The following is a 129,662-nucleotide window of genomic DNA, read 5'->3' on the forward strand; positions in this document are numbered from 1 at the left end:
CAGATTCTAGTTTGGAAATTTCTTTTTCGCATACTTCAAAAAATTGTAGTGATGGATGCACTGCACATTTAAACGACTGGACTGTGTAAGTTGGTGATGAAGCTGAAATATCTGTTGCCAAAATTTTATTCACTTTATTTTCAGTTGCACTGCAGTCAGTCATGAAATTTTTTAACTTTGCCAAAAATGTTAGGAGGATCCAAAGGTTCGGAAAATTGTGTTACTTCTTGAAGCATTTTTTTGGTACATTCAACATATGTTGTAGCTTTCCCACCTTTTACCTCTTTTAATCCTGTAGTAAATGTCCGGTGATTTTCATTGGTAATTTGTACATCATAATAATGTCGGCCTAATTTTGTAGTTGCATCGCGGTGCATTGTAATATTTGCTGCATTATAAATTTCTTCACCTATATGTTGTTTTGCAATCAACCTAATTCAGCGGTTAAATTGCTTGCAGTTGTCTTGGATTGTTAATCGCCAATTAACATATTTAATAAATTAAAAACACATTTAATCAATGGAGCACAATGCTGTAGACCTATTCCACGGCTTCTAAAATTGTAGTATATTTGGCGGATTTTATCGTTAAATGGTTTCCCTTTACTTTCTAGTCTAGTTTGTATCAAGTCATCTTTTACATTGCTATTATCATCATTTCGATATTCCGACTTCAGTATATCTAATTCATCTTCCAAGTTTTTAATTATGCTTTTGGAAATAATGATTGTGTTGCCTTTTCATGATGTTTTTTCCTATCTAATAAATCATTGAATCTTTGTTTTAACAGTGCTATAGTATTATGTTGTCTCATAATTGTTGAAGCCTGCCTTTTAATTTTTTGATTAAGCCGTGAAACATTAATTGCCCTTAATTTTTCTCTTAATTTCATATTTGACGTCTCATATTCTTTAATGGTATTTCCTGACTTCTTGCCATCTTCTCTCATTTCCTCATCATTGTCATCTACTTGTCTTTTCAAAACTCTCTTGGGAAATACAAAATCGGCTTGCAAATACTTTTGTAATCTGTCATTGTTTCGGTAGTTCTTCAATTTTGTTACTAGATGAACAACTCGCTTAGCTTTGTTATAAATGCTTCCAACTATTACAGCTTGTGGAGTTACACCACCAAGTTCACACAGAACTTTATGGACCATTTGAGGTTTCCCATTTACGTGTTTAAAAACGTCATGTACAACATAGTTTGTAACCATGTTGTTTGACATAATGACAGCTCATCAACTCAAAACAAAAATGTTACCATATAATGCTGAAGTATTAAAAAGTAACAAAAGATTTACCATTTATGAACAATTTAAAGGTATTGAGTTATCTACCTTATCAGACATATCTGGCTGGTGTTATTACAATTACATTTCAATTTGTCAAAGCAACTTCTTTTTATGTATAACATTTGCAAACCATGACTTTTAAATATTTTAATTTGGGTAAACTTATTTAATAATGGACAACTGACTTCAATTTATGATAAATTTTATTCATGAAATTGTTTTGAGTTATATCCCTTTATAAAATATTGAGTTATATCCCTTTATCAAATTATAACAATTTAATAATAATAAATGTTACCTGTGAAATGAATGCTTACCTCAAATTGAAATGAATATGTTGAATATCTGCCAAACTCTTCCTATTTTTTGTAGACAATTTCTGAAGTAACTAAACTGAAGTACAATAAAGAGAAATTGAACTGAAATATTCACTTTTGCCATTTGATGTCATTTGATGTGTTCGTTTTGTATTCTGATTTGCTTGGGATTCAGACATGTTGATATAATATGACAGGTAACATATGTGAAGCAGGATCTGCTTACCCTTTTGGATCTGAAAAGTATATAAGGCTGGTACCTTTAATTTTAAGTATTTTTGAACCCACTTTAATGTCTCGTTGGTGTTGCTCAGTTGTTTTTTTTATATGTTGTAATATGTTGATTGTTTATCATAAAAATAAAAATAATCATAATTTGTTGCAGGCATGCTTACCTCAAACATGATGTGAAGATGCTATCAAACTGCAAAAAAAGTTTGGTTTGAAAATGATTTCAAATGTCTGCATACACCTACAATATACAAAATGTCATTATGGGTGGTTGCCAATCATAATTCATACAAATAACATACTAACTGTGAAGAATGAATAAAATCATGTTCTTTGTAATGGATTATGCACAACTCATGATAATTATCATACTAAATCATGAAGAAAAGGATTATCACTCTCTTACTTATATACTTAAAAGTCATCAATTTATCATTTATTGTCATACAGTATGAGTGAAATTCATATCAATAGTTTATTCTGTTTAATATGACAAGCTGTTTTCGTCAAAACTATGTTTAAACCATTTTTTCGAAAAAAATACACACTGAGAATTAAAAAAATCACACTGAGATTTAAGAACCTAAAATAACACACTGAGAAATCGAAATTACACACTGAGATTTTAAAATTACACAATGAGATTTCAAAAAATGAAAAAAAACACTGAGAATTTAAAATTACACACTGAGATTTTAAAAAGACACACTGAGAATTGTTAATTACACAATGAGATTTCAAAAATACACACTGAGATTAATATGCAACTTACTAATGAATATTCACGAGATGAATAATTCAACAGATTAATATCTTGGTCTCCCGAACTCTTGTCATTATAATGAAATGCGGTTCCTACGACCAACATTCGTTATAAATTTCAAGACTTAACAACTTTTTTTGCTTACTCATATTCATAAGTTTGTTGCCTATAATTCAGATTATTACTAACAGTATATCGGGATTTTTGGCTTAAAACTGTTTAAGCATGGTCCCTTTTCAAAAGTCTTCAACTGTTACCCTGATTTTGCAAAGTAATCTTTTATATTTTTGTTACGTTTATATGCTAAAATAGGCACTTGGGAAAAAAATTCATTGCATTGTTTGTATTTTTGCACCATTTGGTTATATTTTGTAATAAGAGTAAGTGGGTATTTTTCTTGTTCTATTGGTCTTTAATAACGTAGTTTTTCTATACGTTGTATTTTTAATGTTTTTTTATAAAACATTTAGCGTCAAATTGAAACTAACGAGTTCTGTCCCCTAGTTGTTTTAAACTTGTAATAGATTCAGATTAAGTATGCTAATTAGATATGTGCGCATAAAAAGTGCGCACAAATCTCAGTGTGTAATTCTAACTTCTCAGTGTGTAACTTCAAATTCTCAGTGTGTGTTTTTCAGTTTATTTCGTCTCAGTGTGTCTTTCTGAAATCTCATTGTGTAATTTTCTATTCTCAGTGTGTACTTTTTAATTCTCAGTGTGTAATTTTCAATTCTCAGTGTGTGTTTTTCATGTTTTGCTATCTCAGTGCGTTTTTATGAAATCTCAGTGTGTAATTTTTAATTCTCAGTGTGTGTTTTTAGGTTTTTTAATCTCAGTGTGTTTTTTTTTTTTAATTCTCAGTGTGTAAATTTTTCGAAAAATGGTTTCAACATAGTTTTGACGAGAACGGCTTGCCATAGTTTAATCAATTTATTGTACATGCTATAATTTAATTAATTAATTCTTCCTTTGGACTTTACTTGGTATGGTGAGTTTTGTTAAGTTGTTGCAAAGTAGAATAATTTGATTATAAGGTCCACAGTCAGACAATAACTAAAGTTAGTGATATAATACTTATAAAATGTGTAAAAAGGTTGTGATGTTTGTGTTTATTGCTCATGCACTGAAGTAACTGCTAAGTGTTGTGTGTTTGAATAGCTTTATTTGGAAAAAAGTATTTGAAGATGTGAAGATGTATGCAATATGGTAGATATCAAGAATATTTTGGTGCAGTGTAAACATGAATTTATAATGAGTATCAATTAATATAGTTGAAACATACAATTAGAAAGCAAGTGTATTTTGGCATAGTCTGATACAGTGGGGTGTAGATGGGTGATATAGGCCCAAGTCCCTTTTTATTTTTAATACAATACATGTATGTATCTCACCTTTCTTGGAATGTTAAAAAACACTCTAAGGTACCAACACTAGATTTTGAATTCTTCATTACTGATATAATTATTCATAATAAAATTTTAGTACACCTTATCATACACCATATTCATAATTCATATCTCAACATCATCGATCACAAATTATTACCTCACATCCAAGAATCATTTAATTTAAAGCTTACTTAAACAAAAATCCATTGAAAAAAATACATTTTGCTTTTAGAAAATATGCATGTTCACAGAAATGTAGTTGTCTGTTATTAAAATCATTCATGAAAGAAGCCACAAATTTGACTGTTTGCATAAGAATTAGCACCTGTGTGACGAATCAAAGAACTTGCTGTGGTTTTTAAATTTTGAGAAATTTGAACGACCAATAGACATCTTTCTCTAAAGAAAGTCTTCGTAACAGTTTCATATGGCACCACCACCATACTAAAACAACACAATGATGTACCGGCATTACAGTTTAGTCTGTGGGGTGCCATATGGAACTCTTTCCATAGCAAATGCTAAACCTTATAATTACATAATCTTATATATGGTACAAAATGGTATACATTATAATCTCCCATATGGTATACATTATAATCTTCCATATGGTACGAAATGGTCATGGTACAAAATTACTATGATTCAATTGAATTATCAAAACAATCACTATCATTTGCAAGTATTTATTCCCCATTCTTCTCAATATTCAAATTCATTTCATATCAGTTAAGAATAAGCTTCTCTTATTGGATAAAAATGGACCACATGACTTTATCTATTCTTCAGTCAAAAATCCCATCAGTCTTTAACAGAAAAAATATGGCCCAGAAATCTATCATTTCATAAAATGCAATAGCGATTCATAAATTAAAAAATTATAGAAAAATTTGTTTTGTATTTATATACTGAATCATTGCACTTAAATGAATGGTAGTGACTTATGGTTGTCACTATGACTGGTCTTTACTATTTCCTACAGAAATCACACAATACCTAGTTTTTTCTTAAAACAATTTGAATTTATGAGAATTTTAAAAGACATGGCTCCTTAGGGGACGACCATTTGATATTCTAGGGGGGGGGGGGGGGGGGTTCCTTGATTATCACAAAAATAAATAGTCTGTTCTGTGGTCATTCGAAAATAAATAATCTGACTTACAATGTATTTAAAATAAATAACTTGGCAGGTCTTTTAAGCCATTTTATAAAAGTATGAGATGGCAAAAAAAAAATATTATTTAAAATACTTGAAATGTCTGAAAATGGGTTTCATTTAACTCGAGGTATATTGCCTCAGGAACACTTACCTCACTGTTATTATAGGGCCGTAACTAAATTGAGGCAATTGCCTCATTTATGAAATTTCAAACCCAAAAGCTTGTCTTCATATAAAAAAAAATAACCGATCCCCCGTCCCCCAGAATATCAAATGGTCATCCCCTTAATGACATAAACGTAATAGTTATTGAAGAACTTGTCAATAGCGTGATACATGGACTGTCATTATGACAATGTAATTGACTCTACTTGATAATGACAATGTCTATGGCTCAGTCATATCGCTTTCTTAGTCAATACCACTGTCCTGTGGGTTTTCCATATATCACAATAATGACCGATCATATAATCTGATAACCGCTGATTTTCTTCTTCATCAGTTTCAAAACGTAAATTTAATGAAGGTACAGTGAGATAGATATCAGATTCCGTGGGTACTTCAATGCCATCAGATTCGAGTCAGTATCACTTGCAAATTATTTTCCATCTTTACTACACGAATTTCACGAGATATTTGGCTCAAATCACAACTTCCGGTATTCTAGAGTTATCTCCCATGTGAATAGTTGGACAGCCTACAGGAGGCTGTGACTCACCTCTATCATGTGCATTAGTTGCGGTGTGGTCCGTATCACCAACATCCGACATAGCTTAAAATTAAGCCAACTTTACTGCACTAAGACTGAGCTTCGAATGGTCAAACTATGAAAATGTATTTTCAATGTAAACTTTTACCGCGAATGACCAGTCCGTGCTATCATACAAAAAAACTTTAAACTCTTAACTTTGTTAAGGTGACTTATTGTTATGCTAAAATACTTTAAATATTATTGTAAACATGAACACATGTTCCCAATATAACAACAAACCCATGTGCTATCGATAGTTAATAAATACATATATCTATTCCTAATGAAAAAAATAAATTATGTAATATATATATTCCATAAGGAAAAAGTACTATGTAATATCTATTCCAAATGGAAAAAATATTATGTAATATCTATTCCAAATGGAAAAAATATTATGTAATATCTATTCCAAAAGGAAAAAGTAGTATGTAATATCTAATCTAAAAGGAATAAATATCATGTAATATTTATTCCGAATGGAAAAAGTATATTGTAATATCTATTCCGATTGTAAAAAGTATTATATAATATCTATTGCGACCAAAAAATATTATTATGTTCTATGTATTACGAATGCCGGAATGGTAAGTTGGTATGTACAATTATGATTCTGATATAACTATAGTAGAAATAATACTAGTAAAAGAACAGGTATCGTGAATATGGGAATTAAGTGTTCCCAATGGTGCTGACATTAAATAATCATTTCAAATTATCCACAATTACTGGCATGCATATTTTACATATAAATGATATTTGTCTCATTAGAATTTACATTTATATTTCACAGCTGAACTTGTTAACATATTTACTTACCTTCAACATATGATCCATCATAAAGGAACATAAATATCTTTTTCATATTCATCAGCCTCCATGTTTGTTTGTACATTCAGGTATTGTGTACAGGTGAATATATCTAACTCATTAACACTTTTCAAATTACATTATAATTATTTAATCAGCATGTAAAACGCTGTTTTGATTAAGATAATAATCAATCAGGTGTAAACAAATCATCAGCATAATAGGGACATTTGTTATACTAATCAACACATAAGATAAGTTCGTAATATCAGTGGAACAAATATAAAACAGATGGAAAAAGTATTCCATGACAGAATTTTCACAGACCATATATTATTATAATATTGTTTCCCTCAGGAATAAATATTATTAGGAACAAATATACATTGACACTTCAATGATCAAGAGATTATTTACTGTTTAACACACAGCATTGCTTATATACCATCTTCTCCGCAAGTTTATTGTTTTCTGTTTGGTATTAAATTAATAATTAAGAATTTAAGATCCATGTTACATCTCGTGATCAATTTGTTTGCCAATCGTCAATGGCAGTCAGCAGGGTTTAAGAACATCAGTTGTTCGACTTGTTAGTCAAATGCGATTTGTTAAAATATACTTTTCACTTTTTTGGTCTTTTGGAAAATGTTGTTTGTGCTGTATTTAGACCCCTCTACCAAAACATTTGTTTTACATGGACACGTCTAAAAACTGCGGTTTTTATCCAAAGCAATCATAGGTTTAAACGTTGTTTTCAATTTAGACTTGTTTATATTTTTTCGTTTGGGCTTGTATTATATTTTCCTTCGGATTAATATGATCCGTTCACCCTATTTCGACTCTTTAAAATTCAAGAGTCTATCCTAAACTTATGTAAATTATATGGCCTTTCAAATACCGTTTCGAGTCCTAACATCACTGAAGAGACATTAATTGTCGAAATCCGGATATGGTGTACAATATTTTGCACCTCATGTTTGCGGTATACCATCTTCTCCGCAAGTTTATTGTTTAATGATTGGTATTCAATTAATAATTAAGATCCATGTTACATCTCGTGATCAATTTATTTGGCAATCGTCAATGGCAGTCAGCAGTGTTGAAGAACATCAGTTGTTCGACCTGTTAGTCAAATGCGATTTGTTAAAATATACTTTTCACTTTTTTGGTCTTTTGGAAAATGTTGTTTGTGCTGTATTTAGACCCCTCTACCAAGAAATTTGTTTTACATGCACAAGTATAAAATTACGGTTTTTATCAAACGCAATCATAGGTTTGAACGTTGTTTTCAATTTAGACTTGTTTATATTTTTTCTTTTGAGCTTGTTTTATATTTTCCTTCGGGTTTATATGATCCGTTCACCCTATTTCGACTCTTTAACATTCAAGAGTCTATCCTAAATTGATGTAAATTATATGGCCTTCCAAATACCATTTCGACCCCTAACATCACTGAAGAGACTGAATAAACGTTAATTGTCGAAATCCGGATATGGTGTACAAATTTTTGCACCTCATGTTTGCGGTATACCATCTTTTTCGCAAGTTTATTGTTTTCTGTTTGGTATCAGATTAATAATTAAGATCCATGTTACATCTCGTGATCAATTTATTTGGCAATCGTCAATGGCAGTCAGCAGGGTTTAAGAACATCAGTTGTTCGACCTGTTAGTCAAATGCGATTTGTTAAAATATACTTTTCACTTTTTTGGTCTTTTGGAAAATGTTGTTTGTACTGTATTTAGACCCCTCTACCAAGAAATTTGTTTTACATGCACACGTATAAAAATTGTGGTTTTTATCCAACGCAATCACAGGTTTGAACGTTGTTTTATCAATTTAGACTTGTTTATATTTTTTTCGATTGGGCTTGTTTTATATTTTCCTTCAGGTATATATGATACGTTCACCCTATTTGGACTCCTTTAAATTCAAGACTCTATCCTAAATTGATGTAAATTATATGGCCTTCCAAATACCGTTTCGACCCCTAACATCACTGAATAGACATTAATTGTCGAAATCCGGATATGGTGTACAAATTTTTGCACCTTATGTTTGCGGTATACCATCTTCTACGCAAGTTTATTGTTTTCTGTTTGGATTTAAATTAATAATTAAGATCCATGTTACATCTCGTGATCAATTTATTTGGCAATCGTCAATGGCAGTCAGCAGGGTTTAAGAACATCAGTTGTTCGACCTGTTAGTCAAATGCAATTTGTTAAAATATACTTTTCACTTTTTTGGTCTTTTGGAAAATGTTGTTTGTGCTGTATTTAGACCCCTCTACCAAGAAATTTGTTTTACATGCACGCGTTTAAAAATAGCGGTTTTTATCCAACGCAATCATAGGTTTGAACGTTGTTTTCAATTTAGACTTGTTTATATATATATATAATATATATATATATATATATATAAGTGCCTAAGAATGTAACTATAACACACTAATGAGTGTTATAAAATTAGTTGTTATATTTTATATTATTCACGCAATATTTCGCTAAACAAATTAGCTTCATCAGGCGCGTGCAGCCAACCAGGTAAAAGTTAGAGGCTGTAAAGAAATTTTTGCAGCTCAATGTTAGATGTCTAGAAAAATATTTTTGCCGCTTATTGTACATAGCAATTCTTAAATCCAAACAAATAGTTGTTTTAGTTAAATAGATCGAAGTTCAGGATTTATTCCTTTGGTTTTGGGTAGAACTGTTTTTCATTTCTCTCATTAAGTCCATCAGGTTCAAGAGTACGTAGATGATGCATCCAGAACCTTTCTCTCTGTTTTCTCCTTTGGGAGTCCCAATTTTGGTTTACCTCAATTATTTGAAAGGTGATATTTTCAAAAGTATGCCCTGTTCTTAAGAGGTGTCTCACTCACACCAGTTCCTTTCTCCAAAAAGTTGTCACCCGAAACACTGCTCCAGGAGCATACCTTACAGTTAAACCATCAGACTAAAGCGAATTTGCTTTATTTCTATGAAACATTTTGGTGTGTTCCAATGTAACCTTCGAAAGTAATACTGGCAATATCTAATGTTTTTGTTGTCTTATCATTTATTAAATTTGAGTATATACATATATATATATATATATATATATATAGGTAAATTATAATATATTAAGTAAATACATAAATAAAACTATTGGTAACTATTATTAATGATTTACACAACAACACAAATATGATATTTATATTTATTGAAAATCAATGCAGTGATGATAATAACATTGTAAGCAAAACGATATAAAAAACTAAATGAACAAATGATACTTGAGGACAGTTAAAAATGAATACTTTTATAAGTCAATAAAACTACACATTATCACTTTTCTGACAATTATCGTATTAAAAATCTGTCAACCACTTATGGGGCAGTACCAACAATTGGAATGATTGGTGCCGGTGTAAGCTGGCAAGGATTCTGAAAACAAACATTGTAAAATTATTCTTTGACTTCTTTCACCAATAGTTATAATAATATAGCATTTTTCCTCAAAAAGTTGTATTTCGTTCTTTCTATTTCATTATTACCTGATTTTGTAAACAGTCATCAGTATTTAAAATTTATTTCTATGAAACATTTTGGTGTGTTCCAATGTAACCTTCGAAAGTAATACTGGCAATATCTAATGTTTTTGTTGTCTTATCATTTATTAAATTTGAGTTGATGGCAAATCTTCCGTAATCTTTTTTGCGTTCATAACTTTTTGAGACCCGGAGATATGTAGTAATCTTGACAGAATAGACATATGTTTATCAGTACAGACTTTTTGCTGATCTGTAGATGCTTTATCGGTATTAACTGGTTACTGGTTTTTTTTAATTTGCTAGTTTTATTCTTAAATGATTATATTTCTTGTTATATATCTATAGACATGTTGATTTCTATTCTATTTTAGAAGAACCACTTTATAATAATAATCCATGTCGTTGGTCTTCTCCTTTTGATTGTTCTCATTTTTGTCATACCAGGACCCTTTATGGCTTACTATGCAATGATTTTTCTCATTGTTGAAGGCTGTTGTTCACCTGCAATTGTTTACATCCTCGTCTTTTGATTTTGGTTGATATCAGCAATCAAATCACATCTCCTTATTTTCACATGTTTAAAGTCAAAATCACTTTAGATTCCTGTATCTTTGTTGTGCCGCATTTACCTTGCCATTACCAAAACGACGGCTGCCACTAGTTGGACAGAAACTGCCTATCTTGCCAAAGAACTTGCGTTTGCCACTTTTGTTTTTTAATCACCCCTTGTATCCCCTATTTTATTAAGTTAATTTGCATTTTTCTACTTACCAGTGCTTCACAAATACACCTCCTCGTGGTTGCAGTACATGTTCTATATTTGAATTGCCAACCCGTTGCAGCACTTTCTCTCTCAATTTCAACACAATCTTTCTCAACAGTATTGGTACCTGATTGCAAACATATTTCTATTTTGTTATAATTTTCATTTACAAATATGGACAAATTTATTTTAAAAGACAATATCAAATTCATGATGTTATACGTGAATTGTCTAAAATATCCAGTTAAACACAAGTAGTATCAACATTTTTTTTTTTACAGATTGACTTCGTGATTTCTTGTATATATTGTTTTTCTTGATGTTATTCATTTGACATTAAAATTTCTACTGCCCTATAAGCTTCTTAAAAAATGTCATATGCATTTTTAGTAATAATTGTATATTAAAATATTTCTGACTGTCTTATATCCCTATATACATACCAACAGTTGGTTGAGTGAAACTTGATCCTGAACCAACCAATACAGTGGTACCTTCATTTATTCCATCAAAACCTCCTGTCCAGTATTCTTCAGTAACTTAAAATATAAATATATCACTTGGTCCAAATAATTAGCCAGGTTAAAGTGGTCGAAGAACTGAAACAGATGCCTAAACTAATACAGCATGACTTTGTATCACTGAACATCATGACCTTGTATCACTGAACATCATGACCTTGTATCACTGAACATCATGACCTTGTTTCACTGACAGGAGAAATATTTCTGCTCTCAAATGATAATTTTCAACAAGAGAAATATATGTAGGTCTCTGATTCAACACAAGTCCTACTAGAACAATTGTATTTGATGGTATATCAGATCCATAACGGAGATAGTATACGAAAAAACAAGTAAAAAACAAATCATGTGTTGAGGACCCATTGTTGGCCTTGGTCTGCTTTTTGCTCTTTGTTCGAGTTGTTGTGTCTTTGACACATTCACCGTTGCCATTCTTAATTTTATCCTATCATACCACAGTTTGAGTAGACGAGTATATTAATTCTATTTAGCACAATCTTGTGTTTCCTTGTTACAAAGCAGGAAAATGTTAATTCGGATGCTAAATTGAAATGCTCTAACTATATATCACAGTATATCTGTCAAATAAAGCAATGAAAATATTTCTAAACTATGATTCAAGCAATTAAAAGCAAAATTGCAATCATAAATAAATTATAATGCTGTCATCAGCAGTGGCGGATCCAGGGTAGAGAGTAGAGGGTGTATCTCCCTTTGATCGCCAAAAATCTTATTTTTCTCACAATTTAATCAAATTTTAGCATAAAATCGTACAAAAATGTTATCCCCATTTTTCTGGAATTACGCCCCCCCCCCCCCCCTTTAAAAAAAATCATGGGGGTTTCACCCCTGATTAGGAGATCTTATTCATTAACGTTGAAAGTTACTTATTGGTGGATAAATTGATTATAATTATGTTAGAATCAGAAAAGAAAACGAAACGTACTTGGTCTATACAACAATTATATACAACAAAGACACGTTATTATTCCTCCTAATTTACCAGGTCTTTTCCTAATTACTGTGTGTCTCGCGGAGATGTAACAAATACTTATTATCATATTAATTTCGTGTAATCAAACACCGGATGGAACCCATGACATCTTGCACAATAAGCGACAATTGTTTTTAATTCAACTAAAACAGATATTTTATTTATTAAAATAGAAATGATTCAGTTTTAGAATTATTGACGTCATTATTTATTCCCCTTTTGGTTTCCTTGCTTCCCATAAATTATAAGTCTTTAGCTTTAAAAGTGCTGACTGTGAGTGTTCCGGTGGAGGGTAAATCAAGGACGAGCTTCAAATCAGACAAAAAGGGAAATATGTTCTGCTAAAATTTTAATCACAATATATTTGATATAGTCTTACACCAATTTAATATCTGATTATATTCTTACCACCGAGAGTATTTAATACTGCTACCACGCTCGTTACTTCTGCAGCGTCATTAGGTTCCCATAGTGAGGCATTGAGTGACAGACAAGTCAGCTGTAAAACACATCGACAAGTGACATTTTAAGCAGTGCTTTTTTGAATGTAATATATTTTTTAACGAAATACTACAATTTCAAATGGCAGCTAAGTAGCATTTTTTACTTGGTAGGTGCATTTTGTTTTGCCTGAGAATACCATATACTTATCATATATCAAAAATATTTAAGATGTATACAGATCATTTGAATATGTAAGCTGATGCCTAAAACCAATACCATTTGATTAGGATTTAATGGCAAGCGACATGGTGGGACTATTTGTGATCTAATTTAGTTGGTACACCTTAACAGTCTGCAGGGCGACACGTGAACCGTACAAAGGCACATTTATTTTCCTACTTATCAATCAGTCCTTGTCTTCAGTTTGATGCGATAGGAAAATAAACCGACAGCTTCGGGTACCCAATGTGACCACGCGAGCACTAAAGCTGTTTTAAACAATTAGATTCTAGTAACAAAAAGACTATTTCTAAATAAACCTGCAAACTTCTTTTTCTTCAGAACATATTTATGGCAAGTCTAAGGACTGATATCAAAGTTTCATTGTTTGTGATGTTGCGTATACAAAGATGGTGCTTGTAATTACATGTAGCACACATTACGTGATGCTAGCTTGTGCATATCTAAACAAAATTTAAATAATAAATTGATAACAAAGAAAATGTAAACGTTATGTACCTCAGCCGCAAGCCATGACTGCGAATCTGTAGGACAGATAAAGTAACAGTTCCCAGATCCAGGTGGTATCTCATTGAAACCGGGCGCACATGGCAACCGCTGATTACAATCAACTAAAAGCAAGAAATAAATAGATATAACTAGGTCATGCAAAAACAAAAATTACATTATTTCAACTTTAAAGTTGGTCATATCCTAATAGATGGTAAAATATAACTTTAATAACTTTGTCTTTATTAAATATCAAAATAATGAATTGTTGTGTTACCTATTTATATATGAAACACTTTAAACGAATTTATTAATTGAAAAAAACTATATTATCATACACTAGTCTTATTTGTTTCAAAAGCAGCGAATATAGTGTTTAATTACAACTGCTTTGATCAGCTATTTGTTGGAATAATTTTAGTATTTACAGTTAGCATTTGTCACTTATAAGATACGGACTGAATAAAATTCTATATTTATAAATTGTATCTATAAGAGTAAAACTACACTTCCTTTTACAGAAACAATATTTCGGCCATGTCACGATGAGGGTACTACTTTAGAGTTTATTCAAATTACTCTATGTACGTATTAAATTAAGAAATTGAAATGATATTATTAGGTACGTACATGGCCATTAGAGAGGTAACAATAAGTTAAATATAAAGAAACCAGAAAAGTCATGCTGTGGCTTTTTGTGATGATGGGTTGCTTTCTCAATGAAGTGCATCCAACATTTCCTTTTATTCATATTTAGATGTCATTAGCAGACAAGTGTCTATGCCACGCTCTGAACTGTCCGAGGTCTTACGTACGGACCTTTATGGACAAATACAGTTCATCACATACACAAATACTTTATCTAGGCCAAGCACTACAACGTAAAATACCTACCATTGCATCGAGGTCCACCAAATCCCTCTGAACAAGAACATTGTGCTATTCCTAAGGTGTTGACGCTACAATTTCCATCATTACCACAAGGGTTGTTTGTACAGGCGTCAACTGTTAATTCGAGATACAAATAAGCAAATGTTTTGTAACATTTTATGCCAGGATATTTAAGTTGCAATATATTATTGTCACTGGGAAAACAAAAACTCACCACCTAAAATAGTCAACTGATAAAGTTTCTTGTGAATATGCACATCTACACATTATTTCCTCATTAACTACAAAGTTTCATGAAATTCTGTTATATGGTTTCAGAGGAGTTGCGATGACAAACTGTTACAGTAGTATATTAAGGCAAAATTCTAAGATCAAAAGGGCATAACTGCGATAACAAAAACAGGACTGACGGACTGACGGACAGACTGACAGACGGACGGACTGACTGATGGACGGACGGGTCAAAATCATCCTACGCAACTGTGTGGGGTATAATAATCAGCATCATCATATATGTATGAGTTCACGATCTTGACATCAATAACGAATTGTGTAAATTGTAAAAAATGGCAATATTTTTTTATAAATTCGAAAATCCTCTTCCCTAACGAAAATTTAAATCTTTATAAGTCATGCATCACGTTTGAAATAGAAAAGCTGCCATTGTTAATTTCAATATTTTATGGTAGATCGGGTCTAAATTATTTCTTTTATTGCAAATAGCTGCAAATGATCGATTCTAAATTTTTACAATTGTTATTAGCAAATTTGATGCAAAAATTAATTTGTGAACTTTTCATTTGAATGAAAAAAAAAAATAATGATGATTTTATCTTATAGTTACATCTTTTTCAGTTAAAAAGAAAATTTTTTCACTGATAAGAATTCTAAAATCATGATTATCCCCAAAATAAGTAAGAAAACGAGTGTTTTTTGTTTTTTGCTTTCGGAAAGCACATCACAACAAGAGAGCTATCTTCTCATATATACATTATGTTTAAAACTCTATCGTTTAGTTTTCTTTTTATTCACATAAAAGTGCCTTTTCCATGTAGCATCCTTACAAAATCTGATAATTTTTCACAAACTTTATTAAATTAAGCATTAAAAAAGGTCGGTGATCCATAGTTTTTGTTATTTTTTGAAATTATAGTATTTTAGCAAAGTATAGAAAACACTATGCCTTTTTATATAGACCTAAATCTATCTTAACCACTATTTGATTAACAGCAGGCCGAAAACCAATTTTTAAAAAGTATACTCATTTTCTTGTCACAAGATATATATTTTTTCAGTAACTGCTTTCGTAAATATACAAGGATTAATGTTTTCTTAAAGAAATTACTATGGACCAGAAATGCATTTAATTTACTTTTTATACTTTAAATAGTTTTTGTTTCAGTGTTTCAACATATAACTGGTTATCAGTTTACCCTTCATTTTCTTTTATATCTTTAGATCCTTTTCAAATTTCAAACGGGTTATTTTAGGGTTTTCGGTTTCAGTGTTTTTGATTTTGTTTTAAAAACAAGTATAAAAAAAAATCCACCGTGCAGATTGGTTGATTGAATATTTGGTGTTAAACTCCACATTAAGAACTATTGGTTATCTTGTGGCGGTCAGTTTTTATTGGTGGAAGATCTAGAATCCGGAGTGTCCGGAGAGAACCATTTATCCACACAGTAGACATTGTGTGGTTGATTTACTGGTAAAAAAAGAGGAAATATGTTGTCAATTTATTATACGTACAGCGTGTTTACTGTAGTATATTTATCATTATTTGATATTCTCTCCAACTTTTTCTATAAATTGGTTATTAGTATATATGCCAAGAATATTGAACATCCCGCAAAACACATACGCTTTCAAAGATATGGAAAATAAGAAATTTCGGAAGCTGTTGGGTAGAGTGCATGGTGACTTTTTGTCGAAAGGGAGCTTAAACTAGGTTAAAGTGTACTTGGGAGTGTTTGTGAATTGCTACGCTGGAGTCTGCTACATGTTTGTGTGCAATCCATCATATGTGTCGGATAACTCTTACCCTAACACTGAGCACATATTTTGTTCTCTCTCTCTCTTTCTCTCTTTCCATCTTCAATTAATGTAAAAGACAAGTTTCAATTAAAACTTTAATACTCGTTGCATCGCAAGCCTATGTAGCTGACAATTCTGTTGGAGAATCGAGACAACAAACTCCAGTTTCTGCCACACAATATTAAACCTTCTTTTTCATACACATGTTACTGTGTAGATGAACAAAGATTGTTCTAAATTCTCAGTAAACACCAGCGACTCTTTCAACAAAATCTTTTACGAGACTGTGATCATATGTAAACTTTTCTCACTTTTTTGGAGCACGATTATCCTACTCGGAAATCAACCAATTGAAATACTGGATTTGGTGCTTCTAGCACAAGTTTTGTGATCCGAGTTCTGAGTAAATTTTAGTTTTATGACCACTGCTCTTTATCAAGTATCCGAGTTAAATATTTCGTCATCTTAAATTATTTATACAAACCAGATCTACTTTGATGCATATTAAAAAAGAACTTTATCAAATTCTTAATATAGACAATTTCATGAAATCAATTTTATGCCAAATATGCAAGAAAATTCATGTACAGTTTAGTGTTATCATGACGTGAACGTCAAATTACAGTTATTGGGACATGTCATTGGACATATTAGATCATTACTTGTTTTCTACCTTCAGTTTAAACAAAAGTACATATCATATCATTTTAGAGGAAATTGAATGTATTTTTTTTTTTATATCAATTAAAAATTGCTAAAAATTGGGAATCAAGTTAAATTTCGTTTTATAAACAGCCTCCAAATTATTTTATGTGTTATTTTGTCTATCGGGACATTTTATTGGACACGGGAAAACTGACTTCAGATAGCTTCTTTATGACATGCATAAATTTTCTGATATTATCAAAAGCCACTTACATCTGTTATATCCTGTAATAGTAAAGGTAGAAAATTTTATAGGAGCTGGTCAGCTGAATGGGACATTTTTTCTCTTCCTAATCTCAACGCTTCTGACAATCTTCTTCCACTCACAGTGAAAAACGTCTATGATGCCATTTTTCGTTAATGGTGTACAATACTGTTTTAAATAAATTTTATCACATTAAACCTACTATTTAATCCGCACTGTGATTTCAAAGACGCGCACAAAACAAAATTGTAACAGCGGGACACCCTTTAAATGACGTCATAGGCATCGAAATGAGCAAATGTTTCCTTTACAAAATATACAAAGCACAACATCACCTATTTTTATTGATTTCTTTGTGTTATTACCTTTCGAATGATATGCAGAACATGGATATTTATTGTGAAGGAAAAGAGCTTGAATGTGAAGAACCCGCTATCAACCGCACTTTTTTCAAAAAAACACCAATACCGTGCGCAACGTCATACCAATGTGCTACAATGTATTACTGATAACTATGTGCTTCGATGGAATATAGTACTGATAACAATGTGCTACAATGTATTACTAATAATAATGTGCTTCAATGAATTACTGATAACAATGTGCTTCAATGAATTACTGATAACAATCTGGTACAATGTATTACTGATAACAATATGCTACAATGTATTACTGATAACAATGTGCTACAATGTCTTACTAATAACAATGTGCTACAATGAATTACTGATAACAATGTGCTTCAATGAATTACTGATAACAATGTGGTGCAATCTATTACTGATAACAATATGCTACAATGTATTACTGATAACAATGTGCTACAATGTATTACTCAAAACAATATGCTACAATGTAATACTGATAACAATGTGCTACAATGTAATACTGATAACAATGTGCTACAATGTAATACTAATAACAATGTGCTTCAATGAATTACTGATAACAATGTGCTCAATGAATTACTGATAACAATGTTAATACCAAATAAAATTGAGAATGGAAATGGGGAATGTGTCAAAGAAACAACAACTCTAACAAAGGACAGAAAACAGGCCACCAATGGGTCTTCAACACAGCGAGAAAATCCAGCACCCAAAGGCGGGCTTCAGCTAGCCCCTACACAAAATGTGTATATCGTATATTCCGTATATCGTCAAGTTATCGGAATTCCAATGGGGACTAACTGTGCACCACTTATTGCGGACCTTTTTTTGTATTGTTCTGAGTTACAATTTATGACTAAAATCAGCAAAGACCCATCGAAACAACATCTGATACAAAAATTTAACAATACTTTTAGATATTTGGATGATATATTGGCTCTCAATAATGACGACTTCAGTATGTATTCTAAAGAAATTTATCCTGTTGAACTTACTTTAAATAAAGCTAATACTAACAATGACCACTGTCCTTTCCTCGATCTTGATATCTATATCATTAACGGGAAGCTTGATACAAAAATTTATGATAAAAGAGATGATTTTTCATTTCCTATCGTTAATTATCCTTTTTTAGATGGTGACGTTCCCTTGTCACCATCTTATGGTGTTTATATATCTCAACTTGTACGATTCGCTCGTGTATGTAACAACGTATTAGATTTTAGCGAGAGAAATTTATGTATAACTGAAAAATTATTACACCAGGGTTTTCGATATCATAAACTAGTCAAACATTTACTAAATTTTATCATCGGTATAAGGACATCATTCGTAAATATAACTCAACATGCAGACATCTTATACGTTCGGGTATTTCACATCCAATCTTTTATGATAATATTCTTTACAAAGCACAAAAATGTCAGTATTCACCTCAAAAGCTAACAAAACCTTTAAACAGACTTATTAAGAAGGGATATAGTTACGATACTGTTGTCAGGTCATTAAAGATTGCATATTTTGGCTTTAATATTGATTCACTTATAGGGTCTTTGCATCGGAATTAAACATATTTATTCTAAAACCAGTTGTTGGCATGACACTGGTTATGTTCTTCTCATATATTTTATGATGGTATAATTCTAAACCCCTAACAGGAGGGATTGTGCCTGATATTCATATGATGAAGACATAATCTTTCAATCAGTTTAATTGAGGTCTGGAGCTGGCATGTCAGTAACTGCTAGTAGTCTGTTGTTATTTATGTATTATTGTCATTTTGTTTATTTTCTTTTGTTTCCTATTCTGACATCAGACTCAGACTTCTCTTAAACTGAGGTTTACTGTGCGTACTGTTGTACGTTTGTTTTTTCTACATTGGCTAGAAGTATAGGGGAGGGTTGAGATCATAAAAAACATGTTTAACCCCGCCGCATTTTTGCGCCTGTCCCAAGTCAGGAGCATCTGGCCTTTGTTAGTCTTGTATCATTTTTAATTTTAGTTTCTTGTATATAATTTGGAGTTTAGTATGGCGTCCATTATCACTGAACTAGTATACATATTTGTTTAGGGGCCAGCTGAAGGACGCCTCAGGGTGCGGGAGTTTCTCGCTGCATTGAAGACCCATTGGTGGCCTTCGGCTGTTGTCTGCTCTATGGTCGGGTTGTTGTCTCTTTGACACATTCCCCATTTCCATTCTCAATTTTAGTTCAGTGAAAATTGACGTCACACTAAACTCCAAAACTTTTAAATGAACTAAAATTAAAAAAAAACATACAAGACTAACAAAGGCCAGAGGCTCTTGACTTGGGACAGGCGCAAAAATGCGGAGGGATTAAATATGTTTTGTGATATCCCAACCCTCTCACTATACCTCTAGCCAATGTGGAATAAACAAACACACTGCAATACGCACAGTAAAATGCAATTCAAAAGAAGTCCTAGTCCGATTTAAGAATACGTAACAAAAGAAACTAAGCAAAATGACAATTATACATAAATCAACAAAGGACTTCTAGCAGTTACTGACATGCAAGCTCCAGACCTCAAGTAACTGATTAAAGATTATGTCTTTATCTAAGTCCTAATTAGGATAACGATAATTTTTGATACTGTGTACTAAATAAGCTTATAGATATCAGGATCATAAATTAGTACCCAAGACGCGCGTTGCTCGAATAAAAAAAGTTGAAAAGACCTAATAAAGTACGAAGTTGAAGAGCAAAGAGGACCCAAAATTCCAAAAGCCAAATACAGCTAAGGTTATCTATTCCAGGGGGTGTGTGTAAATCCTTAGTATTTAAAAAAAATCAAAGTTTAGTAAACAGTTAATTTATAATTATGACCATATCAATGATAATTCCTGTCAACACATAAGTGCCGACTACTGGGCTGGTTTAGGTTGATAAATTTCATTGGTATGTTTTTAAAAAGGTGAATTGTATAAAAAGAATACATTGTCTAAATATCATCATGTACTGCAAAAATGAATAGATTTATTTCATATTAGAGCTTCGTTGGTTTGCAAAGGGCTTTTAGGCGAAGTATACGTAATTGGGCGGTACTCAGATTTCTATCAAATTTCGTAATTAATAAATAGTTGAACTGCGTCTGAATATCGATAAATTGATATATGCAGGCTTTATAATTTTAGAATTACAAGTCAATTTAAATTTATTAAATGGATACATAAAGGTATGAAATTTACGTAAATAGCGTCAAAGAAGTACGTATTTAAGCTTTAAATTGCTTTTTTCTCAAAATTCCGTGAATAAAATTAAGTTTAAAAAATGACATCTTATTTCTGTGAACATTTCGGTTTAAATGAAGTGAGAATATCAATGAATGAACGGATTTCCTTTAATTTTTCTGTAGAAATCAAATAGAGTCGATAAATAAAGTGAAAACTCCCCAGAATGACAAAATTAGCGTTACGTCGGGATGTCTGACGTCATGCTGCAAAATCGTTTTTCACTCAAACTTGAATGAATTAGACAGCAAAAACGAATCTGGTGACCCCTTTATATTTTCATATCATTAAACCAGGAAATGTCTTAGCAATAGCAAATCATTTTTAAAACTTATTTTTATGGCATGTACATTTATATTTCATTTCGAAATACGTACCATACCATGATGCTTCATAATTGACCCTGTCACATCCATATCAGACCTTAATCTAAACACTAATCGTCGCAGTAAAATCCATTCCAGTCTCCGCCACATTGACACATAGGTTCATATCAGAACTGAGTCTAAATACTTACCATCACAGTGAGTTCCATTCCAGTCTCCGGCACATTGAAACATAGGTTCATATCATACCTTAATGTAAATACTTACCATCACAGTGAGTTCCATTCCAATCTCCGAGACATTGACACATGGGCTCTAGATCTGATCCCAACTTACACATCCCTCCATTAGCACAGTAAAACAAGTCACATGGATCTACAATAGAAATCATACAAATAACGTTGTCAAAAAATACGGTCAACTGTAAAAAAGGGTGTAGAAAATGCGTTATGAAAGAAAAATATTAAAAATATTTTGATATTTGTTTAACATTGACCTCAATATAAACATATCTAATTGAATCTGTATTTCTCTATTGTATAATGTTTGTTGTAGCAGGTTTTCCCGTTCCCCCAACCGAAATAGAACAATCTAGACAAAAGCATATAACAACAAATTATTACCGAATTGTTAGGGAAATCCCAATTTACAGTGCTAATTTCAATCTAAGTTACCAAAAATAAGACTCGTAACAGAAAAGTTGGACGAAAAATATAGAAGACAACTATAAACTATTAGTGTTTTGAGGTAATATTATGTTTTAAACCTAATTATACATACCAGGCACACATTTATAACAAACAGTTAATCTCTCGTTTCTGTTGGTACATGTGGTGTCATTGAATAACTGATCATCGCACGTGAAAGTACAACTATTCAATCCTTCACAAAGGATTTTGACATTTTGTGATGCATTTGGATCGCTGCAACGATAATATCGATAATAACTATATTTGTAGACTGCCCAATTGATATCGATCAAATAGCCGTCCGGACATTCAAATCTGCTTCTCCGCCTTCAAAGCAGTATTCCGTGTTCTCTATAATAATATAAAGGTTATGCTTTAATGGCGGAACAGCGCGAAATTACAATTTTATATTCTAATGAAATTTAATTGTTTCATCACTAAAAGAAACAACATATTGTGCAACTTACTAACAGTTATATGTATGTAAACAATAAATAAATTTTGTTGATATAATTTTGATCAATATGTAAGTATAGCATTTAAAACCATTTAAAAATGTGTATACAATGTACTTAAAATAAATGCAACAAATGCATTTTATCACTTTAAATTCTAATTTCTCAAAACAAAATTATGTGATTTAGAAATGAACATTTTCGTTGTACAGAAATGAGTTTAAGATTTTGAATTTCAAATGTATATATAACAATAATATCTATAAATTGAATGTTGAATATGATATCTTGAATTTCAAATGTTATAAGTTTTAATTTTGAATCTAGAACTTATAGATTTGGAAAATATAATTTTGAGTTCTGACTTAAGAATCTCGAATAAATACCTTTTTTTTTAAATAGTTTCATAACAAAACTTACGGTATTTATAGATGTTGTCGTTATCCCATCCATTCCACCATTTATTTCTGTGGCCTTTAATAAGTAAATTAAAAATATACACGTTAACGGTACCACAGCTATCTTGTTTGTTGACTTAAATCAACATACAATATTATTCTGAAATCATAAAAGTATTTTATGAGAAAGGTTTATTTGAAGATACCGGTATTATCATGGGGAAACTGTATGGTCTTTTGACATAACGATGTTCATTTTGTTTATAAATATGAAAAATATGATAGCAAGAAGTCAGCCAGAGTCGATTCGAAAATGAAAACAAAACTATTACCGAAAGAATTAGAAATACGAAAAGATAAACAAAGTCAACAAAATGAAAAACACTGAACAGTTTAAATACTACATTGAAAACCAAAGAGTGTTCCACTATTGTCTAAACAAGATGGGAGATAACTCGGGGTTAATATCAGTATAACCCGTTGTAATCAGCCTTCGTATTCCTTTCATTTCATGTCCGTAGCAAATTTTCTTTTAACATCGTTACTTTGTACCAAACTTACAATTAGAAATTCGAAAATGCAAGGGTAAACACACGTTTCTTTTCTACTTGCACCTATTTTTAAATCCGTTAATTCTAAAAATGAAAAGTATCAAGTATAATTTTTTTTTCATTTATTTGACTTGAATATTAGCGTCGACTAAAGCTTTTTCTAATCAGTTTCGTAACCCAGAATTATACCTTAAACTATATTTCTATATGACTTGAGATGAGAGGAGAGGTGGTTTATGAGCACCGGTTCACAACAATTGCCCCGTTATTAAGTGGAACATGTAATAATTTCCCCAGTTGTTTAGGGGAACATGTAATTATTGCCCGGTTGTTTAGGAGAACATGTAATTATTGCCCCGGTTGTTTAGAGGGACATGTAGTTATTGCCCCGGTTGTTTAGGAGAACATATAATTAAAGCCCTGGTTGATTCCTGGTTAATTTGCATTCTTTTAATTGAACTCAAATTAAATGCTAAACATCACTTTACATCAATACATCTATAACTGATCTGATATGTATTCATCATCGTATACTAACTCCTCTTAGAGGGCAGTAACTTATATATGCTTAGGATTATTTTTTGAAAACTTAAATTGTTATATCTGAGTCTGGCTGCTAGTGAAGCCAGAAAGAATATGCATATGGTGTATCCATTTATTTATTATTGATGACATTGTACACTATAAAATTACAATAGAAAAGTAAAGAGTATATGCTATGATATTTAACGAACTTTAAGCACAACGAGATTTTACATATATTTGAAAACTGTTAAACAGTAAAGAAAAGAGTTTGAAACAAAATCATACTTTGACTGCCAGCTAACATTACCGTGAGGACCAATGCTTGTAATAAACCCATGTTGCGTCTATGAGTAGATGAGTTGGGCTTAGTTGTTACTGGTCTATTTATATGCAAAATATCACAAACCAGCATTCCTGAAGAGACCAATCAAATACTTTATCATTTGCCATTGACCAATCACTACTATATAATATTCAAATGCCAAGTCATGTTTTATTTGTATCCTTAATACCGATAAGCATGTAAAGTGCACCAAAGTACGTATTGGACACTTTTTATTTATTTTTTATTTATTTTTTATTTTTTTTTTCAAATTTAGTAAGGTCTGTTCATATACTCGACAACAAAAATGCAATCATGTAAATATGAATGTCGAGTTAACATTCAGTGGTACTACGTATCACATACTAAGAATGTCATTTAACAGTCGGATATTAAAGGCCCCACCAAGACAAATATTAAACAATTCAATTTAGAAAACTAACGCTGTTTGTCTTTTTTTTTTCCTTTTTTCTTTTGGCCATGATATTGTCTGTCTTTTATTGACTTGGTTCCCCTCTTGATGTCTTCTCACATTCTTGCTATTGTTAAGAGATGATGAACTGAAAGAATGGAAGAAATGGTTTCTCATTCATGCAATATATGCCGGTGTTTTATGTATATATCGCTTACATACATTTTGCAAGTAAACTCCTTTAAAATACTTGTGAATAATTTGTATATTGATTGATTGATTGCTGTGTGCTTAACGTCCGGTTGGCAATTTTGTTTCTTCATATTCATGACGATTTGAATATTAAAGTTTATATGTTAAATATATAAAAGATAATGAAGCCAGGTGCATGGATTGTCATGTAAATTATTGCCCAGTAATAAACACTCTACAAGGGGATAATCTGTTATGAATTTTTCGGGAGTTATACATTTCCACAAATAAATTTGCCTTCATCTAAAGCCGGGTAAACGTGTCGTCCACCTGGAAAATGTAAAACATTTAATAAAATCACTTTCTGCTGGATAAGTCTTAAAGTTTTATTGATATAAATTTAAAACATCGTTACTTCTCAATAGATAAGACTCCTCTCAGAGTTAATTCTTTTACATGTGGATGAAAAATAAAAGTCACAAATACATTAACTAGGCAGCAATTGCTTTAACACCCTTTAAGGCTTTCAGTTTTAGTTTGCAACCCGGATTTGTTTTTATCTCTATCGATTTATGAGTTTCGAACAGCGGTATACTACTGTTGCCTTTATTTGATTGGCAAAACCTTTTGGAATTTTGGAACCCCAATGCTCTTAATCTTCGTATTTAATTTTTTTCTTATTATTATTCGAGCGTCACTGATGAGTCTTTTCGTAGACGAAACGCGAGTCTGGTGTACATAATTCAAATCCTGGTATCTATGATTAGTTTATTTTTTTATCCAAATGCAATTATTTAAGCGTAAAAATGTTGATTACACGTTTTTTTTTATAAACTGGAATTCGCGGGTTGTATAATGATGAACTATAAGCATACACTTTTTTGGATGAACTTTGATTTTGGAACTTCAAGAATAACCTTTTTCTAGATGAATCATTTTTTGATAATTTCTTCTGTTTCAAAAACTGTAAACTAAATGAAAATATAAAATTATTATTGAAAAGAACTGTTTATTAAAATTTATGACCTTATACATAGACACACATTAAGATAATTTTATCAACTGAATAAATATCTTTCTAAACTCAATGCAATAGTGTTATATCAACATATTTTGGTTCACCATCATACCGGAGCATTTGATTTGAAATAATATACAATTACTATATAAATCATTCCATGAGTAATTAAGATCACTTTGGTTGTTTGAAGAAACTCAGAAAACTCAGACTTTCGAGAGCTTAAAGCGAAGATTTTAAAAATGAAAATGACCTGTGATGTTTTTACTGAAATAATAATGACTTACAATTGATCTTATACGTTTTAATCACTGTGTCGTCTACTTTTATTGGACCTAAAGTCCAAAAAAGGCAGACAACTACAGGAATGTCATTTTCAATTGCCGCCTTGGTATCATCTTTCCCTCTGTTTGTTTTTTAATAGAAAGTGTGTCTTTACATATATATATTTATTTAGACACTACCCCTTTACAACGGGGGCACTTGCGGACGGGGTATCTACAAATGCGTCTTACAGCATATACAATGAATATATACAAAAAAGTAAAAGATATTCATATGTCATTATCAGAGTTAAAAATTGGTACATTATAAAATAAGACAGCTTACATAAAAAAAACGACAACATCATGTACAACCTTAAATAGAAATTATGCTAAGAGTTACATAAATCATATTGCACAAAACTTTAGGTTCCAATACCAATGATCTGTGAGAGTACATTTCGCTTAACATTTTTTACTTAAACTGTTCATATTATTTTTACTTATATAGGGATCAACCTGATAAAAATAATCACCTATCAGTATTTGTATTTGTATTAACACAATTCATATTTTGGACCAAAATCACTTATCCGAAGTTCTGATTATTCTCCAGAAACGTTTTACAAGAGTTGGTTTATTGAAAACAAATTATTGAAAACTAGATCAGAAAAAATGTCAGACTATCTAAAAACGATTTTGCTGGATGACAGTACCGAAGATGCTTTGATTTCTTCTTGATCGTGTACTTCTTGCAAACGATTATCGCAATTATTACCATTTGAAAAAAGTAGCTGACAATATATCTTTAAATATGGTTAATAAATATAAATATATAGCAATAACGTATTATATGTACCATATTGATTGAACTTTGCTAAATATTTTAGGAGCTATTTATATTAAAATAGACTTCTTCATAGACTTATTTCAGCTATATGACGTATTATAATTGATTTCACTTGGAATAATACTGCTTTCATCTCGCTAGACAATTTCTGCCGAAGTTTTGTGGTTAAAGTTTTACTTTCAGATTCAAAATGTGAAAAACATATATCTTCCGGTCTTTTTCAAGAGACCGAGATGGCAGAACAGACAGGAAGGTCGTTTCAAAAGCAGCCCACAGTGTTTTTGAACAAGAAGCAAAACATTGGAAAAAAGAAGGCTCTTAGTCACTATTTCAGTGTTGGTTTGGGATACAAAACACCTAGAGAGGCTATTAATGGAAGCTACGTTGACAAGAAGTGTTTACCACTGGTAATGTTCATATAAGAGGAAGAATCCTGTCAGGCGTTGTCCTTAAAATGAAGATGATGAGGACCATTGTTATCAGAAGAGATTATCTGTATTACGTCAAGAAGTACAACAGATTTGAAAAGAGGCACAAACACATGTCTGTCCATTGCAGTCCAGCTTTCAGAGATCTGGTTGTTGGAGATGTTGTCACAGTAGGAGAGAGTCGACCTCTGAGTAAAACTGTACGATTCAATGTTATTGGTATCAAGAAGACAGGTTCCTCCAAAAAAGGATTTAGAAAATTCTAAATAAAAAAATGGACATTAAAAAAAAAGGAACGGTTTCCATTACATTATAACATTGTAAAATCTATGTTGAAATATTGTGAAATAATTTTAGATATTAAAGATGACGTTCTGTCTTCTAGTAAAAGAAAATTTGGTTTCATTTTAAACAAAGCTTTACACAAAAAATACATAAGTGAATGGAAAAATAATTGTGAAACACTTAAGGCTGGAAAATTAGATACGTACTTATCTGTAAAAAGAAATTTTGGTTCAGAGAATTAAGTTAGTGCGATTAAAAATTTCCATTTAAGAAAAGCATTTTGCAGATTAAGAATATCATCACACAAATTATTTATAGAAACTGGAAGATATAAAAACATCTCAAGAGAAAATAGAATTTGTTGTGAATGTGGAAAAATGAGATAGAACATAATTACATTTCTTAATTAAATGTGACAATACCGCATTGAGAGAAAAGAAATGTTTACCTTTATATCTAGTAAAGTGAAAAATTTTAACCAGTTTAATGAGGAGGAAATGTTCTTTTTTTTTGTAATTAAATTTGTGTACATGATCATTTGCTTTAAACTCTATCTTAATCTAATCTAAGATATGTATATATATTAATTTATGTAAATGCTATTGACCTTCCTATTTACTTTATCAACATATAGATTCAAGATTCAATATTTTATTATATTCTCACCACATACAATTACATATATTTACACAATAAAATATTCATACAGTTACATAAAACATACATGTATAAGAAGAAACTATATATTAACATTGTATGTGCCAATCTTAAAAGATTTATGAGAGACTGTATAAGCAATATTAAAAGACAATTCGCGAATATACATATTATATATAATAAACAAGTCTTAATTGAAAACAACGTTCAAACCTATAATATATATATTTGGGTAGGTCTATCATTAAAATACAGCATAATCAGTTATATAAAAAAAACATTTCTTCTGATTAAAATGTTATAGCAGGTTCTGGATACACTTTTAAAAACTTTATCGTTATTGAATAAGAAAATTAATTTTTCATTATCTGATAAAACGTTAAAATCCACATTAAAATTTGCAGCTTCATAAAACAATATGTGTCTAAGATCTTCGTATAGTGGACATTTTAATAAAACATGTAGCTCATCTTCAATACTATTATTACAATAAAAAACATGTTCTTTCATGTATTTCTTTTCTTTTATATCTTCCTGTTTCTATTCTAAGGAGAGCAACTCCACATCTAAATTTAGCAAAAGCACTTTTAAATTTAGGTGACGATTTACATTTAAGTAAGGTTCAGTACAATAATCATATTCAAATAACTTATATGTTCTTAATTTATTACCTTGAGCATACGTAGATACTCTATTACTCCAATCTATTTTATATTTATCAAACATTATTGTTTCAATTTGTACAATAATACTCTTATATAATACATTAGTTTCAAAGTTACAATAGCTTTCAAAATTATGAGTTTTAAAAACTTCCATAACTGTAAGGTTCCAATTCTTAATTCTACCTCTAGTTTTTTTCATTGGCTATTTGAAAACTTTAAAATTTATTCTATCATGACTCATATTTGAACGTCTTGTCCAGTGTCTAAATACACTTGTCTATTGTTTTACAGATGGTGGTTTCCAAACCATATCTCCGTGTATGGCATCATTTGGGGTATATTTACCGACACCCATAAAAACTCTTATGACTTTATTTTGGACAGCATTGAAACATGAGTAATCGCGTGTACCCCAAATACACGACCCATAATCAATAACTGACCAGATCATAGTGTTGTATAATTAAGAAAAAAATATCATATTGGAAACCACCATGTGTTTTACTTTTTACAATCAATAAACCCAATGCTCTTCTGGCTGATTTGGCTACTGCATAAGCCATTAATTGATAGTCTAAAAATTCTGTTAATAACAAACCTAGATATTGATAGTTACTAACACATTCCATTGCATTGATACATATTGTAAAATTACATTCAGTTCCGATACCAATGATTTCATTAACTAACATCCTGCTCAAAATTTCGGTCTATTCTTAAAAACTATGACCTTTCCCTTAGTACGTAATCTCATAATCAGTAGGGATCATTCTCTCATTATTTCTAACCATATACTGTATTCAAGAGGACAATCATTCGATTTTCTGGTTTGAGGGACAGGGGGGCTTTAAAAATCAATATCCTGGCTTAGTAATAGCTAAAAATAAATAACTGTGCCAAAGACACGATGAAAATAATTTTTTTCACAAAAAAAATGCAGGAAATGTAAGTGTTCAAAAGGGGAAATAAAAGTTCGCGTAAAAAATAAGCTTGCGTAGCAATAGGTGAAAAAAGAGTCAATCTGCAAAAAGTCCTACTGCCCCCTTCGAATATCAAAGATTTTTTTATCTGTTGTGCATGCTTTTTTTCCGCTTCGCCGCTCGAACAGTTATTTTACACTTTTGTACACGTTTGTGTTGCGGAATATTCATTTTCATCCTTTTTTGTGCTAAGTTATTTATTTTCAGTCCTTATCAGGCCAAGTTATTAATTATCAAAATCCTCATGCTACCCCCATCCCCCCACCACGCCCAAAAAATCAAATGATCGCCTCCTAAGACAAAGTGTCATAAAAAGAAAAACAATATACATCCGCTACTTCGTAGGGTGGGATTTAAAATGTATTATCTTTATGTGAAGAGATTTACTCATTTGGATAACATCAATTTTCAATAAGGCTCTCTAGATACAATTTTAACTTTAACAAGTAATCCTGTTTTAGGATGCTAACATAAAAAATCGCCAAAACGGACCCCAATCATTGTTCTGTGGTATCCATGGTAAAGACTGCCATTTTGGAAATTCCAAAGTTAAATAGCACATCAACACATGCCAGTTAACATTTGTGTAAAGTTTCATTCAGTTTGAATTATTTGGATTTTTTACATTTTTGCAGTTTCCATGGTAACGGCGGCCATTCTAAAAATTCTAGAGTCAAAGTGCTGCTACATATGGTGCTACCTATAATGATCTATAATCATATATAACATTTTATGTGCATAGCATCAATTGAACATTGATGTTCTAGAATGTTCCATGAAAATTGATCCCCTTGAAATAATGCCAAGGAGACCCCAGCTGAAATAAAAAATGTGCAATGGACAACTGGACATTGGTCTCTTGTTTCATACAAAACATAAAGTTTCTACCTATTGAGATGAAACAGTATCTAATGAAAAACTAAAATGACCCCACCCATGTTCCAACCCCCTAATTTATACCAAGGTGACCCCTGGTGTACATACAAAATAGCGAATGCACCCCTAGGGATACTGATCCAACACCATGCCAATTATAAAGTTTCCATCATTTAAGACCTCCAAGAAAATGGTCGGACAGTTTAAGGGTAAAGAGGAATAATGATAATAACTAGATTTGCCATTGCAAGCAATAGCGGATGTCACCCTTCCACCCATTGCCACAAAGTGGCAGCTATTTCAAAAATTTTAAACCGGGAAGCTTATATATATGCATGCTATACATGGTCCTGTAAATTTTTAGAACATTTAGAGCATTGTTGATCATTTAAAATTTTTTGACATTTTTGCAGAAACCATGGCAACGGTGGCCATTTTTGAAATTCCAAAGTCAAAAGTCTCATCTAGACTTGCCAGTTAAGAATCATATTAAGTTTCATTAAGTTTGGAGCATTTTGTAATTTTTTGACATTTTTGCTGGTTTCCATGGTAACAGAGACCATTCCCAAAATTTAATGACGGGTGCTACATTGGTACATGAGAGGGAACATACCATTAAAATTTCAATGGATTTGACATACCATTTTAAGAAAGTAAATGCCACTTTTAGGTTTTTGAATCATTTTGACCTGTTTTGCATTGTTTCCATGGTAACGGCAGACATTTTGAAATTACAACGCCAAATTCCAAATCTACCTATGTTGTTCATCATTACTGTGAAGTTTCATTAAATTTTGAGCATTTTGATATTTTTGAAATTTTTGGTGTAGTTTCCATGGCAACATAGTAGTTCTAGTGATTGCCAAAATCATCCAAAACCAGTATATAGTGGGCACCTACATTGTATCAAAATTTCATGATTCTAAGTTTATGCATATCCAAATAATCCACCAAACTCTAAAATTTTATTTTTTCACCTTTCTTTGGTTTCCTTGGTGATGGCATCCATTTTCTAGTGCCAAAGTTGCACTGCAACTCGTAAGTCAGGGTTCCTTGTTATAGAGAACAACCATTAAGATTGGTGCATTAGGCTCTGAGAAAACTGCAGGACAAAATTAGGTGGAAGAGTAATAATAATAAAAAAAAAAAGAAACGGAGGAAAAGCAATATGTCATCCGACATTGTCGATCGGGTGACATAACTAGAATTGCTATTTCAAGCAATAGTGGATGTCGCCCTTCCCCCCATTGCCACTAAGCAGCAGCAATTTCAAAGATTTCAAACAGTGAATGCACATATATGCTTGCATGGCTATACATCTTTCAGTAAATTTTCAGAACATTTGGATCATTTTGAAATTTTACACATATTTTCTGTTTCCATGGCAACGGCGGCCACTTTGCAAACCCCAAAGTCAAAAGTCTCATCTGCACTTTCCAGTCAACATACATAATAAGTTTCAGTAACTTTGGAGCATTTTGAAATTTTGGACATTTTTGCTGTTTCCATGGTAACGGTGACCAATTCCAAAATTTTAATGACAGGTACCCCATTGGTACATGAAAAGGAACATACCATTAAAGTTTCAATGGGTTTGAAATTCCATATTAAGAGAGGAAATGCTACTTAAAGGTTTTTAGAAGATTTTTAGAGCATTTTGACCTTCTTTTGCATTGTTCCCATGGTAACGGCAGCCATTTTGGAAATTCCAACGCCATTTGCTACATCTACAAATACCGCTCATCATTACTGTGAAGTTTCATCTAGTTTGAAGCATTTTGAAATTTTTGAAATTTTTGCTGCAGTTTCCATGGCAACATAGTAGTTACGATGAATGTCAAAATCATCCAAAACCTGTATGTAGTGGACAACTACATTGTATTAAAATTTAATGATTTTAAGTTTAAGCATACCCAAATAATTAACCAATCCTCAAAATTTTATTTTTTCACCTTTTTTCAGTTTTCCTGGTAACGGCGGCAATTTTTTGAGTTCGAAAGGTGGTTCGCAAAACTTCAGATGGTGGTCCTAATTATGGTAACCATTCGATAGGATTGGTTTACTAAAATCCCTGGAATCCCTCCGACAAAAAAGGTGGAATAATAATAATAATAATAATAATAATAATAATAACAATAATAATAATAATAAAAAAGAAACGGAGGAAAAGCAATATGTCACACGACATTGTCGATGGGGTGACATAATAACTACATTTGTAATTGCTAGCAATAACGGATGGCACCCTCGTCCCCCGTTTGCCAGGGTAACGGCAGACATTTTGAATATTCTTAAGTCAAACAACGCATCTACATATGCCAATAAACATTTATCTTAAGTTTCATTAAGTTTCGGGCATTTTGAAATTTTTTACATTTTTGTGTTTCCATGGTAACGATAGCCATTTCAAAATTCTCAAAGCAGACCTCTTATTGGCACAAGCCATGTTACCTATCCATACAGTTTCGTTAAGTTACTTGTAATATTCTTTAAGAAAATGCTGATTTAATGTAATTTACCATAGGGTCTATGTTAAACTTTCGGCCTGTTTCCAAGACAACGGCAGCTATTGGAATTTCTTAATAATGTCTGCAAATCTAGGCATACTGGGTAACATTTCCATAAAGTTTCATCCAGTTGGATTTTATTATTAAAGATTTTGAATTTTTCACATTTTTACTGTTTCCATGGTAACGGCAGCCGTTTTGAAAATTCCAAGTTCAAACTGCAAATCTGCCCACGCCAGTTACCATTTCTGTAAAGTTTCTTCCAGTTTGGAACATTTTGATTATTTTCGCATTTTTGCTGTTTCCATGGAAACGGCGGCCATCTTTTACCATTCCATAGCAAGATGCACAACTTCACATGGGGGTCCTCATTATAGTATAGTTCCATCAACATTGGTCCATTAAATTTCGAGAACTAGCGCAGACAAAAATGTGTGGAAGAAAAATAAGAAAAAAAGAAACGTAGAATAACAATATGTCACACCAACTCCGTTGAGGGTGCTATAATAAGAAACGGGACAAAAACATAAAGTCTCCAAAACTCCGTTTTGGCGACTTAATAATAAAACATAATCAATCTACCAATACACAATGTTAAACAATACATGTATATATACATGACTTTACATGACCAAAAAAAATGGAATTCCTATAGTCTTAAAAGTTCATATATGATAAACATTATCACTGTTAAAAATATAATGACTTGAAAATTAAAAGGCAGATACAGTTTTTGATTTTTTTAACTTCACACAATAGTGAATTCCACACTTTTGTACCATTTTTTTGTAGAAGTATGTATTTGAATTAAGAACAATGAAATAATATCTGATGATAAAAATTGGAGTATTTTAATACCTTGCAGTTTGTAGTCACAATAATATTTGACAAATATTTCAGTACTAGTTAATTTTTTTTATTTGTGCGTCAATTATGACTAGTTGTGCAGGAATAATTCCAGATGGTTTTCTAATATCATATTCGTTTAAAACAGTTCTAGCTGCCTTTTTGTAATTAACAGTTACTTAAAATTTTGCTGCTGTTTTCCCATATTGAACAACTGTAATTTAAATGTACAAGAATATAATATTCATTGCACAATGAAATTGTCGCATTATGATTCAAGTAATTCTTTTCAGAAACGTCAATAAAGAAAGTAACTACTTTTTGATAACGTACTAGATAAGATCAGACCAAAATCCAAATTCAAAACATTTATCTTTCGTTGAGGACTTCGGGCACGCAATAGGCCATACTTTGTCTTGTGCTTGTCTGTTATTTGTAACTTTAATAATTTTTCTTTTTTATTTTACAAGCGGAATTCAAAGAGCGCAATCTGAAGATATTAAAATTGCAGAAATACATGTCGCGCTTAAGTAATCATGGTGTGTCATACACAAAAATACTGCCAAAATATTTCCAAATTTCGCCAAAAATGAAAAGTGTCTATTAATATGGAATATTTTGACATAAAGGTCAACTTTGTTAATCATTTGGGTAAGCTGCAGGATTAACAAATAAACTCTTATCGTATTTGTTGCTTTGTAGATAAAATATTCCATGTGCAATGACATTTCCTTAACTACATCTGTCTCGAGTTTTTGGATCCTTTCATAAGGTTAGAATGCTAATGGTAATAAAAAACATTCTCCTTCCCACTTTGCTTTACTGACTCGTTCATATGGTAACAGTCAATATCTCAGTTAGAAGTACTTTAAAGGTAAATGTGATCGTTCACTATATCAGTTTGTTCTTTCATTAAAGCTTCGTACACATTAACTGACGCACACTCATCATAAACGTGTGGTCTGTCGTCCAGGTTTTCTTCACTGGAAATTTGGTCGTATGTCTTTGGAATACATCCGTCGTAATTGTGCGAGCTGATCTGCCAATCTCCAGATAATGGTTGGTAACTACTGGACGTATCAATAGTTATAAGTGAATGTGCATTATTGGAAGTATGCTCCATGATTTCAGGCAATTCCACTGAACTTTGGGTATTTTTTCGGTTAAAACCATTCCCCGAATGCTCATTGTTTGAAAGCCTTTCAACTGTAGTTGGATTACGTTGAGGACGCGGGCTGCTTTCGGTGTTTTCGTTATTGTTTTCTTTTAAGTGTGTCCCGTTTGTAGATCCCCGATCCGCATCATTCGAATGCTTTATTTTGATAGCATCTACATATCTGCTTTGTGCTTGAAAAATTACAAATGCTACAATCCCAACAAAAATGATTATTCCAGAGGTAATGGCAGCAATTATGTATATTTGTAGACTTGCAAAACCTGTAAAAATTAGCAAAATATTAGTTGTTTATATTTCGTAAAGCCTAGAGTAAAAGTCTTTGTCTCTTCCGATTATTGATACTACAAAAAAGTTATAAGATATTATAGAAATGGTTCATTGTTACTTGCTAAACGTATAGTGGCAAATAGGTCATGCATATTCAGAACGAGTATAGAATGTACTTTGCTTTTTATATTGTCGCTATAAAATATGTAACCGAATATTTCGCACAAATCCAACCTATATATTTTCATATCTTCTTTATAATATACTCTATTCTTCTCATTTTCAAAATCGTCATGATAATGCTTGGCATAATCTTCTCATTATTTATACAATTCGTATGAAACATAGTTAATCGATAATTCACCTAAACTCTATGATGTTAAGTTGGTAATAAAAAGAATTTTCTTTAATATCATTTGCAAATGTCAATAAAAATATTGCTGTCCTCTCAAATATCAATATTTGAGATTTATCTTATTCGGGATTCGTGGATGAAACTGTGAAAGCCTGTTTTAGATATACACAAGGGTACATTAGCTTTTTTATATTTTTGATTTTGTTTAGTCCATAAATGGTGTAGATGTGTTAACATGACTATGGTTGCAATCTGATTAAAAACTACCCACGTTTTAATGCCTTGTGAACGAAGCGAGGACACATGGTCTGCGTTTTAATCTGAGTGATTACGGTTACATACACCCTAGCTAAGAAGAAATTGACTGTTTAAAACTTTTAGTCTCCAGCGTACTCATTATATGTTATTCCAGGAACACGTGTCATGAGCACAGAATCGGTATCATACATTTTTACATTTCATTATATAAACTTTGAAATAGTCAGTACTCGTAGATGTTTCATCACTGATCATTATATCAGATACCACATCTACATTTACAGTGCTCTCAGATGACACTTTCACCGGCTTCTCGTCGCCACTGCTGGCTGTTTCTATTTTTATTGGTTCAGTGGTCCATTTGTATTCTGAAAATGTTGTAGGTAAAATGAATTAAATGAAATGATTTAACTTTGCAAATTAGTATACGTATTGACATGAAAATAAGTCAGCGCATTACAATAAATGCGATGACCGTTGTGAATTTACATCTTATTGCATACTGATAATTTTCAGAAAGATATTAACATTTAATAGCAAATGTTTATCAATCAACTGTTTACTATTGAGGACTTAACATTTGTTACAAAAACACTTACTTTGTCTGTCCAAATATCTAATAATACGAAGCATACATTAAAAAAGAAGTTGGTATGACTGCCAGGTTTATACAATCAATACAATAAACGAAAAAGATAACCATCAGACATTTTATAAATTATAAATTAGCATTCTGTCTGAAGTTTAGTATGTTACCTGTCCCAGATAAGGAGCCTGTAATTAAATGGTTGTCGTTTGTTGCTGTATATATCATATTTGTTTTTCGGTTTTGTTTTTTTTTCATAAATCAGGTCGTTAGTTTTCTCATTTGTAGTACTATGACTTATAGTTGTTAACTTCTACGTCATTTGGTCTCTGGTGGAGAGTTGTCTCATTGGCAATCATACCGCATCTTTTTATTCTTATATATATAGTGATTATGTCATTTTAAGGAGAACCACTGAAGGTAAGTCACTTACATTAGTTACTATGCAGTCGTATTAGCACAGGCAAGAATTTGACCCAGTCCCTCAGTTATGTCAACTGCATTTTACATACAGTTTACGTATTAAAGTTTGTGCTTAGATCAGTTTAAGGGGAACCACGTATGGTTAGTTAATGATATTTGATAAGCAAGGTATTAAAATTTTCACTTCTCATTCTCATTTAGATTTTTAGGCCTCGCCCGCTAAGTCAGTATATCTTGACTTTGATGTTTTTGGCATATTTAACATCTTAAATAAAATTGAGAATGGAAATGGGGAATGTGTCAAAGAGACACCAACCAGGCTAAAGAGCAGAAAACAGCCTAAGGCCACCAATGGGTCTTCAACAGAGCGAGAAAATGCCGCACCCGGAGGCGGGCTTCAATTGGCCCCTAAAAAAATGTGTACAAGTTCAGTCACACTAAACTCCGAAACATATAAATGAACTAAAATTTAAAAAAAACATACAAGACTAACAAAGGCCAGAGGCTCCTGACTTGGGACAGGCGCAAAAATGCAAAACAAAGTTTGTAACTTATATTGGTCGATTAAAAGGGAACCACTTATGGTTAGTGAAAGGTATGCGGTATGCAATTGCATTATCATGGACACATCTCATGTCCATGACGATGATTTTGTCTCGTCTGTGTAGACATTGTCCATTTACTTTGCCGCAACTTTTGCACACCTTTCGTGTTAAAGTTTGTTATAAGAACATATAATGCATGTACCCCTGTTCTCAACGACTTCGTACGGTTTTATCCAGCGTTATCACGATAAGGTTAAAATCAACTTTTCATTGTATCGATACTGTAAATTACCCCCCGCCTCGAAATGTTTTTAAGTTAAATTTTATTAAGCAAAATGACATGAGTAACCTGACCGACTCGCAGCTGTTATGTTCAAGTAGAAGTTATAATAATCTATTCATATGTGTCCGTACATCTGTCTTGTACTGCTTATGAATTGTTTCGTTGTGAGTTGTGTATCTTCCTCTGAATTTAACTTCCGATTACCCTATTAACGTAGATTGTTATGAATTTCTACCTGATAAATATATTTGTACCTTTTACAGTCAACCTGATGTAATTATACAAGGTATCATTAACAGTGTCAACAGTACAGCAATAAAACCCCGCATCTTGGAAACTACTGTTTGAAATTTCTAAATCATATTTTTGTCAACCTTCTTCTCCAATAATTCGAAGTCTTTGATGGAATGGTAATTTATTATTTTTTCTCCAGCCATCTGTATATGTTATACTTATTCCTGAAGATGTATCCCTGTTTCCATTCAGATTTAGCCACTGAATTATTCTGTTTCCTGGTATACTCCGGCATGGAATAACAGGATAACAGAATCGCCAACTGTACTTCTTATTTCAGGATATTGATCAGAAAATACTGCTGAATAAAGAAAACGCAACGAATGCTTATAAAAAGCCACATATACCCTTAATATATATATGAAAGTTGTTTTCAATTTAGACTTGTTTATATATATATACAGTATACTATTATACATTGTTATAGTAGCCGTGTAAATACCATATGTTGTACATTCATTTAATCAAAGAATCAAGTTTCAGGCAAAAACATAACAAACAAATAATTAATGTGGAAATAACGGCCACAGTTCACTTTGAATGACGAGGTCTGACATGATAACAGAATGCCGACATGATTGATTTAACTGACAAATCTGTGCACCATTGGTAGCAATGGATGCTCAAGTTCCTCAAGGTTTATCCTAATGAGAACGAGGGTTATGATCCCCAAATACGTCGGGTCTTATTCGCATCACCCCCTGGTTTCAGGGGAGTAAAGATTAACAGTTTCTATATCATAAAACTCTATATGCACGCTGAATACATAGTCCATACTATGTATCATAAAACAGTCAAGCTCGAACTGGTACCAATGCAGAACCGGCCACTCAGGGTAGACATGAGATGGTCTCAACAGAACTTCCTGCAGTACCGCAGGAAAGTAAAAACCTAATATGATCCGACGTACAATTACGGGAAACGATCATAACCCCTTAATCTTGCCAGATCCCGACATCCTTTTTGACTGTGACGAATGATTTTATTACAAAATAATGGACAATTAGAATCAAGTAATCAAGATAAATGCTGATCTTTATCCAAATAAAGTCAAAAGTTAAATGCATTCCAGGCGAAGAACTAATAGCAGGTATTGATAATTCTATATTCACACTGCTGGTGTCTGAATATGTAGATAAAAATGGTAGCCATTCATGAAAATTAGCATTAACATATATAGTTCTCGAACGTATGATTCAGCAAGCAAATCCATCTGCTTGTTTGTCTCCTCTTTTTTGTCCAAAATGTTATAGATCCGGCCTATTCTGGTCATTCTGAAAAGATAAATAAAACAGCAGCAGACAAAAGAATTGTTATTAGATGGAAGATTGCAGGGGGAGGTGGGTGGGTTTTTGAAACTTTTACATATCTACAAGAGTGGCTAGTTCAATGTAATGCCGAAGAGTCATGTGACGTTGATTATCGGGAAACGAGAACCGGATCCGAATGACGCAGTAATCATTTCTCTTTCATTAAATTGGTTTATCTTATAAATGAGATAAACCGTATTAATCAAAGAATCAAGTTTCAGGCAAAAACATAACAAACAAATAATTAATGTGGAAATAACGGCCACAGTTCACTTTGAATGACGAGGTCTGACATGATAACAGAATGCCGACATGATTGATTTAACTGACAAATCTGTGCACCATTGGTAGCAATAGATGCTCAAGTTCCTCAAGGTTTATCCTAAAGAGAACGAGGGTTATGATCCCCAAATACGTCGGGTCTTATTCGCATCACCCCCTGGTTTCAGGGGAGTAAAGATTAACAGTTTCTATATCATAAAACTCTATATGCACGCTGAATACATAGTCCATACTATGTATCATAAAACAGTCAAGCTCGAACTGGTACCAATTCAGAACCGGCCACTCAGGGTAGACATGAGATGGTCTCAACAGAACTTCCTGCGGTACCGCAGGAAAGTAAAAACCTAATATGATCCGACGTACAATTACGGGAAACGATCATAACCCCTTAATCTTGCCACTTGAGTGTGTCTATACACACTCATCAGAATCCCCCCCCCCTTTCCACAACCTAAAAGTCCATTTAAGTGAACTAGCTAAGAAGGCATTACTCTTTGTTAATACGTTTGAAACTTGGACAATAATATGTTTCCTTTTGTAATAGCTTTGTTATAATGGGGCTGTTATCCTTCCATGATATCCCCTCAGCAAAATTTGTTTTGGACGATATCACTTCTCTTGTTGTATTATCCATGTTATATATATATTTAATATCATCATAAAAACGCAATATTTTAGCAGTAATACATCCACTGATAAACCGATCATGAATTATCAATAGGTTTACTAAAAGAGTTATCTCGCCTTAACTGGCTTAGTTGAACAAATTTATCCAAAAAAAAAATATGTTTGGTACTTGTTAAAATATTTTTAATAATGCGATAAATCAGGAAGTTTTCTTCATAGAGATAAACAGTCTAATCAATAACATTGAACATCTGTCTACAAATTCGGAGATTTGGGTAACAACTAGACTGATTGTTCACTGCAAAAGTGCAATCCAAGATGGTGGTATAATACCATGAATCTACCTAATTGCTTTGTTAATCTGCATTATGCACTATTGGTTTTGCAAATCTATGTTCGGAACTTCCTCTACAAAGTTTACGAAAATGCATTACCTGTATATATAATTCATGCTATTCTAGGCACCCCTTCGAAGTCGTGTACATTTGTATATATTTAATTTTTATTTTCAACAAGTATCGTGACCAATATTTTAAAACCATGGGTGTATAACGTACACTTTAAAAATTAATTTATTCGTATCAATCAATATATAGAAAGTACCACACTTCCTGTACTAAATCGGCAACCACATGCATTCCTACTAGTACTTAAAATTCGGATACAGCTAAGCAGTCCGTGCAGCTTTTTGGAAAGTTCAAACTTGAATAGTTTTACGTCGAATATATTTTGTGACCTAAAAGAACTAGGTGCTAGAGTGAAATTCCAAGTATTACTCTAAGTAATGGGTGTATATAGATGCATAGTTGATTAATTCCGACTAGAATTAAAAAGAATGAGTCCATCAGCTCTGTGAATAGATAGGAATGCTAAATGTTCCTTTTAATAGAAGGAAAAAGATCAAGAGTATTTGAAATAAATTTAAAAATTCATTGAGGCTCCCATCTGGATAATATACGTGTTTGTCTGTAAAAGTCCGTAACTTATATACCACATATTTGTTTTGTTTCTAAAAATAGTTGTGGGAAAGCCCATAGTTCGTGCTGACATGTAAAAGAAATGTGATAGTAAAATACAAAGTTATCCTCAATGTTCACATATCCGTGTTAGATGATGATGACAATCAAAAATATTATAAACAATACATGTATATATACAATAACATTATCGCACTTCAAAGAAAAGAGGATATTGTGTACCATGCTCTGTCTGCTGCTTCGTGAGTTTATAAAGTAATTTAATAATTGTGTCAAAAGTGCACATAATTCCCTTATTTGCTCTAAGTTGACTTGTTGATAAATTAATTGACCTGTCCATAGTTGCCTATTAACTACTGGTTTGAAGAAGACGTAGTTTATCTTCGTGAACTGATTAAAGTGTGAATTTTGGCAAGGTATATTTTGATCGTATTAAATTCATTCGTAGCATGTTATGCTGTTGTTCTGGAAGTCCAGTGTCTGTTGTGTATATATATACTATCAAGAACAACGGTAAATGAGTTTTAGTGAGCTATCTGAATAACCTATACCAATAGTAATAACATATCATATGTTGAGGTCTTTTTGAAAATATCAACTCAGCTTTGCTTGTATAACTATATTTGCTTGTATAACTATATTAACTCTATTTGCGTAAGTAAGAAAATTTAGGGTCGGGCATGATACATGTATGTATGATTCAACAACGTAAACATGAGCTCTGTAGATCTCTCAACTGACTTGATATTTAATATAAAAATCAAATATCAAATTATAAGCATATTATACAACAAGAACACATGCATATAAATGTAAATAGCTAGGCAAACATGCATAAATTAAAGCAAGCAAGCTAACAAGAAAAGAAACGAAAATTGAAAAGTATATATATATACATGTAACTGAGTAACTCACTCATGTAAAAATGAATTGGTATGATTGCCAATGAGACAACTCTTCACAGTAGACCAAATGGCAAAGAAATCAATAACAATAAGTCATCGTACTGCCTTCAACAATGAGCAGGGCCCATACCGCATTACTAACAATAAGTCATTTTACTGCCTTCAACAATGAGCAGAGCCCATGCCGCATTAATAACAATAAGTCATTTTACTGCCTTCAACAATGAGCAGGGCCCATACCGCATTAATAACAATAAGTCATTGTACAGCCTTCGACAATGAGCAGAGCCCATACCGCATTAGTGAGTAATTAAAAAACCCCAAAAGAAAAATGTTAAATAAGTCAAACGAGAAAACTGTAGGCATAAATTATGTACATTTTATTTATAGTAATGCCGATTTAAGTGTATCAAACAGTATTAGGAAATATTTAAGACTGTTCAAAGAATTTGCACGTGTAAATACTTTAATCGAAGCCATCGACTCTGATTGGATTTATTCTAACGCTATAGCGTCATCCGCCTCAAAATTTGTCATTTGTCTTCTAAATCTCATATAGTGTATTTCATTTACAACGTCAGCTGAACCATCTAACACATAGTGTATAATTGTGTATAAGAAGTGGTATAATGTTATTAATAGATAAAGGTTGATGAATTTGCACTTATTGCCCTCGTGTGTATCTTGTATGTAATAGCGCTATGTGCGTCTTTCAAACGACTGCATGGTGATATAACATATTGTACATTAAAGCAGAGACATGTAAAACTTACATATTATGTCTCTGATTAAAGTCTCAGTGCGATCATATTGCTCATGTGAAATTCAAATTAAATATATGACATCAAATAATAATAATAAATAAACCTTTCAGTAATCTTATGTTTATCACTATCAGATTAATCTTATTCGTTATGAGATAAATATCAATTAGAATAATTATACGCCGCAAAACATCAACTTTTTTATAAATTCAACATACCAAGATTAATGTTTGACGAAATCTGCAAACCGCTGGAACCAGGTTATGAATTCTTTGGATCAGTGGTTCTCCTATTCTTTTGAATCGTGTTTTCCTTGTGCATGTTGTGCCGTGTGGAATTATAAATGGGGGCTCCTGGTGTGAAGCCATTAAATTGATCACCGGTCCATGAGCCACTGACAAATTGGAAGCTGTCCCTGTCATTGGTGCATTGTATAATTTTTATGGTGAAGATACATTAATTAAATTGTTCTATGATCTTTACACATCCATACATGTCGAAAGAAACTGGAGGTGTTCCTCGTGTTGATGGCATCGGATCGTATGGTGACAGTTCGGTTTACCTTTTAATTTCGTCATTTGCTGGCCCTTGCAAATGAAAATCCTTTCTTGGAGAATTACCTTGTCTCTTCGATAGTTTCATACCAAAATATTGTAATATGACATGCGGATGTCAATGATTTTTTACGATTGCATTTTTGAAACTTTTACATATCTAATAGAGTGGCTAGTTCAATGTAATGCTGAAGAGTCATGTGACGTTGATTATCGGGAAACGAGAACCGGATCCGAATGACGCAGTAATCATTTCTCTTTCATTAAATTGGTTTATCTTATAAATGAGATAAACCGTATTATAAAATATCAATCTAAACTTAATCTACAATATTAAATATTTTTCCTGTGATCTTTCTATTTAAATACCTTTAACCAAACATGCATATAATGAGATAAAAACGACAACATCCATTCAGTCCAATGTCCAACAGTGTATATAATGATTGCTTTGTGTTATATTTTGAGTATACCGTCATTGGAAATTCAGGAAACAATGTTATTTTTAACTACTGTAAATTCAGAAATTATTGCGTGCATTTATTATTGCGATTTTTGAAGAATTAACAAAAATGCGAGTTTAATTTTTGCGATTTTAGGAAAAGCTACTTACAGATATATGTATTTCATATCAGAATGCCAGTTCTTATTATTGCGATACTCAAGTAGTCGCATTATTCGCAGAAATAAAAACCTCGCAATCATTTCTGAATTTACAGTATCTGTTTCCCATTTCAGTAATCAATTGAACTTGGGGGAAAACGTAAATGATAATCGTTATTGAATACATTGTACTTCCGTCGTTGTCACGTATTTTACAAATGTTTTAGAATTAAAAGTATTTTTATCAAAGATTTGGTAAGAGGAAGTATTGATGAAAATCTAGCAATATTTATTGTCTCGATCGTATTTCCGTTTGGTCAATGTAACACCTACACTGTACATAGATATTGTCTTTGGTATGGCGACGATTATTCGCCAAATATGATATTATTTAATTGGGGAAAATGGAATGCATCGTATATATTACATAATATATTTCCCGTCAATGCTAAATACATTCCACTTGATAGACACACCCAAAACTATAGGGTCTTCTCGTTTATAAATACGTTTTCTGTTGACAACATCCCATTCTTTTGTAAGTATAGGCCTATATCCGATTTGAACATGTTGTTTCATACGAAGATTTCAGAAATAAAACATGAAAATTACATTTGATTAATTTATCCGAAGCGCTGTTCTGGATTTACTTTCATTAGGAAAGCTCAAAACCAAATATTTGAAAGCCAAGGATGTAAAAGTAAACATTTAAAGGACTTTAATGAGTTACAAAAAATACCTAACAGTACAACTGACCATATCAACCACCAACACCCGTCTCCTCCGAAAATAAATCAGACATACAAACAAAGGCATCAAAAACAAACAGCACATGGCCCAGATAGCCGGACTTGGTACAATCAAAAGATGTGAAGGGGTCAAATCTGTTTTACGTTTATGGTAAGTATTGGACGTAGCAATAGTTATAAGTGAACGTGCATTATCGGAAGTATGATCCATAATTTCAGGCAATTCCACTGAACTTTGGGTAACTGTTCGGTTAAAACATTGCCCGAATCACACAAACCATCCCGTTGCCTATCAATGCTACAGTAGCAAGAAGGTTTGACAAACGTGATGATTGCGGATTTCCAATTGTCAGCTTCCCATTTCTCAACAGTAACACAACTTTTGTGACATCGTATGGCGTACTGTAAATTCAGAAATTATTGCGATGTTTTTATTATTGCGAAAAATGCGACAGGGTTATAATCGCAATAATTTAAACTCGCATTTTGAAATTTTTTATATGAATTAAACAGGACTTTTCTCAATATCGCAAAAATCTAAATCGCATTTTTATTCAGTATATATTTTCATTTCTAAATTGATCGATATAATTTACGTTCGTGCATGAAAGTTCATACTATACGCATTTTATAATCAGGGTTGGGCTCCTGCCATGGAAACGACTGAAATCGACACTACACAAGTTTCACGGTCAACATCACGAATAAGTTGACCGATACGATATGCCTGTGTTCCTACTCACAAGCGACATGTTTTTGCGGTCTAAGATATTTAGATACCAGAATAGTGATTATAATAATGATAATAATATCTTTATTTAAAGAAAGTAACTCATTAGGATTAGACCAATTTGCAATAAGGCTATCTACATACAATATTAACTTAACGAATAAAACTTAATCAATCTACCATATATATATATATATATATATATATGTCTACAGCGATGGACACAGTGCAGGCGGTATTGTCTCGATATCCCAATAGCATGAGTTCGACTCCCGGCGAGAGAAGAACAAAAATTTACTTCCGCAAATTTGCAGATTTAACATTGTTGTGCTGATATTTAGAGTAATTATGAATATAATATGTGTTTTCAGCCATGTATCACCTTCACTGGTGATCCAGTGGATGGATAAGTATGTCGTAGAGTTGTCACTTGTTTAGACGTTCTTATCAAAATAATTATTTCTGCGATAGATATTTAGCTAATCTGCAATCAATTCCATCTCCATGCCTAATATATCATGTACTGTGTTACAACTCTAGATTCTACTGATTCTACTGACGAGGAAAGGTAACACTAGGCCACCGAAAGCTAAATTATTAGATCAGTCTAGGTGGCCGAGTGGTCTAGAGCGCTGGACACAGTGCAGGCGGTGTTGTCTCGATATCCCAATAGCACGAGTTCGAATCCCGGCGAGGGAAGAACAAACATTTGCTGTGCTGATATTTAGAGTAATTATATATATTTGTACGATTTTGCCCCTTGCAGAGTTATAGAAAAACACTACATTAACGGGTGTTACACGGACACTTTTTAGATGATACACGGACATTTTTTAGTTGTTACACGGACACTTTTTATGAATAGAATCACTCGTGCATGATCAATGAGTTCATGGGCACTTTAAATTTCTATAAGATTTGAACTTTTTCTTTCACCGACATATTTCCTGTCTTTTTTTATTAGAATATTTACGTTAGCATCAATAACTATATTTTTTTCAAACAATTCCAGTATATTACTATTCATATCAGTACACTAAGGGATTGACCATTTAACTTCAAAATGGGGGTTATGGTTTTTTCCTAAAAAAAATTCTGATCCCCAATTTTATGAGAAAAAATGTATTGTGGCCAAGCAGATGACAAAATAATGTTCTGATTCCTGATTTTCTGAATACCGTATATAGTAGTTTTTTTTTAATAAAAAAAATATTTGGGTGATAGCGTTGAAAAACTAAATAATTTTCTTACTCAGAAAAAAAAACATACCCCTTCCCCCTTTTTGAAGCTAAATGGTCGGTCCGTAAATGTATTTTTTTTCAATATATGGACATGAATAGTTTTCTTGACAATGCTTAAAGTAGAGAAATGCTGGTTCCGAAGTTTATATTTCAATAAAAAAAGACAGGAAATATATATATAAAAAAATCAAATCTAACCAAAAGATAAAATCCATATCAACCCACCAATGCACGATTGATCCTATTAATAAAAAGTGTTCGTGTAATACATGTTCAAATAGGCAGCAAATCTTGAATACAAATCATTAAACTTATGTCACCAATTTTGGACGGTAAGCTGCGATAGGATCATATTGTGACACGTGTTTGATCGTGATCAACACTATTAGAGACATATAAAAACCTATTAGCATGAACAATTAAAAAAACAAATCCAAAATATATGCCTATATATATCTAATCACAAGACAAAATCAATTGTTTCATAACATTTCATTCACTTATGAAATAGGAAATTCATTCTTTTTATACATTTATATTGTTATTGAATTCATATATGTTGAATTCATACATATTGAATTCATATATTTGGGAGCAAACGTACAATTTTTATTATTTTTAAGGGGGAACGAGGGAATGGAATGGCACATCCTGCATTTTTTCAACAAAAAAAGGATCAAGCCTGTATATTTTAAATTTATTATACCCCCCCCCCCCCCCCCCCAATTTTTTTTCGTTTTTCCCGAAATAAAAATCAACTGTTAGCTTGCTTACCTCTGAAATCTTTTTCATACATTTCTTACTTGCGAAGTTGCATTTTAAAAAGTCTCAAAGTGTACGACATTCATCTTTTACTTATCATGGTTCTTTTTCATAAAATTATTAGATTCTTGAAATTTTTGAGAAAAAAAATCTCGGCTGAAGGGAAAGGGAAAAAAAAGTTTGTTCAAACTGTAACTTACATTATCTGGTATATGGCCAATTAAGTTTCTAATCTGTTTAATTTTGCTACCTCTTCTAAATGCAAAATGTACTACTTCTTTCTTGAAACGTCGTACAAGTCAGATACAAAACAAAGGTAATAAAAAACAGGCCGGAAACAAACTGCCGTTTAATTTTTCTGCACTTGTAGTCAGGTCAAGGTCCTCGGCTATCACCTCGGACTTTCACCTGACTACTCGTGCAGAAAAAACTATCCGGCAACGGTTGTTACCGGCCTGTTTCTTTGTTACTTTTGTATTGTATCTAATACATATATCGTAGAAGTATGAAGTGAAAAGTACAGGTTCCAGCCCCGGCCGGGGAGGAAGTAAAGAATCAAATCTACTCTAACATTGTTAGGGTGATTTTCTAGGCACTTTATAAATATTCTAAGGCCTGGTATTTCTTAATCATAAGAAATCCAATGGACAAGGTATTGTTTACAGTTGTCACTACACATACGCAGACACACATAAATATATATATATACATATATATATATATAAACATAATTATAACAAAAATAATACACCTAAAGTATACATTGTGGTTAGTCTTGTAAATTTAACACTCTGTTAAAGCTACAATGACTTGTAAGAGTATTTGAATGCAGATACAGTTTTTGATTTTTTAATTTCACTGTATCATGTGGATGGGTCATTTTCAAAAAAAGACGAATTTTGAAATTGCAAAATTGAATCAAAGTAACTAATTCAAATAACCCTCTTCATAAGTAAATCTAAACAAACAGTACTTATGGAATAACATATAAAAGGATGCAATCTTGAAAATGTCATACAAGAATATATTGAAACATTTTTTTACAGATGATACAATATTTTGTATCACCTGTTACCATGTTGAAAAGAAATTTCGGGTTATTTAGAAAAGGCTTCGATAAAACTTTAAGCTTGTTTTTCATAGCCAATAAGATGGTTTTCAAGAGTCAAAACTTTTAAATATTTCATTCTGTGTAAGGATAGATTATTTGTCAATTTTCCATGTTGTACTGAAAAATACCTCTAAAATTTGGTTTTCAATGGTTATAAAAATAACCACCAGCAACGCAAGTCTAAGATAGTAATTCATTATGTTTAGCATTTGTTTTCTCTTTCTAGAAAACCCAACATCAAGTAATTCCGTCGCATGTTGGTTTACTTTTGTCTTTCTTTTGTTGATAACAGGAACGTACGTTAACGATATATCACCATATTAAGTTCTATCATGTTACCCTTTTTGTCTATCCTGCTACCGATAGCAATATTGCATTTGTATATGCTGAATTGTGAAGGTTAGGATGTTGTAACCTTAAAATGAGTTCAGACAACCAAACATTTCATTATGTGTAAAGCTATATGTAATTACAGATATACACTATTTAAAGACGTTTCTGTCAAATATTGTCTATTCTTTTACTGTAACCATAGTAACAATAGTAACAGGATAGACATAACAGGATAGACAAATTTCTTCATTTATGAATGTTGTTGTGAAATAACTACTCCCTTTGATGAAGTGATGATGTTATTTCTGTTGTGATTTTGGTTTCCAACACGTAATTGCACTTTTTACAAGTATATTATTGGTGTAATTAATATATATGTTGGTGACATTATAGACATGACAAAAGGGTACCCACTATTTTTTTTCACTAAATGTCTTGAATTTATTTTTCCCTACACGGTTATGAAATAAACGTGCTGTGTTATATTGTTAGGATGCTTTGTGCTTTTGAAATCATCATTGAATAGTATCCTAATCAAAGGGGAGAAACAAGTTAACGGTTTATTTAGTAGCGATAACAGGATAGACATGCATTTCATGTACGCTGATTGAATTTATTTTGTAGAAAAAATGTTATATAGAATAATAAAGAAGTTACGTTAGAGTTATTATTAACATTTTAAAATAGTTCCTTTCGCAGATAGCAAGGCAATCAGAACATAGGGAAAAAAAACATTTGAAAAGTGTTACACTGACACTGTACGCAAAAACATTACGCAAAAAATCGGACTTCAATATATTTTAATCTTATCAAAATAGATCTTCATACGGTTTCATCCGGCTTTATCACGATAATGTTAAAATCAACTTTTCATTGTACCGATACTGTAAATTACCCCCGCCCCGAAATGTTTTTAACTTAAATTTCATTAAGCAAAATGACATGAGTAACCTGAACGACTCGCAGCTGTTATGTTCAAGTAGAAGTCGTAATAATCTATTCATATATGTCCGTACATCTGTCTTGTACTGCTTATGAATTGTTTCGTTGTGAGTTGTGTATCTTCCTTTGAATTTAACTTCCGATTTCCCTATTAACTTACATTGTTATGAATTTCTACCTGATAAATATATATGTACCTCTTACAGTCAACCTGATGTAATTATACAAGGTATCATTAACAGTGTCAACAGTACAGCAATATAACCCCGAATCATGGAAACTGCAGTTTGAACTTTTTAAATCATATTTTTCTCCACCTTCTTCGCCAATAATTCGACGTCTTTGATGGAATGTTAAATTAGTATTTATTCTCCAACCATCTGTATATGTTATGCTTATTCCTGTAGATGTATCCCTGTTTCCATTCAGATTTAGCCACTGAACTATTCTGTTTCCCGGTATATTCCGGTATGAAGGATAACAGAATCACCAACTGTACCTATAAATTCAGGATATTGCTCAGAAAATACTTATGAAAAAAAATAAATCGCAACGGATACTTACAAAGAGCCACATATACATAATATATATATATTCAATCATACCCGTAATTTACAATATTTCATATTCTTCTTATGATCTTTCTATGTTTTAAATACCTTTAACTAAACATGCAAATACTGAGATAAAAACAACGACATCCATTCAGACCAATGTCCATCCGTATAAATGTGATCACTTATCATTGTATTTTTATTACACCGTCAGTGCAAAATTCCTATTTCGAAAAGGAAATAATAAATAATTTACAAATATCTACATATGTTTCCCTGTTTCCGATGGAATGAAATAAGACAAAAGATCATACTATTGAATTACTTCCTTCATTGACACGTATTAAGGTAATAATAGTATTTATTTCCAAAATGTTTCGTCTACAGGAAGTATAGAAATCAAGATTTCGTTCTATTTACTAGTATCGAAAAATGCAGTTCATAGTTTAAACTTATTTATTTCGTCCGCCATTTCTTTTGTTTATTGTAGTTACTTTTCAAAAATAATGCTTAACAGCATGAATTACACATTGGACTTGTACTTTAATATCAAAATAAGGAGTTGAAGGTTGATTGCCAACGAGACAAATATCAATATAAACAGACTTAGGCCTTCAGCAATGAACAAAACCTATAAGGTATCACGAGTAAGGTGGGATTGAAGGCAGTTATAAAGAGAAAATTAACGGCCTGATTTATACTACAACAATCCCTTGTTTCACTTTTAATGTTGATTATGCGTAACCAATCTCTAGCTAAAAAATTAAATTGAAGGTCATATGAATACGGATTCAATGAGCTCAAATTATTCACTTGCAAGTTAATAATTCATCAGCGATATTTTTTAGCTTATTTTGACAAAATTGCACCAAACTGGCTGCGAAAAGTGATTTATCATTTCACTATGTCACTTTCATTAATGATTGAACAAAAACAATCATATTTTAATTTTTTTTATATCTCAGAGCGAATGCCCTTTTAATAATGTTCTTCAGTATTTAAATTCTGCTTTGTAAATGATATTTTCTTTGATGTTAACATAATATTTAATACTTTCCTTTTAGATTGATATATGTTGTATGGTCTTGGGTCGTTTGGCAAATACAAAATTGTTTTTTTCAACATTTATTGTCGCCTGTATATAGCCAATGCTTAACGACTTGGGTTTATACAGCCACAATCAATCACGTAATTTTACTAATTGTGAGGATATGTAACATGATAATAATAATATATACTTAACAATTTACCAACATTACTTTTAATTAATGCTATTTACTTTACATCACTATGACCATCCAAAGTAATTGGTACTGATTAAAGAAATGGTCAGCTATGCAACCCAATTATGGTTAGTTTTTACATTATTAGAGAACACATTAGATTGACGAAACTTGCTATTTTAATCCTGGTATCTATGATGAGTTTATTTGCTGATCATTCAAACCAAAGATTGCAAGTCTCTTCCAAGATGAAATTAGTTCAACAACAATTAGTTCATGTTATGCATTTTTGAAAAGTTAACCGGGGGATTGTAGTTTTATTTTGGGAAAATGTCTAAAAACGTACGGTATGATTCTTGATCCAAAAACAAAAAGATAAGCCTTACAACCATGACGTCATTACAAAGAAAGTACATTTATCAATATTTATTTTGTTATTTTTACTAACCGGGAAAAAAAAGCAAGTCAGGTTCTCAGGGTCTGGAGTTGTGTATTACCTTTTTTTTCAAAATTGTTTGTGCATCCATATTTTTCGAAGAAGTTAGATGTTGCTGTTTGGTGTGATTTGGTACGGATCTTTTGATATCTTATTTGTGTTTTGTAAATCGATACAATTATGCACGCAAGATTTATTTTCCCATGGTTTTCACATCTCCAAACAAAGTACAATACATTGAAAATAAATCAAAATGCACAAACAGAAACGCAGTAAACATATCTTTCATTTCTAATACTTGGTTCAATTTCAGATAAGTACTAACAAATATTTTCCGATGATTTGTGGGTTTTTTTTAGCAAAATTTACTAGTTTGAAAAAATCCATTATGATAATAGTCCTAAATTGTTTTCATTGTATATTTTTAAAACGCTGTTTATGCCAAAGAGTGGGATGAGCAAAAACATAGCTTTGTTTCCGAAAAAAGTCGCAAAAAGTCAATATTTTGCTATGCGTATTAATCTTTTGTGTTAAGTTGTTGTTCTGCTTACTTTTTCTGAATGTCTTCTTATTCATGTCTTTTTAATGATTTAGTTTATAGCAACCCATTAACAAACAGAAAAATTTCTCAAATTTCACCTATATTTTTAAAAAAATCAATGCCTATTGTTACTGGCAATAAACACGAAAAATCAAATAAGTGTTCAAACCTGACTTTTTTAGTTGTAGAGAAAGGGAACTCGTAAAACGGTTTGAGCTTCAAAATTTCCAATGTATATAAATTGTTATGAAATCAAGTAAAAATTAATATGATATAAGATTTAATTGGTTCCCCATTTTAAAAGTTCCAGGATCCACTACTGATTCACCTTAGCTTACCAAAAAATTGTAACAAAAATACCAAACTCAAAGGCATATTCAAAAATGGATTGTTTGTTGCTGTGTAACATATATTTTTTATCGTTCATTATTTTGTACATAACTTAGGCCGTTAGTTTTCTCGTTTGAATTGTTTTACGTTTGTCATTTCAGAGCCTTTTATAGCTGACTATGCTGTATGGGCTTTGCTCATTGTTGAAGGTCGAACGGTGACCTATCGTTGGTAATTTCTGTGTCATTTGGTCTCTTGTAGAAAATTGTCTCGTTGGCAGTCATACCACATCTTCTTATCTTCATATAGTCACAAAAACTGACACAATCAAACCAATGGAAAGAGGCTTCTATGAATTACCTCTTGCATAAGAACAATTCATTTCGTCAGCTTAAACAATTGTTATTATAAACATTGAATAAAAACATGAAATCAATATCAAATGCATTGGTTTGATCTTGGCATGATTAATAAATGGATAATATTTGAACAATAAAAACTAATCATAGAATAAAAGAGACCATGTCGAAAAATAGAAAAGTCTATGCTGTGAATTTTTAAGGAAAACGGACAACCAGCATAATTTTCTACACAGGCAAAGGGTCACAATAGTAAAGAATTATAGTCACTTAAACTTTTCCGTTCTCGTATTGGGGGATGATATCTGTTTGATTGTTTTAAACACAATCACGTCTCATCATAATGCGAACATTCATTGAAAGCATTGTCAGCCTTTAGATAGTGGAAAACACATTTCACTTTTTTCAGTCGTCCCTTTCGACCGTCTGGGTCCCCATAACCTTCCCAATTTATTAACCAATAAATATATTATCGTCTTCAATGTGGTTGAAATATTTGACACTCGGAGTAATATAGTACTAATAGTTACTTCTAGCAGTCTACAGAGAGATGAAACGTGTACGATGTATTCGCCAGTCAGCAGATCATGGAGTCATCCGAGTTAACAGTTCGTCAGTAATTTGATTTATAATCTTCTTTTAGGTTTTTAACTGTTTGTGTTTAATCTCTTAAATGTGCAAATGTTATATTATTGTTTGCATCTCCTTATGATTTGAATGTTGTTGTTAAATAACTGTCTTTTCTTTTTATCGTAATCAAATATACATATTTACGATTCGAACTTCAGCTTGAATCTCAAATATTTTTCATGCTGAATTTTGTACATGAAATGTCTTTGGATAAAACGCATGGTCAGTTATATTGCTTTGTTCTTGAGATCTATGTATTCACTAGGGCGTACAAGTGAAATTTCCATAACAGCAAATTTAATAATGTCAAACAAATATTTTCATACACTAGCATTATTTAATGGGTGTTTTCATATCGATTCTGCAATATATATCCAAGTAAAGACGTATTGGCTCGAGGTTTGTTCTATTGACACGAGGACATAATACAAGAGCAATATGAAAACACACATTCTATGACACCTTTATTAACTAATGACTTAACATAACCATCAAACGCAGATTGAGAAGAAGACCAATACATCAATATGAACTAATAGGGTTAATGTTCATGTAAGTAAAAGGAATGGCCAAAATAGATCTAATAATTCAGTGCGATGAATGATCCTGTTATTACCGGTTATTGACCTTATGAGACTCTCGAATTATAGATGAATTATCTCCCATAAAGATAAAGTCACTGAATGGCAACGGATAGTTTAGAAGTACCTCGAGTGACGAAGAAACGAGTAATAATAATTAACCTAGTGACTATGATAGCTTTCACAAACGGCCAGTTTCAGCATTTAACATAAAGAGTCTACCTTTGTTTTACAAACGAGGCATTTGTAGACACACAGTAATTCTCTGACGTAACTGTTTCGTATCTATAAATTTGAATTTAAAGTATTTATTCCTGTACATGTAATTGTCTATTTCCCTAATTTACAATTCCATAGAATTAACGCTGATGACATATATACATTCATAAGGAAATGCCTGTACCAAGCCAGGAATATGACAGTTGTTTTCCATTCGTTTGATGTGTTTTGGCTTTAGATTTTGCCATTTGATCAAGGACTTTCCGTTTTAAATTTTCCTTGGACTTCGGTATTTTTGTTATTTTACTTTTTATACATGTGGGAAAGATGAACAATTGTTATACCTTGTATGCATGCACATTGATTGGTTGATTAATTTATGATGTTTAACACCACATTCAGCACTCTTTGCTTTATCAAGATGGCTGATTTTTGTTGTTGAGGAGTACCAAGAGAGAGACATCGATATCCAGCAGGAAAACTGGCAATCCTTGTATTTTGAGATCGGAGTGTAATGTTCCTGACATAAGAATGGCTCAAACTCATATATAAGTCATTTATCTATACATAATCCCGGGTTTTCCACCCTTTATCTTAAACATAACGAATTTCTACACGGGTGGGACAAAACTGGGATTATATATAAGCCACTTATATATATGTCATTCCGGTTTCGTCCCACCCTCTATGACTGGATTGTTGTCTCATTGGTAATCTTACCACATCTCCTTTTTTTTAAAAGCGATCTCTCATTTAGTATGGAACTGTAATATATTACATATATAGACCATCGCATTTCAGCGAACAGACCATTGCACTTCGGCGATGACCATCGCACTTCAGCGTGACCATCACACTTCAGCGTCCCCATCGTACCTCCGAGTCCTACATATATATAAGAAACTTATCTATATAATCACGGTTTCTTACTAACCCCATTGAAAATCATAACATTTAACATGGAACGAAACCGGGAAAATTTACTAGACACTTCTTTTTAACGTAGATTAATATTCGATCCTTCGAAAGATAATGAAAACGAAAACGAATCCTTTATTTAAGTACATACTCCGATGTTAGAGCTTTGGACCACCACATGATAATAATCCGTCCTTTGAGTACATAAAAGGTGGAACAAAACCTGTACAACACAGCTCGCCTTTCGATATTTTCCCATGTGGGACGAAACCCTAATTACGCCAATTTATATATCATTTTGTAAATATGGTGCCATTTTAGGCCATTATAGCCTTAAACCGAAAGAAGAAATTTGGAGATTAAGACACCACCGAGTGCAACATATCACTGGAAAATAACTTGGCAAAGGCAACACAAAAAGTGCCACTTTCGGTTAAGAAACAGCTTACGCTTTCGGGAGTATCCTATGTATCAATTTGTTTTGTGGGATCGCGTTGCTCAAACCTCAGTTTTCTATGTTGAGTATTTTGAACTGTGTTAGTCCAGTAACTCTCTTCTTCTTGCCATTCTGTCCAATATCAAAGTGTAGGGTTGATTCACTCCTTAGTATCAATTCTCCGTTTTGACAAGGAAGCAGTAGAAGATCTTTTAGATTATAATAACCAGATTTAAGAAATGAGAACTGTCTTTTGATTGGAAAATAACTGGTAAATAAAGACCAGTTGAAAAGCTTACGATTGGCTGCTCAGTTGTAAGAATGATTGGTTTTGCACAATTAAGAAACTCGATATCGCTTCATACGACTTTAAACAACAAAATATCAAACTATTTTAATAAAATCAATGCAGTTAGTATATTAAACCAAAGAAGTTTTTTTAACCACTTCAACAAAATAAAAAACAAGTTATATTTGATTGCAATGAAATTCTGCTATTAGTCAATAGAATTACACAACATTACAATAATAGCATACACCTGTCATTACAATTCAGATATAAACTACCGCAACATTTAGTTGAAGACTTCTCTACATATTATACAGGAGTTATAATGTCTGGAATGTCATGTTGGTTTGTCAACATCTTATGAAGAAGTATTGAAAACTGGAATGATTGGTGGCCGTGTACACTGTCAATGACTTTGAAGAAAAAAATGTTACATTGTTCTATTGATTTCCCTCACAATTGGCTGTATTACTTTGTAAAATAGCCTTTTTCTATTATCTTGATATTTGTAACTTTATTTTCATATTTCATTTTTTCGGATTTACGCATTTCTATCAGTATTTAGAATTTAGAATTGAGGTCTACCAAACATTTTGGTGCGTTGTTTTGTTTTTATGTTGGTTTTTTTTTCTATGTAAGCTTATGTAATGCTGGTAATATTGATCAGAATATGGATATGCAAAGCAGTTCCTTCATTTTTGCAAATCAATTCTAAATTTAACTTTAAATGAACAAATCGAATCATTCGCATATAAACTATTAGGAAGTATTGTGTTACTGGTATTTTGTTATTTGTAATACTACTAATAATATACTTGAGTGCTTTTTCCTTATTGATTTTAGTCTCATTTTCTTTCTAAAACATACGTTTTGTTATTGAACTTGCATTGCGGGTGATGCATGACGATCAGGGGACGTTTATCCTGACGACGCATTAGATCTCACTCCGTTTGCGATTCTCTTGGTTTGGTACCTTCTCTTCTAAATTAATGTGCGAGATTTGAAAATCAATAAGCGACTGCTTCTTAATTTGTGCCTGAATGATTGGCAGTAGTTAACATTATGACCAGTTTTTTTCTTAGTTTTAGAACTATTCTATTCCCCCATTTGTCTTCATTGTAATATGAATTATATATAATTATTTAAGTATTTCCGGTGAGAGTACACCAAGAATGTGCATCAAATGTAAGAACTTTCTATGATAAAATCGTAGGCACAAATATAGCAAAACTCATCTCGAATAGTAAATTGTGAAAGGCCGGTTAAAATGTGAAACCAAGGAACTAATTAGGAAATTGCAAGTACTCTTAAAGGAGCGGGTACGCCCACAGGGTAAGCGTCTCCTTCTGTGCATGTCTACTCCGGCTTGCAAATTCACACTCAGTCAAAATGTCACAATAGAGAAATGGATACAATCGATATAATTTCAGATGATACGACTATACTGTATCTAAAGATCGAAGACCGTGATATCATGAGTTTTTGTTATAAAAGTTTAATTTAGCTTTACAATGCTTTTATTTTAAAAGATAGAATGAATGAATGAATGAATGAATGAATACACATACCAATGCAAATGTCAAAGGAAAAGTATATTTTGAATCTATATATTCATTAGATATACAGACACTTTAGAAAAATTCTTGTTATTGCATTGACAATGACATTTTCAGAATGAATTCATTTTTATACGTCCGGGTTTTTTCGAGAGAAGTACTGGATTTTTTAGTTCGGTCCAGGTTTTTATTGAGTGAATAAACACAATTAAGTGGCTTAAAATGTCATATGTCATACGTTTCAAAAACAATGAAAAGGTTCAAATAAAGTACTTTTCCAAGTACGAAACCCATGCATTGAACTAGTTTGATAATGCTGTATTACGTAACAAGTACATTTCATTATTCATTTGTATATATTATTGTTTGCCACATCTTAAAAAGTACATGTACACCTAAATACGTATATTTGGATAGACCAAAGATGTCTGCGCGCAAGTAAAGACTGTTCACATCATGCATTTTCAGTGTATTCAACCCACACATGTTTACGTATGTTTGGATCGATTAAACAAGTCCCACTTATGTCAACCTGTTGGAACTATCTTTTGACAGGTTTTTATACATCCTTTGCTTTCAAATATTCGGCATTCAGCGTTCCTGATGAAGGTATATCCAGAAAAGCGCTTCAGACGCATGAAATTTATATAACGTGTTGTTTTCATTTTTACAGCACTGGGTCGATACCTCTGCTGGTGGACTATCAGTCCCAGAGCGTATCATCAGCTCAGTAGTCAGTACTGCGATACTGACATGATTTACAAACTTCTAAAATTGTCCGTTAATAAATTTTGAAATTATTAGAAACTAAGGTTTCAACTCAACAGGCAAAGTTGACCTTAGATGGATTTGGCTATTTTTCATATGTCTTTTTTGGGTTCCTCATTGGGATATATCCAGAAAAGCGCTTCAGACTCATGAAATTTATAACGTGTTGTTTTCATTTTTTTTTCAGCACTATTGTGCTATTTCGTGGCGGGCAGTTTTTATTGGTGGAGTAAGCCGGATTGCCCTGAGAAAACCACCGACCTTCGGTAGGAAAACTGACAATTCTAGTCAATTTAAATTAGAGTTGAGCGCACCTGCCACGTGCGGGATTCGAACTCACAACCTCAGTGTTGACAGGCTAGTGATACAGTTCGATCACTGAGACAAACGTTTATCGTATCGACGCAATACCGTAAATTTACGTGATGTGAACAATCTTCATGTTAGTGTACTGATTCAGATTTCATACACTAAATATTTCGTGATGTCAATAATCTTCTTGTGAGCACAGACATGTTGGATTGAGACGCACGTACACATAGTGTTTAAAGCGGGTAAATATGTGGGGTTTTTTTTATAAAAATATACATCCTTAATATTTCATTCACTATTTATCTTGATGGTAATTTGTTTTGTCGTTCGAGAAATGGAAAACAAGAAAATATTAAAATGCTCTTACTGTGAAAAGGAGTCTGATCAAGCGCATGTTATGCTTGGTGACACAGAAATAAAGCACCATCATAGCTTTCTTTCCATCAGAAATTACAAGAATAACAGATGACAATGTAATTTTTTTAGGTATTCCCATATTATATACACAGTTATTTTTTTTTCTTCAAAAGGATCGTAATAAAGCTTAAAGATTATTTATTCATTGTTTATTAAATACCTTGGATAAGCACCTACGGTAATCATCAACTAAGTAGTCAGTATACTTTGGTACTGACATGATTTATAACAAACCTTTCTAACCTTGTTAACCTCCAAGAGGGACTGGGAATAAAATTATGGCCACTAAGGTCCTCTTCCGACCAGCAGTAAAACCTTTGACAAAATGGGGCGTCCGTTTGGCTGTTCAGGATGTACAAGTACGCAGCCACGTCCGGTCAGAATGGGGCGTAAAGAGAAAGCGCAACACTCACTATACGTTAAGAACCCTTGTAACAACTCTTTGACGGGTTCGTAGGAGGCCTGTTGCAAGGCACATTTTATGTCCCTATCCAATATACTCTCTTTTTGCAGTGGCAGTCTAAATTTCCCCGACCTCCATTACGAACGTCCTCTGTTACGGGACTTACCTATTGAATTTATTGTTCACTCCTAAATACACCGAAGTATTTGACAATCCAAAACTTATACAAAATTTGAAGAGTTGATCAAACCAAAAAGGACCTAAAGTATAGACCAATCCGGACAAGAAATCCGGCAGAGAATGTAAAACGAGAAACAAGGCTACATTTGTATGTATCATTATGGATATATCAAATGTCAACATATCGTTTAAATACAAACCACAATTAAGTCCTGAATCATTTTTAAAAATAATGTTATCATGATAATAGCAAAAGTTTATGTCCATGGACAAATTGTAGTGCTATGTTTTTCCTTTTAAATAAATGATTTAATCACGCTATTTATTTTATTGTAGAAGCTGTATTTTTACAATGTAATTGCGGTATTTTATAACTGTAACTACTGTTTTTTTTATTTAATAAGAGGTATCAGTATCACTGCTGAACGTCAAAATTAATTTTAAAAGAATCTTTCGAAATTCTTTGTTGTTCTTTTAACATAATTCTATTAGATAAAAGTAGTACTTACATTTTTTGGTAGATAATTGTTCTAAGTATTTTTGCTGGAATGTAAAATTGTGTCTTCCATGTCCGAGACAACGGAAACTGTAAATCTATCTATGTTTGGAATAATACTTTTGCCATATATGTGAATTAATTTTCAGGTTTTGTTGTAAATCGTATTAGGAAAAGTATTTCTTTGTTTGTGTGACTATTTACAGCAGAAATATGATGCAATCGGAAGAATAGTGACAGTAGCGACGTTTTAATTCCGCCAAAGCACCAACATTGAAAAAGAATGACTCAGTGAAACCATTGGATCGTGTATTATGGACTTGAAAGGTGGTAAATATCTAAGACCGTGGTGTTCCTTTTTCAACTGTACGGTGTACATATTTCTCCACTCGTTCGCTATGTCCTGTCTGTAGTGACGTTTTAAATTTTAATGAACGAAATATATGTATCACTGGTAAATAATTAAAGACATATGAAACGAGTTTCTGGTTATATAATATTAAAGAAATTATTAGACCAATGCATATATACTAAACAAAGTCCTCTATCCAGGTTTTTTAAAACATTTTTACGAACGTATATTCGACAAAAAATATTTCATTCTTTGATTGTTGATCGAAAACTTAATTTGATTGTTAATTAACTTTCGAGTTTTTTTGCCAAAATTTACCGATCATTAACTTTTGATAAACAATAACCACAGAATCTTAGAGCACGTGAAAAAGAAGTGAGATTAATAACATTTGTTTTAATTCTTATTTTCCATGCGTTCCTGTTTGTTAAACTTTGTCATAACAGTTGTTAAAGTGTTTGGTGTATTAACTGGTTTTTTTTCAGAATCGAGTAATATTATGATCTTCTTTCATCGTTTGTTTATCCTTTCTTTCATTACGGTTTTTTATTCAAACTTGCGGTGTGTGGTGGTCGAGGTGTCATGGTTAAGGTCACTTCAGACGGAAAAACTGTCAGTTAATTAGAGTACGAGAAGACAATAATTTGATAACAGTACATTTCTGATGATTTGGATGAAGTAGAGTATTTACTTTTAAAAGAAGTTCTGTGTATATGTTCTTTATAGTAAAACTTACATTTAGCTATTGAAATATGTAAAGCATAATTGCCTATTTTAAATAAGAAGTATAATATGACTTAAGGTCGGGGACTTCGATACCATAAATTACTTAAATCTTTTACTAAATTATTTCATAGATACAAAGATTTTCTTTTGAATCGTGGTAGTGCCTGTAGAATTTGTATAAAAACGGAATATCACTGCCTGCTGTTTACAGTTATGTTGTTTATAAAGTACGTAAATTTAATCACGATTCATGTAAACTTATTGATCCTTTGAAAATCTATTTAACACATTAGAAAGGTGTTTGAATATTGCTTTTATCTGTAATGCCATTGATCTTGTTTTTGATAAATTAAACATAAGTAAATATGAAATGATTTACAGTTATGAAGAGTAATGGTCCTAGATCATGTCGATATAATGAGCTTATGTCATGACATTCTCAATGTCATGCTTTTCGCAGACTGATTACGACGTTTTTACACTTAATCCATTGTATGCGTACTTATTGAAACTTAAGTCGGGGAGAACCTGATTTATTTAGTAGTTGTTATTGTCTTTTAAGTACATTTCAGTATCTGCGAGTACTCTTAGATAGGTACTTTGAGAGTTTTGTCTTCATGTTAGTTGGAGTTTTTATTGTGCTTTATGTCTATCTGATGAGTCACACAATTTATTGTTTACAGGTAGTTCTTATGTTTTGCCTTGTCATAAATCAGACCGTTGGTTATTTTGTGAATCAATAGTTAGACTATCAAAGAACTGTCAATTTTGCAGTACCAACATTGGGTCATCTTTAGGAATCAGAATCGCAATGGAAAACATATTTGCAAATTCTTATTTTAACAACAGATATTTGTATTAAAAAAACGCACAATTTAAAACTTATCGTTTTATTTATAGTTTAAACAAGAACACAAATAAATTTGATATTTATTGAAAATACTAGTAAATGCAGACAAGATAATCCCAAGTAATATGAAAGAGGTATATTTTTTAAATCACTGAAAGAAAATGAACAAATGATATTTGAGGACAATTGTAAATGAATACTTTTATGAGTAAAGAACATTACACATTATCACTTTTCAAACATGCACTTGTCTCAATAGTTCAGAAATAAACGGAACAACAGTTTGATGAAATTTTTTTACAACATAATATGCATAATATATACTATAACAAATTCATGCAGGGGTTTTTTTAATGACAATTGTCACATTATAAATCTGTCAACCACTTATGGAGAAGTACCGAAAACTGGAATGATTGGTGCCGGTGTCAGCTGGCAAGGATTCTGAAAATAAATATGGTTAAATTATCCTTTTGACTTCATTCACAAGTATTTATAATAATATAACATTTTTCTTCAAAAATATGTATTTCTTTCTCTCTATTTCATTATTTTCTGATTTTTTACACTGTTATCAGTTTTAAAAATTATTTTCTATGAATCATTTTGGTGTGTTTCGTTGTAAGTTTCAAAAGCAATACTGGCAATATTTGTCAGGATGTTGATATGCTAAGCAGTATTTGTACTTACGAAATATCAAAATAACGTTATTATTCAAGACATTCATTGTTAAAAAGTATTATGCTAAAGTGTTTTGTTTTGAATGATCGAGTAGAATTAGGGACGGTTGGTGTCTGACCATCGTCCAGAACTCGTCAAAGCTTATCCTTATTATATTTTTGTTGTCTATTCATTTATAAATTTGGAGTTGATGGCAAATCTTCGATACTCTTTTTTGAGTTCTAAACTTGTTGAAACCTTGGAATATGTAGTTATATTGACAGTAAATACATTAGTACAGACTTTTTGCTGATCTGTAGATGCTTTTTTCGATTTTAACTGGTTACTGGATTTTTAAAATTTACCAGTTTTATTCTTTTTTTATTTTATATCTTGTTTAGATATATATATACAATTAAATTGCGATTCCTTTTTAGCTCACCTGGCCCATAGGGCCAAGTGAGCTTTTCTCATCACTTGGCGTCTGTCGTCCGTCGTCTGTCGTCTGTCTTCCGTCGTCCGTCGTTAACTTTTACAAAAATCTTCTCCTCTGAAACTACTGGGCCATATTTTACCAAACTTGGCCACAATCATCATTGGGGTATCTAGTTTTAAAAATGTGTCCGATGACCCGGCCCGCCAACCAAGATGGCCGCCATGGCTTAAAATAGAATATAGGGGTAAAATGTATATTTTGACTGATATCTCTGAAACCAAAGCATTTAGAGCAAATTTGACATGGGGGTAAAATTGTTCATCAGGTTAAGATCTATCTGCTCTGAAATTTTCAGACAAATCAGACAACCCGTAGTTGGGTTGCTGCCCCTGAATTGGTAATTTTTTAGGAAATTTTGCAGTTTTTGGTTATAAACTGTAAACAGCAATAAGTTCAGCAAAGTAAAATCTACAAATAAGTCAACATGACCAAAATGGTCAGTTGACCCCTTAAGGAGTTATTGCCCTTTATAGTCAATGTTTAACAATATTTTTGTAAATTTTTATAATCTTTTCCAAAAATCTTCTTCTCTGAAACTGCTGAGACAAATTTAACCAAACTTGGCCACATTTAGGGTATCTAGTTTAAAAAATGTGTCCGATGACCCGTCTGCCAACCGACATGGCAGACATGGCTAAAAATAGAACATAGGAGTAAAATGCAAGTTTTGTCTATTATTTTTTAAACCGTTATAAATAGAGAAAATCTGAAAGGAGCAAAAATGTTCAGAATAATGAGCTCTACCAATTGTCCATATACGTCAAAACTGTTAGACAAATTCTTATAGAAGTTATTGCCCATAAATGACAAATTTTATCATTTTGTTTCATTTTTGACAAATAAACACTTTAAATCACAAAAATGATCAGCAAGGCAAGATCTATTAAAAAGTCAAATTTTGCCGATATAGTTAGTAGACTGTCACTCTTCATAGGAGTGATTGCCCTTAAATGAGGCTTTTTTTTTTGCCCTCTTTTGTGTTTTGAGCAAAAACTAAAGAAGATAGAGAGAAACTAAACCGACTAAAAGATCAGTAATACAAGATCAACAAAATAGAGATTTTTGTCATCAAGTCTATTCTCGTCTGCAATGTTGGAGAGCGTCCTTTGTTTGATATGCACATAGACCAAGGTGAGCGACACAGGCTCTTTAGAGCCTCTAGTTTTGAAGAACCAGCTTATAATAATCCATGTCGTTGGTCTTCTCCTTTTGATTGTTTCTCTTCTTTGTCATACCAGGACCCTTTATTGATTACTATGCAATGATTTTTCTCATTGTTAAAGGCTGTATTTAACCTGCAATTGTTTTCTTCCTCGACCTTTGATTTTGGTTGATATCTGTCTCATCAGTAATCATATCCTTATTTTCACATGTTAAAAATCAAAATCACTTTAGATTGCAGTATCTTTGTAGTGTCATATTTACCTTCCCATGACCAACACGACAACTGCCACTAGTTGGACAGAAACTGCTTATCTTGCCAAAGAACTGGTGTTTGTCACTTTTGTTTTTTAATTATCCCTTTGAATCCCCCTATATTTGTTAAGTTAATTTACATTTTCTACTTACCAGTGCTTCACAAATACACTTCCTTGTGGTTGCAGTACATGTTATGTATTTAAATTGCCAACCCGTCGCAGAACTTTCTCTCTCAATTTCAACGCAGTCTTTATCAACAGTATTGGTACCTGATTGCAAAAATATTGCTATTTTGTTATAATTCTCATTTTCAAATATTATATTTATGACGTTATACGTAAATTGTCTAAAATATCCAGTTAAACACAAGTAATATCGATATTTTTTGTTACAGATTTCATAATAAACTTCTTGATCTCTTGTTTATATTGCCTTGATGTTATTCATTTGACACTATACTGTCTACTGTCCTATAAGCTTCTTACAAAATGGTATATGCATTTTTAGTAATAATTGTATATTAAAATATTTCTGACTGTCTTATATCCATATATACATACCAACAATTGGTTGAGTGAAACTTGATCCTGAACCAACCAATACAGTGGTACCTTCATTTAGTCCATCAAAACCTCCTGTCCAGTATTCTTCAGTAACTTAAAATATAAAAATATCACTTGGTCAAAATAATAAGCAAGGTTAAAATGGTCGAAGAACTGAAACAAATGTTTAAACTAATACATCATGACCTTGTATCACTGAACATCATGACTTTGTATCACTGAACATCATGACTTTGTATCACTGAACATCATGACTTTGTATCACTGAACATCATGACCTTGTATCACTGAACATCATGACTTTGTATCACTGAACATCATGAACTTGTATCACTGAATATCATGACCTTCTATCACTGAACATTATGACCTTGTATCACTGAACATCATGACCTTGTATCACTGAACATCATGACCTTGTATCACTGAACATCATGACTTTGTATTACTGAACATCATGACCTTATATCACTGAACATCATTACCTTGTATCACTGAACATCATGACTTTGTATCACTGAACATCATAACCTTGTATCACTGAACATCATGACCTTGTATCACTGAACATCATGACCTTGTATCACTGAACATCATGACCTTGTATCACTGAACATCATGACTTTGTATCACTGAACATCATGACCTTGTATCACTGAACATCATGACCTTGTATCACTGAACATCATGACCTTCACTGAACATCATGACCTTGTATCACTGAACATCATGACTTTGTATTACTGAACATCATGACCTTATATTACTGAACATCATTACCTTGTATCACTGAACATCATGACCTTGTATCACTGAACATCATGACCTTGTTTCACTGACAGGAGAAATGTTCTCCTTTCAAATGATAATATTCAACAAGAGAAATGTATGTAGGTCGCTGATTCAACACAAGTCCTACTAGAACAATTGTAATTGATGGTATATCAGATCCATAACGGAGATAGTATACGAAAAAACAAGTAAAAAACAAATCATGTGTTGAGGACCCATTGTTGGCCTTGGTCTGCTTTCTGCTCTTTGTTCGAGTTGTTGTGTCTTTGACTCATTCCCCGTTTCCATTCTTAATTTTATCCTATCATACCACAGTTTGTGTAGACGAGTATATTAATTCTATTTAGCACAATCTTGTGTTTCCTTGTTACAAAGCAGGAAAATGTTAATTCGGATGCTAATATTGAAATGCTCTAACTATATATCATGGTTAGTCTTTCAAATAAAGCAATGAAATTATTTCTAAACTCTGGTTGAAGCAATCGAAAGCATAGTTTTAATCATAAATAAATTATAAGGCTGTCATCAGAAGTGGCGGATCCAGGGTAGTGAGTAGAGGGCGTATCTTCCTTTGATCGCCAAAAATCTTTTTTTTTTCACAATTTAATCAAATTTTAACATAAAATCGAACAAAAATGTTATCACCATTTTTCTGGAATAGTGACCCCCTTTAAAAAATCCTGAGGTTCCACCCCTGTTTAGGAGATCTTATTCATTAACGTTGAAAGTTACTTATTGGTGGATAAATTGATTATAATAATATTAGAATCAGAAAGGAAAATGAAACGTATTTGGTCTAGACAACAATTATATACAACAAAGACACGTTATAATGCCTCCTAATTTACCAGGTCTTTTTCTAATTACTTCGTGTCTCGCGGAGATGTAGCAAATACTTATTATCATATTAATTTTGTGTAAATCAACACGGGATGGCCCCATGACATCGTGCACAATAACCGACAATTGTTTTTAATTCAACTAAAACAGATATTTTATTTGTTAAAATAGAATTTTTTCAGTTTTAGAATTATTGACGTCATTAATTTATCCCCTTTTCGTTTACTTGCTTTCCACAAATTATACGTCTTTAGCTTCAAAAGTGATGACTGTGAGTGTTCCGGTGGAGGGTAAATCAAGGACGAGCTTCAAAATCAGACAAAAAGGGTAATATGTTCTGCTAAAATTTTAATCACATATATTTAATATAGTCTTTCACCAATTTAATATCTGATTATATTCTTACCACCGAGAGTATTTAATACTACTATCAAGCTCTTTACTTCTGCATCGTCATTAGGTTCCAATAATGTGGCATTAAGTGACAGATAAGTCAGCTGTAAAACAAATTAATCGACAAGTGACATTTTGAGCAGTGCTTATTTTAATATATTATATATTTTTACGAAATACTACAATTTCACATGGCAGCTAAGTTGCATTTTTTACTTGGTAGGTGCATTTTGTTTTGCCTGAGAATACCATATACTTATCATATATCAAATGACTAATGTTAAACAATCCATGCAGGAAAAGCAACGGTATAATCTATATAAAAACACTTATGAACCACATTAACAACCACTCAATTAGAGGCTCCTCACTTGGAACAGGCACATATAGAATGTGTATGGGTTAAAGTTTTAACAGGTGCCAACCTTCACCCTAACCTGAAACATAGAAAGACACACTGTATGTGCCTGTCCCAAATCAAGAGCCTGTAATTCAGTGGTTGTCGTTTGTTGTTGTATATCGTATTTGTAAAAACAAAAAAAGGTTTTAGGGCCTTTTATAGCTGACTATGATGTATGTTTTTAGTTCATTGCTGAAGGCCGTATGGTGGTCCGAAGTTGCAAAAATTCAATGTCATTTTGTCTCTAGTGGAGATTTGTCTCATTGGCAATCATACCACATTTTCTTATTTTCATATATTAATATCATTTGGTAAAGGTTTGACACATCAGAACAGTAATTTTACCAAACACACTAAAAAAAAACACAAGGTACTGATCTAAGAGTACTGTCTGTTACTCTTGTCTAGTTTCAAGCCAATTACAACTGATAAATAAACCCTATTCTCCATGTTAGGTTTAGTGATATGCCTTGATGTTTCAATCGAATCGTTTTGATGAAGTGAAGGTTTTAGTGTTTTTATAAAATATTCTTTGACTGTGTCACACACAATGTTTGCATCCGATTCTATATTAAGAATTTTTTTATCATCAAAATATCAAAATCTATCTATTTAATTTATTGAACTTTATATAAATATTTATCATGGATACATAAAAGTTCATTCAACTAAAACTTGTCATCTATGAATAGCAAAGAAGACGAGAGTGATAAGACTTACCTCTTAAGTGGTAAGATTAGGTGTGTTGAAAGAGTAAGCATGACGTTACATGTATAATAAAATTTTATAATTTTGGTATGTATTAAAACTTTTTAAAGAAAACTTGATTAAACATGATCAGATGCATGTCATGACCGCACATTCAACCTACATGAACTCCAACACAGCAATTCAAAATAATTTGTGACCATTAGTTAACCGATTGGGATTCATGTAGGTCTTTTATTTTTCATTTCCTTAATCATATTGACAGTTATAAACCTCTAATTGAGTTTTGATAAACATGTATTACGATATTAGAAGGAACATCTGTTTAGTGTTATCAAATGCAATGCTCATGCAAAACTTCTATTACATATTAACAGATAATGCATTTTAATAAATGAAGAAATGTTTAAATTTATTGCAACTCTGAGTGCAAAACACCACGGACTTTTACTACAATAACAACACAAAGGATGTCACTAGTGGAACAGGAACTGCTTAACTTATCAGATCACCAAAGTATTATTCCGATTTAGTTCTGTTTAGATTTCTTTATGTTGAGTCTCTTGGACTCTTGGCTATTGTGTCTAACATTGACTAATAGTTTTAACCGTCCCAATGCTATCAACCCTCTTTTTTAGAGGATTTTCAAAATTAAATTATTAAGAAGAATTGTCAAAATCAGGAGTATCTCGTCAAAGGAGCAAATCAGTAAATAAGGACATGTTCGCATGCTTTCGATTGATTGCTCCGTATTCAGAATGATTGTTTTATTCAACATATTATGTTCATAATGTGTTGATTGGGAAATCTTTCAGGTATGCCGTCCAATGACACGTGTTTTCAGATGTGACAGTGTCATTTTTTTTTACTTGACATGTAATCGTTTTCCAGGTACGTGTTTTATTATTCCTTTCACATTACAAGTCTTCGTTATTTTACCCTAAGATTAATCTTTAAATTTCTAATCTCTAATTTCTATTTTTTCGACTTGTTTCACAATATGCAAATAGTCAAATTTCAAAAAAAAAAAACAATTTAGAAAATGGTGGATTGAACCTAATAGCTAGCTAATCCTCTCACTTGTATGAGAGTTGCATCAAATTAAAAGATACCATTTGCTGTATTATTTGTATTTTGAAATGGGGACCATGGGTGTCTTAATGCTACCTGTAAAAATCCATTGTGGTAGGCTCATATTGTTGGGTTCCTAATTGGTATTTAATCCATCAAAAGGCTCGGACGATTTAACCATTTGCTGTTAGCTCATATTTGTATTTTGAAACGGGGACCATGGGCGTCTTAATGCTACCTGTAAAAATCCATTGTGGTAGGCTCATATTGTTGGGTTAACTGATTGGTATTTTATCCTATATGTTTACAACACAAATCACTACAAGATAGACTGCCAAAAATGCATAATTCCTTTTTTGGAATTTCAGTAGTCCTTCTGTCACAGATAAGAAGTTCCACCATAATATTTATTCCAAATATAATTTATTATGTAACAAAAATTTCAATTGGAATTAATGTTATGTGATACATATTCCATAAGCATAATAAAAGGACCGATGCTTCGGAATTTTTATCACATAAAATAAATTCCAGTAGGAAGTTTTGTTACATAATAATGTATCTTTGGAATAAATATTATGGTGGAAGTTTTTTATGTAATATCTATTCCGACCCGAAAATATTCTTTTTTTTCTTGCAAGTTTAACCCTTTTCAAAGTATTATTATGGCATTGTAAAAGTATTATGTAATATCTATTCCAAAATAAAAACGTATTATGAAATACATGTATCTATTCCAAATGGAAAAAATATTATATCTATTCTGAATAGAAAAAGTATATGGTAATATCTATTCCGAATGGAAAAGGTATTATGTAAAATGATTTATTCCGATTGTAAAACATTCTTTTTTTTTTGCAAGTTAAACCCTTTTCAAAGTGTTATTATGGCATGGTAAAAGTATTATGTATTATTTTCTTATTCGTGGCCTCAAACGCAAATAAAGTATTTATGAACAAAAACTCAAACACATATCTATGGGAAACAGCTCGCATAGACGAGTGCAGCAAAGTTTTATTTTCTAATAATACAACTGTCCTCAATCACTTTGCCAGCACACTAAGACCGCCGCAGCATACATGTCTTACAAACATACCTACAATGAAAAATAATGAAATAGAATTTTTCATATCACAAAACAATATTTACATAATGTTCTTTTAAGATCTGCAGAAAAAACGTAATGCGTTTACAATAATTATAAATTAATACAAAACATGTTCACAAGGGGGAGGGGGAGGGAGGGGAAACTTTACTGCACTAAGACTGAGCTTCGAATGGTCAAACTATGAAAATGTATTTTCAATGTTAATTTACCGCGAATGACCAGTCCGTGCTATCATACAAAGAAACTTTAAACTCTTAACTTTGTTAAGGTGACTTATTGTTATGCTAAAATACTTTAAATATAACAACAAACCCATGTGCTATCGATTGTTAATAAATACATTTATTTTCTTATTCGTGGCCTCAAACGCAAATAAAGAATTTATGAACAAAAACTCAAACACATATCTATGGGAAACAGCTAGCCTAGACGACTGCAGCAAAGTTTCGAACAAAACAAAGAATTGGCCAAAAATGGACACCTTAATTTAAATTAAACACCAAAATTTTTTGTAACTGACAACCTTTCTTCTAAATTTTCTTTAACATAGCCATCTTTTGCACTTCCATCTACCGTGTTTTTTGACAATTCTATCTTCAATTTTTGATGCAGCAGCTGCCGTAGTTCCACCAGATCTCAAACTTTGAAGAGCAAATTTAGTCTTGTCTAAACCTAACTTATGAAGAGCGGACAATAAAATGTCTCTGGCGGAAGTATAAGACATTTTTCCTGATTTACGAAGTACATAACTGTTGTTACTTTTACAATAGCTTAAACCTCGGAATATATATTCCGTACTTCTGGAAGAAATATTTGCCAAGCTTAAATATCTGTGTAACATATTGACTTGACAAGTGATGTTATTAGTCTTAGAAATGAGAACATCGTTACCCTCTCTGTACACATCTGTTTTACTCTTTTCGAGAAAAAGTTTCACATATGAGTCATAAAAAGTTATGTTATTCCTTTTCAAATTTGACAATTCTGAAAAACGTAAAAAACCAGAAAAACACAATAACCACATACATGATATTCTCAAATCTTTTAAAGAGGACTTTTCATTGCCATATTACAATACAACACGTTTCAAAATTTCCGGAGTAATTGGCTCTTTTTTGTTTACAGTATGACCTATTAGTCTTAGAGCACCTTCTTTGACAGATAAAACTAAATCTGATTTACATGGATCAGATAACCCGGCGAGCCGGTGATTCCAACTAATAGCGTAAAACATTTCATTAACCTTGCTATGTGATTTAGCAGATTCAGTTAATTCTATTAAATACAATGAAACATGAGTGTCAGAACCCGGTAAATAGGAAATTCCATTAAATACACACCATATAGTCCAAGCTTCAAAAGCATATTTGTAGTTTTTTGTTGTATTCTCTGATCTAGACGAAAGGCAAAACTGTGGCAACTTAGTTGACAACTGTGAAAGGTGACTGTTGAAAGAATTCTTTGGTAATGCTTCCCATCTACCAGTATGAAAAATAGCTGAAAAACGTATACATTGTAAATACATATTAAAATAAGAACACTGATTTATGATGATAATCAATAGGCTATGTCAACTAAATTCCATATAGGACCATGCTTTCCTTGACCATGCCAACAACCGGCTATGTCAGCTTAATTAATAACACATAAAAATAAATAACAATCTTCAAGCCATGTCAACTGAACTTCTGTAGGAACATGCTTTTCCCTGACCATGACAGCAACCAATCATGTCAGAATATACAATGGATACACAAATAATTGTAATCAATCTTAAAGCCATGTCAACTATAATGCTATAGGACCATGCTCTTCTGAGACCATATCAATCAAATGATCATTATAACAAAAATCTGTGTTATACAGTATAGCATCAAGCTTTCATTCTAATTGCCAACACTGACGAATTAAAACGTTCCGAACCGAAAGTAGACTTTTCGTTCGAACCTTGCATAAAAATTCTAAAACATCAAGACATAATCTTGATATATCATATTTTTTTTTTAAATGTATGGCCAAAACACTGCAGACATCCATTTAGGGACAATCAATGTACCATTTGCCTTGCAAGCTATAACATGTTTGATAACTCTTAAAATCAAATAAATTGGAGGAACAAGCCAATTGTTCTCTTTAGACTAGTTTTGTGTAAAAGCGTCGATAGCTTCAGCAGTAGCATTCCAAAACAAGAAATTGTAACGAGGTAGCTTCGTATTTAGATGACTAGCAAAGCGATCGATTTTATGTGGACCCCAGATTTCATCTATAAAATTGAAAAATTCGAAGGAGACACCTTAATCTTCCTGATCAACCATTTTGCTAACATTATCAGCCAAAGTGTTTTTAGAACGTGGAATCTATTGTACATGGATTGATATGCCTTGTTGAGAACAAACAGAACATATAGAATTTGCTAAATTTTGTAACTCTAATTTCATGCTTCCAGATCTAACAATTCTTACACAATTTTGGTTATCTGTAAACCATTTCAATATTCTCCCTTTGAAAACATTTTTAGAAGAAATCAGGGACTGCTCAATTGCCTTCATTTCTCTCCAAGTAGAGCTCAGTTGCATTTCTGAACGATTCCACATTTGATGAAAAATCTTACTATTAACTTCTACAGTATAAGCACCGCAAGCAACATTACTTGCATCTGTGTACACCATTACCGTAGATTTGCTATAAAAATAGAGCTTTTTTTACATTAACTCTCTCAATGTTATCAAGCCAAAACAGAAACTCGTCCGTAACTTGGACTGGTATTTCCATATTCAATACCGTATCCCAAGATACCCTACTTTTAATTCACATGTAACTATATCTAGTTTTAAGTCTAAAATATTGCCAATTACAGGAGACATAGATATAATTTTTCCCACTACCTGGGCTAATCGTCTGGCTGACAATGTGTTAAAATTAAACAAAACATCCGACAAGGAACATATCAAATCATTAATACGCCTGTCAGTTAAGTAAAACAAAATTATAGCTCCTGAACAGAAGTGAAAATAGATTTTTTCTCGTTTTTTAAAAACACGGCTGACAAAAGGCTTGTCTAACAAAAAAACATCTTCATTACATTCTTCAAAAGTAGGAGCCATGCCAAAACTATCGTCCAGATATAAAACTATCTTTATAGAATTTCTTCTCCAGTATTTAACCATTTCACGTAGACATTTTGAAAAAATAAAAGGAGCTGTTGATAAGCCAAAAGGTAAGACATTGAAGCAGAAAAACTGCTGTTTCCAGGAAAACCCTAAAAAGGTGTGCTGTTGGGGACAAATGATGATACCCCGATTTTAAATCAAACTTATATAGTGAGTAATCATTCACAAAACATTGTATTGCAATTTTCTAGTCTTCAAACTTGAACTTGTCTTTCCTGACACTTTGATTCAAAATACTGAGATATAATATTAACATAGGCTTTGAAGATGAATTTAGCGCTACGCTCAAAGGATTCACGACGAAAGGCTTAAAAGGGACTAACTTAGCACACCCAGTATCTAATAATTCAGAAATAGATTCATCAACAAATTTCTCATTCATAAATGCAGATTTGTTGTCCTTACAGTGCATCTGTTTAGGTGTCTCTAAAAACGGTATAATGTAACCGCCTTTTATAGTGTTAATAACAAAATCACTAGCGCCAATATTTTTTCCAAAATTCGATATGTTTATTCAAACTCCCCTTCACACCATGAAAAGTGCTATTATGTTCTGTATTTTCAACAAACTTTATTTGTTCAAGAAAAATAGAATAATCATTAATACTGTTTTCATTACCCCATTCAGAAAAATATGATTCACAACCTAAATACTTATCATTAAATACCGGTTTAAGATCGTTGGGCGCCTTGTCCTTGAGCGTTGTGCTGAAATGTCTGGACCCTGTTAAGTGGACAGTTATTGCTCCAATGTCCAAAATGTTAACACTGGTGACACATGTCATACTGGGCCGGCTCACGCCGACCGTAGCCTGCACGGAAGGGCTGTGGAGGTTGAGAATAACCACTGTAAGGCTGAGAATAAGCAGGATTCGGCACAGTGTCAGATGGTCTAGCAAACTGGATAGCTCTGTTGCTAATGTTGTACGGAGAAGAGCGAGGTTTGGTCCTCTCTTTAATTGACTTAACTGCACGACTTTCGGCTTGTCTAATCTTCTTTTCATCGTCAGAGTTATCAGCAATGGTATTTAACTCATATTCGCGCACTGTAGTCCAGCACCCTGCAGAGCTGTCGGCCATCCTTATCGACTTATTCCTAGCTATTACTTTAGTTATAAGCTCAGACACAATACTGTTAGTTGGAGAATCTAAAGAGGGGCCCTCCTTTTGAATTTTATGGAGCCCGGTCATAAGTTCATCGTTGAAATGATATTGAATACTGTTCCCTTCTTTCTTGAATTTGATACCGACTTCTTCTTTAAATTTACGTGATAAATTGTCTTGCTCGGAAGCCAAAACAGCTTTTAAATCTAGATAATCACGGAACAAATGAAAAGCATCTGCGATAACACAACTGGGAGCAGGGGGTAGGCTATCCACCTAAATCTTAAGATCTCAACAAAAAAATAAAAAAAATAATGTAACAGGAAGCTATCTCTATCCAAAGGATTTTATAAACTCTTTTTTCATTGGTCAATCAGTGTATAACTGTATATTATCCAGATTAGATTGATCATATCTATGGGGTTGTGTGATGAACAGGGAGGTAATCTCGTAATTTGTTAGAAAACATTGAGTATTCTTTCTTTTTGAATTAATATTTCTTACCTTCAAAAAACTATAGTCTGTTTCATAAAATACTATAACTGCCACACATTCAGAATACTTTTATTGATCTGAAAATAATTATAAAAAGTTAAACTAAAGATAACATTAATGGTAGCAGTCATAACTAACTATTCATCTTTCATATTACATGTATTGTCAATTGATTAGTGCATTCATTCAAAAAAATAAACAATACATACCATTACAATATAGGTTTCCTTCTCTGTAATCTTTCGTAAATTCTTCTATAATTAACTCATACTGATCCTCATTTTCATACATTTCCTCCTCGTGGTATTTGATCTATAAATGGAAATATACAAAATTTATTAAAAACAATTCATATTGAAAATCAATTTAACCTAATAACAAATGTGGAAAGCGTTAACGCATTAAGCGAAAGTAAAAGCAGCCTAGTTTAGTGTTAAAATGATCAACAAGTTCAATTTACAAGTAACATAAAAGTTGACACATAGACATGATGAACAAGACATAAACACTTATACATATATAGCATTCAAGAAACATAGCTAAGAATAATGCATTTGAAATTGAAAGCAGCAAAGCAAATTATAATGAAGTTTTAATTGTCAAATTTTAGTACAACTGCATGCAAGTTATCATATGCAAGTGATGTGTGAAAAAAACCCCAACATAAACAGATATACAAAGCTTTACTTGTTATTAAAACATTGCTCCATTTGGAGTGTTTAAGAATCTGCGTGTTGTGCATCAATTATTGATTAAATTAATTTTTAAATAATATCATTCACCACAGTCACAGTGTTTTCTATTTTTGATCTGTATATATATATTCACCAATATTAGAAATAAATAAATTACTTTTGAGATTAAACTCACTTTTATTCAATACAATTTAGATTGAATTCAACAAATTCAAAAACATAGATATACAGTCAATAATACTGTAGAAGTATGGAGTTTTTCTTAAACCAAGGAAAGACTGGAGGATAATGGAAAATGTTTTCAGGTAATGAACTGTCAAGTCAAAAATAGCAAACACCTTAAATGTGTCATTATTGAAGGACATAATCTTCCCAATGTATTTAGTGTCAATATTTGACTCATCATCTGTCCATACATGTGTTATCAATTTTCCAACAAAGCTATCAGGGTCTTGAAATAGATCCATTTTCTCGCTTCTTATTTTGAGTAATTGTAGCAAATTGTTGGTGAGCGTTTCTATGTTATGTTGGTTTCCTTTAGTACTTCTGTTTAAAAGATGTTTATCACCGCTGTTTACTTCCATTGTTTCCTTATGTATTTGAAGTTGATTTTTTAAGGCCAAAATTTGTTCTTTCTTTGTTTTTAATGGTTCCAGTTGTAATTTTATTTCATTTAAGATTTGCCAAATTCCTAAAATAGTGATAATGTTCATGACCGTTTCCTTTTTTTTAACTTCTTGTCCTCATTATCTTTTTTTTTCCTTAATTTTGTTGTCAATTATTTGAACTCTTTCCTCGTACAGTTGTTGTCGATTTTCTTTTGCCTCATTCGTTACGTTTTTTCGCTCAGATCTAACATTGGCAATAATTTTGTGTTGCTCATTTTCAGATTTTGAACTCAACCAATTTTGGGTTTGATTTTGTCCATACATTATAGAACCTTCAATAGTTTCTGGCATGCAATTTAAACCTGTACGTAATTTGTTGTTCAGATGAGCAAAAAGCCTTTAAACGCAAATGTTATTTGGTGGACAAGATTTAATGTTTTCACTTAAAAATTCAGACGGTTCAAAATAAATTCCTTCAGGCAAAAAATCTTTAAAAAGAGAATGACATTTCATGCGTAACGAACAAGCAAAGACTTTTAAAATTAAAATGGTATTCTTGTTAAAAGACGAAGAGCAATCAAAAAGGTAGGTAGATTCTGGTTTCAAAGGTAGCTGTGGTCCTGGTCCTGGTCCTGTTATATGTAGGTCCAATATTTATTGCCAAAAATTCGTTGTTACCAGCTACATGTATAGTCCAATACGGTTCTGTTAAAGTTTGACACAAAATTCCTAAAGCTCTGCAAATGCATAATATTACGTTGTTTTGAAGTGCGGCTAAAATAAAACTTTGTGTATAATTCAATGTACTTTTAGATGTTTTAAAATATTTAACCAAATATTGAGCCAAATAAAAAGTTCCTCTTGTATTATGAAAAAAACATGTTGAAACGATTTCCTCTAAAGTTCAATATTGGTACATCAAAAATTCCATGATGCTTCTTCAAATATATCTTGGTGAAAAGAGGGTCACCAGATCCATCCTTAAAAAACAGTTTTGATAAAAATCGTATCAAACAATGGTTTTTCATGTTGAATATTAACTTTAAAATCAGATTCTATTTTGGAAATTTCTTTTTCGCATACTTCAGAAAATTGTAGTGATGGATGCACTGCACATTTAAACGACTGGACTGTGTAAGTTGGTGATGAAGCTGAAATATCTGTTGCCAAACTTTTATTCACTTTATTTTCAGTTGCACTGCGGTCAGTCATGAAATTTTTAACTTTGCCAAAAATGTTAGGAGGATCCAGAGGTTCGGAAAATAGTGTTACTTCTTGAAGCATTTTTTTGGTACATTCAACATATGTTGTAGCTTTCCCACCTTTTACCTCTTTTAATCCTGTAGTAAATGTCTGGTGATTTTCATTGGTAATTTGTACACCATAATAATGTCGGCCTAATTTTGTAGTTGCATCGCGGTGCATTGTAATATTTGCTGCATTATAAATTTCTTCACCTATATGTTGTTTTGCAATCAACCTAATTCAGCGGTTAAATTGCTTGCAGTTGTCTTGGAGGGTTAATCGCCAATTAACATATTTAATAAATTAAAAACACATTTAATCAATGGAGCAAAATGCTGTAGACCTATTCCACGGCTTATGAAATTATAGTATATTTGGCGGATTTTATCGTTAAATGGTTTCCTATTACTTTCTAGTCTAGTTTGTATCAAATCATCTTTAACATTGTTATTATCATCATTTCGATATTCCGACTTCAGTATATCTAATTCATCTTCCAAGTTTTTAATTATGCTTTTGGAAATATTGCATTGTGTTGCCTTTTCATGATGTTTTTTCCTATCTAATAAATCATTGAACCTTTGTTTTAACAGTGCTATAGTATTATGTTGTCTCAAAATTTTTGAAGTCTTTTAATATTTTGATTAAGCCGTGAAACATTAATTGCCCTTAATTTCATATTTGACGTCTCATGTACTTTAATGGTATTTCTTAACTTATTGCAATCTTCTCTCATTTCTTCATCATTGTCATCTACTTTTCTTTTCAAAACTCTCTTGGGAAATACAAAATCGGCTTGCAAATACTTTTGTAATCTGTCATTGTTTCGGCAGTTCTTCAATTTTCTTACTAGATGAACAACTCGCTTAGCTTTGTTATAAATGCTTCCAACTATTATAGCTTGTGGAGTTACACCACCAAGTTCACACAGAACTTTATGGACCATTTGAGGTTTCCCATTTACGTGTTTAAAAACATCATGTACAACATAGTTTGTAACCATGTTGTTTGACATAACATTACAGTTCATCAACTCAAAACAAAAATGTTACCATATAATGCTGAAGTATTAAAAAGTAACAAAAGATTTACCATTTATGAACAATTTAAAGGTATTGAGTTATCTCCCTTATCAGACATATCTGGCTGGTGTTATTACAATAACATTTCAATTTGTCAAAGCAACTTCTTTTTATGTATAACATTTGCATAAGTTTGTTTCCTATAATTCAGATTATTACTAACAGTATATCGGGATTTTTTGCTTAAAACTGTTTAAGCATGGTCCCTTTTCAAAAGTCTTTCAATTGTTACCCTGATTTTGCAAAGTAATCTTTTATATTTTTGTTACGTTTATAATATGCTAAAATAGGCACTTGGGAAAAAAATTCACTGCATTCTTTGTATTTTTGCAGATTGTTCCAATGTTTTCTTATAATTTTAATAAAGTTTTTCACCATTTGGTCATATTTTATAATGAGAGTAAGTGGGTATTTTTCTTGTTCTATTGGTCTTTAATAACGTAGTTTTTCTATACGTTGTATTTTTAAATTTTTTTATAAAACATTTAGCGCCAAATTGAAACTAACGAGTTCTGTCCCCTAGTTGTTTTAAGAATGTAATAGATTCAGATTAAGTATGCTAATTAAATATGTGCGCATAAAAAGTGCGCACTAATCTCAGTGTGTAATTTTAAATTCTCAGTGTGTAACTTCAAATTCTCAGTGTGTGTTTTTCAGTTTATTTCGTCTCAGTATGTCTTTCTGAAATCTCATTGTGTAATTTTCAATTCTCAGTGTGTAATTTTTAATTCTCAGTGTGTAATTTTCAATTCTCAGTGTGTTTGTGTGTTTTTCATTTTTTGCAATTTCAGTGCGTTTTTATGAAATCTCAGTGTGTAATTTTTAATTCTCAGTGTGTGTTTTTAGGTTTTTTAATCTCAGTGTGTTTTTTGTTTAATTCTCAGTGTGTAAATTTTTCGAAAAATGGTTTAAACATAGTTCTGACGAGAACGTCTTGTCATAGTTTAATCAATTTATTGTACATGCTATAATTTAATTAATTTGTTCTTCCTTTGGACTTGGTATGGTGAGTTTTGTTAAGTTGTTGCAAAGTAGAATAATTTGATAATTAGGTCCACAGTCAGACAATAACTAAAGTGAGTGATATAATACTCATAAAATGTGTGAAAAGGTTGTGATGTTTGGGTTTATTGCTCATGCACTGAAGTAACTGCTAAGTGTTGTGTGTTTGAATAGCTTTATTTGGAAAAAAAGTATTTGAAGATTTGAAGATGTATGCAATATGGTCGATATCAAGAATATTTTGGTGCAGTGTAAACATGATTTTATAATGAGTATCAATTAATATAGTTGAAACATACAATTAGAAAGCAAGTGTATTTTGGCATAGTCTGATACAGTGGGGTGTAGATGGGTGATATAGGCCCAAGTCCCTTGTTATTTTTAATACAAAACATGTATGTATCTCACTTTTCTTGGAATGTTAAAAAACACTCTAAGGTACCAACACTAGATTTTGAATTCTCCATTACTGATATAATTATTCATAATAAAATTTTAGTACACCTTATCATACACCATATTCATAATTCATATCTCAACATCATTGATCACAAATTATTACCTCACATCAAAGAATCATTAATTTAAAGCTTACTTAAACAATAATCCATTGAACAAAATACATTTTGCTTTTAGAAAATATGCATGTTCACAGAAATGTAGTTGTCTGTTATTAAAATCATTCATGAAAGAAGCCACAAATTTGACTGTTTGCATAAGAATTAGCACCTGTGTGACGAATCAAAGAACTTGCTGTGGTTTTTAAATTTTGAGAAATTTGAACGACCAATAGACATCTTTCTCTGAAGATAGTCTTCGTAACAGTTTCATATGGCACCACCACCATACTAAAACAACACAATGATGTACCGGTATTACAGTTTAGTCTGTGGGGTGCCATATAGAACTCTTTCCATAGCAAATGCTAAACCTTATAATTATATAATCTTATATATGGTACAAAATGGTATACATTATAATCTCCCATATGGTATACATTATTATCTCCCATAAGGTATACATTATAATCTTCCATATGGTACGAAATGGTCATGGTACAAAATAACTATGATTCAATTGAATTTTCAAAACAATCACTATCATTTGCAAGTATTTATTCCCCATTCTTCTCAATATTCAAATTCATTTCATATCAGTTAAGAATGAGCTTTGCTTATTGGATAAAAATGAACCACATGACTTTTTCTATTCTTCAGTCAAAAATTCTATCAGTCTTGAACAGAACTGTAAGAATTTTTGTACACCATATCCGGATTTCGACAATTAATGTCTCTTCAGTGATGTTAGGAATCGAAACGGTATTTGGAAGGCCATATAATTTACCTCAATTTAGGATAGACTCTTTAATTTTGATGAGTCAAAATAGGATGAACGGATCATATAAACCCGAAGGCAAATATAATACAAGCCCAAACGAAAAAGTACAAACAAGTCTAAATTGAAAACAACGTTCAAACCTATGATTGCGTTGGATAAAAACCGCAATTTTTATACGTGTGCATGCAAAACAAATTTCTTGTTAGAGGGGTCTAAATACAGCACAAACAACATTTTCCAAAAGATCAAAAAAGTGAAAAAGTATATTTTAACAAAAAGCATTTGACTAACAGGTCGAACAGCAAATGTTCTTAACACCTGCTGACTGCCATTGGCGATTGCCAAATAAACGGATCACCCGGTGTAATAAATGGATCTTAATTATACATTTAATACCAAACAGAAAACAATAAACTTGCGGAAAAGATGGTATACCGCAAACAAAAGGTGCAAAGAATTTGTGTACACCATATCCGGATTTCGACAATTAATGTCTCTTCAGTGATGTTAGGAATCGAAACGGTATTTGGAAGGCCATATAATTTACTTCAATTTAGGATAGACTCTTTAATTTTGATGAGTCAAAATAGGATGAACGGATCATATAAACCCGAAGGCAAATATAATACAAGCCCAAACGAAAAAGTATAAACAAGTCTAAATTGAAAACAACGTTCAAACCTATGATTGCGTTGGATAAAAACCCCAATTTTTATACGTGTGCATGCAAAACAAATTTCTTGTTAGAGGGGTCTAAATACAGCACAAACAACATTTTCCAAAAGATCAAAAAAGTGAAAAAGTATATTTTAACAAAAAGCATTTGACTAACAGTTCGAACAACAAATGTTCTTAAACCCTGCTGACTGCCATTGGCGATTGCCAAATAAACGGACCACCCGGTGTAATAAATGGATCTTAATTATACATTTAATACCAAACAGAAAACAATAAACTTGCGGAAAAGATGGTATACCGCAAACAAAAGGTGCAAAGAATTTGTGTACACCATATCCGGATTTCGACAATTAATGTCTCTTCAGTGATGTTAGGAATCGAAACGGTATTTGGAAGGCCATATAATTTACTTCAATTTAGGATAGACTCTTTAATTTTGATGAGTCAAAATAGGATGAACGGATCATATAAACCCGAAGGCAAATATAATACAAGCCCAAACGAAAAAGTATAAACAAGTCTAAATTGAAAACAACGTTCAAACCTATGATTGCGTTGGATAAAAACCCCAATTTTTATACGTGTGCATGCAAAACAAATTTCTTGTTAGAGGGGTCTAAATACAGCACAAACAACACAAAAGATCAAAAAAGTGAAAAAGTATATTTTAACAAAAAGCATTTGACTAACAGGTCGAACAACAAATGTTCTTAAACCCTGCTGACTGCCATTGGCGATTGCCAAATAAACGGATCACCCGGTGTAATAAATGGATCTTTATTATACATTTAATACCAAACAGAAAACAATAAACTTGCGGAAAAGATGGTATACCGCAAACAAAAGGTGCAAAGAATTTTTGTACACCATATCCGGATTTCGACAATTAATGTCTCTTCAGTGATGTTAGGAATCGAAACGGTATTTGGAAGGACATATAATTTACCTCAATTTAGGATAGACTCTTTAATTTTGATGAGTCAAAATAGGATGAACGGATCATATAAACCCGAAGGCAAATATAATACAAGCCCAAACGAAAAAGTATAAACAAGTCTAAATTGAAAACAACGTTCAAACCTATGATTGCGTTGGATAAAAACCCCAATTTTTATACGTGTGCATGCAAAACAAATTTCTTGTTAGAGGGGTCTAAATACAGCACAAACAACACAAAAGATCAAAAAAGTGAAAAAGTATATTTTAACAAAAAGCATTTGACTAACAGGTCGAAGAACAAATGATCTTAAACCCTGCTGCCTGCCATTGGCGATTGCCAAATGAACGGATCACCCGGTGTAATAAATGGATCTTAATTATACATTTAATACCAAACAGAAAACAATAAACTTGCGGAAAAGATGGTATACCGCAAACAAAAGGTGCAAAGAATTTTTGTACACCATATCCGGATTTCGACAATTAATGTCTCTTCAGTGATGTTAGGAATCGAAACGGTATTTGGAAGGCCATATAATTTACTTCAATTTAGGATAGACTCTTTAATTTTGATGAGTCAAAATAGGATGAACGGATCATATAAACCCGAAGGCAAATATAATACAAGCCCAAACGAAAAAGTATAAACAAGTCTAAATTGAAAACAACGTTCAAACCTATGATTGCGTTGGATAAAAACCCCAATTATTATACGTGTGCATGCAAAACAAATTTCTAGTTAGAGGGGTCTAAATACAGCACAAACAACATTTTCCAAAAGATCAAAAAAGTGAAAAAGTATATTTTAACAAAAAGCATTTGACTAACAGGTCGAACAACAAATGTTCTTAAACCCTGCTGACTGCCATTGGCGATTGCCAAATAAACGGTCCACACGGTGTAATAAATGGATCTTAATTATACATTTAATACCAAACAGAAAACAATAAACTTGCGGAAAAGATGGTATACCGCAAACAAAAGGTGCAAAGTATTTTTGTACAATATATCCGGATTTCGACAATTAATATATTAATATATAATTGCTATTAATATATATATATATATAGGTTAATTATAATATATAAAGTAAATACATAAATAAAACTATTGGTAACTATTATTTATGATTTACACAACAACACAAATATGATATTTATATTTATTGAAAATCAATGCAGTGATGATAATAACATTGTAAGCAAAACGATATAAAAAACTAAATGAACAAATGATACTTGAGGACAGTTAAAAATGAATACTTTTATAAGTCAATAAAACTACACATTATCACTTTTCTAACATGCAAGTGTCACAATATTTCAGAAATAAACGGAACAACATTAAGATAAACACTTCTAAAAATATATCATGAACAATATATACTACAAAAAATGTCATGCCGGTTTTTATAATGACAATTATCTTATTACAAATCTGTCAACCACTTATGGGGCAGTACCGAAAACTGGAATGATTGGTGACGGTGTAAGCTGGCAAGGATTCTGAAAACAAACATTGTAAAATTATTCTTTGACTTCTTTCACCAATAGTTATAATAATATAGCATTTTTCCTCAAAAAGTTGTATTTCGTTCTTTCTATTTCATTATTACCTGATTTTGTAAACAGTCATCAGTATTTAAAATTTATTTCTATGAAACATTTTGGTGTGTTCCAATGTAAGCTTCGAAAGTAATACTGGCAATATCTAATGTTTTTGTTGTCTAATCATTTATTAAATTTGAGTTGATGGCAAATCTTCCGTAATCTTTGTTGCGTTCATAACTTGTTGAGTACCGGGGATATGTAGTAATCTTGACAGAATAGACATATGTTTATCAGTACATACTTTTTGCTGATCTGTAGATGCTTTATCGGTATTAACTTGTTACTGTTTTTTTTTTAAATTTGCCAGTTTTATTCTTATATGATTATATTTCTTGTTATATATCTATAGACATGTTGATTGCTATTCTTTTTTAGAAGAACCAGCTTATAATAATAATCCATGTCGTTGGTCTTCACCTTTTGATTGTTTCTCATTCTTGTCATACCAGGACCCTTTATGGCTTACTATGCAATGATTTTTCTCATTGTTGAAGGCTGTTGTTCACCTGCAATTGTTTACATCCTCGTCTTTTGATTTTGGTTGATATCAGCAATCATATCACATCTCCTTATTTTCACATGTTTAAGGTCAAAATCACTTTAGATTCCTGTATCTTTGTTGTGCCGCATTTACCTTGCCATTACCAAAACGACGGCTGCCACTAGTTGGACAGAAACTGCCTATCTTGCCAAAGAACTTGCGTTTGCCACTTTTGTTTTTTAATCACCCCTTGTATCCCCCTATTTTATTAAGTTAATTTGCATTTTTCTACTTACCAGTGCTTCACAAATGCACCTCCTCGTGGTTGCAGTACATGTTCTATATTTAAATTGCCAACCCGTTGCAGCACTTTCTCTCTCAATTTCAACACAATCTTTCTCAACAGTATTGGTACCTGATTGCAAACATATTTCTATTTTGTTATAATTTTCATTTACACATATGGACAAATTTATTTTAAAAGACAATATCAAATTCATGATGTTATACGTGAATTGTCTAAAATATCAAGTTAAACACAAGTAGTATCAATATTTTTTTTTTTACAGATTAACTTCGTGATCTCTTGTTTATATTGTTTTTCTTGATGTTATTCATTTGACATTAAAATTTCTACTGCCCTATAAGCTTCTTAAAAAATGTCATATGCATTTTTAGTAATAATTGTATATTAAAATATTTCTGACTGTCTTATATCCCTATATACATACCAACAGTTGGTTGAGTGAAACTTGATCCTGAACCAACCAATATAGTGGTACCTTCATTTAGTCCATCAAAACCTCCTGTCCAGTATTCTTCAGTAACTTAAAATATAAATATATCACTTGGTCCAAATAATTAGCAAGGTTAAAGTGGTCAAAGAACTGAAACAAATGCCTAAACTAATACAGCATGACTTTGTATCACTGGACATCATGACCTTGTATCACTGAACATCATGACCTTGTATCACTGAACATCATGACCTTGTTTCACTGACAGGAGAAATATTTCTCCTCTCAAATGATAATATTCAACAAGAGAAATACATGTAGGTCTCTGATTCAACACAAGTCCTTCTAGAACAATTGTATTTGATGGTATATCAGATCCATAACGGAGATAGTATACGAATAAACAAGTAAAAAACAAATCATGTGTTGAGGACCCATTGTTGGCCTTGGTCTGCTTTTTGCTCTTTGTTCGAGTTGTTGTGTCTTTGACACATTCACCGTTGCCATTCTTAATTTTATCCTATCATACCACAGTTTGAGTAGACGAGTATATTAATTCTATTTAGCACAATATTGTGTTTCCTTGTTACAAAGCAGGAAAATGTTAATTCGGATTCTAATATTGAAATGCTCTAACTATATATCACAGTATATCTGTCAAATAAAGCAATGCAAATATTTCTAAACTATGATTCAAGCAATCAAAAGCAAAATGTCAATCATAAATAAGTTATAATGCTGTCGTCAGCAGTGGCGGATCCAGGGTAGAGAGTAGAGGGTGTATCTCCCTTTGATCGCCAAAAACCTTATTTTTCTCACAATTTAATCAAATTTTAGCATAAAATCGTACAAAAATGTTATCCCCATTTTTCTGGAATTACGCCCCCCCCCCTCCCCCCCCCCCCCCCTTTAAAAAAAATCCTGGGGTTCCACCCCTGATTAGGAGATCTTATTCATTAACGTTGAAAGTTACTTATTGGTGGATAAATTGATTATAATTATCAGAAAAGAAAACGAAACGTACTTGATCTATACAACAATTATATACAACAAAGACACGTTATTATTCCTCCTAATTTACCAGGTCTTTTCCTAATTACTGTGTGTCTCGCGGAGATGTAACAAATACTTATTATCATATTAATTTCGTGTAATCAAACACGGGATGGAACCCATGACATCTTGCACAATAAGCGACAATTGTTTTTAATTCAACTAAAACAGATATTTTATTTATTAAAATAGAAATGTTTCAGTTTTAGAATTATTGACGTCATTATTTTATTCCCCTTTTGGTTTCCTTGCTTCCCATAAATTATACGTCTTTAGCTTTAAAAGTGCTGACTGTGAGTGTTCCGGTGGAGGGTAAATCAAGGACGAGCTTCAAAATCAGACAAAAAGGGAAATATGTTCTGCTAAAATTTTAATCACATATATTTGATATAGTCTTACACTAATTTAATATCGGATTATATTCTTACCACCGAGAGTATTTAATACTGCTACGACGCTCGTTACTTCTGCAGCGTCATTAGGTTCCCATAGTGAGGCATTGAGTGACAGACAAGTCAGCTGTAAAACACATCGACAAGTGACATTTTAAGCAGTGCTTTTTTTAATGTAATATATTTTTTAACGAAATACTACAATTTCAAATGGCAGCTAAGTAGCATTTTTTACTTGGTAGGTGCATTTTGTTTTGCCTGAGAATACCATATACTTATCATATATCAAAAATATTTAGATGTATACAGATCATTTGAATATGTAAGCTGATGCCTAAAACCAATACCATTTGATTAGGATTTAATGGCAAGCGACATGGTGGGACTATTTGTGATCTAATTTAGTTTGTACACCTTAACAGTCTGCAGGGCGACACGTGAACCGTACAAAGGCACATTTATGTTCCTACTTATCAATCAGTCCTTGTCTTCGGTTTGATGCGATAGGAAAATAAACCGACAGCTTCGCGTACCCAATGTGACCACGCGAGCACTAAAGCTGTTTTAAACAATTACAGATTCTAGTAACAAAAAGACTATTTCTAAATGAACCTGCAAACTTCTTTTTCTTCAGAACATATCTATGGCAAGTCTAAGGACTGATATCAAAGTTTCATTGTGTGTGATGTTGCGTATACAAAGATGGTGCTTGTAATTACATGTAGCACACATTACGTGATGCTAGCTTGTTCATATCTAAACAAAATTTAAATAATAAATCGATAACAAAGAAAATGTAAACGTTATGTACCTCAGCCGCAAGCCATGACTGCGAATCTGTAGGACAGATAAAGTAACAGTTCCCAGATCCAGGTGGTATCTCATTGAAACCGGGCGCACATGGCAACCGCTGATTACAATCAACTAAAAGCAAGAAATAAATAGATATAACTAGGTCATGCAAAAACAAAAATTACATTATTTCAACTTTAAAGTTGGTCATATCCTAATAGATGGTAAAATATAACTTTAATAACTTTGTCTTTATTAAATATCAAAATAATGAATTGTTGTGTTACCTATTTATATATGAAACACTTTAAACGAATTTATTAATTGAAAAAAAAACTTTATTATCATACACTAGTCTTATTTGTTTCAAAAGCAGCGAATATAGTGTTTAATTACAACTGCTTTGATCAGCTATTTGTTGGAATAATTTTAGTATTTACAGTTAGCATTTGTCACTTATAAGATACGGACTGAATAAAATTCTATATTTATAAATTGTATCTATAAGAGTAAAACTACACTTCCTTTTACAGAAACAATATTTCGGCCATGTCACGATGAGGGTACTACTTTAGAGTTTATTCAAATTACTCATGTACGTATTAAATTAAGAAATTGAAATATGATATTATTAGGTACGTACATGGCCATTAGAGAGGTAACAATAAGTTAAATATAAAGAAACCAGAAAAGTCATGCTGTGGCTTTTTGTGATGATGGGTTGCTTTCTCAATGAAGTGCATCCAACATTTCCTTTTATTCATATTTAGATGTCGTTAGCAGACAAGTGTCTATGCCACGCTCTGAACTGTCCGAGGTCTTACGTACGGACCTTTATGGACAAATACAGTTCATCACATACACAAATACTTTATCTAGGTCAAGCACTACAACGTAAAATACCTACCATTGCATCGAGGTCCACCAAATCCCTCTGAACAAGAACATTGTGCTATTCCTATGGTGTTGACGCTACAATTTCCATCATTACCACAAGGGTTGTTTGTACAGGCGTCAACTGTTAATTCGAGATACAAATAAGCAAATGTTTTGTAACATTTTATGCCAGGATGTTTAAGTTGCAATATATTATGATTATAAAGGTAATAGAAATAAATTTAAAAATGAAGATAATTAAAAGACCACTTATATTATAGATTTTATTAAAGTTTCTTCTTTACAACTAATCGTTGAATATGTATACATGTATATGAGAGTTTTGATAGGGTTTACAGAATAGAGGATAATTTACCAATACTACAGAGTAATGGGCCAAAAAAAAAGAATAGAGAAAAATAGGCAAACAATAGAAAATAAAGAATAATGCAATGTTAAATTACAAAGAATAGAGATTGTTGGCTTAAAAAAGTTAGAATACACACTTGAGGGACTCCCAATCCAGACCCTCGTATATTCCCTTACTATGTCCTTCATACCATAACAAGTAAAATTTGTTATTGGTTTGGCGATTGAGTTGTTTCTGTAATTGATTTTTATACATTAAGAGGGTTACCCATGTTAGCATCACTAAGTACCCACGTTTGTCTGCTTTAGTTGTAGTAAAGTGCCTTACCTTGGGTTTCACACATTGACCCCATAAAACCCTCCGCACAGCAACACTGAGCAGTCTCATCTGTCGGATTGATAAGACACGTCCCATTGTTTTGACACATAATTTGATCGCATGGATCTGAATATAAAGTGACACGAATAATTATATGATAAACGCCGACTCTAGTCAATTCAAATAATAAGATAATATATTTTGGAAATCATACACGACGAACTTAAACTTGAAGAAGAAGATAACTTAGTATAAAGTATACAAGATTTAACTCATAGCTTTTGATACATGTAGTATGCGGTATGGCTTTTGCTCATTGTTGAAGGCCGTATGATGTACTATAGTTGTGGATTCTATGTCATTTGGTCTTTGGTGGTTAATTGTCTCATTTAGCAATCATACGACATCTTTTTTATTTTTATATCAACTATTTTAACTTGTGTGTACAAACAACCCAATGCAAATATATGACTGTTTCTTTAATCGTGTAGATTTTTTAAGGAATGCTGAATTCCTTTAGTTCCTTTTAAAATATTTAGTAGATATAACTGAGGATGAGTTAAAGTCATTTGAATATATTAACAATTGTTACCAGCTGTCTCCGCTGTAGAACAACACTCTGCTGTACCGGTTGAAGCGTTCACCAAACAAGAACCATTTGTACACATGTTGTTGCATGGATTTTCTATAATAAAAAGCATGTACAAAAATAACATATTGATATTTCATGTAGGTTTAAAAAAAGAATAATTAAAGACAATTAATCTTCGTATAGATTTTCTTTCAGCCGTTTTTTTTTTTTTTTTTGACTGAATGAACGAAAAAAAATATACAAAAAACACGTTTCTATAGTCGAATTATAAAAAAGCGAATCGATTTCAATCTCAGGCTATACGCAAGAACATGGTTGTTTGCCCTTACTCTACCTACCCAGAAAATAGCTGCCTACTCAAAATTTTGTATTGTCTTGATGCGAAACAGTTTTTTTTTTAATCAGATAGGCATGAAGATTAAAAAAAACATTTGACACTTCAATTTCTCTTTGCCGAGAAAATGCCTACCTACATACCCATTGTCTCTACCTTTGGATAGTGAACAGTTAATTTATAATTATGACCATCAAAATGACAATTCCTGTGGATAGTGAACAGTTAATTTATAATTATGACCATCAAAATGACAATTCCTGTCAACACAGAAGTGCCGACTAATGGGCTGGTTTAGGTTGATAAATACTTACCGTTGCAGTGAAATCCATTCCAGTCTCCGCCACATTGACACATAGGTTCATATCATACCTTAGTCTAAATACTTACCAACACAGTGAGTTCAATTCCAGTCTTCGCCACATTGACACATAGGTTCATATCATACCTTAGTCTAAATACTTACCGTCGCAGTGAAATCCATTCCAGTCTCCGCCTCATTGACACATAGGTTCATATCATACCTTAGTCTAAATACATTCCGTTACAGTGAAATCCATCCCAGTCTCCACCAAATTGACACATAGGTCCATATCAGACCTCAATCTAAATACTTACCGTTGCAGCGAGTTTCATTCCAGTCTCCGCCACATTGACACATGGGTTCATATCAGACATTAGTCTAAATACTTACCAACACAGTGAGTTCAATTCCTGTCTCCGCCACATTGACACATAGGTTCATATCAGACCTTAGTCTAAATACTTAACATCACAGTAAGTTCCATTCCAGTCTCCGTCACATTGACACATGGGTTCATATCAGACCTTAGTCTAAATACTTACCAACACAGTGAGTTCAATTCCAGTCTCCGCCACATTGACACATATGTTCATATCAGACCTTAGTCTAAATTATTACCATCACAGTGAGTTCCATTCCAGTCTCCGCCACATTGACACATAGGTTCATATCAGACCTTAGTCTAAATACTTAACGCTGCAGCGAGTTCCATTCTAGTCTCCGCCACATCGACACATAGGTTCATTACATACCTTAGTCTAAATTATTACCATCACAGTGAGTTCCATTCCAGTCTCCGCCACATTGACACATAGGTTCATATCAGACCTTAGTCTAAATACTTAACGCTGCAGCGAGTTCCATTCTAGTCTCCGCCACATTGACACATAGGTTAATATCAGACCTTAGTCTAAATACTTACCGTTGCAGCGAGATCCAATCCAGTCTCCGCCACATTGACACATAGGTTCATATCAGACCTAAGTCTAAATACTTACCATCACAGCGAGTTCCATTCCAGTCTCCGAGACATTGACACATGGGCTCTAGATCTGATCCCAACTTACACATCCCTCCATTAGCACAGTAAAACGAGTCACATGGATCTACAATAGAAATCATACAGGTAACGTTGTCAAAAAATACGGACATCTTATCAAGCTTAAAAAAGGGTGTATAAAATGCGTTAAGAACGGTAAATATTAAAATTTATTTTGATACTTGTTTAACATTGACCTCAATATAAACATATCCAATTGAATCCGTATTTCTCTCTTGTGAAATGTTTGTTGTCGCAGGTCTTCTCGCCCCCCCCCCCCCCCCCCCCCCCTGTAAGGGAAATCCCAATTTTCAGTGCCAAGTACAATCTAAGTTACAAAAAATTAAAGACTCGTAGCAGAACAGTTGGACGAAATATATAGAAGACAACAACAAAAACTATTAGTGTTTTGAAGTAATATTATATTGTAAACCTAATTATACATACCAGGCACACATTTATAACAAACAGTCAATTTCTCGTTTCTGTTGGTACATGTGGTGTCATTGAATAACTGATCATCGCACGTGAAAGTACAACTATTCAGTCCGTCACAAAGGGATTTGACCTTTTGTGATGCATTTGGGTCGCTGCAACGAAAATATCGATAATAACTGTATTTGTAGACTGCCCAATTGATATCGATCAAATAGCCGTCCGGACATTCAAGATCTGCTTCTCCGCCTTCAAAGCAGTATTCTGTGTTCTCTATAATAAAATATAAAGGTTATATTTAATGGCTGAACTGAGCGAGATAACAATTTTATATTCCAGTGAAATTTTATTGTTTCATCACTTAAAGAAACAACGATTTGTGCTACTTACTAACGGTTACATATATAAACAATAATAAATTTGGTCTATATAAATTCTGATCATTATGTAAGTATAGCATTTAAAATAATTTTTAAATGTGTATACAATGAACGTAAAATAATTGCAACAGATGCATTCTATATCTTTAAATTGCAATTTTTCGAAACAAAAATTTATGATTCAGCAATTAACATTTCCGATTTACAGAAATGAGTTTTAGATTTTAATTTTGAATGTATATATAATAATAAAAATTAATAAATAAATTGAATCTGGAATTTCAATGTTATAAATTTTAATTTCGAATATAGTACTTATAAAGTTTGGAATAATTTTGAATTCGGACTCAAGAATCTCGTGGTTTTTTTTTTGTGATTTAGTTTAATAACAAAACTTACGGTATTTATAGGTGTTGTCGTTATCCCATCCATTCCACCATTTATTTTTGTGGCCTTTTAGATAAATTAAAAAAAAATAACACTTGTTTACGATACCACATCTAACTAATTTACTGACTTAAATTATCATACGATATCATGCCGAAATCATAAAAGTATTTTATGAGTACAATGCTGATTTGAAGACATTATCAAGTGGAATATATATCGTTGTTCATCACGTTTATAAATATAAAAAAAAATAAGCGGATAGTCATGAGTCAATCAATGTCAAAGTCGAAGACGAAGACGAAAAAACCTTTTGTTGAAAGAATTAAAAAGACAAACAAAAACAAACAAAAACAACAGAATGAAAAATACTTAACTGTTAAAATACTACAATAAAAACCAAAGTGTGAACAACACATATGTCTTAACAAAATGGGAGTTAACTCGGTTGATATCAGTAAAACCCTTTGTAATCAGCATTCGTATTCCCTTCATTTCACTAGTCGTAGCAAATTTTCTTTTAACACTGTTACTTTGCACCAGACTTACAATTAGAAATTCGAAAATGCAAGCGGAAACAAAAGTTTCTTTTTTACTTGCACCTATTTTTAAATCCATTAATTTCAAAGAGGAACAAAAATATCAAGAATCATTTGTTTCAGTATTTTGATTTGAATATAAGCGTTAACTAAAGCTCTTTCTAATCAGTTCCGTAACCCAGCATTATACTTTAAACTATATTTCTATGTGCATTCAGCGGAGAGGAGAAGTGGTCTATGAGAACTGATTAACAACAATGCTGAGTTCCGAGAGGAACACGTAATTATCGCCCAGTTGTTTAGGGGAACATGTAACTGATCTGACGTATACTAACTCCTCTTTAAGGGCGATAACTGATATATGCTTAGAATTATATAAAAAAAAATTATTTGTTATATCTGAGTCTAGCTGTTAGTGAAGCCAGAAAGAAAAGGCATATGGTGTATCCATTTATTTAATATTGATGACATAGTAAACTATAAAACTTACAATAGACAAGTAAAGAGTTAATGCTGTGGTATTTAAAGAACTTTAAGCACAACGAGATTTTACATATGTTTGAAAATTGTAAAACAGTAAAAAGGCGTTTCTAACAAAATCATACCTTGACTACCAGCTAACATTACCGTGAGGACCAATGCTTGTAATAAACCCATGTTACGTCTATGTGCAGATGAGTTGGCCTGGTTGTTACTGGTCTATTTATATGCAAAAAATCACAAACCAGCATTCCTGAGAGACCAATCAAATACTTTATCATTTGCCATTGACCAATCACTATATAATATTCAAATGCCAAGTCATGTTTTATTTGTATCCTTAGTACCCATAAACATGTAAAGTGCACCAAAGTACGTATTGGACACTTTTTAGTTACTTTTTATGTATTTTTTTTTTCAAATTTAGTTAGGTCTGTTCATATACTCGACAACAAAAATGCAACCATGTAAATATGAATGTCGAGTAAACTCTCATAGGTACTACGTATCACATACTAAGAATTTCATTTTTAAGAGTCGGCTATTAAAGGCCCCGACAAGACAAATATTAAACAATTCAATTTGTCTTTTTTTTTTTTGCCATGATTTTGTCTGTCTTTTATTGACTTGGTTCCCCTCTTGATGTCTTCTCACATTCTTGCTATTGTTAAGAGATGATGAACTGAAAGAATGAAATTAAAAAAATTCTCATTCATGCAATATATGACTGTTTTTTGTATATATATATCGCTTACATACATTTTGCAAGTAAACTCTTTTAAAATACATTGTGAATAATTTGTATATTGATTGATTGATTGCTGTGTGCTTAACGTCCGGTTGGCAAAATTTTTTCTTCTTCATATTCATGACGAATTGAATATTAAAGTTTATATGCTATAGGTTTTTCTAATTGTTGAATGCCGTATAGTTGCCTATAATTGCTTACATCCACTTCATTTGAACTTTGGTGGATAGTTGTCTCATTGGCAATCATACAACACCTCCTTATCTTTATATTAACAGTTCTTGAAGGTTAAGAGACATGAACAAAAACATCGGGTTCTCCCCTTTTTAAATATGAAATGGATAATAAATAAAAATCTGTCAATGGAATTAATAAAAATCATCCGAACTCAACTTGGAAGTCAGTTAAACTAAATATAATACCGTGGTCTAATTCCTCGCATGGTACAGCAGCTATGATGTTGAGTATATATTTGATTTTAAAAAATGTTTCAGATGAATAGTCTTTTTTAGTAAACCACACGATTTTAAATCATGGAGAAAAAAATTTAAAAAGATTAAAAAAAGTAAATAAACAACTTTGAAAAGATTTGAACCCGGACATTTGTACACAGTACCTCGCCTTCGATAGAACATACGCCATTATTGGTAAGATACAATCAGATGTTTACAAAAACGTGCTAAATGTTTTCATTATTTATCATCAGCTGGGCGTTTTATGATGCTGACCGGATAAATTCTAATCATATAAGATCCAGAGTTTGGAAAAAACAAATTATAAAATACCGGATACCAAGGTCATTAATATAAATACTTGATTTGTAGTTGCTTATCATCCTGTGTAAATATTGCTGGTATATTTCAGATAAAAAAGCTATTATTAAATTGAAGGATAGTCTGGATGGAGTTCAAAGAATAGAGAAAATGGATCAAACAAATAAATTATAGAGAATAATGGGAAAAATAAATAAAGCATAAAGAATAATGGACCAAACAAATACAGCAAATAAAGAAAGGGACAAACAAATCAATTGGAGATAATAATAGGCCAAAGAAATATAGCATAGAGAATAATGAACTTAACAAATAAAGCACAGAGAATAATGTACTAAACAAATAAAGCACAGAGAATAATTAACTAAACAAATAAAGCACAGAGAATAATGTACTAAACAAATAAAGCACAGAGAATAATTAACTAAACAAATAAAGCACAGAGAATAATGAACTAAACAAAAAAAGCACAGAGAATAATTAACTAAACAAATAAAGCACAGAGAATAATGAACTAAACAAATAAAGCACAGAGAATAATTAACTAAACAACTTAAGCAGAGATGATTATTGGTAAAACAAATAAAGCAGAGAGAAAAAATAGGTCAAACAATAAAGCACAGAGAATGATCGGCCAAACAAAAAATGTAAACAGAGGGAATGATTGGCCAAACAAATAAAGCAGAGAGAATGATCGACCAAACAAATAAAGCAGAGAGAATGATCGGCCAAACAAATAAAGCAGAGAGAATGATCGGCCAAACAAATAAAGCTGAGAGAATGATCGGCCAAACAAATAAAGCAGAGGGAATGATCGGCCAAACAAATAAAGCAGAGAGAATGATCGGCCAAACAAATAAAGCAGAGAGAATGATCGGCCAAACAAATAAAGCAGAGAGAATTATGGGCCAAACAAATAAAGCAGAGAAAATGACGGGCCAAACAAATAAAGCAGAGAGAATAATGGGTAAAAAAAATAAAGCAGAGAGAGGGAATAATATATGCTTTACCTAACGAGTTTTGAAATGAGAAAACGGGAGAATCGAAATTATTCTACAACGATAAAAGGCATAGAAAATATTTAGCCATGAAGTTATTTTGAATTTTACTGAGAAAAACAAGACATTTGAACAATTCTCATTGTGTATACTATCTATATTCATTTGATATGATGAGACGCAACATTTCCCATTGTTTATTTTTAAATCATTGAAGAATTCAATCTGAATTATTTTTAAAATCTTTACAAATCGAGAGTAGAGAAAAAGTATAAATGGATTTTGAGTATTCAGTGATTATGATGAAACCTTGATCCTGTCATAACAATTATTGAAAAAATAAATCCAATTAACTGGGAGATAAAAAAAAAAATAACCCCCAATTTTATTTGTTTTCGATAAAAAGATATTTGTTTTATATATATTTTCCGTTTTCCCGATTGTGAAGTATATAACAAGACGATAAACTTATCTGATTGACACTACAATAGGTAGAGAAAAGAGGGGAAAAAAATAAAATTTACGTGAAAAAATGTAAATGAGGGGTCTATATTGCGCTTCTGTGTGACAATCTTACTTTAAACACTTTGTGCAATTACAAAAACACAATATCTAAAAGAAAGCATTCTTTCTGTACATTAATATGTTCTTCTTTCTCTTCGACTTGTTTACCTAGATATGATGACAATACTTTGTAGATATCTTATACTCTATTAAAGTACATTTTTTTAACATAACAATATGTACTCCTATCGATTATATCCATAAATAAGTTATTTTCGGTTAAATTTAAATGAAAAAAGTTAAAGTACATCAGTAATAAGAAAAGTTAGTTGTTATTATCCAGAACACTCATTTAACAAAGTTTAAATATGTTTTATACTACATACGAGTGTAGTATAACGAAATCCGAGTTCTATATTTTAATTAGATTGTATCTTTAGAAACGCCTTATGATTTAACTTTTTATTACTTTGACGTCAATGTTTTTAAATACGCAAGAGTTCGATTATAAATCATCCATATAATGAGATTAATTTATCATTCAACGCTCTGTCATAATACATGCATAAAATTATAAGAAAATAAGACGCATGAAATATTGGTTTTCGAACAACTGAACAGAGATAGTCAAATTAAAAAGTCTAAACGAAAATCTTCGAAATTGAATCAAACTGAACCCAGTACTCGCTTCCGCCATTCTTTTCCAATACTAGAAAGGGGTAGGGCAAATTACATAGGTTGGGTCATATTCAGAAGTCCTGGAATCTTACTTTATTTTACCGTATTCTAAAATTGTGTGCACTTAGGTGATTTGGTAACGCCCAGCAGCCGGTTGTACGTTCGTGGCATTAGCCTAATGAGTCATTAAGTCTTCATTAAGCCTTTTTGATGCATTAGGCTAATGAAGACTTAATGACGCATTAGACCAATGACACGTTCGTACAACCGGCTGCTGTAAATTTGTAGATTTAAACTTGAATAAATCGAATGATACAAAACCGTATGACGTGATTTCCGTACGTACGTGTTTCTGCTCAATGACTCATCAGATACCACGTGATCTAGATTTTGAAAGCCAAATTATAATAAGATATATTTCAGAGTATAAGAATCAGAATTGCTATAAACAGAAGTTGCGATAGTTATTTGGTAAATAGTGATTATTGATCTAAAAATGGATAAATGGAAAATACATTTATATAACCCCAACCAAAAATTGAATGTAAAGCTTTGTCCTAGATATTACCTTTGGGATTTGAATAGCTTTATTTTAGTTTCGATCGTGTTTTACATGTAAAGTAAACAGTTGCGAAAACTTATTGAGTTTGCTATTAGTTTATCAAAATTGTCTCCAACAGCAATATGGTGGAATAAATAGATTTGTATTTTGCGGAAATATTTAAAGATATTGAGAAACATATAAAAAACATTCTGTATACTCGAAAATATTCATCATCGTTTGGTATGTTCATCAACATTTAGCCTGTTGTAATTTTTGTCTAGGAGGCAATTTTGAAATTTTCAATAGCACATGACAATTATATACATGCATATAAAATAATTGACATTCTAGAAAGTAATGGATTCCATCTTCAACAGGAGAACCGCAGGAGCATTTAGAATCATTCACCACATTTATCTTATTTAAGTCTGCATTTAATGAACTGCACTGGTGCCTTAGTCTTGTATGCAGTATATTAAATTTTCTAGGCCCTTCGCCATAATATGTTGGAGGTCTATATAGTTCACCCTTTATTTTTCGTTTAAATTCTTGGATAGTTGGTGCGTTTCTTATTGTTGGATTTAAATTATTCCATATTCTGACAGTAGATGGTACGAATGACTTTTCAGTTATTCGTAGTCTGCATCTAGGGGGTATATACTTATCATTATGTCTTAGGTTGTATCCACTGACATCAGATGTAACTGGAGGTAGACAGTCGATTAAATATTGGGGACAAAATTTATTATGCATTTCATAGAAAATTGTTAATTTTCGTTGTCTACGCCTTTCTGCTAGAGTTTCCCAGCCCGTTTCAAAATATAAGGATTCTATACTTCAAAATTTTGTAAGCCCTGTTACTATCCTTGCAGCTTCCAATTGTATTTTTTCTAGTTTATTAGATTCATATTCAAAACACCCATCCCATACTTCGCATCCATATTGCCAAAACGTAAAGTTTACCATGTTCCAAAATTTAAATAGCCAGGCAGGGGTGCGGATTATAGAGTACGATAAGGTAGAGATTAGAGAAACACTCGACTTCGATGTTTGTCTACGTTCCGCCATGTTTGTTATTGAAATTTCAGACGTCGCCCTTATCATTTTCAAAACTGATAATTTACCTGATCCATATCGATATGCAATTTTAATTCAAAATCCAATATTACTAATATATGAAATCAAAATTAGATATTTCATTACAAATTTCTCGTTTCTTTTCATTGCATAACACAAACTTGGGTATCCGCTTGTATTCAACGGAATGAAAAAATGCATAAATCAACCGGGAAAAGGTATTGAATAACTTCGGTTAGTGTCCGTTTAGGTGATTCGTCCTGACGCATGTGTTTTGATTTAGCTAAGATCTTTCAAACATTTTTGTCGAGCCTGCGACTTTTGTCGCAAAAGCGAGAAAAAGCGATCCAACATTCCGTCGTCGTCGTCGTCGGCGGCGGCGGCGGCGTCCACAAATATTCACTCTGTGTTTAAAGTTTTTAAAATTTTAATAACTTTCTTTAACTATCCTAGATTTCTACAAAACGTGGACAGAAGCTTGTTTATGATCATACGATAGTATTCAGAAGACAGTTTCGTAAAATCACACTGAAAACATAGACAACAGCAAAAGTAGGCGAGACACTGGGTTCCGCGGAACCCTTACGAATTTTTACTAAAGGACGGAACTGTTTTACTTTCGAAGTCGTATTTTAGTGATATCCATAAAGATAAAATTGAGAATGGAAAAAGGGAATGTGTCAAAGAGACAACAACCCGACCATAGAACAGACAACAGCAGAAGGTCACCAACAGGTCTTCAATGCAGCGAGAAATTCCCGCACCCGGAGGCGTCCTTCAGCTGGCCCCATAACAAATATATATACTAGTTCAGTGATAATGAACGCCATACTAAACTCCAAATTGTACACCAGAAACTAAAATTAAAAATAATACAAGACTGACAAAGGCTAGAGGCTCCTGACTTGGGACAGGCGCAAAAAATGCGGCGGGGTTAAACATGTTTATGAGATCTCAACCCTCCCCCTATACCTCTAGCCAATGTAGAAAAGTAAACGCATAACAATACGCACATTAAAACATATTTTCTGCACACTCGCACCATATCTAATTTTGATTTACACGTGCTTTTTTTTTTGTAATTCTGACTTATTTTAACAGCCGTGATGTGTCCTAAAGTCATTTACAAGCATTTTCAACTCAACAGAGTGTTCCATGAAAATACCGCAAACGATCACACACCATTTGAAATTACTGGAGTTTCCAGGGACGGTTTGAACGGAATCAGGACAAATCGGACCACGACAACTCATTTTAAAGACAACTCTGACCACCTTTAAAGACAACTCGGACCAGTTTGAAACACTTGTCAGACAGTGGTCTTCGTGTTTTTAACGTTTATTAATTTGTTTGTTTTTGTCTAGATTTTTTTTCTTCTCAGTTTCCCCTAACTGACCATATTAGCTTGCTGTGACAACTTGTCACTTGTCAGTATGGTGCATTTTCATAAGCTTATTTGTTCTTACCATTTTTCTGTTCTGTTACTATTAACTGTGTTATGACGGCCTAACTAGATCAATTAGAAAAATAAAACAACATTAAATGCAATGAAAATATCAAGCAAATATATGTTCGTCTTTACATATGCCGGGCCCGTGTTGTAATAAGTGATCCTTGTAATCTTTCTGGATGGTTGGAATGCCTTTTATCGTCAGTCGTAAATGGTAATTCACGACAATCGTTAGCATCAACTTGATTCCATTTATATAGTTGTTTGTCAAATTATCCTTATTCGTCAGAGGTCTCAAATTATTTAAAGCTTCCGTTATAATTGGAAAACATGTATCAATATTCGTCGAAATCATTTGATTTTTTTTATCATCATGGAGAAATGAGCTCTATGTTTCTTTGTGGAGTTTCTGTGGACTTTTGTTTTCGTCCTATTTATTTTGACCATGGTGGAGTATTTTTTCTTCGGCTTATTGGTTCCAATTCCCCCTTTTCGTGGTTTCCTCGTTTAAATAGATAAAAGTATCTTAAGTTGAATTATACATATGCATGTATTACATTTTAAATTAAATCAAGCATTTCAAACTATAGACCCCAGAGAATTTCGTTTGAATATTCTAAAGGACTCAGGTTGTCTTTTTTCAAGCACACGGATGTCTGTGAACCCAAGATTAAATGCAAGTCTAACAATTTTTATAAACGATGATTTTTTTATTTGTTTAGAACTTAAGTAGTTGCATGTTATCAAATACAATTATATTACATCATTCTTGACTGAAATGTTCTTTGCTTGTATAGATATTTGAAAGCACACGAATATCAATTGGATCCGAATCGTAATGAATACCTGACACCTTATTTATAACGAGATATTTTACTATTTCACGAGGAATACATTATTAATTGATATTTTTTTTTAAATCGCCAAATTTAATACTTGTATATCAACATTCTGTGTTGATCACATATAATGTGAGAATTAAAAGAAAACACTGTCCTAATATTTTCCATTTTACTTTATCAGTACGATGAAATTAAAACAAATTAATAAAATACGACTATTTTGTAATTTCAGAGACAACTATTTCAATTGCTGGTATCAAAACGTTTTTATCCTCCTTTGCCAACTGTACTCCTTACAGCAAATTTAAATTATGTAATTTCATGTGATAACATCGCGTCATCAGTTCAGAACGTTACACGAATTAAGCGTAACCTATCACCAACGAGAGGTTGGTTAATCGTCTAATAATTTTATATTTAAATGAGATGACCCAGCTGTTTATAACAACTCTCTGCTGTTTCTGTTTAAGTACAAGTAGATATAACATTGTCCTCTGCGATAACCGTAGTTGTGCCTATTTGGACCTAACGGGCGAATCGGTATTATCTTTCAGTGTATCTTTTCCAAATGGTTACATCGAAATTATTTCACAAAGTTGTTTTTTATTGTCACACTCCAAAATGTATCGCTAAAGACAGTTCGGACCAGTTTGAAACACTTGTCAGACCAGTGGCTTTTCGTGGTTTTTACGTTTAATGATTTTGTTTGTTTTTGTCTAGATTTTCTTCTTCTCAGATTCCCCTGACTGATCATCTTAGATTGCTGTGACAACTTGTCAGTTTGATGCATTTAAATTACTTGTTTGTTTTTACCATTTCTTTTGTTCTTTTACTATTACCTGTTTTATGACGGCTTAACGAAATCAACAACAAATATCTGTCAATGGAATGAAAATATAAAGCATATATATATTCGTCTTTACATATGCCGGACCCGTGTTGTAACAAGTGATCCTAGTAGTCTTTCTGGACGGTTGAAATGCCTTTTACCGTCAGACGTCAAATGGTAATTTTCGACTATCATTTGCGTCAACTTGACTCAATTTATTCTGTGGTTTGTCAAATTATGCTTATCCGTCAGAGGTCTGAATTATTTAAACGCTTCCGTTATCATTGGAAAACATACATCATCATTCTTCAAAATCAGTTGATTTTTTTTATCGCCATGGAGAAATGAAATCTATTTTGCTTTGTGTAGTTTCTGTGGACTTTTGTTTATATTTTCGACGTTTTTCATTTTACCATGGTTTCCTCTTTTAATCAATTTTAAATTAAATCAAGCATTTCAAATTATAGACCCCAAAGAATCTTGATTAAATATAAGCACTCGAGTTGTCTTTTTTCAAGTACAGTGATGTCAGTGAACTCAATTTTAGATTTAATGCAAGTAAAAAAAAATCTAAACGATGAAATTGTTTTATATTTCTTCAGAAATAAAGTAGTTACATGTTTTCAATTAAAATTATATAACATCATTCTTGACTTCAATGTACTTTGCTCGTATTGATATTAAAATCCACACTAATATTGATTGGATCCGATTGTAAACAAACACATGACACATGATTTATAACGAGATAGTTTAATATTTCATGATGAATAGATTAAAGGCTGTTTTTTTTTTTTAATCGCCAATGCCACAGTAGGTATAGTGTTCGGCTGGGATCGTGTTTTTTCGAATGATTTGATCGGGTTTTTTCGAGTGTGATCACATTTTTTCGAGTGAATATTATCAAAAGTGTAAACAAACAGACATCCCTTCTGGTAAGACGTTAAAAAAGATGCTAGAACCTTATATACAAGATCATCGACGGTAAATTTGTATTTGTGATAAAAAGGCTTTAAAAACGTTTAATTTTACAGCCTTACAAACCTTTATTCCAAAATACACATTTTGGTTCATTTCGTGATGTAAACAATCTTTATGTGAGCTAAGACATGTTGGGGTGAGACGTACGTACACATAGTGTGTAAAGCGGGCACATGTGTGTGTTTTTTAACAAGAAAATACATCCTTAATGTATCATTTACTATTTGTCTTGATGGTTTTATCGTTTTAGAAATGGAAATCAAGAACAATGTTCAAATGCTCCTATTGTGAGGAGGGGCCTGATGAAGCGTATGCTATGCTTGGTCACACAGAAATAAAGTACCACCATAGCTTCATTTCCATCAGAAATTAAAGCAATAAAAATTAACAATGTATGTTTGTGAGGTGTACGCATATCATATACACATTTCGGTTTGTTTTTTGTTATTTCAAACGGATCGTATTAAAGCTTACATATTATTTATTTCGTTGTTAAATACATTGGATAAGTCCCCGAGTTTATCATCCGCTTAGTAAAAAGTTCTTTGGTACTGACATAATTTATAACAAGCCTTTCTAAAATTGTTAACCTCTAAGGGGGACTGAGGATTTGAAAAATTGCTTAAGTGCGGCGTCCGTTTGGCTGTGCGGGATGTTCAAGAAAACAGCCACGTCAGGTCAGAATGGGCGTGTAGAGAGATAGCCACGCTCACTGCACGCAAAGGGGTCCGTAGTCGGCCTGTTGCATGGTAAAATGTCTGTCCATATCCAATATACCCTCATTTGAGTGACAGTCTAAATTTCCCGACCTTCATCCCGAACGTCCACTGTTACAGGATCTACCTATTGGATTTATTGTTAAATTTGTTCTCATCCTGAACATGCTTTAAATATTTTCCACCGAACGTTATGCAACCAACAATCAATCATTAAAAATTGTCCGTTTATAAATTTAAAAATTATAAACAAATTAAACTCCACCAGACAGACCAGAGCTCAAAACATGTATAGCATTCAGAATAAGATGAACAGTAGCGAATAAAACTATTATACTTGAGAAATAGCAGAAAATCTGTCTGATCGCATGTATTTTCACTCGAAAAACCTGATTTACACTCGAAAAAAGTGGACCGATTCACTCGAGAGAGAAAAAACACAATCTCAGCCGGACACTATACCTACCGTGAATGTGCTATTTACTACATGTGTATCAAATATCTGTGTTGATCACCATATAATGTGAGAATTAAAAGAAAACACTGTCATAATATTTTCCGTTTTACTTTGTCAATAAGATGAAATTAACAAAAAAATATTAAATATAAAGATAAGGAGATGTGGTATGATTTCCAATGAGACAACTATCCACCACAATTCAAATGAAGTGGATATAATCAATTATAGGCAACCCTATGGCCTTCAACAATGAAAAAAACCCATACCGTATAGTCGGTTATAAAAGGCCCTGATATGAAAAAGATGAAACAATTCAATTGAGAAAACTAACGGCCTAAACAAAACAATTTACGAAAAACAAATATGACAGACATGAACCAGCGACAACCACTGTCGCTACAGGCTCCTGACCTGGGACAGGCACATTAAGAATGTGGCGGGGTTAAACATGTTTGTGAGAGTTCAACCCTCCACTTAACCTTGGACAGTGGTGTAACAACACAACATAAGAACAAACCATAAAAATCAGTTATAAAAAATTTATATTTTAATGAGATGACCAAGCTGTTCATCACATGTCTCTGCTGTTTCTATTTTAGTAGAAGTAGATATAACATTGTTCTCTGCCTATTAGGACCTAACAGGCGAATCGATATTATCTTTCATTGTATCTTTTCCAAATGGTTACATCAAAATTATTTCACATAGTTGTCATTTATCGTCAAGCTCCAAAATGTATCGTTAACGTCAAAAACGTTAAAAAAAATACCGTTTACGTTATTTGGCAAGATTTGAACATTATTCGTCGGGAAGGTACCTCCATTGCAGCCCTCTTTCAAACATTTCTGTGTTGCCTTCATTAGGGCTCCAAAATGTCTTTTTAACTGTCCCTAGTTGTCTTAATGAGTGGTCCGAGTTGTCTTAAAATTTGTTTCGAGTTGTCTTTGTCCGACTTTTCTTTAGTCCAAGTTGTCTTGTAGTCGTTTCGAATCAGTTACAAAAAAAATATTTGAATTCCCGTGGCGAAAAAGGGTTTGCGGACTTTTTATACTTTCTAGTATAGAGCATATGCATTTTATTTAAATAAGCGGAATTTTATCAGTCCTAGGGAACCAGCAATTCCCTTTAGGGATTAAGAGTCTAGGCTCAGGCCCTGAAATAAATCCCCTCTTAGTATAATCAGTTCCAGTGTCCGTCATTAGACGATACAAATTTGAATTGTCTGACATAATTATGTTGTAACAATGTCAGTTCATTTGTCTGACACGAGAAAATTAATTTTTTGATAAAATTATAACAGGTTCCTTACTTGTGATAAGCAAATACAGAAAATGACTAGGTCTGAAATGTTAAAAAGTATTCAAACCCAATCCCTTACCAGGAACAGTTGTGTAATTGTGTAACAGCACAACAACAAAAAATTAGCTAAGGATGTAGTTAGGTGAAATAAAAAAATCTAAAATTTAAAATTGATACTACAAGTCAGAAGAGCATTAGTTAAGGAACAAAATAAGCTTAAAATATTGATAGGTTATGGAACTCCTTTTGATATTTGATTTTTTTTTTAAATGGCGAGAAAAGGCCGACTCGGACTTTTACTTTATATTTAGCATTGGCATTATTTGGGTTTCAAATCGTAAGAAAAAAATCTAGAATCTGCTTAAATTTTGGTAATGACCTTTTATGAGCTATTGGAGTCTTCTATGAAAAGAACAGTTGGTGATACGGGGCAAAATATTTTACCCTGTATCGTACGAAAAAACACAAGGAGTCCGAACATCTGACCAAAATTCATAAATCTGACCCGACTACATCCTTAATGAAGGATTTTGAACGGCTTTCAAGTATGATAACAACTATAACAGTTCATGATTGGTTGTTGGGTTAGTGCTGTTCAAGTTAAAGTTTCCGAGGAGACTTAAGTGTTGATACCTGCCAACTTTCCAAATCTACCTTGGATATATTTAGCACGTTTCAAAATATGTTTGAAATGAAACAAAAACAAGTAACTGAACAATTATACCAATTCATGATTGATTGATTGGTGTTGGTTTTAAATCCCACTTTCAGCACACGTTACTAAAAGCATGGTGCTCAGTTTTTTTATTGAAAAAAGGAAACGGAATACTTAAAGTGAATAACCACCTTCGACTGAAAAACTTTCAAGTGAATCCTAATGAATTCCTGGTATATTTACTTCCATCAAGTTTATCATGCTGACATGCAATGTATGGAATTATAGACAATTTGCTTTGAATCAACAATATTAGGAGATGTTTATGTTTAGTTTAATCTGTTTTGGTGGAGACATGAGTAAGTATATTAATTATTTTTGGAAGAAAAAAATAAAACGAAAGCAACAATGGCTCATAGTAGGCTGGGTTAGTGTAGTCTGCTTTCATTGCCATTCTAGTTATCCTTTTAAATATCTTCTTCCACTTCAGAGCTATCAGCTCTTTGATTTCATAACGTACTGAAGGTTTTTTTTATATTGTAACTATGCAATTAAAAAAATGACCATGGACGGCAGTTTTGGTGAACATGATAATGATGTCAGTAATACCATCGGTTCAAAACATACATCATGTACATAAATTCATCATAGATACCAGGATTAACATTTTGTACGCCCAAGCGCGCGCCTTTAAATGTTCCATGTCAAATCTTTGGAAGTCTTTTTGCTTCAGTTTCGAATCTTACGCACACCTCAATTTGGTACATGTGTTGGAAACAACTATTATTATAATGGTTCACAAATAGTCTATCCAATAATATTTCAAGATGTATGTTTCATCCTTTATATATACCAGATATATTAGTTTTCTTAAATGTGATTGGTATAGCCCTTTTTATGGTCTTATGTTTCATCCTTTATATATACCAGAGATATTAGTTTTCTTAAATGTGATTGGTATAGCCCTTTTTATGGTCTTAAAACTTAAATGTGGATTAAAATGACTATTTTATGTCAGTTTTGACCAGATAAATAAAACAATCACAGCGTGGATAGTGATGGAGATTTGTTTGAGAATAGCGAATAAATGCTACATAATATGACCTAATATAAGCTCAATCTAGCAGAAAGTGGCAGAAGTTTTCAATGGTGAAGGGAATATTTGCACCTTGGTGCTGGGAAATCTCTTTTATCGCTGTGAGCCGTGCAATACTGTTTGTTCAGTAAAAGATAAGATATTTATCCGTCCGAAGAGACAAACTGACATATCCGCCGTTGATGCCGATCCCAGTCCCCACATGTATCATTAGACACGGTGATTATGAATCTTTTTAACAAAATTCTAAGATGTTCAATAGCCATTAGGTTGTAAGATATCAGTTTTTAAGATATACTTCAATTTTGCGCTTGTTTTCCTTGAAGGTCTTCTAAATCTTATAAACAACAAACTGAAAAAATTTCCGAAATAGTCTCATTTTGAAAGCTTCTAACCAACGTCAGCTTTATCCAGAAAGATATTTTACCAGAAGCTATTTTATGCAAAAATGGTGGAATGTCAGATATCTGTGACGGTAAGGTTTTTCCTCAAATTCAATTTATACAAACCCAATGTAGAAAATAGTCATGTTTGATATACTATACATGTTATGCTAATCCAACATGGTCATACGTAATGTCACAGTATAAATGAAATGATGAATCATCACAACATTTGTCACATGGTTATGGTATCACACTGACAACACACATCACCAGTTTGCACTAGAACTACTATAATAATAATAGTATTATTATCTTATGTACTATTCATAAAATAATAGACTGAACATAACATTGGAACCATTGGCGAATTTTATTTTACATTAGTCAATTATAGTTAATGCTTGTAAAACTTTTTTTTGTTTTTTTCAGATGTTCTTTTTCGGAGCATTTGTCTTTGTGTAGGTCACTTGTGTCAAGACTGACAATGTTTGCCCGAAGAAATGTCCTGTAACAAAGAATTGACCTCGGTGGATTGTGAAGGACATAAACTAACGAACGTTCCAAACAGACCTCCGAAATCAGTTAAGAAGCTACACCATGCACACACTAATATAATACATGTTAATTTTTCTGAAAATGTCCTTCTACTAAACATTCGATTTATCTGGCTGGACAATAACAAAATTGCAGGATTGCAAGCTAACACGTTTTATGGTAGCACCATCTCTAGGCTTTCTCACTTGTATATTAGTAACAATATGATTTCGGTGATTGAAAGCAGAAATTTTGTAAATATGACTAGCATCATACCAGGTCTATAAAACCAACAATGACATTAAAAAAGACAATCCCTGCTTTTGGAGACACTCCGTCAGTTCAGATGATATATTTGGATGAAATTCAAAGACTAGGGAAATTAAAGAGTCTTAAAAGTCTTTACATTCAGGCAAACAAAATTCAAACAGGAAAACCAACGGTCTAATCTATATAAAAAACGAGATACGAGAAACACTTCTTATTTATACATCCCGCCATTGTGTTATTGTGCTATGGTCATTTTTTGTATTCCTGTCTTTCATTTTTGCTTATGTGCTTTGTCTATATGCCATTTTGTTCTTTTTTTTATAATATTTGTTTATTTTTATAGTGATTAATCTTCCCAACTCATTCGGTATTCAAGAGCTTGCAGTTGCTACTCAGATTTTGTAAAACGTCACCAGTGTCTGAGCAGAAATTTGACGAACCAGGGTTATGTCAAAGAACGTCTCGTCCTTTTTCTAAAAAAAGTTCATCGGAAGATACCAAGACCTTGTTGATAAATATTCCGTGTCAACTTCACAAATAATACATGATGGTCTTGATGCATAGATTCTAGGTACTAACGTTACGTGCTATAGTGTTCTTTTATTTGTCTTTGTAAATTATTAACGTTTACTGTTTGGTCCATTTTTGGTAATATCCTTTAGGCTCGGTACTTGTACATCCTACCATTGTGTTGTTGTGCTGTGGTCATTTTATGTATTCTTGTGTTTCATTTTTGCGTATGTGCTTTGTCTATATGCCAATTTGTGTTTTTCTTTGTTGACATATTTGTTTGTTTTTATAGTGATTGAGATTATAACACAATGTTGACTGCTGCATCCCTATTTTTGACATTTTTACCTATTATGTCTGTTTGTTTTGTTCACACATTGTTGTCAATATAATGGAATTTTATGCGACTGTCATACAAGTGAGAGGTTTAGCTAGCTATAAAAAAGGTTTAATCCACCATTTTCTACATAAAGAAATGCATGTTCCAAGTCAGGAATATGACAGTTGTTTTCCATTCGTTTGATGTGTTTGAGCTTTTAATTTTTCCATTGGATAAGGGACTTTCCGTTTTGAATTATCCTTGGAGTTCGGTATTTTTGTTATTTTACTTTTGATACAAGTAATTGTTTACTAATATCATGCAGACGAAAAGTAAAGGAGTAGTCAATATTAGCAGTATCCACTTGTAAAATGTGAATAAATACATTACAAAAAGAAATAACAGACTATATAATATCATGAGGAGACTTTTACATTTACTGACTAGTGAATATATATCTAAGGTTTGTATCAGCACATGAAAAAAATCGATAATTTCGTACCACGGTATTGTGACTTGAAAGGGTTTGACCATAAGATACTGATATTTTGAAATCAGCAGCGGTTCTCAAATTTTTTTCTTTCAATTTTATGCCCAAGACAACAGATTTCTGCCCTCGGTATCATTACATTTTTAAAGCTTCTATTTTCATACGTAGCTTAACGTTTGATTATATATCATAATATCCATACCAGCACAGAAATGATATTGATCCAGGAAAAAAAAACTAATTGTGAATGAGAAGATAAATGTATTCCTACAGAAGCAAGCGACATTGTTTGATCATTTGCAGAAAGGCAAAGTTATGACAATATAAAAGTACCGTCAGTATAAGCCATTGATTCTCATCGTGAATCAGATATCCTACCTTCTACAGATTTCAGAGAATTCAATTGGTTGTGCGACGTCACGTGCTGACCAAATATATTTTGAAATACATGGCGTTTACAAGTGAAATCGTCTTTGACATTGCTATAAGGTATCCGTTAAATTTTCAAAGTTAGTAATTGAAAGTCGATCATGTTTTTGCGAGTATCAAATAACCGGTAGGTTACATATAATATCCATACCGAGCACAGAAACGACATTGATCATAGACAAAAAAAACTTTGTTGATGAGAAAGTGCCTTTTTTCCTATAGAAGCAAGCGAAGTGGAATATTAGCACAATATGTTCATTTGGAGAAAGGCAAAATGGATGGCAAAAAATATATAAGTATCGTTAGCATCTGCCATTGATTTTCATCGTGTATAAGATACTGAGTGTATTTCAATAGTGCATTAATTATTAAACAAAACAAAATCATGTGTACGCAATATGCACAGTTGCATAATCATTCTCATAAATTATGAAACCATTCAAATCTATGGTTGCTTTTTACCACTAACATATAATTTTGAAATATTGTTTTAACATCAATTATCATCGTTTCAAATTTCAAAATGTATAAGAAAGATCATATAACATTTTCCATTCGTCCTTTTCCTTCTTCATCCGTCAAATTATTGTTCTTTAAATGTCAATTTCGCCTAATCTGAATCCTCCCACGCCTAATCTGAATCCTCCCATGTAAGGAAGTCGTGCCGTTCCATCTGGCGCCGCAGTAGCCTGGGAACATGTCTAGCGATAAGCCTATCAACATTGTCAATCAGAATATCAGACATCTTACCCTTTTCTAGTAAATCAATCGCTGTGATAATTTGAAACTTGTATCGCTCTTTCACTATGAATTCTTTCGAGGAAATATAATGAGCACAACTCGAATTGCTTCCATGTTCTCAATTATGTTATAGACTTCACCTTTGCCAGGTTCTGCGTCTTGTCCTCAAAATAAAAATTTAATTCACTTTTACTTAACAGTTTCCAGATCTCCACTGTCTTCCAAGTGCCGAGACTCGCCAAAAAGATATTACCAAAAATGGACTAAACAGTAAAGGTTAATAATTTACAAAGACAAATGAAAGAACATTATAACACGTAATTAAGATGATAGACAACTCAGTACCTAGAATCTATACTTCAAGACCATCATGTATTATTTGTGAAGATGATACAGAATATTTATCATCAAGGTCTTGGTATCTTCCGATGAACTTTTTTAGAAAGAGGACGAGACGTTCTTTGACGTTTTATAAAGTCTGAGTAGCAGCTGCAAGCTCTTCAATACCGAATGAGTTGGGAAATGTATATCCCATATGCAGGTGAAGTTGGTATATTGCTACTAAGGTGAGGGATAATTTCAAAATTAAAATCGTCTCGTTTGTCATAGATTCTGGTACTGAGATGACCGCTTATGTCAAATTCAAGGTATAAGTCTAAAAATGAGGCGGAGGAAGCTGTGTATGTTGTTTCCTTTAAATTCTAGTTCTGGAGGATATATTAATGGAACCCAATCAGAAAAGTTTGGATTGTTAATGGAAAGAACATCATCAATATATACATATATCTGAATGTGAAATTAAATGATCTGGCTTCTTTGATCTTCTTGTTTTTGACAAGTGTCTGAAGGAACTCCGACTCATATGAAAATAAGAAGAGGTCGGCAAGGAGAGGCGCACAGTTCGTTCCCATAGTAATGCTGACAATTTGTTGAAAAATTCAACAAATATAGTGTCAATAAGAAACTCCAGCATAGTGATTACTTGTTCCTCTGTGTAGCATGTTTTACCTTTTTGTTCACTATTAACAAAATATGCCGTATGGTATCGCGAAGTAATAAATTTATAGCGTATGCTACCGTTTTTATATTGAAAGCATTGTGGATTATTTCTTTAAGACGATTGTTCAATTTCACATGGGGAATGGTGGTATACAGGGTTGAAAAATCAAAAGTTTTGATAGAATTAATTTCAGAGAAAGATCGAGATTTAAAATTAACCAGAAGTTCTTTAAAGTTTTTTAGAATCCACATATGGTTTATACTACTACGCGAGTAACCAGTTTCACATTATTTCTGAAGACCCTCTTTCACTGCGGACAGAATTTTTGTCAATCTAATGGACAATTCCTTTGTAGAACATGCAGATGAGCAGTCAATGTACCGTTGTTTGTATGGAATTGTGAAGCTTAGGTTTCGAATAAGAACAAGGTAAGTCCTCAGATTTGCTGTTCAATGTAATGTTCATTGAAGCCATGAAGGACTTATGATTTGCCAAAATCTTATCATTGTCGAATGATATGCTTTTGTATGTAGGATTACCTGAGTGCTCATTTATTAGTCATTCGTGTGATATATTTTTGATCATATACAGAATCGTTTACAACTGACAGAGTTCCCAAGTTCATTGTCTTTTTGGGTCTGTTTTTCTAATATGATAGTTGTGTAGTTGACAAAATAAAAAGCTTAAAAGAATGCAAATATATGTTACTATGCCTTTTGCACCTAGCAAATGTATGTATTGTTTTATCTCATAGTATAATGACTTATGTTTAATTTTTCCTTTAAATGATAGAAGTCTTGAAAACTTCGCGTTAATATATGACGTACTTTATTAAGTTTAATTTGCCCTTTTTATTTAATTAAATGTAGGGGGTGTTTCCCCAAGTGATCTTTTGAGAAATATTAATGTCACTTTTTTGTTATACATACTTACCAGTTTAAGACCAGATTTCATGAGTTGAATTTTCTAATTATGGCTAAATAGGTTTTTTTTTATTTTCCTTTCTTATTCTTTCACACACATGTTGATTCTCATTTCAAAAGTCTTTATACAATATTTATTAAAATTCAAAGAACGAAAGCTTTATTTTTGTTCTTTGAAGATAAAAAAAAATCTTCAATACCCAAGTGAAAATTGCACACAACATTTCGTAGCATTTAAAAAAATATCCTTCGCCGGAAGTCAACAAGGGATTTTCTTTAGGTGGCACGGTAGTATTTCCTGACCCATAGGGATACTGATAGCCTTTTTAGAATTTTCACCACTTTCTGACACTGCCGAAAATTCTACATAGACAGTTAATTGACGTACTTTCATTATAATATTCAAAAATTAATTTTAATATGTATGATGACTGTTTACTTTTTTTGCTATTTTATAAACGTAAGGCCACTAGTGCTTTTAGGTCTGTTATCATGCAGTGAATACAAAATTAAAAAAAATTCTCAAAAATTCATTTTCACATGTATGTAAAATTATTTCATATTTTTCTACACCTGATCCATCCCTCAGTTTGGGAAAGTATGTTTAGTAGATACTGTATTTTTTGTCCAATCATACTGTTCTGATACATTGAATTAAGTAGGGTACACAAAAGAGCAACCTAAATTCAGGAATGTAAATACTACTGTGCCACCTTTACTTTCCTCTTCATGTTTACAAGCATCAGTATCTAGAAATTAGATTGTGCTTTAAATCACACAAGATATAAGTTTATGACCCAGAAAAAGACTTTTGCAATGAAATGAAACCGAATGATACTTACTATGTTTTGGTGGTTTTACATCAGTATACAATCGGTGTATTTTCTTGCCGGCATTCTCCAATAATATTATTAATTATTATCCACTTTTTAAAGTACTTGAGGTCAGATGTTTGTATTATTTGATGAAATTTCTTATATTTTGATTGAATTCTTGTGTTTGAGTTTACTTCAGTAGACAAATGGCTTTTTCCGGATGTTATTGTCAGATATCATCATTGCTAATTATATAGTTTTGAAATACTTATCGACACTTGCGTGCCCATAGATACGAAACCTTCTAGTTTAGTACACGACTGTTCATTTGGTCAGCTTTTTTTATAATGCATTGAAGAAGTATGAAAAAAATTGAATATCGAGATGAATTATTTAATTTTACGGTTATTACTTATGTAATTAACGGTTGTTATTTTCTGTCCGGTTTCCAACTCATTGTCTCGGTCTGTTTTTTAAGAATGCTTACTCCAGAAATTATTTACTATCCCGTTGTAGTACTATCCAATAGCTATTCATTAAAGAAGAGTCTATAATGCCAACCCATAAAGAAATGCCGAGACAATTAGTTGAAAAGTTCGTATTTTATTGAATTTGGCTTTTTTCCATGTTTCGGACGAAATGTTTATATCCATAAGAATTAATTTTGCCGGAATTCTGATACTAGCATACTGTTTTATAGATTAACAGCTTTTAAGACATTTTTAATGTGAATTACTGGTCAAGTATTAATTGCAAAATTGTAAAAAAGATTTGATTTACTCAATTTTGTGAGTTGTTATGTCGTTAACAATTTTCAAATGGTCACAAATATGAGTTTTGATGTAAACAGAAATTTTATTGTGAGTAATAGATGTAAAGATAAGTATAACATCGATTTCAATCTATATCAATCGAAAATTTGGGTAACAAAGTTGCAAAAGTGAATTAAGAAGTTGAAAAAATAGCATTTTCGTTATTTTATGCTACGATAAATTTAAATATTGAATTTGTGAATACATGTATTAGGAAGAAACTCGCAATTGTGAGATGAAAAGGTGTAAATACGAATAATATCATGGACTAACTATACCGCAATTTATTGGAATTATCAACTCGATTTTTTTTTCAAATTGCTGGTTACAAAACCGTTAATGTGAGTTAGAAAAATGCAAATGTGAGTTACAAAATCGCAAATGTGGGTCATGGAGTTTTAAATAGAAGTTTTATTGTCGATATTTCAAGGAAATAAATTAACTTTAAATCAGAATGTCACATTTTAAAAGTCGTTAATAACATAAACGGTACCAACTTGTCTGCACCAGATATGCATTTCGAGAATTGATGCCTCTTCAGTGATGCTCGAGGTCAAAATATTTGAAAATCTAAGGCTTGTTAAAAAGACGAAGAGCTTTAAACCAATAAGGACAAAAAAAGTATAGTCATAGCCGGAAAAGAAATCAGAGCTTTGCATGAGGGAGATAAATTCCTTAATTTGAAATAATTTCCAAAATTTAATGAGAGTTTAAAATTCGCAAATGTGGTTTAAGAAGACGTTAAAACGAAACATTACATAAACTTAACAGATAATAATTTGTTTAAATCGTCTTCATCATTATTTTGTTATAAATGCTAGTTACAAAACCGTAAATATTAGTTCGAAATCTGTTTATGGAATATAAAAATCTATGATTTTCTATATAAGTCTTTTTTCGAACAAATTAAATTGTCGCTCAAGTAGTTTTCCAAACGCAATTGCAGGATTACGAATTGTAGGATAGCTTTTCATAAAGAGAATTTCTGGATGAGAATTGCTGGATAGCTTGACACTAGTGCTCATAAAAACCTAGTAAGTTGTAGAGAAACGAACAACGTCAGAGCAAAAAAAAAAACTAGAGACACGACAAATACGCACACAAGTTCACGAAACACTACAAAGAAAACTAAAGACTGAACAACTGCTGTACTTGTGGCATCCGTTAGTCATTGGGAGTCAAAGTTAGTTGATGTCGGTATTGAGGAAGAGAGGACGTGCCGGGGTTATTGTTACGACAATTGGAACATATCTATTGTCATCTAGATTGAAAAAATAGAACTATCTATCCATTGATATGGTTTATCACGTGTTTTATAGAAGTATATAGTTCTTTATTACTCATTCATATAAACTATTTAGTAAACCTATTTCTACATTACTGATACTAAACACTACTTCAATTTTATGCAGATTTAGTAGTAGGAAATATTTGATAAACCAAATTGAAGGGTAGATAATTGTATTTCAGTTTATTATAGATGTCCTTGTCAGTGTTGTGTGCAGGAGTTCGTCTATATTGTTACATTTTTGAAAGAGACAGCGTTTAACTGCTGTATTGCCTATGTCTTCATCATTCTTGACGAATTTATATTCAAATGACTTGCTGATTTATATCCCTCTGTGTAGTTGATCTTTTTCTTTTTAATAAATCACTTTCGGTCATTCGTACTTGTTCAGTTATACAGAGCTAGACAGTGTGATGATGAAAGTATATCCAAGTGGATTGGAGTTTCAGATTGGAAGATATCATTGGGAAAACAATTGAAGGAGGAATGGTACAGCACAAGATTTCACCACTATACTGCATGCCATGTTATGCAGAGGACTGGAATCAGAACTTCAAGATATCTCTGCCATATCTAGATATGATGCCTTCAAAGACTTCGATGAACCGATCATAGCATTGTGACTGACTGAAAAGTACTATGAGGAAAAAGTCACCGAGGAAACCACTAACCCCTTATGCTGTGGTTACACCTGGGCCTGCAATTGGCCGTCTGAATTTGAAGAAGTTAAAATCACTAACTAGTTTTCAACAACTCATTAAAATGTGTGATAGACTGGATACAAATTACAAAGGACGAGCCAGAGGTGAAAGAAAAGAGGCCAAAGATACCAAAAGAATATTTTATACTTTAGGAACTACAGTGGTCAGAACACAAAGAGATATAGACAAACAAAGAGATGGCAAGACCAAATTTGCTTGTTTTTTATTTGAGCGTCACTGATGAGTCTTTTGTAGACGGCACGTGCTTCTGGCGTTTCACAAATTGACTACTCGTTTCTATAAATAGAGCACTTGCTTTAGCTAGCTTATATTCATCAGTAAGAGCATCAAGTCCTATTAATTTACCACCTTAATTGTTATTTTCAGGAAAAAAACCACGACTTACTCAACACAGGATCAACAGTGTCTAACATCTTTTATCACACCAACTTAACGGATAAACCTTAACACCGCAACACTGAGCTACCTCACATTAAATGTGCTGATGGAAGTTAACTGCCGTTTGAAGGATATCTAGAGACTAAATATATATGTAGAAACTGAAATTGACTTCCACATCAGTACAACAGCGGTCAATGTATGTTGTTCATGATACCAGATAGCAACTACAATACTAAGATAGCGTTGCTTCTTCGAACTAACACACTTTAACCAATCATGGATCCACTGAAAGATCAATATTGGACAAGATTCATAGTCCTGCAACCTACCAACACGTTGACTTTCCGTTCCATCATATTTAGAGATAAAGAAGTTAGCCGCTACAACAAAGACGGGTGCCACATGTGGAGCAGGATCTGTTTACCCTTCCGGAGCACCTGAGATCACCCCCAGTTTTTGGTGGGGTTCGTGTTGCTTAGTCTTTAGTTTTCTATGTTGTGTCATCTGTACTATTATTTGTCTGTTTGTCTTTTTATTTTTGGCCATGGCGTTGTCAGTTTGCTTTCGATCTATGAGTTTGACTGTCCCTCTGGTATCTTTCGTCCCTCTTTTAAGGTATAGTCAGAAATGCATTGGAACAACGTTACTATCAAACCAAACTTAACCATGAAAAGTAAAGAATACACTGATAAGAAGATACCATAAGTACAACTGTAGCTTCAGTGACGCATTGAATAAAAAAGAGTTAAAAAAGACCAAGCCATTTGAACAACAATAAAGACTTATTCCTTTAGATGTGCTCTATAAAGATAAGTCATAACTTCCACTACTGGCAAACGGTACCATTAACAGTCCAACAGTCCATACGCACTTAACGTATTCTCTGTGCGTAAGAAGAATGGGGAAACCCAGATTATGTTTAAACTATCGTCAACTCAACAACCTAACGATAAAAACAGTTGTGCTTTGCACGGATAAAAGATTGTCGACTCACTGGTCCATATAGCTTATATCGAGAGTAAAGTAATCAAAGAACTCCCCACTTTGACTAGAACGAAGAAGCCAACCACTGCATTATATCGGTCCATTGAAAACGGGATGTGGGAGTGCTTTTCTGGAATTATCTTCATCAAGAATGCTAAAATCAAAACTTTTGATAGCAAATGGTGTATAATTATTTGAACTAAGGTAAAACTAAGGTAAACATCTCCGTATTAATCAACAGGGAATTTACAAAAGGTTTATTATAAATCATACCAGTATCGATGCATTAATTGTTGTGTAGATGATACACTAGGAGACTAGCAGTCCAACAGCAACGGAATTGACCAAGTGCTAGAAAATGAAAATATCACTTATTAGTTGGTTGCGTTCGAAGGTTTTTTCAAGATCACTTTCAGCGGCAACGCTTAATCCTAAAAATTTGATAGCCAAGGATTTATAAGTACTTCATTAAGTGATGAAAAAAAGAGGCAAAAGATAACAAAGAGATATTCAAACTCATAAATCGAAAACAAATTGACAATGCTATGGTACAAAACGAAAATCGCCCAAAAGACAAATAAAAATATACAAAACACAACATAGAAAACCAAAGACTGAGCAACATGTACCCAACAAAACCCAGGAGTAATCCCAGGTGCTCCTGAAGGGTTAGCAGATCATGCTCCAAATGTGGCACCCGTCGTGTTACTCATGTAAGTACAATCTCGATGATAAGTCTAATTCGGTAGGTTACGACAATTGAAATATATCTGTCTTCATCTGTGAAACCTTTATTCCATAACGGTCAACCAACTATGGCATCCGTAAAATTTTCGAAGGGATTATTTGAATTTCTTAGTTTAATAGCTCCCTTGTAAGCAGCATCCCTCTGTCAAGAAAATGCTAGCTCTGGATCATCGTATCCCTTTCAGAGAGCTATTTGGAAAGTCTGTACTCGTTCATCGTTCACTGTAATACTCTCTTAGTTCAGCTGAGAAACCGTTGGGTTTTATTTGCCTGGGGTGCTTGGTTCAAACCTCGACATGTTTAGTGTGGTTATTTTAGAGGAACAAGAGCTGGATACACTCCTGGAACACTTATCTTCAACTCCCAAGTTTTAGGTGAGGTATGTGGAATGCTTTTTCGTCTTCAGTCTGTTTGAGGTGGTATTGTTTCTTTCTTATGAATTAATGATTGATAGTTTTTATTTTCGCCTTCATATTTCTGACTTCTATTAAGGCTGTTGCTCATAATAATTTATTCAACCAAAAATCTATCTGTAAAATGGCTACTTTTGGTAAAATCTCATTTATTAGACTTTATAACTATGATGCTATGATGCCATCACAAATGACATTTCTGCGCTAAAATGCGACAATATAATTATATCAGTAACACAAATATAATTTTGAAAGTATTTTTTTATTGAAATTTCAGAGACTCTCATCATTCAAATTCCTTAAGTATTCAATAGTCCTTTCCCATTTACACTTGTCCATCCGAGTGAAATATCTCAATACCTTTAGATTGTGCAACTAGTTTAACCCGGCCTTTCGCAAGTTACCATATTAACATTAGTGGCTGTTTTTCTGTCTTTCTGTGTGTTTTGACTTTCTGCTTTTTACTGAAATCAATTAAATAAAAGAGTTCCAATGTCCCCCACATTCACCGTGTAGAACGCTAAATGTGGGATGTCGGCTATGCTTGACACGGGGTGGCGGTTTTGAAACGGAGAAAAAGCGATCAAGGTAAGTAAAAGTATCAAAATTTTTTTTTTGAGAATTAATACATTTTGATGAAAAATTTACTTTAAAAACAAAAACCAATAAATTTGACCAAAAAGCAGGCTTTTGGTTAAATTCTATGACAGGAATGCATTACTATATAAATCATACGGGAAAAATCGCCAAAGTAGTTTTATTTATCCTGAAACTTCAAAATCTTCAACACGAAAACCTTTGGAGAGGTGTTTGAGAAAACTGAGCACTGGAAACGTCTGTTTCTGTTTGCTGGAAATAGATTATGTGTTGTTTCCTTCCGTGCAATACATTATTTAGTGTTAACAATTATCAAAAAATAACTTATGATACTTTTCTTACCTTTGTCGCTTTTTCTTCGCATCAAAACCCTGTGTCAAACATAGCCAACAAAACTTTTCACAAATATCTCAGAGAAATGAAGGCTTGAGAGCAAATACAATGCAATTTGTAATATAATTAATGTTTCCAAGGGGCACAACTCTTTAAAAAACAAGCATTCTGTGGGTATTGCATGGCAATACATAGTCCCCTACCGCTTAACAATTCATTGTATTGGAACAAAATTCTAACTTGATCTATAACTTGTCATGGTGTAAACTTAATTACAAATATCCTGTCAATATCTTCAAGCATGACGAAAAAAACTGTTGAAAGCTGATTATTTAAGCGAATTTTCTAAGTCCAAGGACCATAACTCTGCAAAAAATCATCAGACCGGAACAAAATTCAAACTTGAACTGTAACTTGTCATGATAAAACAATACACCAATTATCAAATCAATATCTTCAAGCATGAAGAAAAAAAAGTGTGGAAAACTGATTTGCCGGACTGACGGATGGACAGACAAACAGACAGACGGAGTGCAAACCTAAAGTCCCCTTGGACTTCCTCAGTAAGGGACTAAATATTAGATCGGAACTGATTTTCGAACTTATCCGAGGCATTGCTGATATAAACCTTTAATATTAATTTGATAAAAATCTGGCAAGAATTGTAGACATGAGAGCGCTAACAATGCAATTTACCATATAATTAACATTTCCAAGGGGCAGAACTCTTTTAAAAATAATTGATTGACACTGATTTACCCATTGCTGATATAAACCTATGATATACGTTTCCTAAAAATCTGGCAAGAATTGTACACATGAGAGCGCTAACAAGACCAGACAGAAGGACCTCCATTGGTTTTTCCCACTAGTAAATAAAGGATTGTCGTTGAGAGCCAATTTCGTATTATTTTCAAGACTTAAAATACATAAGGTTTGCCTTAGTGACCATTAAGTACTAGTATTCAATATCATTTTGTATATCATTAGTTGGACTAAAAAAGTCTAAATGTTGATAGCATTATTACAATACATTATTTCATGAAAGTAATTAGTGAAATAAAATCATATTTTGGTAATTAACAGGAATATCTGCATGACGATGTTGCATTAAAAGTACACTGTGACGTAATTCAGCGCCAAACAAGGGAAATTGGATCTCCAGCATTTAGAAATCTAGGTTTTTTATAGTTCTAGTAAAAAATTACCACTTGGATCCCCATTTTTTTCCCCTTCTAATCACTTTGAACTGCTTCAAGACTGTTATACCATGATTGCAAGAAAAAAATGTATGCATTTATATTTGCAGAAAATATTGTTACAGCTTTTCATTACCAATGATTCTATGATTTCACAAGAAAGTTATCCCATTCAGACTTCATGTAAGGGAATGACTTCAAGGGTTATAAATCAACCAAAACTTTTCCCATTTAAAAGTTGTCAGGAAAAATTTGGAAAAAGTAAATTTTGTATTTTTATATGAAACATTAACATTTTAAATTGAAATAAATCGAAAAGAAAATCATGGTACATATCATTTCTTATTCTGATAGTACATATCAAAATTGACTTCTTTCCTGTATTGTATGCTCTTAAACCATCAGACAATTTAAACTGAACATGACCAATTTTAGGTGGAATGACTATGGGATCACTCTCAAAAGCTAGCTATGATAGTCACAATTGCTGAAACTATACGTTTGTAAGGTCATATCTTATGGTGAATAATAAAATGGACACAAACAAATTGGATAATAATTTAATGTCAACAAAAATGTTTTATAATTTGATTTCAAATCATGTTTCAACAAACAAAAAAATATATCACATAAAAGTAGCAATCAATGCCGTTTGTTAGACATCACTGAAATATATTTACACAGATAATTCTGATGAAAATATGAATGCTATGGATATGGAAAAAAAGTTTATACAGTTCATCTGGTACATATATAGCTAAAAACATTTGTGTACAATGATGCACCGCTTCTTTAGGTTCAAAAAAAGTAATTTCATTTTTTAACAAGACCAAAATGACAGGTATGAAGGACCAATATATCCTGATATATTATACTTAGGACTTGTCAGCTCTTGACCAGAACAGTATGTCAATAATTTTATTGTACTGTTAGGTCACAAATAGGCATAATTGTACATAAGTACTTTTAGATATAAAGTTTGACCTTTGAAACAAAAATAAATAGGGTTCTTCCTCATCTCATGGGGCATTATCAAATAATGTTTTAGAAAAGATTTTATCTGGAAACCAAATTTTTAATGTCTGTACAACATTCATCATATTACAAGCTGAATATGACTTTATTGCAACTCCACTAATAACAAATAGTTTGTCATACTGAAGGAAAGATGGTAGTTTATGGAATGTTCTGTCATCTTCCAAAAAAATATATATAGACCTCAACTTCACTTTAGTCAATTTACTTTTCAGGAGATGACTACTTCGCCCATAAACTGCAATATGGCCCTCACTGCCATGAATTAGTTGTGCAATAATCTCCAATGTATCATAAAACTTAAAAAAAGAAACAAGATAAGATTTAATAAGAAACTGTATTCAAGTCCTTGTATGTTAAAATGTGTTCCTGATGGCAGCCATCTTGATTGTTTTATATGCACTGAAATCTAAGATTAAAATTACTGTTTGTACACCTCACAATAGATTGCATAACAATCCTCTAAAAAAGAGCTAGTGACCTGTATTAAAGTTATCAATGTAAATAGGTATCAGTTGCAGAAACACTGATATTAAGAATGACCAGCTTGGAGCAATGTAAATAAATGAAAAATATTTATTGAACCAGAAATGTTTTAATTCATACATCATATTTGGACATATTCTGTTATTTACCCTACCTTGAATTTTAAGAGTTTTGCAATTTTTTAATCACTATAAACTAAAATGATAGAACTTGCATGACAGTATATTTCAATGGATAACATTAACTCCATCACAAAAACAGGGACCAAGTAATAACAGGATTTACAAAACATGTCAATTTGATTCAAATATCACAGATAAGGTTTAAACAAGGAATAACATAGTGATTTTATACTGCATACAATTGAAGACAAAGAACAAGGTGAAAAAAAATTTATTCATGGTACCATTTATAATTCTTGCAAAAGTATGCAGATTTAGTAATACTCGTGTGATGCCAATATTTGTTGATTTTGCAGTTACAAGAAAACATTAGAACTAAATTATTGAAGCATCACTGATGCGTCTTTTGTGGACAAAAAGCTTGTCTGGTTTACTAAGTTAAGCTTGGTATCTTTGACGTGCTTTATTTTGCCATACTTATCAACAATATATAACTTCTTGTTAAATATCTATAATGCATTGTCACTGTTACTTCTCTTACAAATAATAAGAGAAGAAATGTTTGGAGCAATAAAATAAAATAAAGGAAAAAGTAAAAAACTAAGTTAACTAAGATAAAGACCATAATTACTTCTTAAATAAAAACAAATTAAATCACAGATAAGAAAAATCGTTTTGCATATTTTGGGTACAATTTCAAAATAGTAATAATTACACATTTAAACATAATATGGTATAACCTCCACCTTCTGAATTCAGAAAATTAATCAAAAATATTGTTTTCAATTACTACTGATGTATAACATCATCTTTGCATATCATGGTAATAATTACACATTTACACATAATATGGTATAATAACCTTCACCTCCTGAATTCAGAAATGAATCAAAAATATTGTTTTAAATTATCACTGATGTATAACATCAGTTTTGCATATTATATATATAGATAGTCAATGAAAACAGGTTGATTTTAATTGTTTTATAGGACTGGAAACACAGTTCATGTATCGACAAAAAAGATTTTTAAACATTATGTTTGTTATAACAACTAACATATCAGACTTAAGGTAGATCATAAGTAAATACGTTTTGAGATAGAACTTTCCTATACTTTGCCAAAATGAAGATTTTACTATGCTTTTTTCAAAAATATAATAAAAAGTACGGGTCACCGTGCTATTTTCCAAGCTATGGGTCGTTGAAAATTGCCTAAATTTGGTTAGATTGTTCATGAAAAAACACATTTGTGTGCATAAAAAAAATTCTATGAGATAGAATTTTGAAATAAATTGTAAGAAGATAGGTTTTATAATATGTTTTAAAAAAATAAAAAGAAAAAATGGTGTCACCAAACTTGTTTTCTTGCTACAAGTTAAAATAAAAAATTTCCCTATCAGTCCAGTATATATTTTTTACTAAAAGAGTTATCTCCCCTTAAATGGCTTATTTGAAAAAAATTATTCTAAAAACACAAAATTTGATATTTGTTTAAATATTTTGAATAATACAATAAATCACCAAATTTTCTTTATATAAATAAACAATCTAACCATTAAATTGCAAATCTGTCTCCAAATTTGCAGATTTGGGCAAATAACTAGACCAATTTTGTACTGAGATTGTACAATCCAAGATGGCTGTATACCATGAATCTACCTTAAATATTTAGTTTGTCAAAGTCTGTCTATGTTTTCTAGGACTAAATTTAGTTGAAATCCAGACAATTCAGTCATCTTTAACCAAAATCTCTATTTTTGGGCTATTTGAGGTGTGAATGTCAATGTCAATGCTTTGTCAGAAAAGTTAAAAAAAAAAAAGCTTCTATGAAACTTTCTTTCATGTCTTTTCATCAATTTTTTTTTTATCTTGAAGCAATGGACTTATCATTTGGGGCCAAATATGGCATTTACCAAACTTACTCCTTTAGCTAGGAGGAGCTAAACATGAAAAAAGGTACCAATGAAAAATGTGTTTATAGTAGTACAATGTATATGAGTAATAATAATGTACATTAATTAGAATCAGTCCACATAAATAACAAATATGTGGTAAAACACAGTTGTACTGGAATGTGAACAAGTGGTTAAATAAGGGTTTGTTGTCTGAACTAAACTTATACACAAGGTTTATGTACTGGAGGTTATTGCAAATAGTTTTCATAATAGTAATATGAATATTTTCTTTCATAGATTTATCCTCCTTAATTTTAAAATAAATTCATTCTAAATATTTAGTTTTCAATAATATTTCATTAAAAGCACTAAGACCATTTAGAACTGTTTTTCCTTTGTAAGAAGTAAATCTCTTTCTGTCATATGTATTGTCCTTACCACTGACTGTAGAAGATTACAAGGACATACATTCCTATAACCATCTAATGAATGGAAGTAACATGAACTTAATACCCTGAGTTCAAGAACATGTGCATAGTGTCAGTAACTAGAGGCTCTAAAGAGCCTGTGTCGCTCACCTTGGTCTATGTGCATATTAAACAAAGGACACAGATGGATTCATGACAAAATTGTGTTTTGGTGATGGTGATGTGTTTGTAGATCTTACTTTACTGAACATTCTTGCTCCTTACTATTATCTCTATCTATAATGAACTTGGCCTGGTAGTTACAGTGGAAAATACTTTGTAAAAATTTACAAAAATTTACAAAATTTATGAAAATTGTAAAAAATTGACTATAAAGGGCAATAACTCCTTAAGGGGTCAATTGACAATTTTGGTCATGTTGCCTTATTTGTAGATCTAACTTTGCTGTACATTATTGCTGTTAACAGTTTATCTCTATCTATAACAATATTCAAGATAATAACCAAAAGCTGCAAAATTTTCTTAAAATTACCAATTCAGGGGCAGCAACCCAACAACGGGTTGCCTGATTGGTCTGAAAATTTCAGGGCAGATAGATCTTGACCTAATGAACAATTTTATCCTCATCAGATTCGCTCTAAATGCTTTGGTTTCAGAGATATGAGCCAAAAACTGCATTTTACCCTATGTACTATTTTTTAGCCATGTCGGCCATCTTGGTTCGCGGGCAGGGTCATCGGACACATTTTTTAAAATAAATACCCTAATGATGATTGTGGACAAGTTTGGTTAAATTTGTCTTAGTAGTTTCAGAGGATAAGATTTTTGTAAAAAATTACAAAAAATTACGAAAAATGGTTAAAAATTGACTATAAAGGGCAATAACTCCTTAAGGGGTCAACTGACCATTTTGGTCAAGTTGACTTATTTGTAGATCTTACTTTGCTGAACATTATTGCTGTTTACAGTTTATCTCTATCTATAATAATGTTCAAGATAATAACCAAAAACTGCAAAATTTCCTTAAAATTACCAATTCAGGGGCAGCAACCCAACAACGGGTTGCCGGATTGGTCTGAAAATTTCAGGGCAGATAGATCTTGACCTAATGAACAATTTTATCCTCATCAGATTTGCTCTTAATGCTTTGGTTTCAGAGATATGAGCCAAAAACTGCATTTTACCCTATGTACTATTTTTTAGCCATGTCAGCCATCTTGGTTCGCGGGCGGGGTCATCAGACACATTTTTTTAAACTAGATACCCTAATAATGATTGTGGACAAGTTTGGTTAAATTTGTCTTAGTAGTTTCAGAAAAGAAGATTTTTGTAAAAGATTACAAAAATTTACGAAAAATGGTTAAAAATTGACTATAAAGGGCAATAACTCCTTAAGGGGTCAAATGACCATTTTGGTCAAGTTGACTTATTTGTAGATCTTACTTTGCTGAACATTATTGCTGTTTACAGTTTATCTCTATCTATAATAATGTTCAAGATAATAACCAAAAATGGCAAAATTTCCTTAAAATTACCAATTCAGGGGCAGCAACCCAACAACGGGTTGTCCCATTCATCTGAAAATTTCAGGGCATATAGATCTTGACCTGATAAACAATTTTACCCCATGTCAGATTTGCTCTAAATGCTTTGGTTTCAGAGATATAAGCCAAAATCTACATTTTACCCCCATGTTCTATTTTTAGCAATGGTGGCCATCTTGGTTGGTTGGCCGGGTCACCGGACACATTTTTTAAACTAGATACCCCAATGATGATTGTGGCCAAGTTTGGTCAAATTTGGCCCAGTAGTTTCAGAGGAGAAGATTTTTGTAAAAGTTTACGGACGACGGACGACGGACGACGGACGACGGACGCCAAGTGATGAGAAAAGCTCACTTGACCTTTCAGGTCAGGTGAGCTAAAAAACTAAAAGTTAAATCTTTCAAATTATACAGTTTTAACCAAACCACAAAGAGTACCCAAAAAATTAAGATATCTTATATGAACTGAACAAAAAATCCATCTCATTCAAAATCTAATCTATTTTTCAGTACTTGGTGTTTCTTTTGAATGCGGTGTTTTGGGCGATTCTTATTTTTACTTCGATGTTATTTAAAATATACTCTGGTTTCTTTTACATCTACACACCATTTTAGTACAGATTTCAAACGCATGTTAATATATTTGCCTAACCTATTAGGACTGTTCCATAAAAAACATGTATGGGGCCCAGAGAACTACTTCTAAATCATCTATGGGTTGGGTTAAGACTATATACAGTGAAGATACAAGAAAAGTTCTAAAATTTTCTCTATAGATGGTATCCTATTTTCAAAGTGGTTTTCCCTGGGTACCATGTATGTTTTAATGTAAGTCCTTATGTAATAACGAGATGGTGTTAAAATATTTCCAAATACTTTTTTTAACTCATGTGTAGCTGATCAAAGGGAGATAACTTCTATTATAGTTTAATGAAACAACATGCAAGTTAAGGTGTCTGATGGATAATATTGAAACAAAAAGTCAAAACATACTAAACATATAACAGATATGTTTATGTTGGATTTGAACACAAATACAGGCAACAAAAAAACTTTGTGAGCTAACATTGTTTAAAGTTTGCTACATGCTAACAATACTGTTGTCCTTAAATAAATATGCAATATAAGTAAACAAACATTAACAATATATAATAATGATATGTTTGAATATATAGTGTATGCCATTTAATCCAATAATCCCAATCATATCTGCCAATTAACTGCATTTTATTTCAGCTATGTAAAATATACACAAAATCATAAACTTTTCTTCTAACCCATCAAGTGTTCTCTCTCTCTTTTTTAGATTTGAAATTTAGTAAGGGCGTGTCCATATAATGTCACTACTACAATTTTTTGTACATGATTGAAGACCTTATGATGACCACTGCAAGTGTTTCATTACACTACTATACAGTCCGCCAAAAGTTAAGCACCACCTGAATATAACTGGCAATATTTTTTTAACTATTGCGAAAAAATTATTTATGTTTGATGTTATGAATTGCCTTTAACAAACACTAAGAAAATTCATTACGACCAAAAAGATTTAACTCCGATAAACCCGTCAATCAATTTTTTATTAAAGGCCGTCTGCACTTTTACGAAC

General features: G+C 32.2%; 1 protein-coding gene, 2 long non-coding RNA genes and 1 pseudogene across 9 annotated transcripts; 1 reads left to right on the forward strand and 3 right to left on the reverse strand.

Annotated features, from left to right (window-relative positions):
- Positions 1-9,898: 9,898 nt before the first annotated feature.
- On the reverse strand, positions 9,899-95,256 carry LOC127701062 (neurogenic locus notch homolog protein 1-like). Of its 7 annotated transcripts, none has more exons than XM_052204852.1 (12): positions 95,125-95,256; positions 93,993-94,046; positions 93,226-93,486; positions 92,738-92,845; positions 91,102-91,194; positions 90,519-90,635; positions 14,593-14,703; positions 13,708-13,820; positions 12,934-13,024; positions 11,451-11,546; positions 11,016-11,134; positions 9,899-10,137 (listed from the first exon to the last, which is right to left on the reverse strand). In XM_052204852.1, exons 1-12 carry the CDS (start codon positions 95,174-95,176, stop codon positions 10,081-10,083), a joined length of 1,272 nt encoding a protein of 423 aa, XP_052060812.1. In that variant the 5' UTR covers positions 95,177-95,256; the 3' UTR covers positions 9,899-10,080. The 7 variants fall into 7 exon arrangements, with proteins under 7 accessions (XP_052060812.1, XP_052060815.1, XP_052060814.1 ...); XM_052204855.1 differs by lacking the exon at positions 14,593-14,703 and adding an exon at positions 89,853-89,963; XM_052204854.1 differs by lacking the exons at positions 13,708-13,820; positions 14,593-14,703 and adding exons at positions 88,965-89,077; positions 89,853-89,963.
- On the forward strand, positions 27,265-27,893 carry LOC127701101 (40S ribosomal protein S11-like; annotated as a pseudogene).
- Positions 34,041-51,271, reverse strand: LOC127701121 (uncharacterized). Its single transcript, XR_007981827.1, has 2 exons — positions 51,158-51,271; positions 34,041-38,906 (listed from the first exon to the last, which is right to left on the reverse strand). It is a non-coding gene; the product is annotated as an uncharacterized LOC127701121 (long non-coding RNA).
- LOC127701128 (uncharacterized) lies at positions 39,846-44,329 on the reverse strand. The gene is made up of 2 exons (XR_007981835.1): positions 43,692-44,329; positions 39,846-39,879 (listed from the first exon to the last, which is right to left on the reverse strand). It is a non-coding gene; the product is annotated as an uncharacterized LOC127701128 (long non-coding RNA).
- Positions 95,257-129,662: the final 34,406 nt, after the last annotated feature.

The sequence above is a fragment of the Mytilus californianus genome, unplaced genomic scaffold (assembly GCF_021869535.1).
Source record: "Mytilus californianus isolate M0D057914Y unplaced genomic scaffold, xbMytCali1.0.p SCAF_5, whole genome shotgun sequence".
NCBI lineage: Eukaryota > Metazoa > Mollusca > Bivalvia > Mytilida > Mytilidae > Mytilus > Mytilus californianus.

Bases quoted from the DNA above. Each gene is read 5' to 3' on its own strand.
- LOC127701062 (XM_052204852.1), bottom strand. From the start codon at position 95,176: ATGGGTTTATTACAAGCATTGGTCCTCACGGTAATGTTAGCTGGTAGT. The intron at 91,195-92,737 runs GTAAGTATTTAG...TTTTTATTATAG, and splicing joins GAATGGAACTCGCTGTGATG to AAAATCCATGCAACAACATG. The intron at 10,138-11,015 runs GTAAGTAGAAAA...GTTTGTTTTCAG, and splicing joins GGTGTATTTGTGAAGCACTG to AATCCTTGCCAGCTTACACC.